This window comes from Globicephala melas, chromosome 8 (genome assembly GCF_963455315.2).
Source record: "Globicephala melas chromosome 8, mGloMel1.2, whole genome shotgun sequence".
Taxonomy (NCBI): Eukaryota; Metazoa; Chordata; class Mammalia; order Artiodactyla; family Delphinidae; genus Globicephala; species Globicephala melas.
In genome coordinates this window covers 41,804,986-41,949,164 of record NC_083321.1, presented here as the reverse complement: position 1 = coordinate 41,949,164, position 144,179 = coordinate 41,804,986, and the positions used below count along the sequence as shown (strand labels likewise).

General features: G+C 37.4%; 1 protein-coding gene, 1 long non-coding RNA gene and 1 pseudogene across 4 annotated transcripts; 1 reads left to right on the top strand and 2 right to left on the bottom strand.

Annotated features, from left to right (window-relative positions):
- Positions 1 to 23,320: 23,320 nt before the first annotated feature.
- LOC115839591 (uncharacterized) lies at positions 23,321 to 51,631 on the bottom strand. The gene is made up of 5 exons (XR_004034106.3): positions 51,501 to 51,631; positions 48,906 to 49,027; positions 47,091 to 47,221; positions 42,522 to 42,646; positions 23,321 to 23,619 (listed from the first exon to the last, which is right to left on the bottom strand). It is a non-coding gene; the product is annotated as an uncharacterized lncRNA (long non-coding RNA).
- A 375-nt stretch (positions 51,632 to 52,006) lies between these two features.
- Positions 52,007 to 125,675, top strand: FAR1 (fatty acyl-CoA reductase 1). 3 transcript variants are annotated; one of them, XM_030831469.2, is made up of 13 exons: positions 52,026 to 52,129; positions 53,852 to 53,949; positions 85,224 to 85,419; positions 95,416 to 95,591; positions 102,710 to 102,889; positions 105,834 to 106,011; positions 107,066 to 107,110; positions 107,234 to 107,352; positions 108,267 to 108,334; positions 109,837 to 110,008; positions 117,088 to 117,217; positions 119,596 to 119,723; positions 122,037 to 125,675. In XM_030831469.2, exons 3-13 carry the CDS (start codon positions 85,231 to 85,233, stop codon positions 122,197 to 122,199), a joined length of 1,548 nt encoding a protein of 515 aa, XP_030687329.1. In that variant the 5' UTR covers positions 52,026 to 52,129; positions 53,852 to 53,949; positions 85,224 to 85,230; the 3' UTR covers positions 122,200 to 125,675. The 3 variants fall into 3 exon arrangements, with proteins under 3 accessions (XP_030687331.1, XP_030687329.1, XP_060159464.1); XM_060303481.1 differs by lacking the exon at positions 52,026 to 52,129 and adding an exon at positions 52,448 to 52,469; XM_030831471.3 differs by lacking the exon at positions 53,852 to 53,949 and having other exon boundaries at positions 52,007 to 52,129.
- On the bottom strand, positions 63,263 to 64,034 carry LOC115839443 (small ribosomal subunit protein eS24 pseudogene; annotated as a pseudogene).
- Positions 125,676 to 144,179: the final 18,504 nt, after the last annotated feature.

Sequence of the window (144,179 nt, the reverse complement as noted above, 5' to 3'; positions counted from 1 at the left end):
AAAACCTCATTTGTTCATTGATGTCTCCCTCCACTCAGGGCTTTCCTTCTCCTCCCTCTTCTGACTACCCCATGACTCTAATGACGCTAGTTGTTCTCCCCCGATTTCTCAAGTTCTGTACGTGGATGTCTATCTGGAATCTTAAATGTAGCATATTCAGAACAGAAATCTTGATGTCCTCCACACCCCGAATCTGCTTCTCCTCCAGTCTTCCTTCTGGAGGAGAAGAAAGGAATTCCTTCCTTCTGGAGGAATAATGACACAATCATTCATTCAATTGGTCAGACCCCAGACTAGAAGTCATCCTTGATTCTTTTCTTCTCTTTCTCTCATGCCCTGCATTGAATCTACCTCTAAAACCAAAATATAACCAAGTGTAGTCATTTCTCACCTCCTCCATCAGTATCATCTTAGCCCTAGCCAGCCTCAACCCACATCTTATTGTTGTAATAATCTCCTAAGTGGTCTTTCTGCTTTTGCTCTTAGTCTCCTACACAGTGGCCAAAATATTTTCTCTTTTCTTTTTTTCTTTCATTTTATGAAGATATAATTGACATACAGTACTATATAAGTTTAAGGTATACAGCATAATGATTTGACTTACATACATCGTGAAGTGATTATCACAGTAAGTTCAGTGAACATCCATCAACTCATATAGATACAAAATTAAATAGAAAAAATTTTTTCCTTGTGATAAGACCTCTTAGGGTTGCTTTCTTAACAACTTTCATATACAACATACAGCAGTGTTAATTTTATTTATCATGTTGTATATTACATCCCTAGTACTTATTTATATTATAACTGGAAGTGTGTATCTTTTGATTGCCTTCATCCAATTCTCCCTCCCCCCCACACCCCACCTTTGGAAACCATAAATCTGACCTCTTTTTCTTTGAGTTTGTTTGTTCTTGAAGTATAATTGTCCTACAACACTATATTAGTTTCTGTTCACAACATAGTGATTTGATATTCTATATAGTTCTAAATGATGACCACGATAAGTCTAATTACCGTCTGTCAGCATAAAAAGATATTACATAATTATTCACTGCGATCCCCATATTGTATTCACACTCATAACTCATTTATAACCCTACTGGAAGCTTGTACCTCTTAATCTCCCTCACCTGTTTCTGTTTTATCCCATCCATCTCCCCTCTGGCAATCACCTGTTTGTTCTCTGTATCTATGACTGTTTCTGTTTTATTATGTTTGTTCATTTGTTTTGTTTTAAGGATTCTATATATAAGTAAAATCATACTGTATTTGTCTTTCTCTGATTTGTTTCACTTAGCATAATACCCTAAATTCATACATATTGTCACAAATGACAAGATTTCATTCTTTTTTTAAAAACTAATTAATTCATTTGTTTTTATTTTTGGCTGTGTTTGGTCTTCATTGCTGCGTGCAGGCTTTCTGTAGCCGCAGCGAGTGGGGGCTACTCTTCGTTGCAGTGTGTGGGCTTCTCATTGTCGTGGCTTCTCTTGTTGTGGAGCATGGGCTCTAGGCACGCAGACTTCAGTAGTTGTGGCTCGCAGGCTCTAGAGCGCAGGCTCAGTATTTGCGGTGCACGGGCTTAGTTCCTCCGCGGCATGTGGGATTTTCCCAAACCTAGGATTGAACCCCTGTCCCCTGCATTGACAGGCAGATTCTTAACCACTGTGCCACCAGGGAAGTCCTTCATTCTTTTTTTATGGGTGAGTAATATTCTACTGAATATATATACCACATCTTTTTTATCCATTCATCTATCTTAAGCAACTTTGGTTGCTTCCATATCTTGGCTATCGTAAATAACGCTGCAGTGAACATAAGGGTGCATATATCTTTTCTAATTAATGTTTTCATTTTCTTCAGATAAATACCCAGGAGAGGAATTGCTGAATCATATGGTATTTCTATTTTCACTTTTTATTTTTTTTATTATTTTCACTTTTTAAAGGAAACTCCATACTGTTTTCCACAATTGCTGCACCAATTTACATTCGCACCAACAGCACGCAAGGGTTCTCTTTTTTCCACATCCTTGCCAACATTTGTCTTTTTGATAATAGCTATTCTGACAGGTATGAGGTGATATCTGTCCCTCAGACCAGAGCTACAGACTAACCAGGGCTAGTAGGATCTGTATTAAGAGAAAAGGGCTATCTCTTAATGAGAGGGTGATATCTCATTGCGGTTTTGATTTGTATTTCCCTAAAGATTAGTGATGTTGAGCACCTTTTCATATGCTTGTGAGCCATCTATATGTCTTCTTTGGAAAAATGCTAATCAGGTCCTCTGCCCATTTTTTAATCAGATGTTCATTTTTTTTTGATGTTGAGATGTGTGAGGTCTTTGTATATTTTGGATATTAACCTCTTATTGGATATATCATTTGCAAATATCTTCTCCCATTCAGTAGGAAACCTTTTCATTTTGGTGACAGTTTCCTTCACTGTGCAAACCTTTTTTAGTTTGATGTAGTCCCATTTGTTTATTTTTACTTTTGTTTTCCTTGCCTGAGGAGACTTATCCAAAAAAATGTTGCTAAGACTAATGTCAAAGAGCATACTGTCTAAGTTTACTTTTATGGTTTCAGACTTTACACTTAAGTCTTTATCTACTTTGAATTTATTTCTGTCCATGGTGTGAGAAAATAGTGCAGTTTGATTCTTTTGCATGTAGCTGTCCAATTTTCCCAACACCATTCATCAAAGAGGCTATCTTTTCCCCATTGTATATTCTTGCCTCCTTGTTGTAGATCAATTGTCCCTGTAAATGTGGGTTCATTTCTGGGCTCTCTATTCTGCTCCATTGATCTGTGTGTCTTTGGGGGACCAGTACCATACTGTCTTGATTACTGTAGCTTTGTAGTATAGTCTGAAATCAGGGAACAAGCTAACTCCAGTTTTGTTCTTCTTTCTCAAGATTGCTTTGGCTATTTGGGATCTTTTGTGCTTCCAAGTAAATTTTAGAATTATTTGTTCTAGTTCTGTACAAAAACAGCATTGGTACTTAAATAGTGGTTGCATTGACTCTGTAGATATCCTTGTGTAGTATGGTCATTTTAACAACATTAATTCTTCCAATCCATGAGCACAGTATATCTTTCCATTTCTTTGTGTTGTCTTCAATTTCTTTCATCAGTGTCTTGTAGTTTTCCAAGTATAGATATTTTACTTCCTTAGATTTATTCCTAGGTATTCTTTTTTTTTTTTTTTCCTGCGGTTGTGCGGGCTCTCACTGTTGTGGCCTCTCCCGTTGCGGAGCACAGGCTCTGGATGCACAGGCTCAGCGGCCATGGCTCACGGGCCCAGCCGCTCCGTGGCATGTGGGATCTTCCTGGCCCAGGACATGAACCTGTGTCCCCTGCATCAGCAAGCAGACTCTCAACCACTGCGCCACCAGGGAAGCCCCCTAGGTATTCTTTTTGATGTGATTGTAAATGAGATTGTGTTCTTAATTTCTCTTTCTGATAGTTCATTGTTAGCATACAGAAATGCAACAGATTTCTGTAAATTAATTTTGTATCCTGCAATGTTACTAAATTCATTGATAACTTCTAGTAGTTTTTTGGTGGCATCTTTAGGATTTTCTTTGTATGGTATAATGACATTTGCAAACAGTGAGTTTTACTTCTTCCTTTCCAATTTGGATTCCTTTTATTCCTTTTTCTTTTCTTTTCTTTTCTTTTTTTTTTTTTTGTCTGATTACTGTGGCTAGGCCTTCCAATACTATGTTGAATAAAAGTGCTGGGAGTGGGCATCCTTGCATTGTTCCTAACCATAAAGGAAATTCTTTCAGCTCTTCACTGTTGAATATGATGTTAGCTGTGGGCTTGTCATATATGGTTTTTATCATATTGAGGTATGCTCCCTCTATACCTACTATGTTGAAAGTTTTTATCATGAATGGATGTTGAATTTTGTGAAATGCTTTTTCTGAATCTATTTAGATGATCATGTGATTTTTATCCTTCCTTCTGGTAATGTGGTATATCATATTGATTGATTTGCAAATATTGTTCCACCGTTGCATCCTGGGATAGTTCCTACTTGATCATGGTGTATGATCCTTTTAATGTACATGTATTGTTGAGATAAGTTTGCTAATATTTTGTTGAGGATTTCTGCATCTGTGTTCATCAGTGATGTTGACCTGTAATTTTCCTTTTTTGGTGATATCTTTGCATGGTTTTGGTATCAGGATGATACTGGTCTTATAGAATGAGTTTGGAAGCATTTCTTCTTCTGCAATTTTTTGGAATAGTTTTTTTGGAATAGAGAAGCATAGACGTTAACTCTTCTCTAAATGTTTGGTAGAATTCATCTCTGAAACTATTCAGTCCTGGACTTTGATTTTTGGGAGTTTTTAAAATTACTGATTCAATTTCATTACTGGTAATTGATTTGTTTATGTTTTCTATTTCTCCCTGGTTCAGTCTTGGGAGATTGTACATTTCTAGGAATTTGCCCATTTCTTCCAGGATGTCCATTTTATTGGCATATAATTAATTATAGTAATCTCTTATGATCCTTTGTATTTCTATGTTGTCAGTTGTAACTTCCCCTTTTTCATTTCCAGTTTTACTGTTTAGGTCTTCTCTCTTTTTTTCTTGATGAGTCTGACTAAAGATTTATCAATTTTATTTACCTTTCCAAGAACCAGCTCTTAGTTTCATTGACCTTTTCTGTTTTTCTGGGGGGTTTTTGGTCTCTATTTCATTTATTTCTGTTCTGATCTTTTTATTTCTTCCTTTCTACTAACTTGCTAACTTTGGGTCTTGTTTGTTCTTTTTCTAGTTTTTTTAGGTGTAAGGTTAGGTTGCTTATTTGAGATTTTTCTTGTTTCCTGACATAGGCTTGTATCATTAAACTTCCCTCTTGGAACTGCTTTTGCTGCATCCATAGATTTTGGAATGTTGTGCTTCCATTTTCATTTGTCTTGAAGTATTTTCTGATTTCCTCTTTGATTTATTCATTGTCCCATTGGTCTTTTAGTAGCACGTTGTTAAACATATGTTTGAGTTTTCTCTATTTTTCTTCCTGTAATTTCTACCATCTTACCCTTGTGGCTGGAAAAAAAGATGCTTGATATAATTTCTATCCTCTTAAATTTACTTGTTTTGTGGCCTAGCATATGATCTATCCTGGAGAACATCCCATATGCACTTGGAAATAACATGTACCCTGCTCTTTTTGGATGAAATGTCCTAAAGATATCTATTACGTCCAACTGGTCTAATGTGTTGTTTAATACCACTGTTTCCTTATTGATTTTCTGTCTGGATAAACTGTCTGTTGATGTAAGTGGGGTGTTAAAGTCCCCTACTATTATTGTGTTATTGTCAATTTCTCCCTTTATGTCTGTTAATATTTGCTTTACATATTTAGGTGCTCCTGTATTAGGTGATTATGCGTTAGTGAGTGTACTATCCTCTTCTTGTATTGATTGCATTGTCATTATATAATGCCCTTCTTTGTTTTTCTTTATAGACTTTGTTTTAAAGTCGATTTTGTCTGATATGAGTATTACTGCCCCCACTTTCTTGCCATTTACATTTGCATGATATATCTTTTCCCATCCACTCACTTTCAGTCTGTGTGTCTTTAGTTCTGAAGTGAGTCTCTTGTAAACAGCATATACATGGTTCTTGCTTTTTTATTCAATCACCCACTCTATGTCATTTGATTGGAGAATTTGATCCATTGATATTTAAAGTAATTATTAATAGGTATGTACTTATTGCCATTTAATTACTTGTTTTCTGGTTGTTTTTGTAGTTCTTCTCTGTTCTTTTCTTTTTCTTTTAATTTCTTCCCTTGTAGTTTGATGATTTTCTTTAGTGGTATGCTTGTATTCCTTTCTCTTTAGTTTTTGTGTATCTATTTTAGGTTTTTTTATTTGTGGACACCATGGGGTTCATATATGCTGACCTATAACTGTATCTACTTGTTTCAAACTGGTAGTCACTTAAGTTCAAACACATTCTAAAAGATCTACATTTTTTACTCTCCTCCCACACATTTTCTGTTTTAGATGTCATATTTTACATCTTCATGTTATTCCTTTACTGATTATTATAGTTACAGTTGATCTTAAAATTTTTTGTCTTTTAATCTTCATATTAGCTTATTTAAGTGGTTGATCCCAGGCCTTACTATATATATACTTTTACTAGTGGAATTTTCCCTTTCCCATAGATGCTTACTTCTTGTTATAGCCTTTTTTTCCACTTAGAAAAGACCCTGTAACATTTCTTTTAAGGTAAGTTTAGTATTGATGAACTCTTTTAAATTTATTTATTTATTTATTTACTTGGCCACGCCATGCAGTGTGCAGGATGCGGGATCTTAGTTCCCTGACCAGGGATCAAAGCCATGCCCCCTGCACTGGGAGCACAGACTCTTAACCACTGGACTGCCAGGGAAGTCCCTTGATGAACTCTTTTAGTTTTTGCTTGTCTTAGAAGATCTTTATCTCTCCTTCCATTCTAAATGATAATCTTGGTGGGTAGAGTATCCTAGGGTGCAGGGTTTTCCCTTTCAGCACTTTGAATGTACCATGCCATGCCCTTCCGGCCTGCAAAGTTTCTGCAGAAAAATCATCTGATAGACTTATGTGGGTTCCTTTGTACATGATTCTTTATTTTTCTCTTGCTGCTTTTAGAATTCTCACTTTATATTTAGCCATTTTAATCATGATATGTCTTGGTATGTGTCTGGGTTCATCTTGTTTGGGATCCTCTGTGCTTCCTGTACCTGAATATCTGTTTCCTTCTTCAGGCTTGGAAAGTTTTCAGCCATTATTTCATCAAATACATTTTCAACCATCTTTTCTCTCTCTTCTCCTTCTGGGAGAATGTTGGTATGTTTGATGTTGTTCTGGAGATCCATTAAAATGTCCTCATTTTTAAAATTTGTTTTTCTCTTTGACATTCTGCTTGGGTAATTTCCATTATTCTATCTTCCAGATCACTTATGTGTTCTTCTGTATCACCTATTCTGCTGTTAATTCCTTCTAGTGTGTTTTTCACTTCAGTTATTGTATTATTCAGTTCTGACTGGTTCTTTTTTTCAATTGAAGTATAGTTGATTTACAATGCTCTAGTATTTTCTGGGGTACAGCAAAGTGTTCTTTTTCATATTCTTTTCCATTATGGATTATTATAGGATATTAAATATAGCTCCTTGTGCTATACAGTAGGACTCTGTTGTTTATCTATTTTATATATAGTAGTTTGTATCTGCTAATCCTAAACTCCTAATTTATCCCTCCCTTACCCTCTTTCCCCTTTGGTAACCATAAGTTTGTTTTCTATGTCTGTGAGTCTGTTTCTGCTTCATAAATAAGTTCATTTGTATCATATGTTTTTTTGTTGTTGTTTGTTTGTTTTTGCAGTACGTGGGCCTCTCACTGCTGTGGCCTCTCCCGCTGCGGAGCACAGGCTCCGGAAGCGCAGGCTCAGCGTCCATGGTCCATGGGCCCAGACGCTCCGCGGCACGCGGGATCCCCCCAGACCAGGGCACGAACCCGCGCCCCCCGCACCAGCAGGCGGACTCTCAACCACTGTGCCACCAGGGAAGCCCCATATTTTAAATTTATTTATTTTTTAAAATTTTATTTATTTTTGGCTGCATTGGGTCTTTGTTGCTGTACGCAGGCTTTTCTCGAGTTGCAGTGAGCGGTGGCATCTCTTGTTGCGGAGCACGGGCTCTAGGTGCACAGGCTCAGCAGTTGTGGCTCATGGGCTCTAGAGCGCAGGCTCAGTAGTTGTGGTGCACGGGCTTAGTTGCTCCACAGCATGTGGGATCTTCCCGGACCAGGGCTTGAACCTGTGTCCCCTTCATTGGCAGCTGGATTCTTAACACCTGTGCCACCAAGGAAGTCCCTATTTCATATTTTAGATTCCACATATAAGTGATATTGTATGGTATTTGTCTTTCTCTTTCTGATTTACTTCATTTAGTATGATAGTCTCTAGGTCCATCCATGTTGCTGCAAATGGCATTATTTCATTCGTTTTTATGGCTGAGTAGTATTCCATTGTGTATATATGTATATACCACATCTTCTTTATCCTGTCATCTGTTATGGACATTTATGTTGCTTCCATGTCTTGGCTATTGTAAATAGTGCTGCTATGAACATTGGGGTGCATGTATCTTTTAGAATTCAAGTTTTCTCCAGATATATGTCCATGAGTGGGATTGCTGGATCATATGGCAACACTACTTTTAGTTTTTCAAAGAACTTCCATACTTTTTTTCCATAGTGGTTGCACCAATTTACATTCCCACCAACAGTGTAGGAGGGTTCCCTTTTCTCCACACCTTCTCCAGCATTTGTTATTTGTAGACTTTTTAATGATGGCCTTTCTGACTGGTGTGAGGTGGTATGACTCATTCTTTTTTATATTTTCTAGGTCCTTGTTAAAATTCTCGCCGTGTTCATCTATTCTTTTCCTAATTCAGTTAGCGTTCTTATTACTAATGCTTGGAATTCTTTATCTGGTAAATTGTTTATTTGTTTCATTTGTTGTTTTTTTCAGGAGTTTTTTCTTGCTCCTTCAGTTGAAATAAATTCCTCTGTCTTCTCATTTTGCTTAACTTTGTCTTTATGAAATTAGTTGAAACAGTTACCTGTTGTGGTCCTGAAGGGTGTCCTTGGGTAAGCACGCCCCTATACAGCCTGTGTGTGCCCAGTGGCTTTGGTGGGAGAGCTGGATCTGATGTGAACACAAGTTACATCTTTCCCCAGGGTGTTCTGGAAGCTAACACCTTGGTAGGAGGTAGAGCTGGAGATGGAGTGGCTAGGGGCAGAGCCAGGTGAGAGCTGGGGTTTCTCCTTTGCCCAGTGGCCATCACCACCCTATTCAGTGCAGGTCACAAGTTTCTGGAGTAGAAGCCTGAGTGTTGAGTCCAAGCCGGCTCTATTTCCTTTAAGAGTATCCTTGCCCCAGAGGATTGGAGTGCTGGAGCATGAGAGGCTGGTGCGGGCACTTGGTGAGTCTGAGCAGAGGCTGTGCCCTGCTCAGATGCTACTTTGGGTCTGAGCTCTCCCCTCAGCTGATGCTGGCCTTGCCCTGTTGTGGAGCTTTAATGCAGAGCAGGTGAGGCCTGTATGGATGCTCAGAGTGAGTCAGGGTGCAGGTTTTGGCAGTCTGGCCACAGTCAGAGATCCAGACTGCTTCTGATTTGCTGCCTGTGTAAGCACTAGTAATGGCTGCCCCCACCTTGCTTAGATGTCACTTTGGGTCTGAGCCACCTTTGTGCCTCACAGCCAAGTTCTCTCCTTGGCTTAGCAGCCTGCATCTCAGTGTGGAGCATCATGAAGCAAGTGGGGCTTGAGTAGTGACTTGGCTCAGGCTGGGGTGCACACCTGGGTGGTCCAGGAAACCAGCCAGCAATACATGCAGTTTCAATTCATCCCCTCCACGCTGTTTTGGGAGTGAGCAAGTGTGCAAATGCTCCTCATGAGTGGAGTCTAGGCTTCCTACAAGCCTCCTGTTAGTCTTGCTGGCCCTTCAACCAGCCTAGGGAACTCATCTTCCCAGTGCCGGACCTCAGGGCTGGGGCACCCAATATGTGGTTCAAACTTCCCAGGGAGCATCTCCCCTATGTAATCTCCCTTCTCTTCTGAGTCCCCTCCCGGGGGCACATGTCCCTGATTGCTTCTCTTCTCTTCCTACGCGATTCCATGTGGATCTTTCTTACAGCCTTGGTTGTACAGGAGTCTCTCTGACAGTCTTCAGTTAGTTTTCAGTGAGAAGTGTTCAACATGTAGATGTATTTTTGATGTGTTCATGGGTTGGGGGGGAGGCGAGTTCTGCATCCCCCTACTCTGTGATCTTTATCTCATTCCACTGCAGTTTTTTTTTTCTTGTAGTTAATTTCTAGTCTCATAGTGTTGTGATTAGAAAAGATGCTTGATATGGTTTTCATTTTCTTAAATTTACTGAGGCTTGTTTTGTGGCTTAGCATGTGATCTATCCTGGAGAATGTTCCATGTGCCCTTAAAAAGAATATGTACTCTGCTGTTTTTGCATAGAAGTTCTTTATCTGTATCTATTAAATCCATTTGATTTAATGTGTTGTTTAAGGCCAGTGTTTCCTTATTAATTTTATGTCTGGAGAAACTGTCTATTGATGTAAGTGGGGTGCTATAGTCTCCTACTATTATTGCGTTACTATCAATTTCTCCCTTTATGTCTGTTAGTATCTGCTTTATATATTTATGTGCTCCTATGTTCAGTGCATTTGTTATATCTTCTTTTTGGATTGGTCCCTTGATCATTATATAATGTCCTTCTTTGTCTCTTTGTTTTACAGTCTATTTTGTCTGATATAAGTATTGCTGCCCTGGCTTTCTTTTAATTTCCATTTGCATGGAATACTTTTTTCCATTCCAACACTTTTGGTCTGTGTGTGTCTTTAAATCTGAAATGAGTCTCTTGTAGGCACCATATATATGGGTCTTGTTTTTATATCCTTTCAGTCACTATATGCCTTTTTATTGGATCATTTAGTCCATTTATATTTGAAGTAATTATTGATAGGTATGTACTTATTGCCATTCTGTTCATTGCTTTGGGGGTGGCCAAAGTATTTTATAACATAAATCAGATCATTTCACTGTCTTTATATCAAATTTCAAATCACATTCCATCAAGCCCTTGCCTTGGCCTACAAGGTCTTACATAATCGGTTTTGATTGTGTCTCCTTGGTTCCTCCTGCTCTTTCCCTGCTCACTACACTCCAGCTACACTGGTCCTGCTGTTCTTCAAATACATGAAGCTAGTTTCCAACTCAGGGCATTTGTGCCTGCTGTTCTCTCCAATAGAAATGTTCCCAGATGAGTCACATGACCTGCTGCCTCACCTCAGCCCAGTCTTTATTTAATTATCACCAACTCAGAATGACCTTCCCTGTCTACCTTATCTAAATAACCTCTCACCCTTCTTGACTCTCTTACCCCTCATTCAATTCTGTCTTTTTGTTTATTCATTAATTTTCTGCTCCCTTCCCCAATACCTACCTGACACTAGAACATAAGTGCAATGAGAAAAAAAGATTTCACTTGTTCACTTCTGTATCTAGTGCCAGGAACATAGGTGCTCAAAACATATTTCTTTGTTAATGGATTAATAACTTAGTAAAAAAATAAAAACAAAGTTGTTCACATTTTAAAAATGTAAAAGGACGTATTAATTGAAATGAAAGCTTTGGAGTTCAGGTTCTGTTAGTGACTAATGTCACCCCTCAGATTCATTTTTAAGGGTATGGCCAGATGAATTAGGATACTTCTTCTCTTCCCACACATGTCTAATTATATCCACAATTAAATAAAGAAACAAAGATATTGAAAGAGGTCTGATGGATCAGAGTGAGTCTGGCCAAAACCTAGATAAAGGACAGGAGAACACTGACCCTAAAAATATACTCTTCATGAAGAAAAAGGTTGTATGGATCAGTGGGTCAGCTTTTACATTGATGGCTGAGGCCATAGGAAAACACTATAGTTGCAGTAATGATTCTACCCTCCCACCTTGGTACTGTGGGTTGTTATGTGAAAAATTGTTTTGTATGTGTGAACTGAAAGAGCTGTACCACTAAAAAAATGTATCATGTGGAACTCAGGCTCTTTCTGTTGTGGGACAGTAAGGCAGAGATTTTTACCTGGTCCCAATAGTCATCTCTCTTCTACAGCAAGGTCAAAAAACCTTTTCTGTTAAGGACCAGACAGTAAATAATTTTGGCCTTGAGGGCCATATAATATAAATAAATGTTCATGACTATGTTCAAATAAATCATTATTTACAAAAAGAGGCAATGGAAAGATTTGGCCCCCAGCTATACTTTGTCAAACCTTGATTTAGAATTGTAAAATTTTTAACTGAGTGCATGACTGCCTAGCTAAAGGCTGTGTTTCCTAGCCTGCCTTGTAGCTATCTGTGGCCATGTGACTAAATTTAGCATCTATATAGATTACTGTGATTCTTAATCTCAGTACTATTGACATTTTAGGCCAGATAACTCTTAATTTATTTTTATTGGGATATAATTCATAACATAAAATTCACTGTTTTAAATTAAAGTATACAATTCAGTGGTTTTTAGTATATTCACAAGGTGTGTTCACCACTATCTATTCCAGAACACTTTCACCACTCCTAAAAGAAACTCTATATCAGTTAGCAGTCACTTCCCATTCCTCCCTCTCCTCCATATTTTGACCACCACTTATCTACTAATTCTGTCTGTACAGATTTGCTTACTCTGAAATCATACAATATGTGGCCTTTTGTGACTGGCTTCTTTCACTTAGCATAACAGTTTCAAGGTTCACCTATGTTGTAGCAAGTATCAGTACTCCATTCCTTTTTCATGCCTGAATAACATTCCATTGTACACATATACCACATTTTGTTTATCCATGCATGGACACTTGAGCTGTTTCTACTTTTTAGCTATAATTTAAAATGCTTTTATGGGACTTCCCTGGTGGTCCAGTGGGTAAGACTCCGCACTTCCAATGCAGGGTGCCCAGGTTCAATCCCTGGTTGGGGAACTAGATCCTGCATGCCTGCCACAACTACGAGTTTGCATGCTGCAACTAAAGATCCCTCATGCTGCAACAAAGATTCTGCGTGCTGCAACTAAAACCCGGCTCAGCCAAAACAAATAAATAAATTAATAAATATTAAAAAATGCTTTTATGAATCTCATGTACTAGTTAGATCACAGAATAACTCTATGTTTAACCTCTGTGGAACTTCCAAACTATTTTCCAAAGTGGCTGCGCCATTTTGTATTCCCACCAGCAATGTATGAGTGTTCCAATTTCTCCACATCTTCACCAAAACTTACTAATGTCTGCTTTTTTTCATTATAGCCATCTCAGTAGATATGAAATGGCATCTCATTTTGGCTTTGATCTGCATTTCCTTAATGACTAATGACACTGAGCATCTTTTCATGTGCCTATTAACAATGTACATATCTTTAGAGAAGTGTCTACTCAAATTTTTGTACATTTAAAAAATTGAGTTGTCTTTTTATTGTTGAGCTGTAAGAGTTCCTATATATCTTAAAAAGAGATCCTTATCAGATATATAATTTGCAAATATTTTCTTCCTTTCTCTGGGTGGCCTTTTCACTTTCTCAATAGTGTATTTGGAAGCCACAAAAGTTTTTAATTTTAATGAATTCTGCTTTATGCATTTTTTTGATGGTTGCACACATTTTTGGTGTCATATCTAAGAAACTGTTGCCTAATCCAAAGTCATGAAGATTTACCTGTTTTCTTTTAAGAGTTTTATACTTTTAGTGCTTAGATTTAGGTCTTTGGATCCACTTTTTTTTTTTTAACAGCTTTTTTGGAGTATAATTGCTTAACAATGTTGGGTTCGTTTCTATTGTATAACAAAGTGAATCAGTTATATGTATATATAAATCCCCATAACCCCTCCTTCTAGTGCCTCTGTCCCATTCTCCCTTTCCCACCCCTCTAGATGGTCACAAAGCATCGAGCTGATCTCCCTGTGCTATGCAGCTGTTTCCCACTAGCTAAGCTATCTATTTTACATTTGGTATTGTATATATTTCAATACTACTCTTTCACTTTGTCCAAGTCTACCCTTCCCCCTCTCCATGTCCTCAAGTCCATTCTCTACCTCTGCGTCTTTATTCCTGTCCGGTCCCTAGGTTCATCAGAACCTTTTTTTTTTTTTTTTTTGGATTCCAAATATATGTGTTAGCATACAGTATTTGCTTTTCTCTTTCTGACTTACTTCACTCTGTATGACAGAGTCTAGGTCCATCCACCTCAGTACAAATAACTCAATTTTGTTTATTTTTATGGCCGAGTAATATTCCATTGTATATTTGTGCCACTTCTTCTTTATCCATTCATCTGTCGATGGACACTTAGGTTGTTTCCATGTCCTGGCTATTGTAAATAGAGTTGCAGTGAACATTGTGGTACATGACTCTTTTTGAATTATGGTTTTCTCAGGGTATATGACCAGTAGTGGGATTGCTGGGTCGTATGGTAGCTCTATTTTTAGTTTTTTAAGGAACCTCCATACTGTTCTCCATAGTGGCTGTATCAATTTACATTCCCACCAACAGAGGGTTCCCTTTTCTCCACACTCTTTCCAGCATTTATTTTCTGTAGATTTTTTGATGATGGCCATTCTGACTGGTGTGAGGTGATACCTCACTGTAGTTTTGATTTGCACTTCTCTAATGATTAGTGGTGTTGAGCATCCTTTCATGTGTTTGTTGGCAAACTATATGACTTCTTTGGAGAAATGTTTATTTAGGTCGACCACCCATTTTTGGATTGGGTTGTTTGTTTTTTTGATATTGAGCCGCTTGAGCTGCTGGTATATTTTGGAGATTAATCCTTTGTCAGTTGCTTTGCTTGCAAATATTTTCTCCCATTCTGAGGGTTGTCTTTTCACCTTGTTTATGGTTTCCTTTGTTATGCAAGAGCTTTTAAGTTTCATTAGGTCTCATTTGTTTATTTTTGTTTTTATTTCCCTTTCTCTAGGAGGTGGGTCAAAAAGGATCTTGCTGGGATTTATGTTATAGAGTGTTCTATGTTTTCCTCTAAGAGTTTTATAGTGTCTGGTATTACATTTAGGTCTCTAATCCATTTTGAGTTAATTTTTGTGTATGGTGTTAGGGAGTGTTCTAATTTCATTTTTTTTTTTTTTTTTTTTTTGCGGTACACGGGCCTCTCACCATTGTGGCCTCTCCCATTGCAGAGCACAGTCTCCGGATGCACAGGCTCAGCGGCCATGGCCCATGGGCCCAGCCACTCTGCGGCATGTGGGATCTTCCCAGACCAGGGCATGAACCCGTGTCCCCTGCATCAGCAGGCGGACTCTCAACCACTGCGCCACCAGGGAAGCCCCTAATTTCATTCTTTTTCATGTAGCTGTCCAGTTTTCCCAGCACCACTGATTGAAGAGGCTGTCTTTTCTCCATTGTATATTCTTGCCTACTTTATCAAAGATAAGGTGACCATATGTGCGTGGGTTTTTCTCTGGGCTTTCTATCCCGTTTCATTGATCTATATTTCTGGTTTTGTGCCAGTACCATACTGTCTTGATTACTGTAGCTTTGTAGTATAGTCTGAAGTCAGGGAACCTGATTCCTCCAGCTCCATTTTTCTTTCTCACGATTGCTTTGGCTATTTGGGGCCTTTTGTGTTTCCATACACATTGTGAAATTTTTTGTTCTAGTTCTGTGAAAAATGCCATTGGTAGTTTGATAGGGATTGCATTGAATCTGTAGATTGCTTTGGGTAGTATATTCATTTTCACAATGTTGATTCTTCCAATCCAAGAACATGGTATATCTCTTCATCTGGTTGTATCATCTCTAATTTCTTTCATCAGTGTCTTATAGTTTTCTGCATACAGGTCTTTTGTCTCTGTAGGTCGATTTATTCTTTGGTGTTTTATTCTTTTTGCTTTTTGCCTATTTTTTAATTGAGTTGTTTGTCTTTTTGTTGATGAGTTGTAAGAGGTTTTGAAAAATATATTCTGAATACTAGATCCTTATCAGATATTTGAGTTGCAAATATGTTCTCCCATTCTGTGGGTTCTCTTTTAACTTTCTTGATAGCGTCCTTCAGTGCACAGGATTTTTTTACTTTAATGAAGTCTAACTAATTTTTTCCTATTTCTTATATATTCTTTGCTTGTGTTTTTAATATCCTATCTAAGATTTCACTGCCAAATCCAAGAAATGGAAATTTGCGCCTATGTTTTCCTCTAAGAGTTTTATATTATCTCTTACATTAAATCTTGATCCATTTTGAGTTAATTTTTGTGTATGGTGTGAGGTAAGGGTCCAACTTCATTTTTATGCATACTGATATCCAGTTGTCCCAGTACCACTTGTTGAAAAGACTATTCTTGTCCCACTGAATAGTGTTGGCACCCTTGTTGAAAATCAGTTGACCATAAATGTGAGGGCTTCTTTCTGGACTCAAAATTCTATTTCATTGATCTATATGTCTATATTTATACCAATACTGCACTGTTTTGATTACTGTGGCTTTGTAGTTTTTTTTTTTTTTTTTTAAGAAGATGTTGGGGGTAGGAGTTTATTAATTAATTTATTTTTGCTGTGTTGGGTCTTCATTTCTGTGTGAGGACTTTCTCTAGTTGTGGCAAGCGGGGCCACTCTTCATCGCGGTGCGCAGGTCTCTCACTACTGCTGCCTCTCTTGTTGCGGAGCACAGGCTCCAGACGCGCAGGCTCAGTAGTTGTGGCTCACAGGCCTAGTCGCTCTGCAGCATGTGGGATCCTCCCGGACCGGGCTCGAACCCATGTCCCCTGCATTAGCAGGCAGATTCTCAACCACTGTGCCACCAGGGAAGCCCTGTAGTAAGTTTTGGAGGTTAGAATTGTGAGACCTCTAATTTTGTTCCTTTTTTTTTTTTTTTTTTGGTACGCGGGCCTCTCACTGCCATGGCCTCTCCCGTTGTGCAGCACAGGCTCAGTGGCCATGGCTCACAGGCCTAGCTGCTCCGCAGCATGTTGGATCTTCCTGGACCGGGGCATGAACCCGTGTCCCCTACATCGGCAGGCAGACTCTCAACCACTGCGCCACCAGGAAAGCCCTAACTTTGTTCTTTTTAAGATTGTTTTGACTATTATGGGTCTCTTGCTATTTTATATGGATTTTAGGATCAACTTATCCATTTCTGGAAAACAGGCAATTGAAATTTTGATAGGGATTGCACTGAATCTGTAAATTTAGGGAATATTGCCATCTTAACAATATTGTCTTCCAATCAATGAACACAGAATGTCTTTTTATTTATTCAGGTTCTCTTTTATTTCTATCAGCAGTGTTTTACAGTTTCCAGTATATGAGTCTTGTACCTCCTCAGTTAAATTTATTAAGTATTTTATTATTTTTGATGATGTTGTAAATAGAACTGTGTTCTTAATTTCATTTTCAGGTCGTTCATTGAAGAGTATAGAAATACAACTGATTTTTGTAAGTGATCTTGTATCCTGTAATTATGCTGAATTCATTTATTAGCTCTAATAGTTTTTGAATAGATTCTTTATGGTTTTCGATATTTAAAATTATGTCATCTGTGAATAGAAATAGCTTTACTTCTTCTTTTCCATTTTGTATGACTTTTATTTCTTTTTCTTGCCTAATTGCTCTGACTAGAACTTCCAGTGCTAGGTAGTGGAAAGAAGTGTGAAAGCAGATATCCTTGTCTTGTTCCTGATTTTAGGGAGAAAGCTTCAAACATGATGTTAGCTGTGAGTTTTTTCACTGATGCCCTTTATTAGGTTGCGGAGCATTCCGTCTCTTCTTGACTTAATACAGGTTTTTTGTTTTTTTCCATGAAAGGGTACTGGAATTTGTCAAATGCTTTTTCTCCATCTATCAAGTTGATTATGTGACTTTCCCCCCTTCGTTTTCATAATATGGTGTATTACACTGACTGATTTTCATGTTGACGCACCCTTACATTCCTGGAATAAATCCTACTTGGTCATGGTGTATAATCCTTTTAATATGCAGCTGGATTTCATTTGCTACTATTTTGTTGAGGAATTTTACGTCTTTTATTATTTTTTTAAAAAATTAATTAATTAATTAATTTTTTGGCGTGTTGGGTCTTCGTTTCTGTGCGAGGGCTTTCTCCAGTTGTAGTGAGTGGGGGCCACTCTTCATCGCGGTGCATGGGCCTCTCACTGTCGCGGCCTCTCATTACGGAGCATGGTTCCAGACGTGCAGGCTCAGTAGTTGTGGCTCACGGGCCCAGTTGCTCCACGGCATGTGGAATCCTCCCAGATCAGGGCTCAAACCCGTGTCCCATGCATCAGCAGGCAGACTCTCAACCACTGTGCCACCAGGGAAGCCCCTACATCTTTATTCATGAAGGATATTGGTCTGTATTTTCTATTATTGTGATTTCTTTGTCTGGCTTTGGTATCAAAGTAATACTGGCCTCACACAATGAGTTAGGTAGTGTTATCTCCTCTTCCATTTTTTTTTGAAGAGCTTGAGGACTGGTGTTAATTCTTCTTTAAATATTTGATAAAATTCACTAGTGAAGCCATCTGATCCTGGGCTTTTATTAGTTGGAAGTTTTCAGGTAACTGAATCAATCCTTTTACTTGTTACAGGTTTATTCAAATTTTCTATTTATTCTTTAGTCAGTTTTAGTTTTTGTGTGTTTCAAGGAATGTGTCTATTTTATCCAGTTTCTCCAATTTGTTGGTGTACATTTTTCAAAGCATTCTCTTATAAACTTTCTATTTATGCAAGATTGAAAGTAATGTCTCCATTTTCATTCTTGATTTTATTAATTTGAGTCCTCTCTCTGTTTTGCTGGGTCGGTCTAGCTAAAAGTTTAATTTTGTTGATCTCTTCAAAGGACCAAACTTACACTGATTCTATTGTTTTTCTATTCTCTATTTTGTTTATCTCTGCTCTAATCTTTATTGTTTCCTTACTTCTAGTTACTTTGTGGTTAGTTTGCTCTTCTTTTTCTAGTTTCTTAAGGTGGAATGCTGGGTTGTGGATTTGAGATCTTTCTTCTTTTTTAAAAATGCAGATGTTTACATCTATAAATTTCCCCCTGAGCACTGCTTTCGCTGCATCTCATACGTTTTGGTATGTTGTGTTTCTGTTTTCATTCATCTCAAAGTATTTTCTAATTTCCTTTTGTATTTATTCTTTGACCCATTGCTTGTTTAAGACTGTGTAGTTTAATTTCCACATATTTGTGAATCTCCAGATTTTCTTCTTTTATTGATTTCTAACTTCATTCCATTGTTGTCAGAGAAGATACTTTATAACATTTAATATTTTAAACTTTATTGAGATTTGTGTCATGACCCAACATGTTCTGTGCTGAAGAATGTTCCACGTACAGTTGGAAATAATGTGAATCCTGCTGTTTTTGGCTGAAGTATTCTACACATGTCTGTTAGGTCTAGTTGATTTATAGTCATTCAAGTTTTATATTTCCTTGTTTATCTTCTGTCTAGTTGTTCTATTGATTATTGAAAGTGAGGTGTTGAAGTCTCCAATTACTGTTGTTGAAATGTCTATTTCTCCCTTCAACTCTGTCAGTTTTTGCTTAATATATTTTAGGTCTCTGTTGTTAGTTGCATATATGTTTGCAATTGTTGTATCTTCTTGATGAATTGACTCTTTTATTATTATGTAATGCCCCTCTTTATCTGTGTAACAATTTTTGTCTTAAAGTCTATTTTGTCTGATATTAGAATAGCCACTCCAATTCTCTTTTGCTTACTGTTTGCTCTCTTTTGTTTACTGAAATATATTTTTCCATTCTTTCATTCTCAGTCTATTTGTGTCCTGGATCTAAAGTGAGTCTCTTGTAGACAGCATATAGTTTGATCAAATTTTTATCCATTCTGCCAATCTCTGCTTTAAATGTGAGAGTTTAACCCATTTATATTTAATGTAATAACTGATAGAAAAGGATTTACTTTTGTGATTTTTCTATTTGTTTTACATATGTCTCATATCTTTTTTGTTCTGTAGTTACCCTATTACTGCCTTCTTTTGTGTTAAGTGGATAGTAATTAATTAAATAATATTTTTCTAGTATACCATTTTTTTCTTTTCAATTCCTTTACTATATATTTTCTAGTTATTTTCTTAATGGTTTCCCATGGGATTACAATTAACATCTTAATTTACAACAAGATAATTTCAGTTAATACCAACTTAGTTTCAATAATATATAAAAACGTTGTTCCTATACAGCACCTCCATTCCCTATGCTGTTATTGCCTCAAATTACATTTTTACACAATATGTGCCCAACACAGATTTATAATTATTGTTTTATGTAGATTTTTAAAAATTGAGTAGACTAAAAAGAGAAGTTATAACCAAAAATACATTAAGACTAACTTTTGGGCTTCCCTGGTGGCGCAGTGGTTGAGAATCTGCCTGCCAATGCAGGGGACACGGGCTTGAGCCCTGGTCTGGGAAGATCCCACATGCCATGGAGCAACTAGGCCCATGTGCCACAACTACTGAGCTGAGCCTGTGCGTTTGGAGCTTGTGCTCTGCAACAAGAGAGGCTGCGACAGAGAGACGCCCATGCACTGCGATGAAGAGTGGCCCCCACTCGCCGCAACTAGAGGAAACCCATGCACAGAAACGAAGACCCAACAAGCCAAAAATAAATAAATAAAATTTTTTAAAAAAAGACTTTTATATTTAGCTATGTGGTTACCTTTATTAGTGGACATTTCTTCATGTGGATTTGAATTTACATCTAGTGTTCTTTTATTTCAGATTAAAGGGCTCCTTTTTTCATTTCTTGTAGGGGAATGTTTACCAGAAACAATTTCTCAGTTTTTATTTATCTGCGAAAGTCTTGGTTTCTTCCTTTTTTGTTAGGCTTTTCTTGTGTGTGGTTAAAAAACAACAACAACAACACATGACATAAATTTACCATCTTAACAATTTTTAAGTATATGTTACAGTATTGTTAACTATATGCACATAGTTGTACAACAGTTCTCTAGAACTTTTTCATCTTGCATAACTGAAACTCTATATTCATTGAACAACAACTCCCATTTCCTCCTCACCCCAGTCCCTGGAAACTACTATTATTTCATTTCTATGAGTTTGATTACTTTAGATATTTCATATAAATGGAATCATGAGTGTTTGTCTTTTTGTGATTGGATTATTTTACTTAGCATACTGTCTTCAAAGTTCATACTTGCTGTAGTATATGACAGGATTTCCTTTTTTAAGACTGAATAATATTCTATTATATGTATGTTCAATATTTTCTTTATCCTTTAATCCACTGATGGGAATTTAGGTTGCTTCTACATATTGGGTATTGTGAAAAATGATGCAATAAGTATACCTCTTTCATTTCTGCAAGATCATTTTGCTGGATATATAATTCTTGGTTGACAGGGTTTTTTTTTTTCTTTTAGCATTTTGAATATGTTGTCTCATACCCTCTGGCCTCTGTGGTTTCTGATGAGAAATCAGCTGTTAATCTTATTGATGATCACTTGTACTTGACAAGTCATTGCTCCCTTGCTGATTTCATGATTCTCTTTGTCTTTGATTTTTGACAGTTTGATTATAATGTATCTCGGTGTGTATCTCCTTGATTTTATCCTACTTGAAGTTCACTGAGCTTGTTGAATATGACCATTCACATCTTTTATCAAATCTAGGAGGTTTTCAGCCATTATTTCTTCAAACATTCTTTCTGTCCCTTTCTCTTCTCTCCTTCTGGGACTCCAATTACGTGTACATTGGTATGCTTGGTGGTGTCTCACAAATTTCTGAGATTCTTCATTTTTTTTCATTCATTTTTCTTTGTTCTCCTCAGATCAGATAATTTCAATTGACCTATCTTTAATTTCACTGACTCTTTCTTTTGCATATTTAAATCTGCTGTTGAACCCTCAAGTGAATTTTTAATTTCAGTTATACATTTTTCAGCTCCAGAATTTCTATTTGGTTCATTTTTAAATAATCTCTATTTATTTATTGATATTCTCTATTTGATGAGACTTTGTTCTCCTGGTTTCCTTTACTTCTTTGTATAAGTACCTTTTGAATATTATAATGCAGCATCTACAGAAATTATATTCTTTCCTCCCCAAGGTTTGCTGTTCCTGCTTGTTGTAGTTGTTGTTTGTTTCTTTATTGAGTTTTCTGAATTAATTTTGTAAACACTTTTTTTTTGGTCATGTGGGCCACTGAAGTCTCTGTTCAATTATCTCAATGATCAGCTAATGATTTGACAGATTTCCTTTAATGTCTGGAAAACAACAACAGAAAACCTCCCAGTTTGTTACGGGTCTCCATGTGCATGTTGTGGCACACATTCAACACTTATCCAGATGTTAGCAACTGTGCCTTAGACTTCACTTCCTGCTTGAGCAGAGACTTAAGGCCAGCTAGAGGTGAGAGCCCAGGGTCTTCTCTGGTCTTTTCTGAACACACACCAGCCCTGGGCATGCAATGCCCTTCCAGAGTCTTGGGAACTTTTCAGAAGCCTTATTCCCCAAAGCATCTCATTTCCCAGGATTTCCCCTCCCAAGCTTTTCTATTGCTTGTTCCAACTGTTATTTTTTGCCCCATGTAGCAGCAGATAATACACTTGCCTTTAAATGTTTCTGACAAATACCTCCAGGTAACTGCCTTAGCATCGGGAGAGATCCAAGTTAGGTGAAATAAAGTCAAGTCCTTTGATCTGGTCTTTCAGGGAACCACCAGACAAGTAAAAAAAAAAAAAAACTACCATAATTCTTTGAGAATAAGGTCTGTTCTTCTCTCTCTGGCACTTGGAACTTAACCTATAATGCAAGATGTCTTGAAAGCTGCTGCTGAATGAACCAGGGAGTGAGGGATGGAGGATAAGGAGTGAAAATCAAAATTCCACAAAGCTGTCTTACCAAGATTCACCTGGTTTTTTTTTTTTTTTCTTGATTAAGCATTTGCCTGGTTGAAAACTTTTTATTACTTTCTAGAGGTTCTGATAAAGTTGGTTTTGACAGTTTTCTTTTTCCAGTTTATTTACTGCTTTTATGGAGGGGAAGAACTTTGGATTTCCCTCTCTACTTTAAAATTTTCACTGATGTGGGAGTTCCCTGGTGGTCTAGTGGTTAGGATTTGGTGCTTTCACTGTTGTGGCCCAGGTTCAATCCCTGGTCAGAGGAGTGAGATCCCACAAGCCGTGCAGGTGGCCAAAATTTTTAAAATTAAAAATAATAAAAAAATTAAAAATTTCACTGATGTCACTCTGATTTAGGTTTCTGAAACTCATTTAAGGACTTTCTACATCTAGGATAATAAATCTATTCCCTTAAATTTTCTTTTATTATTTGAAAGATATGTTTTTTAAAAAACACATGGATCTGAGAGACTTCCCTGGTGGTCCAGTGGCTAAGACTCTGCACTCCCAATGCAGGGGGCCTGGGTTCGAGCCCTGGTCAGGGAACTAGATCCCACATACCACAACTAAGAGTTTTCATACTGCAACTAAAGATCCCGCATGCCTCAACTAAAGCCCGCATGCCGCAACAAAGATCCCACACGTGGCAATGAAGATCCTTAGCACCAAACTAAGACCTGGCACAACCAAATAAATAAATTATTTTTGAAAATAAAAATAAAAAACACATGGGCCTGAAATTCATCAGAATTTATTTTTGTGAACAATGTGAGAAAGAGATTGTGGTAGGCTGAATAGTGGTCTTCCAAGAACCACTGAGTATTATCATATATAGCAAAAGGAACTTTGCAGATGAGATTAAGGATTTTTAAATGGGGAAATTATCCTGTATTATCAGAGTGGGTCTGAAGTAATCACAAGGGTCCTTAAAAGGAGGAGGCAGGCAATCAGAGTAAGTAGTACTAGGAGATCTGAAGGGGAAGCAAAAAGTTGGAGTGCTGCAAGGAATAAGCCATGAGGCAAGAAATGGGACATGAGGAAAGGAATGCAGGCAGCATCTAGAGGCTAAAAAAAGGCAAAGATACATTCTTTCCTGAAGCCTCCAGAATGAATACAGCCCTGCTGATATCTTGATTTTAGTCTTCTGACCTCCAGAACTGTAAGAGAATAAATTTGTGTTGTTTTAAGCCACTAAGTTTGTGGTAATTTTTAACGCAGAAATAGGAAACTAATACAGATTTCTTACTTTAAATTTTAGCCAAAGGAATGAGATATGACCTCACACCTGTCAGAATGGCTATCATCAAAAAGTCTACAAATAACAAATGTGGGGAAACGTGTACCCTAGTACACTGTTGGTGGGAAGGTAAGTTGGTGTGCACTATGGAAAACAGTGTGGAAGTTCCTCAAAACACAAAAATAGAGTTCCCATATGATCCAGCAATTCCACTCCTGGGTATATACCCATAAAATAACAAAAACACTAATTTGAAAAGATCCATGCACCTTGATGTTCACAGCAGCATTATTTACAATAGCCAAGATATGGAAGCAACTTAAGTGTCCATCAACAGATGAATGGATAAAGATAAATGGATGTGATATATATACAATACAATATTAATTAGCCCTATAAAAAGAATGAAATTTTGCCATTTGCAACAAATGAATGGACCTGGAGGGTATTATTGCTTAGTGAAATAAGTCAGATGGAGAAAGACAAATACTGTATGTTACCACATATGTGGTATCTAAAAAATAAAAGAAACAAATGAACATAACAAAACAGAAACAGACTCACAGATATAGAAAACAAACTGTGGTTACCAGTGGGGAGGAGCAAGACAGGGGTAGGGGATTAAGAGGTACAAACTACTATGCATAAAATAAGTATACTGCAAAGATATATTGTACAGCACAAGAATATAAGCAATATTTTATAACTTTAAATTTATAAAATCGATTTAATCTATAAAAATAGAGTCACTATGTGATACACCTGAAACTAATATGATACTTTAAATCAATTATGCTTCAATAAAAATATTTAGCCAAAGGACTATCCAAATATACCCAATGCCAAGTACTAAAAATGTATCCTCTCACTGATTGGAAATGCAGGGGTTGGGGTGGGATGGAAGGGTTGTGCAAGAGTAACATGATCTGAATTATGTATTAAAAGGATCATTATGGCTGCTGTCTTAACAATAGACTATGTGGGAAGGTGGGGATAGAAACACAGGAAGATAAGTGAGGAGGCTATTAATCCACATGAGAGCTATGGTGACTTGAAACAGGGTAGCATAAGTGGTGGTGATAAATGGCTAGATTCAAGTTATATTTTAAAGGTAGAAGAAGTAGGATTTCCAGAGTGACTGGATGTGAGGTGTTAGAGGAATCCAGGATCATTTTTTTGTCTGAGCAACGGATAGAATGGGGTTGCCACTTATTAAAATAAGAAAAACTATATGAAGAGCAGGTTTGGGGGAAGAAAGACAGTGTTGGACATGTAAACTTCTACACTCTCCAAGTGGAGACACCAAGAAGTGGTTGTAAAAGTTATTGACTTGGGAGTGGGGTCAAAGTCAGGACTAGAGATAAGAATTTGGGGGAGTCATCAGCATATAGACGCCACTTAAAGTAATGATACTGGATGAGATAATCTAGGGAGGGAAGGTGGATAAAGAAGAGAGCTGGGCATTAAGCCTTGGTAGACTCCAATAAATGCTGAGGAGGAGAAATCAACAATGGAGGCTCTGAACAAATGGTCTATGAGGTAGAAGGAAAATAAAAGAGATATGATGCCCTTAAAGCCAAGTGAAGAAATATTTCAAGAAAGAGGAAATGATCAACTGTGTCAACCACTGCTGGTGGTTAACAAGATGAAACTGAAAAATAATCATTGGACCTGGAAACATGAAGATTGATTACTTTGCCAAAGTTATAAAGCCTGAATGGAGTGAATATAAGAGAGAATATGAGGATAGGAAGTAAAATAGAGATAATAGACAACTCTTTTGAGGAGCTTTGCAGTAAGGTGGAATTGAGAAATAAAGAAGCTTTTGCAAGGGGAAGTGTGGTCAAGAAGCATTTTTTGAAAGATGGGACGTACTAAATTATATGGCTCTGAGCATCCTCTAGCTAGTGATCTGACGCAGTATCATATTCCTCTGCAACTTCCCCAATACACTCTGCCCTTTGGAAGTCTTTGTCATAAACAAAATGTTCCATTCTCTCAACCTGTTCTCTGAAACTTTGCCTATTTATATGGATCAGCCCCATGTACACCAAGTTGGGCTGGGAGTAGAGGAGATCAAATCCCAATCACAGATGTTCCCTGCTCCTTTTCTTTTATGGGGAATTTATCACTAGATACATACCTTTTGTTTTCAAAGATGCATTTCCTAGGGATTCTCAAATTAGAATCACTTGTGGCCTGTGTTAATGATGTAAATACCTTGCTTCTACCCCAGACCATTTATGGTCCATGCTGACCAAGTAACCTTGTTTTTTATTATGTGACTATCTCACCCCATACCACATGGCCACAGCTGATTGAGGCCAGGTAGGCACCTGACTGAAGAACCACCAATACATAGGCACCTGGCTGAAGAACCACCAATACATAGGCTGGCCCACATCCTGTACAGTGGAATGACATGAAATTCTTTGCCTTAACTGAGGAAGGAGTTTGCTTACTAAAGGCTGGACCTTACAAAAAGTGTAGATGGAAGAACATTTTCATTTTATATGCTGCAAGCACCTTCTGCCATGCAGGATGGAAAAACAGATTACTTTTAGGAGCAGACCCTCCCCGCACTCTGGAAAGTATTATTTTTGCATGACTTTTTAGTTACATGAATATGAATCAAGTATCTATCAACTTTCCTTGGGGAATTCTGTAAAAATATACAAATATAGATGGTTTATGTTGAAAAATCGAGGGTCCTATTTAAAGGGGTAAATTGTTTTTGTTTTTTTTTAGCAGAACCACATCCCTGAAAATGATATTAAAAACATTTTTTCTTAATCTGGAAATAGAATAGCCTACACCTAAAAATCACTGTTTTGAAGGAAGGGATGTGATTTTGTCCAAGTAACTAGAAGTAGGAAATTAGAACTGAAGACAAGCCACAAATATCCAAAACGAGCTTGACTGCTTGGTTGTAAGCCTACATGTGATATTATAAAAGATTGAGTTGTTCACATTTTGGAAAATGGACGGCTCATTATTTTCAGAGGAATCTTTTGATGAGAACCTAAGGTAAGGGAGGACAGCTCTGAGAATGGGGGGGTGAAGAGAATGTGTGCTTCCACCTTCAATCACCCTGGGACAAGGTGAATTCTGGAGCATAATATGAGGACTCTGTGGGGAAGATAAAAGCCATGGCCCCCTCCCAGAACCTTGGGGATTTGAGGAATGTACTTTAGGGAGGGGAAATTGACTCAAGGGCACTCTAGCAAGCATTAGGCTGGCCCTCCAAACACTGTGCTGAGGCAGTCCAGGGCCAGCACTAGGGTAAGGCCAGCAAGACCGCCAGGGGGCAGCATGTCAGGAGGCATTCCCTCTTAGGGTTGTACAAGTGCGTGGCTGGCATCACAGAGTGCATGCCTTCTGAAATTCTGTTCTCTGGGGGCCTTGCTTGCTTCACCCTAGTCCTGGCCCTGTGTGGCACTCTGATTATTGGGGAATGAGCTGTGGCAGAGTCTCACTCACAGAAGTTTAATTGCTGAATCCTGAAAGTTTCAGTAAATTAAGGATGAAAGCAGAGGCTCAGAAGCCTGAGGGGAGCAGAACATGCCAAATGCGAATCAAAATACACAGCTTTGACACATTGATTATTTGAGTGGAAGGCATTTGAGAAACAGCAGATGCAGGAAGGGCTCTCCGAACTTCTCCTTTCTACCTAAAAGCAGATCATAAAATTTCCCATAAGAAAAGTGTCCTCCACGTATCAGGAAGAGAACATTCTTATCACCAGAGATCGGGAGTCAATGCCAAAATTGATCTGTACAAACCAACCTACTAAAACAACCCTTATCTTTCATTACTTTCCCCTAATATTTCCTAGTCACTTCCTCACAATTTACCACTCCTAGAAGGTTAAACTCTTTTCCTTTGTCTTGTCATTTCTCCACAAATTTATTGTCTTTTTGATTAAAAAAAGAAAAAAAGGTATATAAGCTCTTGGTCCTAATTGCTTCTTCGGGTCTTCAGTTTTCCTATAAAGGCTCCAAGTGCACATAACAATATTCAATAAAATTTGTATATATTTCTCCTGTTAATCTCTCTTATGTCAGTTTAATTCTCAGGCCTGGCCACAGAACCTAAGAGGGTAGAGCAATGGTTTTCCCTCCCCTGCAGGGGTCATGAATGTGTTGAAGAGACTAATTGAAAGTTTGAGTATACAGGAACTGTGAGCTGGAGAGAAGATAAAGGGTGAGGATGAATTCGTAGTAGGGAAAGAAACAGATGCAGAGAATAGCAGACAAAGAATAGCTGATCATGGTGCACTAGAGAGATAGTACTTCAGTTTTTACTGCTGAGGACCCAAGAGTTGTTTTGGATTCTGCATGACCACCCAGTCCCATGGGACCCAGCTCTACCATGGTTCCAGCCATTCATGAGTGAAGCTCTCTGTGGCAAGCTGCAGAAAATGGCTCTAACTTAAGCAGAAGGGAATTTATTCAAAAGGCATTGGGGGGGACTTCCCTGGTGGTCCAGTGGTTAAGACTCTGCTCTCCTAATGCAGGGGCCTTAGTTCGATCCCTGGTCGTGGAACTAGATCCCGCATGCATGCCGCAACTAAAAGATCCTGCGTGCTGCAACTAAGACCCAGCGCAGCCAAATAAATAGATACATAAATTATTTTTTTTAAAAAAAGAGGCATTAGGGGTATAATCAAATTGACAGGAGGTGGGAGAGTCAGACTTGAGGACTGGTGGGAAGCAAGACAGCCCTAGAGACAATAGCTGTCTCGGTGGCAGGAATGGTCTGGTCAAGATGTTGCTATACAGACAGAGTGAAATTTGATAATTGATAGCTTCAGTCTCTTTGTCCCTGTGCTAGAGATTCAAATTCCAGGGAGGGAATATACAATGCCCTAGCTTGAGTCATGGGCCTGCCCTCCTAGCTTGGGTTACAAGCCAAATCTCAAACAATAGCTCCAAATTAATCAAAGTGGAAGAGGCAATAGGGGAAAAGGAAACTGGGGGGCTAAGAACAGGAAAAGATGAATATAGGGAAGCCAAACCAAGAACTGTCCACTGCCCAGCAATGTGGCTTTCTGTCCTTTTCTGTGTTGCCATAGGCCTTCCCACATGATTCTGATTCCTGTCTTTTGATTCCTGTGAGTACCATTACCCCAGCTATCCCGTAACTGTTACTTGAATGATGATTCTCAGTCCCTTGCAACAGAGACAGCTGAGGCAGATTGTGAGGCAAAGGGTGCTCTTCTGCTTTTTTTTGGTCTGTCTCCTACAGAAATGATCAAAAACCTCTCAAAAAAAGATCCCAACTTGCTTCTTCAGAGACTGTTTGGCTCTGCTGGATCCTCTTGACTTGTCAGCTTTTTCTTGGGACATTTTCCATGTGGGAAGGGAAAGGGGTCATAACATAATAGTATTTCCTTTCTCAGTTAATGTTTAGCATGGTTCGGCTCAGAGATCAGCCCAAATGGGCAATACGTGGGCCCTTACACTCCCTCATTCTTTTTTTTTAATTGAGCTATAATTCACATGCCATAAAATTCACCCTTTTAAGTAATGTGACTCAGTGGTTGCTGTATATTCACAAACTTGTGCAACTATCACTACTATATAATACCAGAACATTTTCATCAGTTACTCCCCATTTTCACCTTCCCTCAACCGCTGACAACTACTAGTCTATTTTCTTTTCTTTTAATAAATTTATTTATTTATTTATTTATTTATTTATGGCAGCGTTGGGTCTTCGTTGCTGTGCGTGGTCTTTCTCTAGTTGCCGAGAGCAGAGGCTATTCTTTGTTGCAGTGCACAGGATTCTCATTGCGGTGGCTTCTCTTTGTTGCAGAGCACAGGCTCTAGGTGCGTGGGCTTCAGTAGTTGCGGCACGCAGGCTCAGTAGTTGTGTCTCATGGGCTCTAGAGCGCAGGCTCAGTAGCTGTGGTGCACGGGCTTAGTTGCTCCACGGCATGTGGGATCTTCCCAGACAAGGGATCAAACCCGTGTCCCCTGCATTGGCAGGCGAATGCGCTTAACCACTGCGCCCCCAGGGAAGTCCCTACTAGTCTATTTTCTGTCTCTATGAATTTGCCTATTCTGGACATTTCATATAAATAGAATCATATAATATGTGGCATTGTGTGCCTGGTTTCTTTCATTTAGCATGTTTCAAGGCTCATCCATGTTGTAACATGTATTAGTACTTTATTTCTTTTTATGGCTAAACAACATGCCATTGTATGGATACATCACAATGTATTAATCCACTCATAATGATAGATATTTGGGTTGTTTCTACTTTATAGCTATTGTAAATAATGCAGTTATGAACATCATGTACAATTTTTTGTGTCCATGTGTGTTTTCAATTCTATTGGGTATACACCTAGGAGTGTAATTACTGGGTCACGTGTTAATTCTATGTATAACATTTCGAGTAACTGACAAACACCATCTGCAAGCTATAAGGTTCTATTCCAGATCCTCAGTAACACTTGGCCCTCATTTTTATTTTAACCTTTCTAGGGGGTGAGAAATGGTATCTCATCGTGGTTTCCATTTGCATTTCCCTAATGGCTGATGATGCTGAACATCTTTTCATGTGCTTATTGGCTATTTATGTACCTTCCCTGGAGAAATGTCTATTCAAATCCTTTGCCCATATTTTAGTTGGATTGTCTTTTTACTGTTTAGTTGAAAGTGCCCTTTATGTATTCTGGATACTAGTTTCTTATCTGATATATAATTTGCAAATATTTCCTCCCATTCTGTGGTTAGTTATTTCACTTTCTTGACATTGAAGCACAAACATTTTTAATTTTGATGAAGTCCAATATAATTTTTATTTGGTGGCATTTTTTTTAACATCTTTTTTGGAGTATAATTGCTTTACAAAGGTGTGCCAGCTTCTGCTGTATAACAAAGTGAATCAGCTATACATAAACATATATCCCCCTATCTCCTCCCTCTTGCGTCTCCCTCCCACCCTCCCTATCCCATCCCTCTAGGTGGACACAAAGCACTGAGTTGATCTCCCTGTGCTATGTGGCTGCTTCCCACTAGACATCTATTTTACATTTGGTAGTGTATATATGTCCATGCCACTATCTCACTTCGTCCCAGCTTACCCTTCCCCCTCCCTGTGTCCTCAAGTCCATTCTCTTCCTCTGCGTCTTTATTCCTGTCCTGCCCCTAGGTTCTTCAGAACCATTTTTTTTTTTAGATTCCATATATGTGTGTTAGCATACGGTATCTGTATTCCTCTTTCTGACTTACTTCACTGACAGTGTCTAGGTCCATCCACCTCACTGCAAATAACTCAATTTCGTTTCTTTTTATGGCTGAGTAATATTCCATTGTATATATGTGCCACATCTTTTTTTTTTTAACATCTTTATTGGAGTATAATTGCTTTACAATGGTGTGTTACTTTCTGCTTTATAACAAAGTGAATCAGTTATACATATACATATGTTCCCATATCTCTTCCCTCTTGCATGTCCCTCCCTCCCACCCTCCCTGTCCCACCCCTCTAGGTGGTCACAAAGCACCGAGCTCATCTCCCTGTGCTATGTGGCCGCCCCCCATTAGCTATCTATTTTACGTTTGGTAGTGTATATATGTCCATGCCACTCTCTCACTCTGTCACAGCTTACCCTTCCCCCTCCCCATATCCTCAAGTCCATTCTCTAGTAGGTCTCTGTCTTTATTCCCATCTTACCCCTAGGTTCTTCATGACCTTTTTTTTTTTTTCTTAGATTCCATATATATGTGTTAGTATACGGTATTTATTTTTCTCTTTCTGACTTACTTCACTCTGTATGACAGACTCTAGGTCCAGCCACCTCACTACAAATAACTCAATTTCGTTTCTCTTTATGGCTGAGTAATATTCCATTGTATATATGTGCCACATCTTCTTTATCCATTCATCTGTCGATGGACACTTAAGTTACTTCCATGTCCTGGCTATTGTAAATAGAGCTGCAATGAACATTGTGGTACAAGACTCTTTTTCAATTATGGTTTTCTCAGGGTGTATGCCCAGTTGTGGGATTGCTGGGTCATATGGTAGTTCTATTTTTAGTTTTTTAAGGAACCTCCATACTGTTCTCCATAGTGGTTGTATCAATTTGCATTCCCATATTTGGTGGCATAGTTAAGAAATCATTGGTTAATCCAAGGTTACAAAACCTTATACTCATGCTTTCTTCTAAGAGTTTTACAGTTTAAAGTTTTACATTTAGTTATTTGATTCATTTTGAGTTAATTTTTTTATATGGTGTGAGGTAGGGGGTACAAATTCATGTGGATTTGTTGCTGTCCCTGTGTCATTTTGCACGTGGATATCTTGCTGTCCCCATGGATATCTTGCTGTCCCCGTGTCATTTGTGGAAAAGATTATTCTTTTCCCCAATGAGTTGTTTTGGTATCCTTGTTGAAATCAAATGACTGTAAATATAAGGGTTTATTTCTGGACTGTCAACTTGATTCCATTAATCTATATTGCTATCTTTATGCCAGTACCACAATGCCTTGATGATTGTAGTTTTGTAATAAGTTTTGAAATCAAGAATTGTGTGTCCTCCAACTTTGATCTTTTTCAAGATTACTTTCACTATTTCAAATCCCTTGCTATTCCATGTGAATTTTAGGATCAAAAGAAAAGCTGTTGGTATTTTGATAGTGATTGCACTGGATCTGTAGATCAACTTGGGGTATATTGCCATCTTAACAATATTAATTTTTCCAATCTGTGACCATGTCTTCACATTTATTTAGGTCTTCTTTAATTTTTTTCAAAATTTTTAACAATTAAAAAAATTATTTCTAAATATTTTATTTGTTTGATGCTATTGAAAATGGAATTGTTTTCTCAATCTTATTTTCTTACTGTTGTTTGCTGGTGTACCTAGGTACAATTGACATTTGTATATTGAGCTTCTATTTTGCAACTTCAGTGAGTAAATTTATTTCTTAGTTTTAATGTTCTTAATGGAGTCTTGGGATTTCCTATGTACAAGATTATGTCATCTACAAGTAGAAGTAGTTTTACTTCTTCCTTTCCAGTCTGAATGGGGCTTTTCTTTTTTTCTATTCTTTTCTTTTTTTTTCTTTTTGCCTAATTGCACTGACCAGACTCTCCAGCACAATGTTGAATAGAAGCGGCAAGAGCAAACATCCTTCCTTGTCTTGTTCCTGATCTTAGGGGGAAGCTTTAAAACTTTCACCATTAAGTATGATGTTAGCTGTGGTTTTTTCACAGATGCCCTTTATCAGATTAAGGAAGTTGCCTTCTATTCTTAGTTTGTTGAATGTTTTTATCAGAAATATTGAGATTATATGATTTTTAAACTTTATTCTATTAATGTTGCTTGATTTTTGTATGTTAAACCAACATTGCATTCTTGGGATAAGTCCCAATTGGTCATGGTATATAATCCTTTTTTATACGTTTTTATACGTTGCTAGACGTGGTCTGCAAATGAATAAATATGCAGCTATTATTTTGCTGAGGATTTTTGTGACTATATTCACAGGGATGTTGGTCTGTAGTTTGGTTTTGTCATTTTCCTTGTGACGCCTTTGTCTGGTTTTGGCATTAGGGTAACACTGGCCTCATAGAATTAGTCAGGAAGTTTTCCCTCCTCCTCCATTTTTTTGAAGTTTGGAAAGGACTTTAGTAATGCAATTAAAGCCAAGAAAATGAAAGACTGTTTTGTGCTGCATAATTCCACCCTTAGAATACAAAATATTACATATCAAGATAGACTATTACGAACAAGGTACTAAATATTTAAAAGACAAAAATCAAGACAACAAGTTTTGTCCCAGATTAAGTTTACCCCCTCCTAAAATTCCTAGAGATAATTTACTTAATCTATATCACAAATTTATTTTTAAACCAATGACTTCTGTGTTGGTGAAAAGGCAAATAAAGCACACTCTTTGAAAAGCATTCAAGAAGCACAGCAACATATTAGTAAGAAAGTAAAAAGAAATAAAAATACTATCCTCCAGAAATAATCATCAGAAATATTTGGTGAACACCATTTCAGACCATGCTCTATATCACAGTTATTTAACTCCATATTTAAATGTATTCATTGTTTACCACCAATCCTCTTACTTTACCTTCTGTATACTTAAATCTCATGGATATATGGATTTTTTTTTTTTAAGTAGTTTTGTGCTAGGACTCCTGGGCAATGTGATTCCTGAGTTCCTTTCTGCTTAGGGATGTTAATATGCTTCCTTACATGTGTAGTATTCTTGTCTCACATTTTAGCTTATTAGAGATTGTTCTATTATTTTCTGGCATAAATACTGTTGTGGAAGAGTCAAAGGATAATCCCATTGCCCCCTCTTATAGATGACCTTCTTTTTCTGGGTTGATGCTTAAAGAACATTCTTTAATCCTTGAAATTCAACTTAATTTGATATGTTTCATCTCAGGTAGATCATTCTGGAATGATCAAAATCAGCCCTTTAATTTACAGTTTCAGTTTCTTTTAATACTTTTTTTTGCTGCATTTTTTTGGTCACCTCTATTTAGACCTCTTTTTAAAAATTTTTTATTGGAGTATCATTTATTTACAATGTTGTGTTACTTTCTGCTATACAGCAAAGTGAATCAGTTATACGTATACATATATCCACTCTGCATTTTTTAAGCTCACTCTTCTAGGGATAATAATTAGTCTTATGTTGGATAATGTTTGTCCTCTGCAATGTCTAACTTCTAATTGCTTTCACCTTTGTTTTCTTCTCTTATAAGTGATCAACCAGGCTTTCTTTTGTGCTAGAAATCTCTTTTCAGTTGTGCCCATTCTATTTCTTCCTATTTCATATTAATTTGTTAGAGAAAGTTAGTGTTATTTTGGTCCTTGAATTGGTTTTGCAACTCTGCAATTTCCCTTTCCATCTCCTTTTATCTGGTCTCATTTTATCTGGTATTTGAGCTCTTGCTTTATTGAACGGAAATTCTTATTAAATTTTCCTTAGGTGTACTTATGAACATTTTTATTCTGCAAAGTATTTAAATAGTTCCAGATGTTTCTTCCTTAACATCCCACACTCATCTAAACTTTCACCATTTGGGTATTTTGCAGGGGCAGAGAATGTTTAATGCATATCCTTATTTCTGTCATGTTTTAATCCTATCAGTTAGGATGCTTTTGCCTGCAAATAACAGAAGCTCTAACTAACAATGTTTTAAACAATAAATACTTTCTGTTATCTGACATGTCTAGTATCTAGAGGTAGTCAGCTCCAAGGTTATTTCTGCAGTTTAACTATGTCCTTGAGGATATAATCTCTTCCCATTTTTCTGTTCTGCCATACCTCAAAATCACAGGATGGCTGCCACAGCTCCAAAATTCAAGTTTATACACACCAGCATCCCAGGCAACAAGGAAGGGGATGCACTAAAAGGGCCTTATCATTTTTTATCTCTCTTTTTTTCAGAAAAGAAACTTTTCCTAAGAACCTCTCTCCCTTCCACCCCAACCCCTAAATGGACTTCTCCTTTCTTTTTTCCAGAACTTGATCATATGCTCTTCCGTAAATAAGTCACTGAAAAAGGAGAACTGGATTGTCATGATTGGTCTAAGACAGTGATTCTCAACTGAGGGTGATTTTGACCTCCAGGGGACATTTGGCAATATCTGTGAACAGTTTTGGTTGTTACAACTTCAAACCAAAATCAAACCAAAACCAATATTGGCAAGGATATAGGGGGAGAATAGTAGTGGAGTAATTGCACTACCTAACCATACACCATTGTCTAGTAGAAGGAAACCCATTTTCAGTTAGAATACTAATGAATAATTTATTTTTCTCACCAAAAGGGTTGTTAAGTTGTCCTTCCTTTGCCATACAAAGGACAAAATAGAACTCAGAGAGAATGTAGAGGTCCTAGATATATAGAGAGAAATGCTTCAAAATCATGCAGTCAGAAAAAGAGAAAAGTAATTGGGGTTTAACAAGTGAAAAATACTTCTGCAGAGTATAAGAAGAATAAACCTATGAAAATGAACTAATCAAAACAGTCCTCAATGTGAACTTTGTAAATAACTTTATGAACAAAAGTAAAGGTTAAGTAAAACAGAGAATAAATTAGAAAAAAGGACATCTATGGTAGACAGAATAATAAGTCCTCAAAGATACCCATGTCCTAACCCCTGGAATCTGTAAATGTTACATGCAAAAGGGGTTAAGATATGAATAAATTGTCATGAAATAATAAAAAAATTGTCATGAAATAATCAAAAAATCAAATATTTTTTGATTATCCTCTGAGGCCCAGTGTAATCACAAAAGTTCTTACAAAAGGGAGGCAGGAGGGTCAGAGTCAGAATAAGAAATGTGACAACAGAAGCAGAGCTGAAGTTGGCCATAGCCAAGGAATGCAGATGGCCTCCCCAAACTAGAACAGGAAAGGAAATGGATTCTCCGTCGGAGCCTCCAGAAGGAATGTAGCCCTGCTGACACCCATTTGAGACTCGATCTCCAGAACTATAAGATAATAAATTTAAGTTGTTTTAGGCCACTAAGTTTGGAATAATTTGTTACAGCAGCATTAGAGCATCCAAGTACAGGCTGATGTACAATAAGAACAGCATGAGACAAAGCAAAGATCATCTACAAGACTTGGACAATGCAAAGACAACAGGAATCAAAACTGGATCAAAACAGAGGCAATACCTAGCTAAAAACTAATTAAGAGTTTTCATCATTTTTCACAATAAGAAAACTGGACATTTCTATGGGAATTCACTGTGTATTTGTTACAGTTTGATGTATGTATTATTTAAGGTTCTCCAGAGAAACAGATCCAATAGGAGACTTTATATGTGAGGTGGTGTGTGTGTGTATGTGTGTGTGTTTTAAGGAATTGTCTCATACAATTCCTTAAATTGTATGGGAGAGCTGGCAAGTTTGAAATCTGTAGGGCTGGCTAGCAGCCTGGCAATTCAGGTTGATGTTGCAGTATTGAGAACTCTGTAGGGCTGCAGGCTACGAACTCAGGTAAGGCTTCTATGTTGCAGTTGTGAGAATTCCTTTTTCAGGAAACCTCAGTCTTTGCTCTTAAGGCCTTGAACTGATTGAATGAGGCCCCATCATATTATTCAAATTGCACTGATTTAAATGTTAATCACATGTTAAAAAAAACAACCCTTACAGATCATCTAGTCTGTTGTTTGACCAAACAACTGCGCATATAATCTAATCAAGTTGACAGATAAAATTAACCATCACAATGTACACATGTACATTTAACTCTATAGTAGAATACACTCATTAATTAACAACAAATCCCTTGTATTCATCAATTTGCCTTACTAGTATTTAGATAAAGATTCTTAATCTGGAATCCATGGACCTCTAGAGGGTCTCCCATCTTCAGGTGGGGGAAGGAGGTCCATGAAACATTCTAATTACATACAGCATTTTGAGTTGATGTGTGTTCATTTTTCTGGGTGATGAGTCCATAGTTTTCACCATATTCTCAGAAAACTCTAGAAGGGTATGAGACTGGCCAAGAAAGGTCAAGAAGCCACTATAGACAGACATCTAAACTGAGTGGACCATTTTTGACATTTGAAGGCTGGGTTCTCATGTCTGAAAAAGCAGCACCCTTACCAACTGCCCTGGGAGTTACTCATTACACAAATACTAAGTCCTCACCAACTGCAAATAATAGATTAAATATAAATCTTTGCTTTCCAGCAAAGTTTTCTATATCTTACTCTGATATGATATTGCAAAGTGGGGGGATGGAACGGTCTCATAGTTCAGTCCCAAATTAGTCTTTCAGAAGCAATTTTTGGGTCATTATAATTTTATGGGTGAGCTATTTAGTTAATTCCTGGCAGTGGAGTGAGCAGCAGTGAGGAGCCTTCTAAAATTTTAGAAATGAGAAAGAATGCTGCTCTTTGAATCCTAAACCTATCAACTCAACACATATAAGAAGCCAGCAAAATGTCTCCTAGGCCCTGAGAACAGCTACATAGTTAAAGTGAATAAATCAATTAATAGGAAAAACTAGTATTTTAAAGCAGTTCAGACTACAAATAGGCTGCACAGGGGAATTTATAGGGTGATGGAAATACTCTATATGATACTGTAGTTTTAGACAGATGACTTGTATCTTTGTCACAACCCACAGAATTATGCATCACAAATAGTGAATTTCTGCATGCAAATTTCAAAAATACCAACCAGGATGCCCAGGGATCCCAGGATGGAATGCAGAAAATGACTAATGAACATAATTGTATTACAAATGTATAATATAACTTGACTGAAGAAAGTGAGGAAAACAGGAGCTAACAAGTAACTTTGGAAAACCATGTTTTGACTGGATACTTTAAGGCTAAAGACAAAACTAGTGACGTGAGTTAGCATTTCTGAAACTGCTTTATATATATACTAGGGTAGAAGAATTAAATAAGTTGTAGATAATAGGAGGCAGATTTCCAACTGTCAGATAATAGTTAAAAAATTAATTACAGAGAAAGAGGCTAGAGTTAATCCTATTGTGCTGTATTAGAGTTGGGGATGTATGAACTCATGTTTATTTTAAGATATATGTAGACAGATACAGAAACATATATATGTGTGTTTACATGGGTTAGTATCTACATGTACACACATACATACACACACACACATTTACTAGCTTTGTTCACTGAGTGGGCTGAGAAACAGTGGCAACTCAGTAGCAATGAGCACACCCAGGACCCAAACCTTGGTTTCTAAGTATAATTCTCCAATAAAAGGATACTGGAGGCAACCTGAAATAGCTCTCAAAGCTAGAAAAATTTGGCCAAAGCTGGAACTATTTGAGCAACAAAATAATGACAGTACTCTATTATGACCCAAAGAATAAAATATCCATGAACCTATACTGATATAAACAATTGAATAAATAAGTAGATAGGTAAGTGCTGAAGAAAGAACAAATTTTTCTTACAGAAGAATTCAAAACAATATTTGTAGATACTTCCTCCTCCAGGAAGTAGAGATAATTCCCCTCTCCTTGAGTGTGGGCTGGATTTAGTGACTTGCTTCCAAAGAAAGTATGGGAAAGAAAAATAGTAACTTTCAATGGAGAAAACTGGCAGGTACTACCTTAACCAACTGAATAAGGTTAACATCATCAGTAATAAATCATTTTGATATCATAATACCTCCTGATACATGATGTGCGGAGAAGGCACTTCACCTTTGTGGTAATTTCCCCCAAAACTCATAACTCTCATATAATCAGGAGAAAAACCCAAATTGAAGGACATTCTCAAAGTATCTGACCAGCTCTCATCAAAACTGTCAAAGTCATAAAGAACAAAGAGACTGAGAAACTGTCAAAGATTGGAGGGGATTAAGGAACCGTGATGACTAAATGCAGTATGGGATACCAGGTAGGCTCCTCAAATAGGAAAAGGACATTAGCGGAAAAACTGGTAAAATAAAAATAAAGTGCAAGGTTAATGGTATTATAACTATGTTAATTTCTTAGTTTTGACAACTGTACCGTGTTTGTGTTAAGATGTTAACAGTAGGGGAAGCTGGGTGAAGGATACAAGGGAACACTTGATACTACCTTTGCAACTTTTTAGTAAATCTAAAATTATTCCAAAAGTATAAGGTGGTTCTGAAAAGCAAATTCTGACAGAGTGCCTAGTACAAGAAAAACGTTCTTCTGTGGGTCAAGAATACTTCCCCAGGCCTGAGCTGGCTGAAATATGCCTCAGGTCTAACTATATGCTTTGACTGGAATTCTCTGCTTATTCAACAACTTTCGGAATGTTGATTCAGCCTACAAGGGACTGTGGTCCTGGGAAAGGAATGCAGTGAAGAGGGCACAGGAGCATAATGTCACTAGAAAGACATATCCCCTTATTATAAATCAATCATCCAGCATTCAAGCTAATTGCACCAACTCAGAAGATTCTGTTATGAATCTCTCACTGAGAACTTGTTCATTCTAGGGTCCAAAGTCTATTTTCTGGACTAGCAAGCCTCAAATTCAGACCTTACAGTCTGGTGGGTTCCCTCTCCAATTCCTCCCCACCCCCACTCCCAGCACCCCTTTATCCACGTTGTTGTTCCAGCCCATTAGGCCTCCCAATAGTCAGCTCTCCCAGTGATACCTCCAGGAACACCATACCAGCTATATACAAGGTATTTCTGATATCTTGGCATCACTTTTACTTTCTTGAATAACATGAATACCAGTTTAAAAAGTGAGATTCCCTCCACTCCCTTGATATTTTTACTAAGTAAATGTTGTGGCTGTATCCTAGAAAAATTAGGGCACAACACCAATAAACAATGACTCTAGAATACAGCCTCTACCAGGTTTTTACTGTGCTGAAAGAAAAGAACTTGATTCTCTCCCTCCTGTATAACTAATTTTTCTTTAATCTCTGTGTACATTACTTGTGCTTTTCCTTATCATTCTATGTTTGAAGGCCTATGTAACCTGAATTGCCACTTTCCTTTACAGAGATGAAGAGAGAAGTACTCATGTCATTTGTATTTCAAGTATGAAGTCATTCCTCTTTCTCGCTTTTTTATCCATTCTAAAACTTTGCCTTGAACATCAAGTTCTTCTGGCCCACACGACTCTAACCTGGTTGTCAATAATTTTTAGTAACTATTGTAACTGAGAGCTTTTCTTTCCACTCAAAGTTCACCAAACCCTATACTAAAGACAGAAATGTGTTAGTGAATCAAGCAGAGGCATGCAGAGCATCTTCTGTGTAACCCACAATGAAAAGTAAAGTTGCTGAATATTTGTTTCCTTTTCATTATTCAAACTTGATTACATATAATTTTGTGTGTGTGTGTGTTTCCTACAGTAAATACACACTTAACTTTGAGAAATGGATGGGGTGATTTTTGACTGAGAGAATTTTTGTCTTATTACTACAGACAAGCCTGGACCTTGAAATGCCTGACTTCTGCATATTTCTCTCACAGGATTGGGTAAAGAGTGGGAAATTTTCTTCCCTTTACATTGTGGATGAGCAGTTAACCCCCCTCATTCTTCTCTCTGGGAGCTGATCCTTGCCAGGGTTCCAGGGCCTTGACGCAGTTTCCTCTTCATTCTGGTCCCCCGTTCCATACTGTGCTCACAGTAGGTGAGGTGAAGGCGAAAGCAAGCAAGGAAGGGGGAAAAAGGTCCAACCTGCTGTTGCCACGGTATTAGTCAACACCATGTCCTTCTGCATCACCTACTTCCTAACTTTTATACTACCCTCATGGTCAAGAAAGGCTGACTGGACTGGGAACTTCCCAAGTTGGGATTTTATGAGAAGGAGAAGGAATGAGAAAGGGTAAACTCCATCCCAATACAGCTTCAGACCCTAATTCTCCCACTCCCTGAAATAATGCCTCACCCTTTTCCATAGAACTTTCTTTAGGTTCTTTGTACACTAATTTCTTGCCTCATGTTTCAGCCTTTGGTCAGCCCCTATTCTCCCTGCTCCTCAACCATCCCACACCCTTACTCCATTGTTATGCTGTTCTTGCACCAGTGCCAGTAATGCGGAAGGCCCACTCTCATTGTCAGAGGGAAGAGAACAGCACCTCCAGGGAATGGTACTGAAGAAAGATTTGCTTCTAGCACCTCAAGATGGAATTCTGTCACTTGCCTTGATAAACCTAAAGAATAAGCATATACCACTATCTCTTGATTCATTTATTTTATCAATGAATGATCAATTAACTGCCTAGTCTCTCCACCTTTTCAACGTACTCACATATTTCCAAGTGAAGATACTTAGTAGGCAACGTTCAGGGGACAGGATAAGCCTGGATGTTTAAATGTGGGAGTTGTCAGCATCCATATGATATCTGACATACAGACTGAATAAACGCGCAAGCTTCAATCCTTATAATAAATTTTAGTAAAGCTCAATTTCTTTTTCATTTCTGTATATATACATATTTTAAAAACACATCTATAGAAGTTCTCACATTTTCTTCCCACACATGCCTGGGGTGGTAGAGCCTTGCTTTGCAGAACAGTGCTCAGGGATACAGAAATCCAATGGCCAAGTTCTACAAAATGTACATTTTCAGTTTTACTGCAAACTGCCAAATTGCTTTTCTAAATGCAACGTACTAATCTGCAAGCAGTTTATGAAGGAGCTCCTGTTTCTTCACATCCTTTCTTAAACTTTATATCATCAGACTTCATACCTGCCAGTCTGTGGATTGATCTCTCCCCTCAGGGATCAGATTCCTGCTCTATCTCATTAGAGGAGGAACTGCCACTCTCACCTTAGCACAAGAACTTTGCCCATTTAATGTCCCTGAAAATAAGATTATTCCACAGAAATAAAAGTTTCGTTAGTGGGACAGTAATTAAATGTGGATTTAATACTTTCTTTTCTGATTCCTATAATCACGTAACGTTAAGACATTGTACCAGGAGCCCATTAAGCACTACTACCTACTACTTGGCACGTAAGTAAGCCTTCAATAAATATTTTGTGAATGAACAGAAGGAGATGTCACTACATAGCCATGTACAAATACAACTGGGCATCTCTCTTGATCCCTCTCTTTTTGTTGCTTCCCTGACATGAATTACCATGTCCTGTCAGTTCTACTTCTGAGGTATCTTTTGTGGCCCTGTCTTATGAATTCCCACTACCATTGCCCAAGTTATGGACATCTAAATCTCCTCTCTTCCTTTCTCATTCTTCCATCCCCAAATTGAAAATGTGTGGGCTATTCTCTCATGTTTATGTGACATTCTACATGCTCATCTTCTGCCTAGAAAATACTCACCTGACAATATTCTTACTTACCCTTCAGAATTCAAGTCAAATATTACCTCCTCTATGAAAACTTTCTTGACTCCTGGGCAGTTTCTCCTCTGTGCTCCCACAGATGTTCTAGTGACTCTTCTCATTGGACTTACATTCTGTTGGTTCATCTTTTCTGCTGTCTTGACCAATGCTGTCCAATAGAAATATAATGCAAGCCACATGTAACTTTTCTAGCAGCCACATTAAAAAATGTAAACAGAAACAGATTAAAAGAATTTAAATATTGTAATTTAACCTGATACATCCCAAATATCATTTCAACATGTAACATTTATTAATGAGGTACTTTATTTTTTGGTACTAAGTCTTCAAAATTGTGCGTGTTTTTTATACTTATAACATTTTCCACTCCAGACCGGCCACATTGCAGGTGCTCAATAGCCACATGTGGTTAATGGCTCCTGTACTGAAAGACTAGTATGACGTTCAAAAGGAATCATACCTTGTTAATTTTTGTATTCCCAGGTGTTCGACTTGTCAGAAATGCCTAACAAATGCTTGCTAAATGAATTAATGAATAAATGAACAATGATAAAAATTAGCTAGTGCTGATTGCATGTGAAAGGCACTGTGGTAAGCAATATACATAACTTCATTCCTTTCCCTACAGGCAAATGTTTAGTTGGTATTCAATGGCTACTTAACAGTCATTAAGTAATTAGTCTTGGGAAAGCCACTTGTTTGTTAAGAACTCAAGTTTTCCTACTTGTGAAAGACAGAGGGGATGGGCAAAGTGAGACTTAGACCAGTTCTGAAATAGTGTGGATATAAATGAATGCAGAGCATTTAGAGTTGAGTCATGAAAACAATGAATGATCAGATAAATTTTAAGAGACGATGTTGCACAGTGGAAGGGCACAGGCTTTGGAATTAGGCACACCTGGTTAGAATTCCCAGCTCCACTACTCAGTTATGTGCTCTTAGGCAATGAAATTAAATTTCCCAGTCTTCCACTTCTTCCCTGTAAAATGGAGACAATAGCTACCTGTTGCGGGGTTCGGAAATAATACCTATAAAGTCTTTGGCATGTTAGTATACCTTTAAAAAACAGAAGACATTATTATTGGTTCTGAGAAGTCTTTCATTCTATTTTTTCCCCCTTAGGATTTTAACAGTCTAAAGGTAAGAGTTTAGATAAGGCTTACCATGTGCCGGAAACTGTGATAAAAAGCTTAAAAATATTAACTCATTCAGCTTGATAGCACCCCTATGAGGTAAGTGCTATTACTGTCATTTCCATTTACCCCCAGGGAACTGAGGCACAGAGGGAAAGTAACTTGCCCAGGGTCACACACATAGTAAGTCGTAGTGCTTCGATTCTACACCCAGGTGTTCAGAGTCAGGACTGTTAATCACTGCTCTATTCTTCTCAAGCCAAGCACTGACTAATTTATTAGAAAAAACCTACAATTGGCTGCTCTAATAAATATCATAACAGAGTGGTTAAATGGCTTTTTTATGGAGAACCTAATCTGCGCACTGTTCTCTGATATGGAGAATAAGTGATTAGGAACTGAGTTAAATATAAGTTTTATTTCCTTAAGAGTCATACATGTGTGTCACATACATGTGTGTGACAGATTTTTTTTACACATAGATGTGGTTTGCTGTCTGAGGTTCTCCCAGTTCAGGCCCTTTGTTTCAACTGTTTCTGGGAAGAGGGCTTTCCCTAGAAGCTCAAGGGTGAGCTGATACTGATCGCAGAGACTTTAGGCACAGTTCTCAAAAAGCACCACCCAGAGAGCAGGACATAGGGGAGACAGAGTCTGTGGTTTACACCTTGAACATGCTGTGATGTTCTAATACAGATAATGAACTAGTGATTCCCACTTCTAGGCATCTGAAGCAGCTCGGTTCTGACTAATGTGCAAAGAGAGTAAATCCCTAAAAAAGAAAGAAAAAGAAAAAAAGAATGATTTCCAGGTCTCAGGGTCCTACTGAGTTACTACTGCCCCCAAAGTGAGCTCCAAACAATGACAATGCCACCCACAAAAGAAGGGCAAATGACCACCAAATCAGTTGTGGGAAGAAACTGGCCAGCAAGATGGTTACTTCTTTCCACAGTGACACTTGGAAAAAAGACAGCAGATGGTATTTAAAGAAATGTTACAAATACTGTTCCTCTTCCTCCCAATACCTGTGAGTCAGGTAACACCAGAACACTGTTAGCAATAAACAGGGTCTGGAGGAGACACTTGAGAATGTAGGGAAGGCAAAATTTTACCTCTACCTCCTTAGGGGTTTTCAGCTGGGCCTGAGAATTAAACTGACATAAGACAGGAGAAATGTATACAAATTTATATGTTTTACGTGACACGGGGGCTCTGACAAGAAAATGAAGACGCCAAGAAATGGCAAAACCTACAGGCTTTTACATTAGGTTGAACAAAGAGAGGAAATTGTGGGAAAGTAACTAAATTATATGGGGAGGTTAAAGGAAGATAAGAATTAACAGTTCTGTTTATACAGGATTCTTCCAGCTTTGATGCCCCATTGAAGAATGTTTCTTTCTTCTGGTATAGGAAGGGTATCTTTCACCTGGGAGATTTTATCTCCTGTTTTCAGGAAGAAATGGGGAGATTAGAAGGCTGTTTTGGCATCTGCTATTCTTTCAAGTGCCTTTAGTTCAAAATAATCCTTATGTCACAGTAGCATATTTTGGGGTGGTATATTCTGCCACTTTTAATTCCTCCCCTGTGAAACTTCACCCCAAAGATTCATAGTGCAGAATCTGAGCTTGCAGATTATTCTGTTTCTCCTCGAATTAGTCTTGAGAATAGGTCAGTTTATTTGAACAGTTGTGTCTTAGTTAAAGAGGCAGTGGTGCAGGTGAGAGCAGTAGCTCATCTAAGTTAGATCTCCATATGATGTGAACAATCAGGCATTTAGTGAGGGTTTTTTTTGTTTGTTTGTTTTGTTTTTTTGTGGTACGCGGGCCTCTCACTGTTGTGGCCTCTCCCGTTGCAGAGCACAGGCTACGGACACGCAGTCTCAGCGGCCATGGCTCACGGGCCTAGCCACTCCGCGGCATGTGGGATCTTCCCAGACCGGGGCACGAACCAGTGTCCCCTGCATCGGCAGGCGGACTCTCAACCACTGCGCCACCAGGGAAGCCCTCTCCAACTTTTTTAATGTACTGCTGTGTTTGACATGCATCAAGCAATTTATTTTTACTATACGTCCTGATTTTAAATTGAGTTTAAAATTTTACAATCTTAAACATCTAGTAGAGATAACATAAATTCATTTGACTAGTAAACCCAAATAGAATAAGTGCTATGTCTTCATTATATTTACTGTTGACAACTCTGAAGACATGACTTAAACAAGCTTTTATCCCAGATCCTGTGAACCTGAGAAACATTTGGGTTAGTTTCTATATTTCTGAGAGTTTTAGGAATACTTTATATAAGCATTTATTTTTTTAAACCAATTAAATAGAACTCTTTTACAGAGTAATTTTGGCAGTATCATCCAGAGGTAGAAAAATATTACATGTATACATAGACATATAGAGACATATACAAAAAGAGATCTTACAGTTTTCATTTTAAACCTGAGCCATGAGTTAGGTATAAATATAGAAACACAAAATTTACTAACTTATACAAGAGTTATTTTCATCTTATTAATTTTTTCCTTTCAATTTGACCTTCCCATAGGTAACAGTAGGATAATTGTATAGGGTGGGAGCTCTCTAAAAAATCCTTTTAGATATAGAAGTCCAAATATTCAAGAGTATACCTATTTTAATTATGACTCAAAACCAATAAGCCTTTTATGGCTTAGCCACAGACATGAGAGGCATCCCCAAAGACAGTACAAAAGACGCAGCCCTCCCAAAATCCAGAAAGTTCACTCCCAGAGTTAGCCTAAGAATGCAAAGAGCTTTACTGTCACAGGCAGTAAGAACAGTGTTTGTGAAACGGGTGTCTCTTGTTTCCTACAGGAACTTGAAATGTCTCCAGCTATAGACCAGCTCATTTGTGGCATCGGGTGGGTGACATTAGGATAAGGGCTTCCTAGCACTATGAAGACAACAAAGGTCAGACAACCAAGGCTTCTTATGGACTGGAATCTCTCAAGACAAACTGGAATCTCTCTTAAGACACACTTCTCTGAGAGGTGGCAAGGATGGACAAAGAGAATGCTGCTTGTCATTTTGTGTCTTGATTTCCACCCTGTCTGGCTCGTTACCTGACTCAAGCCAATACTTGTACTGTCCAGTCCAGCTGGTGGAGACCAGAGAGAATATTTTCCCTGGTCACAAAGCCAAGCTCTGAAGATGTGAAACAAGATGAATGGTGCAGCTCATTTTATGATTTTCCTCCTTATGACAAGCACCACTAAAGACAGAGACAAAGAAACAAAGACTAGGAGGCTGTGGATTATAACCAATGGGTACTCAGAACCAAATACAAAGGTCACAACTCAAAGAACTAAGTTTTACATACTTTTTCTCCTGCCAAGCTACATTTAGAAAGGGAAAAAGATAAGGAGAGACTTTCATTATTCTTGCTTTGGTTGGGCCATGCAGGCAGAGATCTAAGGGATTGATGTGTAAGAATTCTTACCTTCTGCTGGCTTTTTGTCAGCTGTCCCAGGATCTCTCAGTGTCCCAACCATTGAAATCCCAACCTCATAATCAGAAACTGTAGGGGAGGCAAAATTTTACCTCTATCTTCTTAAGGTTTTTTGGCTGGGCCTGAGAATTAAATTGGCATAAAACAGATTAACAGTAGAACTGTATAGACGTTTATGTTAAATGAAGACTCAAAGAAATGGCAAAACCTACAGGCTTTTATACTAGGTTGAATAAATAAAGGCAATTGTGAAAAAGTAAATTATATGGGGAGGCTAAAGGAAGATACGAATTATTTTAACAAAGTCTATGTATACAGGATACTCGGCTTTGATTTGCCACTGAAGAATGTTTCTTTTCTTCTGGTATAAGAGCATCCTTCACATGGGAGCTTTTATCTCCTGTTTTCAGGAAGAAAAGGGGAGCTTAGAAGGCTCTTCTTGCATCTGCTGTTTCTTAGGTGACTTTAGCTCAAAATAATCCTTATGCTAAAGTGGCATATTTTGGGGTGGCATATTCTGCCACTCTTCAAGAACCAGAAAGTCAGTGGTCAGGACACAAGGAATATTTTAGAAGAGCCAAGAACACAGCAGCTCCATTTTTGTTCCACGTAGATTAAAGCTGTTGAATAACTGAGGGTCAGATGATTCGCCTCCAGGTGAAAACCAAACTTATTTCACAGATCTCTAAAACACTCAGAACAGATACTGGGCATTAAGTTTCACCCTTCTTTTACAGATGAGGAAATGAAACCACAGAAACCTGTGTGTACTCGTTCAGACTGACAATTGATGTATTAGCAGAAATGTTAGAAACTTGGTAGAATTTTTTTGTTTGCTTTTTAATAACAAGCTTTAAAAATATGTTTAAAGCAGACCAATTCTGGATGTCATAATTGAATACAGAACAAGGTAGAGATCACCAAATGAATTGCAGAGAGTAACTGTACTCACTAGAAATTTGGCTCTCTTGAGAAAAGCTGCCTGAAACTCTTTCTATGCTGTGCTCAGTCTATGCTATGAAAGTGAGCATCTCTGATGCATTCTAGATAGCAGTAATGGGCTCTTCACTGCAACTACAAAGTTGTGTTCCCTTTAGTTTTGTCAAAAGAAGTAGTTACTTTTAAATAGTTCACACTCTCCTTTGTCATGAAATCTGTAAAGATAAAGCATGGTGAAAAGAATTATTAACACCATGAGTTCCATGAGAGACATACGTAAGATTCTGTGCTACTCATTATGAGGAACACAAAGATGTATGGAGAAGGCAAAATGACCAGATCTTGTTTTGAAGGAGGCAAATGTGGCATAGTAAAAAGATTATGGAATTTGCCATCAAATAGACCTAGATTTCAATCCCACTTCTGCCACCTAACAGATGTGTGACTTTGGGCAAATTACTTGTCTCATTGAGCCTCAATTTTCTCTTCTACAAAATTCAGATGAATAGATGAACATTTGCATAGGGTTGTTGTAAAGATGGAGTGAAGAACCTCAACAAAACTATGTTTAATGAGACATTGACAGAACAATATATCATATGAGTTAGAAAATGATACATGCCATGAGAAAAGTATTTCCTCAGAGCAGGAAGAGGTACTGTTTGCATAAAAAAGTTAATGCTTGACCTTACTTGACTTCTGTTTTTAAAGAAGTTATGGAAGTCTGAGGGAATGCACAAATAGCTATAACTAGTTTATGAGTAACATATGTGTTTTTGGTGTCTATTCCTATTTATTTTCTCAGTAATGTATGGTATCCTTAGGCTGTAAACTATAGTAATACATTTTTGGCTTGGTATAATTTACCTTCATTTACAGAACTGTGTTTCTGTAGCAAGAATCAAAAGTATATACAGGTGTTCCATACGTGAATAAAATTACAATGTAGTAGATTCCAATATATGGCAGCCCAGTTTTCGAGGCTCTTGCTGAAAAGAGATGGGAAAAGCATTTGAATGAATTATTACTTTTTTTTGGTATTACTATATTTTAAGTGTTAGACTCTGGGCAAAATCCTTCATTACCTTTTGTGAAGACTATTAGTCACTTTTTATAGATATATGACTTGGAATTCACGTACAAATGGTGGTGCACTGCAAGGGACATGAGCCACACAACATGCCCATGAGACTGTACCATCTTGGATAGTAAACCGTTGTTTTAATTTTAAGTCCTCTTCCAGAATGCATGCTGCCCATCTGTGGGGGGTCTCTGCTGGAGGGACATGTTACATACACATCGACTTGAATCAAATGAATGCCTTTAAGCTTGCAACCCTAAAGTTATTTTTGAAAGTCATAATGTATTCATTAAGCAATTACTTAATTTCTTCACGTTTTTCTCAGAACTAAGTATTAATTTATATATTTATATATAGCTATTATATTGTTATATTTACATATAACTATTTTTAAAAAATGAAGGTATTTGCACAAAAATTTAAAAATTTGTAATGAAAGTACTCTCCAGAAATAGTGCCTAATTGCTTATGGTATGGTGATAAACCTTAGCAGTGGTTAACTTAGCTCTGTATCTTCTAAGAAGATGCCCCTAAATTCCCTAGGCTGGGTTAGATCCTTTTTATATATATTCTCTCATCCTTCATTATAATGGAATTATCTGTTTATGTCTGCCTCCCTATTACACCCTATACTCTGTGGGAAATACTGTCTTACCTAACTTTATGTGCCTAGTTCAGGGACAAGTACTTTAAACAAAGGTATTTATCAGAAATGAACAACTTAATGACTGAGTTAATAAACACGAATCCTGTAATCTTTAACTTGTTTTGCTGCTGATGCCCTTCCACAGGCTAGCATTTGGCCCATAGTTCTTGTGGCTATTTTGGGAAGAATATTATTGACCTATAGCTAAGAAGTGTTTCATCTGACCCTGGATATTTCAGAATTTTGCTAATGGCCTGGGTTTTAGACACACATACATCTTGCCTAGCCTAGGGAAATGACTCATCCCTGAGGGTAGGCAGCTGTATTAGTTTTGTGTTCAGTGCCCTCTGCCAGGAGTGACTGTATCGACAGCCTCAGTATCCGTGGGTTCCACATCTGTGAATTCAAATAACTGTGGATTGAAAATATTCAGAAAAAAAATTCTAGAAAAGTTCCAAAAAGCAAAAGTTTGAATTTGCTATTTGTCAGCAACTGTTTACCCAGCATTTACATTGTATTTACAACTACTTACATAGCATTTACATTGTATTAGGTATTATAAGTTAACTAGAGATGATTTAAAGAATGTGGGAGGATGTGCACAGTGGTTATGTTAGCAGTGGTTAACTTAATTCTGCATCTTCTAAGAAGATGCCCCTAAATTCCCTAGGCTGGGTAAGATCCTGTTTATATGTATTCCCTCATCCTGCATTATAGTGGAATTATCTGTTTATGTCTGTGTCCTTATTATATCCTATGCTCTGTGGAAAATACTATCTTACCTAACTTTATATGTCAAGTTCAGAAACAAAGATTCTTCACCATCTCACATAAGGAACATGAACATCTGTGGTTTTGGTATTTGCGGGGGGGCGGGGGGAGAGTGTGTCCTGGAACCAATTCCCCACGGATACAGAGGGTGACTGTACTTGGTGCTGGACTGTGAGCTCCTCCAAGGCAGAAGCCATGGTGTTCAAATGAAAGTAAAGTACGCAGCTCCATAAACTTCTGTAGTTTCCAACTGGGTGCAGCACCATGGGTGCTTTAGTTCTGGTAACAGTGTCAGGCACTGAAACAGGCTCTAAATCCTCAGAGAAAAATCATTCTGAACCATCTTAGCTCATCCTTAAAGCACCAACCTGTGAGTGTTATTCACCGTGCCAGGAGCTTTCACTCACTTTAAATTCTCACAGTCCTTTTTTTCTTCCTCTGGTTTCTAGTTTTTGAACGATAGCTAAATCCTAGTGGGATTGTTTATACCATGGGTGTCCCATGGAGCCTACGGTTATGGTAATATTAGAGTTTTTCTCACAATCCTTTTATCATTTAAAAAATTGAGATATTATACATAAAGTGCGTTGAGTGAACTAATCTTAAGTGTACGACTCGGTGAAGTTTTATCTAGGCAGACACCACCTCGGTAACTACCACCCAGATCAAGAGGCAGAACGCTCCGAGCTTCCGTGAGGTTCCCTTGTGCCCTTTCCATTTCCCCTCCTCCCCCCCGCGAGATAACCATTATTCTAATTTCTCTCATGGATAAATTTTGTATGAAATTACTCTGGAAGCAGTGTTAAGTGGAAATATTTGACCCACAGTCCCGCGGGGCTGGACGAGACGCACGCTCGGCTCCCTCTCTATAGGGCACCCCGCGGAGGCTCCAGGGGACCACAGAGCCACGATTCCGCTCTCACCGACCCAAACCAGCCCCGCCAAGAGGCGCGTCGGGACTCACGAAGACAGCACGGGAGCACGCCACAATGGCTGCCAGCGGTCACCCGCGGCCGCCTTGCCGCATCTTCCCCACCTTTCCAGTGGGCGCCGCTCCCAAGCGACGGGCAGCCCGGGTGTGGCCCTGGACGCGACCCGCCAGACCGCGAGCTGCCGGCGGGGGCGCTCGTGAGCTCGGGGTGTGGGGCGCGCGACCATTGGATGAACTTTCCCCGCGAGCTGGCCGGGAGCAGAGCCCACCTCCCGGCCCTCTCTCCGCCCTCCCATTGGCCGTTCGTGTCCCCCCCGCGCCCGCTCCCGTCTCCTCCCGCCCGGATGGAAACGGGGTTGAGGGGGTGGGAGGCCGAAGCCAGGCGGAGGGTGAGCGGTCCTCCTAGTAAGGGGGCACTAGAGAGCCAATCAGGACAAGACGTGGAAAAGAGGCGCCGCGTTAGCCAGTCACATTCCGAGGTCCGTGTCGGGGCCGGCTGACGCGAGCGCGGGCCGCAGCCAATGGGCGTGCCACCGCCCGTTTGCTCTTCAGCGGCCGGTCGGGGGCGGTGGAAGAGCGAGTGAAGGCAGCGCGACGCTGACGGCGACAGAGCCCTCTCTGGACTGCCAGGAGGAAAGCGAGGCCCGAGCCTCTGCGTCTAGGTGAGAGGCGGGGACGCCGGGCGGGAGAGGCGGGCTGCGGGTCCCTCCTCGCCTGGCCGGGGCCACGGCTCTGGGAGCCGGGGAGGCAGGCCTGGCCGAGGCGGGGGCTACACCAGCTGCCCCGCCCCCGCCCACGGCTGCGTAGAGCGGGGGGCGCCCGCTTCTGCCCGGATGGTCTCTGCGAGGCTTGGCGGGGCCACCGCCCTCTGGAGAGCCGGGACTGAGAGCGGTGCCATAGGGGGGGCTTGGTTTGCAGACGCGGAGCCTGGGGGCGCCGCCTGGGGCGGTGAGACCGCGTAGAGGTGGCGAAGGTGGGGCGGAGTAGTTAACGGAGGAGCAGGTTTGTGCGCCTGAGGGTGGCAGTGAAAGGAGGCCTGTGATGGCAGGATTCTGGGTCTGGGGACGAAGAAAGTGATGGGAATAGGGTGATGCTCAGAAAAGGGTGCCCGGGGAGAAGGTGCGGAGCCGGGGCGTGTGGTTGGCCTCTTGGAAGTAGGCATTGATTGAGACTGGGGGGAAATGAGCTGGGAGTGAAGGGAGGACAGGCTTGGGACACGTGAATCTGGAGTAAGAGGCACTTACTAAAGCCGGAAGGTGACTGAGAGGCAGAGGTTTTAGGTGAGGTGTGGTTGGAGGCTGTTAGACTAGAAAGCGTTAGGTGGCCAGTTAGGAGAAAGTATACGAGGAGCAAACGAGGTAGGTTTATGTATGGTAACTGAAGGGTGTGGATCTTTTATGAGTAAGTCAGCAAGAATAACTGTCGGTTTTGTCAGGTAGGAGTCAGTTAGCCAGGTCCATAGGTTCATTCACTACTCATCGATGGCCAAACTCACAGACTTGTTAACTCTCACCGCTGAGGTTGATTGTCCTCCCTCCCCAACCCTCCTCCTTCCTCCCCAACCCTTCTCCCACCCGTGTGACAGTTCATCTCATTGTTTTGCCTCAGCAGCACACGAACTCATCTTCTCACAAGCCATGGCACAAATATTGTTTGCTTTTGATTGGATGGCAGTGAGGAATCGCTTAATTCTTATATCAAAAAAAAGTAGAATGTGTTAGTTTAAAGACACCATCACAGGATACTTTGCGAAAACTGCAATACAGGGGAGTTTCTCAACAGTCATGTGTCATAAAAATGATGTAAGATCTCTTACAGTAACACAAGTAAGAGTGAACATAAGTACAATTCTCTTACTCTATAAGAATCAAGCATTTTGATGTAGAATTTGATTATGCATCCTGCTTGTTGGGAAATTTTTCAGCCTTGGGAAGAGTTTTGTAGCTAAATAGGTTCAAAGTTCTTTTCACTTACAGGAAAGAAAAACGTGGTATCACTGCTACTACCTTTCTGTTTAATGCTTTGGAAGTTTTATTTGCGGGGTATGGACAGAGGTTGGGGGCAGGGAAAAGATAGTAGAAAAGAAAATGGTCCATTACTACATTTCCATTGGATTTAAACAGGAGGAGGTGATACAACTGAGGTATTATTTCTGCCTGAGGATAGGACAAAAGGATTGTGAAGAGTTAAGTGCTTCTTTACCAACATGAAGTAGTATAGTGTTAAGGACAAAACCCAAAGAGGGCATTTGTCATATAGGATGTTTCCTAATTAACCAAATCAACAAAGCATTATAGGTAATGGACCATTCTTTAGGATGTAGAAATAGTTTTGTGGAAGTAATTTCTTGGTAATGCTATTCACTGATCACATTTTACTCTTAGTATAACAGAGTACCTAAGTGCTGAGGGGCTGAGGCGACTCGAAGCAGAGAAGTAATCTGAGTGGTGTGGAGTTAATCAGGGAAAGTTTCCTGGAAGAGGTGAGTGTTGAGCCATCTTTTGAACTAGGAGTTGGGACATGGGTTATTGCAAGATAAGAGGATGGCATTCCAGTAGTATGGACATGTTATAAGCAACTGTGGACAAGAGTGACAAATTAAAAATGGTTTTTAAGGAGGATTGAAGATTTGAATGAAGATCTTTTTAAAAATAAATTTTATTTATTTATTTATTTTTGGCTGAGTTGGGTCTTCGTTGTTGCACGCAGGCTGTCTCTAGTTGTGGTGCGCTGGGGCTACTCTTCTTTGTGATGCATGGGCTTCTCATTGCGGTGGCTTCTCTTGTTGTGGAGCACCGGCTATAGGTGTGCAGGCTTCAGTAGTTGTGGCACGCGGGCTCTAAAGCGCAGGCTCAGTAGTTGCTTGAGGCACACGGGCTTAGTTGCTCCGCAGCATGTGGGATCTTCCCGGACCAGGTTTCGAACATGTGTCCCCTGCATTGGCAGGTGGATTCTTAACCACTGCGCCACCAGGGAAGCCCATGAATGAAGATATAAAGGTGTAGAAATCAGCTAAGTCTGTTGTTATAGCTTAGTTGATAAATGATGGTTTTGTATGGTGGCTAGGAGAGAAAAATTAGAATAGTTGATGATGGATTGGAGATAAGTGGTGAAGAGTACAAAAATGTTTTTTGATAGTTATGATAAGAGGAATATGGTGAAAGTAAATTAGGTTATTGAGAAGTAGATTTGGTGTTCAACCGTATATAATAATAAATTCTTTTTTTTTTTTTGCGGTACGCAAGCCTCTCACTGTTGTGGCCTCTGCCACCGCGGCATGTGGGATCTTCCCGGACCGGGGCACGAACCCGTGTCCCCTGTATCGGCAGGCAGACTCTCAATCACTGTGCCACCAGGGAAGCCCAATAATAAATATTTTTGATTCCTGTACTAGATTATGTTGATAATAATAGCAAAATTTATTGGGTGCAACTTTGTGCCAGAAACTGTTTTGAGCTTTCCAAGCATCATCTTCCTTTGATTATCCCTACTTTATAAATGAGAGAACTGAGGTTCAGAAAGATTTAATTTAACCAAGGTAACACAACTAGTAGGTGGCAGGTCAGGGTTGGCAAAGTCAGTAAGTAAACGTAAATTGAGCATCTGCTTCATGCCAGGCATTGTGTTATTAAGTGCTAGGGATTCAAGGTTGACAAGCAAATTCAAAGTCAGGACTGAGCCATGTTTTAGAGATTGTCAGGAGTTAACAGAAGAGAGCCAGTGAAGAAATAGAAAAAGATTAGTTGGAGAGACTTTTGTAGACACTGAGGAATATACTGTTTAGGGAAACTTAGGATAGAGTTTTAAGAAAGAGGAAGTGATCATCAGCAAAATATGTAGAGACTCAGAAGAGGAAAGATTGAGAAGAAACCATTGAGTTAAGTAAGGAAAAACTGTGAATTTGGTCTCAAGAAAGCCATAATGAAGATACTAACATATGGACTGGTAGTTAATTGTGTTTAGTGGCAAGTGCTCTATACAAATTTAAAGTTTGGTATGATCATAATTATGGTCAAATTCATAGGAAAGATGTTGGTATGTCCTTTTGTAATATTTTAGTTATTGGCTGGTAAGATCATGGGTAGTTTAAAAATGCTGGTACTTTTTGTATTTTTCCAAGTTTAAAAAAAAGCATTGTTACTTTTATCATTAGTGGGGAAAAATCATTCAACTAAAATGAACTAATAGTGAGAGAATATGTGGGTGGTCTAGTCTGTACTATGTTTGGGGTAGGAGAGAAGATGGTCTTATTTCAGTGTCTACTGCATATGAGCCACTTTGCTAGGCACAGTCCCATCCTGGCAATGACTTGTTATTGTTGGAAACAACCTGAAACTACATTTGCTTAATCTGGGGGATCAGGTTACTAAAGCACCCTGAATCATGGAGATACGGTCTTGGCTTTTCTGAACATTGTTTAATAAATGAATTTAAGGTTAAAAAAAACCAAACCAGTCGTACATTGAGTCATTTTAAATGTGCCTTTTTGACCTTATACCCTTCTCTCCTCCCACACGTAGGCTTATAGTTCCTCTCTTCAGTGGGTTTGTATTGGGCTTAGAGTCTCAGTTCAGTAAGGCAACATGAAAGTGCTGAGTTTACATATAACAAGTTTAACTTAAACACTTAAAATTTGTCATTGTTTTCTGTTCCCAGTTTGAAGAAGAAAAGAGAGAAATTTCAAGAAAATAAGCTTTTCTTATCAAATAATTATTCCAAAGGAAATTAGTAGTATTTGCCCTAGGGTTAGTACAGATTTATTCCAATCTTATAAGTCAAGAATGGGACGTAGTTTTTAGTTTTAATTTCATTTGGTCCATAGGAATTGTGGAAGGAAACTTAATATTTCATCTAGGCACTGTACTATGTTCCTTAAATAAATTATTACATTTAATTCTCAGGCAATTCTCTAAGGTGGTTATCTTATTTTATGAAGAGAATGAGATTTGGAGAAATTAGTAACTTTCCAAAGGCCAGAGAGCTAAGTGGCAGAGCTGGAGATTCCAGTTTGCTTTCTCTGACTCCAGAGCTCATGCATATGAGATGTATGGCAAAAAGGACTTGTTTATTAATACAGACAACTGAAAAAAATGCCACATAGCCTTAGGTATTTAGTAACTATTCGTTACTTTAGAAGATGGGACTCTTGCTCTTTGTGTTTGTGCCTGTGACATGGGGTCTTAAATGATAGTGATTTTTGTGTCTTATAGGGTGCGTTATATTTTATTGCTTTAGAGGTGTGTGTTTTCACATTTTAATATTTTTTGAAATGAAGATTTTACAGTGTCTATATTTTTTAAAAAATGTTTACAAAATGGATACTATGTCTTAAAGTCAAATGTGTCTCAGAATTAAGGAAGTGTGGAATGTGCATATAGTATTCATGTATAACTGTCTTAGCAGTTTGTTTGCATTTTCTACCCAGCCTCCTCCCTTTACTTAGTGTATTGCTTTTTTTTTTTAGTATGGTAGAATACAGAATTGAAGTGTATATTAATAATAAAATAGTCATTCTCTTTAGGTAGTGAATATTATGGGGTAGGAGGAAATTTTTTATGTAGAAAATTCACATTGCACTGTGAATGAGCAGATCTGAATTTTACTTTTGGTTTTGTTAGCAACTTGATGTGTAACTTGAGGCAAGTCACTTCCCCTCTCTGAGCTTTAGTTTCCTCATCTGTAGAATAGAGTGGGGAGGGGAACTTTTAGACCTGTCTAGCTTAAAGAAACTGTATGCCTTCTTTCTAATTAAAAATGTGAATGCCTTAGAGCCCTTTCTTAAAATACTGTATTTGTTGCTTTTTACTATTTTTTCTTTCCCTTTATCTCCCTTTCTTCCCTCCCTGCCCTTTTTCCCATGGATCCTTGAGGGTATTGTCAGATTCTTAATTTATTAGAGAGTATGAATTACTTTTTATATCCTCCATTTATCAAGACAGGATATCTGAGAAAAGTAGGTAACCAGTAAGTAGTGAATGAATGAATATGTTTTATCTGGGTTAATAAAAGAATTGTTTAAATAAAATACCATCAAAGAGTTGTTGAAGTTTCATTGAAGGATAGTACTGCTGCCTTTCACATAAAGAATGAAATGTGTTTAGCAAAGTAACTGCTCTCTACTGGGCAGATGTACAAAGAGGAAAGCTCCTGCACCTGTCTTTAAGAAGCTCTCTGTTCTAATAGGCGAGGCCAATGTCTTTAAACTTTGTATTATGGAAAATTGCAAACATAAAAATATAATAATATGCATATCACCAGCTTTAACATTTTTCAACTTGTGGTCAATCTTGTTTTTTCTGTATCTCCACCCACTCCCCTCCCCCTTCTTAATTTTGAAACAAGTCCCTAGACATTTTTACCTGTTATTACCATACAGCATGATAAATGCAACAATAGACATGCTAATCTAAGTGAAGTGGAAATTTCTTCATATAAATATATTTGAGACTTGTATATTATACTGTTCTGAGCAAGAGAAATTAGATATAATAATCTACTGTAGGACAGGGATAAGTAGTTGGAGAGACTGAATATACATGTATAAAACAGAATGTAGCAACGTAAGATCATATGCCAGTATTAGAGATTCTAAATGGGAAATGACATTGGTGGAGTGTGTGTGTGTGTTTAAGTTTTAACTGTTTGACAGTTTTAAGATTGCTTTGAGATATCTAGTCTAGATCATTCTTGTTCTTTATGGAATTTTTGCCAAAAATGTTGGCATGGCAGCCACATGAGAAATCCTTCTTGAATGTAAGGAATTCTTACCACTATATCTTATTATTTTGGAGTATTGACTTAAAAACTTTGAACTATTAACTGAGAATTAAAATCTTAAAATATATCCCATGATGCAGAGTCTTAGTCAAAGGTCATAAACTTCTTTGAGCATCTCAGAGCTTTGTGCTATCTCTTCTCCTCAGAAAAAATATACATATACACTTAGTTTTTCTAATAATTTCAGGAAGCTAATAATAAGACTTTCAAAACCCATTCAGATATCTTTGAAGGTTTACAGATTCTGGTTTAATAATCCGTTCTTTAATGTATAGGCAGATAGCATACTGCTAAAACTCAACTTTATTTATTTCTTTGTGCTTTTCACCTTCTACATATAAGTGTTTTTGTTTTTTTTAACTTTAAACAATTTTTATTACACAAACGTTGTCACATAATTGGATATTGCTCTACTCTGTACACAATTATTCTTACTCTCCACAGAAAGGCTGCTTCTTAGCTTCTCATCTGTTGATGGCAATCACTAAAATCCTGATTTTAATAGAATAGTAGTAAAAATGCCTCAGTGATTTAAGTTGAAAGCAGTACATTGGTACCTGGCTCTTATACTCATTTACCAGGAATGTGCAAATGTCTTTATTCAAAAATACAAAATAAATTATCTGTAGGTATGGACAATGACAGCAGTAAACCATTCTATGTTGTCAACTGAAACCAGTAACTGATGGTTATAGTGATTTTCTTAAACATCAGCCAGCCTTTTCTTCAGTCATCTCCTTCAACTGACCTCTCTTAAAGTTATTGGTGAGGAACGCTGCCTTGAGCTTCCTTTCACATCTCATTAATGATGGTAAAGCACTATCCTAGGAATTAGGACATGCTACCTCCCATCCCACCTCCCATCCCACCCATTCCGCCCATTCCAGGATCCTTCTCTTCTTTAGGAATTTCTGTGACTACGACTTCTACTGTAGTTAACAGAGAGGCCACTCCAGCAGCATCCAGTAAGGCACTTCTTACAACCTTAGTTGGATCGGTGATTCCTTTTTCCACCATATTCACAAAATCTCCAAGCATAGCGTCATAACCAACTTCTGAAGAACTTTGCAAAATTTTCTCAACTATCAGTGATTCTTCGACACCTGCATTCTTAGCAGTGGTCATTGAAGGAATTTTGAGTCAAACAAGTGTTTTTCATTATTGAGTGAAATTATAAAATTCATTATGCAATGCCTAATTTTTTAAAAGACCAATTCTTAATTGCATTCTTGGGGGAAAACAAGCTGTAGCCAGTTTGAATATGTAGGAATGATTTTACCAAAGATTTTGGAATAAGTGTATGGAACTTTATATAATGGCTTCTATCCATCCTGAATTAAGATGAAGTAGAATATGATTTAAGAATGAATAAATACATAAATACCACTTTTTCAGAGGTAAAGGAAAATCTTCTTTGACCTCTCTTGCCCTTAAATAGATAAGATCTGTGGAGGAAAGGATCTGTTAAAGTATTTTGAGGTTCACATTTGTGTTAAAACAACTCCTAGATATGATACACAGAGGCTTAGAAACATGTATTGGTCTGACAGAGGATTGATTCTCTGTAGAGCCCTGAGATCATAAGTGTTTATTGTCCATCTAGTTTGAAGGATGGGCCTAAATATATTTCTTAGAAGTATGGTTTTTTTTTTAACATCTTTATTGGAGTATAATTGCTTTACAATGGTGTGTTAGTTTCTGCTGTATAACAAAATGAATCAGATATATGTATGCATATATCCCCATATCCCCTCCCTCTTGCGTCTCCCTCCCACCCTCCCTATCCCACCCCTGTAGGTGGTCACAAAGCACTGAGCTGATCTCCCCTTGCGATGCGCCTGCTTCCCACTAGCTATCGATTTTACATTTGGTAGTGTATATGTGTCAGTGCTACTCTTTCACTTTGTCCCAGCTTACCCTTCCCCCTCCTCGTGTCCTCAAGTCCATTCTCTACATCTGCATCTTTATTCCTGTCCTGCCCCTGGGTTCATCAGAACCTTTTTTTTTTTTTAGATTCCATATATATGTGTTAGCATACGGTATTTGTTTTTCTCTTTTTGACTTACTTCATTCTGTGTGACAGACTCTAGGTCCATCCACCTCACTACAAATAACTCAATTTCGTTTCTTTTTATGGCTGAGTAATATTCCATTGTATATATGTGCCACATCTTCTTTATCCATTCGTCAGTGGACACTTAGGTTGCTTCCATGTCCTGGCTATTGTAAATAGTGCTGCAGTGAACATTGTGGTACATGACTCTTTGAATTATGGTTTTATCAGGGTATATGCCCAGTAGTAGGATTGCTGGGTCGTATGGTAGTTCTGTTTTTAGTTTTTTAAGGAACCTCCATACTGTTCTTCATAGTGGGTATATCAATTTACATTCCCACCAACAGTGCAAGAGGGTTCCCTTTTCTCCACACTCTCTTCAGCATTTATTGTTTGAGGATTTTTTTTTTGATGATGGCCGTTCTGACCAGTGTGAGGTGAGAAGTATGGGGTTTTAAAAATTTGTGGATTGTACCTAAAATATAATCGTAATAATGGTTATTAGCATAAGCAGAATCCTTAGGAGATAGGAACAGATCACTTAGCTGCTAAATGAGACATTTGACTGCAGAGCAGAGCATAGGTTGTTTGAAGATCAGTGAATATTAGGTGTATGGCTTTAAAGTGATAACCTTGTGACCCATTGGAGTTAATAATTTTCTGAGTATCTAATGTATTACTAGGAAATAAACTTATTCTAATATACAGTAATACATAGACTTTGAGAGCTAGAAGAGGATTTATCCATCAGTGATTTAGCCTCCCCTTCAGTGAATTTTATGACTGATCAGAGCAATTAATTGACTTGCCCAAGGTCACGTGGTTAGTGGCAGTCACAACAGTGTAGTCTGTTGCTCTTATTTATCTTGGCTGTCTTTTCGTTCTGGATCTCAGTTTCTGGAGAAGGAAATATCTTGACAGAGTTTTTAGCATTGTGACTTTGATTCTCAATTGATAAATTGACTAAGAATTCGCTGGGCTTCTTAGATGCGTTAAGTCAGTTTCAGAGCTGGAAAGAGATTCTAAGAATCCACAAAGTCATCAAACACTTCCCTCCTGTTTTCTGTACCTTTCTATGCTTGACAGCATTTTGTTTGTTGCAAGCTTTACATAAGAACCTGGCAAGGTTTTAAAGCTAGACCAGGAAGATTTTTGAGAAGAGGCTTTGTTATGGGATTCAGTTGTTTAAAGAGATTCCTGGAAGCTTCCTCCTCAAAACTAGAGACTGGAGGGATCATTGACATTCAAGTTCAGAGAAGTTTCTATTACTTCCACGAAGGGCTCTGATTCCAAGTCCTCATGCCACATTTGGTTGGTGTGGACCTGGTGACCAGGGAGAAGACCTGCGCCTATAGCTGGGGTAAAGACCTTTAGAACGGTGACCCTCCAGCTCTTTTAATCCCGGCCCTTTAGCTGCGTCATTCTTTAGCTCAGTAATTCCCATTTTCTAGTGGAATAATAACAACTAAATTGTCAAGGTATAAGCATTTTGGGGGAGAGAGGGACTTTCTTCAGCAGTTAGGGAAATGGATGGTTCCTTATTTGAATCACAAAAAATATACTTATCTTAAAGTTTAGACTAGTTAGAAAACTGTAGGTCTCAAATTCTAGTGATGGAATTATATAACACATTCTCCTGGTTTAATAAAACAACTAAAATGATAATAATTAAGCTCAACTTAATTAGAAGAATAATGATAATTGAAAACCATGACCAGTTTCACTGACAATGATTGATTGCTCCTCTTGAAAATTACAGAATTCCAGGTTTTGAGTGTGCATATTTGGAGCGTTGTGAGTTGCAGCAAGCAGAGTTATTAATTGTATACAAACTGAAGTTTTCGGTACATTCTAATAACATACTCATATTTGCAACTCTTAATAACTGGCTTTATAGTTTATTCATAAGTAGCCTTGTGGATCAATGGAAGGTCATGCTTTCTAAATCATTTGTAGACCATGGGAGGTTTGGTCCATGTTTGTATAGTCATTACCTTAGAAGGCTGATGTGGCAATAATGAGCTTTTCAGGAGCATTGTTTCCCTAGCGGTGTTGGGAAATTGGTGAAAGCCCAGCCTTAAAAAGAGGTCAGATGAACCGGTTTGCAGGGCAGAAATTGAGACATAGATGTAGAGAACAAACGTATGGACACCAAGGGGGGAAAGCGGCGGGGGGGTGGTGGGGTGTGTGTGATGAATTGGGCGATTGGGATTGACATGTATACACTAATATGTATAACATGGATAACTAATAAGAACCTGCTTTATAAAAAAAAATTAAATTAAAAAAAGAGGTCTAGGAGTTTCTTTACCTCAGTACATTTTGTAGGTCTTTGATATGCTAATGCACTTTGTAGCTCTCCTGGTTGGGGATAAAATATACAGCATCGCAGCCCCATTTACCACAATTTGGAAAATGCTGCCTTGGTGGACTAGAGCCTGTTTTTAGATTCAGCCTTGGGAACAGATTCAGAAGGCTTCATAAGAAAGTGACACAAGAGAAATGGAGAGGAAATAACAGCATACAGCAGGAACTTCAAAGCACTTTTCCGTAGTTAAGAGTTGCAGGTTATTTGCTATAATAATCAGACTGAGTATAAACAGCTTTCAAACAAAGTCTACTTCTGTAACCAGTGAAATACCTGATTCTAACAACTTGTTCTTAAAGTTACTAATCTTCATGAATAGGCTTTGGTAGTTTTAAATCAGACCACACAAGATACATGATTAGTAATCTGCCTGAGTCAATTTTTTGGGTAAACTTGTATGTGTACGTCTACATGTAATGTTCGTGGTATACATGGAACATTTTCATGTTAAAATCAATTTTGCTGAGTAATTTGAAATGTGTATATATTTTCACGTAAAAGTTCTTAGTTTATTAATCGTCTCATGAAAAATCTGCACAGTCACCACAGATACAATCACTGCAGAGTCTTTACTCCTTCTGTTGTCCAATCTACAGCTCACTTTTTCCCAGCACCAACATTGGCCTTTGCAGTCCTCTTGACTTTCTTCATTCTGTTCTTCGTTCCTTTTGCTGTTTCCTTGAGGTGTTTTTCTTAATGCAGGCCATGTCTTGCATGTCTATGTTAGGGTTCATTTTTCTTTCTGTAGTCCAAGGAATCGTAAATCCTGCCAAAGCCAGTTGTCTTGCCACTGCCAAAATGGATTCTGAATCCACATCCAAAGATGACATCTGGTGTGGTCTTGTACATTTTGGCTAGTTTTTCCTGAATATCGCTCTTAGCTACTTTTGCCTTCCCAGGGTGAAGGATGTCGATGACCAATTGTTTCTGCTAAAGTAGTTGGTTGGTCATGAACTTCCTGGTCTGGAGAGCTACTGTGTCATTTATGATGGTTGCTGATCTTCAAGCAGCCAGAGAGGAAAAGAGTGAAATATTTTCATATTAATTCTTAGGTATATTATGGAATCAGATGCACAACTTTAATGAGTTTTTAAGCAAAATGGGATATTTCGATTTCTGTGTTGTATTGGAGAAGTTTAAGAAGCCTTATCTTTGCTAATACACTTAAAATACTAGTATGCCTTTGTATATTGTATTTCACTTTTTTGAGTCTGAAAGTGTTAGGATAAAAATTACAATATTTAACATGAACACATTTTTATTAAGGTAAGGCATCTGTAGCACAATAGTTGATCTAAAGAAAATCATGTATGACTTTTGGAGGTTACTTTTTTAAGATTGTTTTCTCCCAGAATGGAATTGGATACATGTTTTTGCAAGCTGTGGAACTGTTTATTACCAAACTGTGTTAACAAGAGCACAGCCCTTCTTCTGTAGGCTTTACAGTAGAGAAGTTACCCTACTGGTATACAAGCCTCGAGGACAGAAACAAAGGAAAATGGGTATTGCTAAAAAATTTAAGTTTTCTTGTCAGCAAATAATTTTAATGCTGTAGAATTGACATTTCCTCTCTGATGAAGTAGAACTTGACTTTTAAGGATGTTTTTGTGTTTGATTTTTACATCACTCAAAGGAATTCTGAGTCTGATTTTTCTTAACGTTTAATATTTTCCAGGATAATGAGGTTTTAGAGGCATTTTAACTTGCCAAAGTGCCATGCTTACGGAGTAACATCAATATACAAAATAGTTGTGTAGTGCCCTAAGAACTAACGAACCTACTGAGATTCCTTACCAAGATGTGTCGTAGAAATTGGGGAAGATTGGATATAGAGAGTTAAATATTGGCATATCAATGTCTGTGTAGGCAAACAGAGTGGCCATTATATTCACTTCAATGGGTGCTTACAACAGGGTTGGACACTAGCATCTTTTATTGAAAACCAAGATGCTAGAGTTATTCTTTTGTTTGTTGAAAAATGCTTTGTAAGCCTTAATTTTTGAAAAGAAAAAGGAACCCACTATTCTTATCAACTTGTACATTTTGAGTTTGCATTTTTTAGTCCTTCTTTTGTTGTTTACAGTTCACTTGCAGAGGTTTTCTTTTATGTTGAGTCTTAATCAAAACACTAAATATTCTAGAGTTATTAAAATATAGTAAAAAGACGCTATACCAGTGGTTCCCGATATGCCTCCAGATGAGAGTCTATCAAAAATTTTAAAAGAAAATATATGCTTACCTATAATATGAGGCCTCTTAATAGTCTAACTAAAATGAGTTGGCTTGTTTTTGGCTACAAGTATGTCAACTCCAAGTGGAAATCTACTGGTTATAAGTTCACAATTAAGTGAATATGGGAAAGTGAAATTTTTATTCAGTGAATGAGATTATTTGGTGGGCAAAATCAGTTGACCCTGGAGCAGCAGTGGAAGTTATGGGTGCCAGTCTTCCTAGAAGTCAGAAAAATCTGTGTGTAATTTTACAGTTGGCTCTCTGTATCTGTGGTTCTGCCTTCTCAGGTTCAACCAACTGCAGGTTGTATAATGCTGTAATATGCATTTGTTGAAAAAAATCTGTGCATAAGTACACCCATGTAGTTTAAACCTGTGTTGTTCAAGGATCATCTGTACTTAGAAGTATGAGGCCCATGGGGCCATTTTTTTTAAGGCATTTTGGGTAACTTGAACATGGATTAAATGGGTTACCAAACCAGGTTTGTTTGCCTGATGTGCAGCAAGCCAAACGCTGAGACACCGAGGTTTGCAGCAGAGAAAGGGTTTATTCAGGAGACAGCCAAGTCAGGAGACAGGAGACAGGAGAGCAGATCTCAGATCTGCCTCCCTGAAGGCAAGGGGTTTGAAATATTTATGGGATAAAGAAGCAGGGTGGTATTAGGCATGGGGAAAGGTGATTGGAGGTAGGGAAAAGGTGAGGTAATTGGTGTTCTTTGCAGGCATATCTGAGTTACATGCTTCTTCTTGAGATGCATGTTCAAAAATGGAGGCACTTAGCATGATATGAGGGTGGAGTTTTGAGTCCTCTGATGTCAAAAGGTCATTTATTGGACACCTTTGCAGGCCCAGTTTTAGGGTCAGTTGTCCCAACCAAAAATCTTAGCCGGCTTGAACTGGATAAGAGCTGACTCCAAGTTTCTGGAAAACAGCATAAGCCCCCAATACTGTAGGGACCCATACGACAGAGGTGTTATCTATACGTGGTGGTTAAGGAGCCAAAAGAAATAATTAAGATGAGCTTGATCAGTGAAAGCATATTACAATCAGGGGGGTTTTTAATAAGCTGTTCCCTTAGCTGCTGTTCTGTAAGACAAGCTCAAGAATTTCTTTTAGTCATCAGTTTCTGTTAACCTATGGGACAGTTTCAAATGGTTGACCATCTCAGGAGTAATGAGCAGTTACTTTACCATATTCTTTGTGGCAGATTGTATTTTCTAAAAGTAGTTGTAACAATGTGTCCCTTCTCACATGTTCTTGTGACCTTGACCATTCTCTCATCCTGAGGTGGAGTTATGTTCCCTTCCCTTGAATTTGGGTGTTCTTGTGAATCACTTGTGAGCAATAAGGTGAGGTCAGAAAAGGTGAGCTTCCATCCAGCTCACCAAAATACTGGTCTTGAAGTCTTCAACAGCTTTTCATCAGTATAGCCTGAGATTGCCATGCTATAAGGAAACCCAGACTGCCTCATGTGGACAGACCACGTGAAGAGGCCCTAAGATAGGAGCTAGAACTGTTCAGCTAAAACTGCTTATTTGAGCCATTCCCAAATTCCTAACTCTCAGAAACTATGAGAGAGAATAAAAATGATTATTGTTGCTTTAAGATGTTGTTTTAGAGTGATTTTGTTACATAGCAATAGATAATCAGAACACTACTTTCCCTGAATCTGCTACTATATACTGAGATTTGTCAGTGTACAGATGTACAGTTAGTGATATACCGCAATGATTTGTTCTGGGATCTGAACATTAACTTTATTTTGGTCTTTACCTTTGATATATAAAGCTTTTTTTCTATCATTCTTTCCTGTACCCATTTGGAAAAGCCATTCCATCCTTAACTATTTAGTAGAATGTATTTTGGTAATTGAAACTGTCATGTTTGTTGGAAAGTGTCCATGATATGTTTATTATGTCATGAGAGCATATGATCATCTTTAGAAGGCCTTTTGCTCTGTACCTTAATTTTAGTTACTATGGTATTTGGCCTTCTCTTAGTTTCCTAGGGCTGCTGTAACAAAGTACTACAAACTGGGTGGCTTAAAACAACAGATATTTATTGTCTCACAGTTCTGGAGGTTAGAAGCCCAAAATCCATGGTCTGTCCGAAACCTGTGAGGGAATTCTTCCTTGCCTCTTCCTAGTTTTTTCTTAGCAATTTTGATATTCCTTGGCTTGTAGCTGTGTAATTCCAGTCTCTGCTTTTGTTGTCAGGTGGAGTTCTCCCTGTGTATATCTATGTCTTTACATGCCTCTCCTCTTATATGGACACCAGTGATGTTGGATTAGAGACCCATTCTGCTCCAGTGTTATATCATTTACCTTAACTAATTACACCTTCAACAACCCCATTTCCAAATAAGGTCACATTCTGAAGTCCTAGGGATTAGGATTTCAGCATATCTTTTTAGGGGGAACACAGTTCAATCCATAACAGGCTTCAAGGGAGATTGATATAATTATGTGTTAACCATTTAAACATTTTTACTCCAGATTAGATGTGAATGGGGTTTTTAATCAGTGACCATGAAGCTCTATTCTCTGCAGTTTAGGTCCCCTTTCTCTCCAGCATACATACATACTACACATAAAATTTGATAGTAGTTTTTTACTGTTTACGCTCATTGACCCTTTTGAGAATCTGATAAGAACAGTGGATTTTTCCTCTAGAAAAAATGTACAAATATATGCACGGGAGTGCACACTTGTACACACACACATAAACACACTCAAAACAATATTTTGCATGAAACTTTAACACGTTCTTGGATTTCCCCGCCACCCCCCAAGCCTGTTCATGAACTTCTGGATTAGAGAGTTATTAATTCCCATCAGTTACAGATACCTAATTTCTATTTCCCTTTTAGTGGAAAAGCAAACGAAAAGGAAAAATAATGAGGAAGCAGAAGTATGTATATGGAATCCCCTCATGGTCATTGTAGCTCAGTGCAGCTTTTTGGGGAATTTTCATAATTCTGTGATATTTACCATGTGCGTAGTCTCTTTTCTGCTTCCATTCCCGTTCCCTTAGCCATGTATTATAACCTTTGGCTACATAAAATTATAAGTAACGTTATACTTTTATGTAGAAAAGAATAATCTATGTAGTTTTAGACCTGTACACAGTATATAAACAAAGCTTTGTATCCTGCAACAGTGTTGGGTTAACTCTTGACCTCTTTAAATTCTGTGTTATTTTTTGATTATTATATCAAGATTTTTTTGAACATGGTAGCGGTCTAGGGTTTCTGAGTCTGCGACAGGATTATATTCTGTGCTCTTCTTCACTTGTAGCCTTTTCTCCAAAATAATATCGCCCAAGCTTCACCCCTGAACATCTTATCTTAATGGGCTCTCTTTTTAAAAATACGTATTTTTAGGTACACCTTGAAAAAGGCTAAAGATCATGTCTTTGTGTTGTGTTTAGTCTCTGACATATCTGTGTTTCTGAAGCGTGTCATTCATTTATTGTTTTTGTTTTGAAAATATTGTATCAATTATTTACTGTCCATTTTAGAGTGATATGCATAGTAACTCTAGTAATAGTGAAATCATAGGCAATGGATATTTAGACTGTGCTGGTTTCCCATTGATGCCTTTCTTAGTAGTTCATTTTTCTGAATGTGGAATATTCAGAATCTTTATTTAGAACAGGGGTTGGCAAACTGTGACCTGCAAACTGTTTTCCTGTCTTTGTGAATAAAGTTTTATTGAAACAGAGCCATGCCCATTTGTTTACTTACTGTTCATGGCTGATTTTGTGCCCCAAATGGCAGAATGGAGTAGTTGCTACTAAGATTGTATGGCCCACAGCTGAAAATATTTACTACTTGACCCTTTACAGAAACCTTTGCCAACTCTTGGTTTCGAATATTTTGGAATTAATTCCCCCTCTTTTAAGGATATTTGAAATTCTTTTATTTATTTTACTTCTTCAGCCATGGAATCTAAGGGATATTAAAAGACCATTTAGCTCAGCATTCTATCTACTGCTGCTTGAATTTCCTCCAGTACTCCTGCCAAGTGGTCCTCCAGCTTAGAGGTGTAGTAGGATTATGAGACAAAACAGCATTGGATGTGTCTGTGTTAAACACAGAATTGCCCCTGATTGGGAGTCAATCAGTGACTCTCAATAAAAAGATAGATGAAATAGCTTATTCTTTGTCTCTTTGCTCTCCCCACTGTCTCCATTGGTAGGTTATTTACTTTGGGTTTGTTTACATGCTAGAGGCACAGAGGAGTCACTTTTTAAGAGGAAGACAACTAAGTAGATCCTACTTTAAGGTGTAGCTGTAGGTGGAAATTTATAGGAAGCTGGAATGAATGTTTAGACATTGTCTAGAGATTTTCATATTCAGTGCTTAGTTTCCCTAAATAAATTTATAGCAGCTAAAACAAGGAACTAAGAGTTCTTACAATTACCTTTTGTCAGTTTTTACTGTATGTTCAATAAATACTGGTGCAGAAAGAAACATAGGTAGAGCCAGTCTCACTGCAGAACTTCACCTCAGAACTGTGTTTGGTAATTCTGTGTACTTGACTCCTTGGTGAACATGGTGAGCGTAGGGGTCCTCTCAGGAGATGGGAGAGAGTGGTATCTGATCCAAAGATCAACATTATCCAGACGGGGGAAGAATTTCTCACATTCCATTTAGGAAATCCAGCCTGCTAAAGTCTTGTTAAACAACAGTTTCATAGTTAAAACATCATCTGGTTTTTAATCTAGTAGGTTTGCCATCTAATAAAGAAATGAAATAAAAACTCAAGTAATAAAGATTAGCAGAAGAAAGATATTACACTTTTTTTCTTAACACAATGCTCATCTTTTATTTTTCACTTTAGAAAAGATTTTTCGTACTTTTTTTCTCATAGATGAAAGTGAGTTTGTAAATTGTTAGAGGACAAAAGATAGTATAGACTGGCTAATTGATGGGAAAATATACGCTTTCAAATTTTTTTTGGTACCTTCTGATTTTTCTATTTACAGGCTCTACCTGTATGTTTCTTTCTGCACCAGTAGTTTAAAATATATAACACATGCACTTTGTACATAATTTTATTTTATTTTATTTTATTTTATTTATTTATTTTTTTTAACATCTTCATTGGGGTATAATTACTTTACAATGGTGTGTTAGTTTCTGCTTTATAATGTACATAATTTTAAATTGTGCAAAAGGATATATAGTGTGTATAGTGAAAAGCAAATGCCCGTCATTTCTCTTCCCTAGTTATCCAATTCTCCCTCCCAGAGGCAACCATTATTACCAGTTTTCTGGCTTTTTTGCCAGAAAAATCTGTGTATTTATAAACATATGCATTCATTTTTTCATTCCTTTTCCATAAAAGGTGGTATATCATACAGAATATTACATCTTGGCTTTTAAAGTTAATCATGAATGCTGTGTTTCATATCAGTATAAGTTGAACCACCTCTTTCCTTCTTTAGTCCTCAGAGGTTTGGTTTAAACCTACTTCTCCTAAAATCATTAATTTCCTTCCCAGAATTAAAAAGATGGGTATATGTGCATGTGACTGTAACAGCATACAGTCCAGAGATAAAGTAGCTATTATTTTTACTTTGGTAATAAAAATTTTTTCCTAGTCTAAAAATTACACTCATAACTAAATGATTATTTCCATAAAAAAAGATAATTAAAGTTTTTTAGACTGAAATATTACAGATCAGACTGACTGCTGAGGGACCACAGAGAAATCACTGCCAAAGAAGTATGGGGAAGATGAATAAGGAATTGTAATTATGTGCCCAGCCTTAATCCTTACACAGATGCTATGAAGTGAAGGGGTGGGGATGTATATGCTGTCTGTATGTTTTAGAAATGAGGAAACTACAGAAACAAACAGATAAGTAAGCTCACCCCCAAGATAAATGGATGAGCCTGGATTCCAGCCCAGCCCTGCTAGACTCAGAGCCCAAAGGTCCCCACTACATCATGGCATTGGGTTATCTGAAAGGCTTGTTTCCACAAAGGGGGCCTACCTTGTTTATCAGGAAGCAGTTTATAACAGGGCCGGATTCAATAGAGTACTGAAAATGGCTTCACTAGAGACTTAATTTCTTAATAGCTTATGTAAGGGAGGAAGACTTTTCTTCTATCCTTTTATGTTCTAGGACTGATGCCTGCAAATTAAACTGACAAAAGACATTAATAGAAAAGGCATATGTATATTTTTAAAATGTGCATAAAGGCTTCACAGAAAAGTGAAAACCCAAAAAAAGATGGTTAGACTTGAGAGCTTATATACCATATTAACAAAGGGTTATAAATTATGGAGAAGTGACTAGACAAAGGAAAAGGAGTTTGGGCTTCTAGGGGCAATAAATTGTGGGAAGGTAAATATGTGGGAAAACTAATAGAAGGTATCGGTTGCTAACATTCCATCTTCTTCATGGCCATAAAACTCACCCAGAGAGTCCTCATTATGGCAGCCCTCATTTCTTGGAAGTTTCTGCTTTTAATCAGATGAGGGAAGCTCTGAGAAGAATTCTTTCTGCATCTGTTGAATCTCAGTTCCTTCAGCTCAAAGTAACCCATGTGCTATTAGTGATAAGCTTTGGGGTGTAAATTCTGATCCCATACTCCCTTACACAGAACTCACTGTTTTTCAAAGGTAGGTAAGTGTGATACATAGTATATATATTGGTACAGATATTTGCATATATTGGTATAGATATTTATAGAAACATGTTTGAATTTTGTTATTAATCTTAAGCAAGACCTTAAGAAGCTCTCAGAGCTTCTTGTCTTTACCTTATCTTATTACCTTTACTGCCTTGAGTTTTTTGTTTCTAGTCTTCCAATAAATAGTTCTGTTTAGAAAAGGTCTTTCAGTGGGTCGGGTAGAGTAGAGTTGGAAATAAATCCACTAACCTTCGATAAGTGTGTATTTCTTAACCTGAGAATGATGTCTTTTTATTCAAACTGATAGTGGCAATAATTAAGTCCGCTTCGGTGTTCTTGTGAGTCGAGTTCTAAGTTTGACAACAGACCTTTTCCTTTCTCATTCTCTTTGTTGGGTGCCTCTGGAAATGGCCTTCAGGGAAATACTGGTAAAGTCTAATTGCTCTTGAGCTTTAATTGTTTAAGAGTCTACCTGAACCAGTTAATAGTCTCATTTCTAAACTGTGTTGCTTAATTGGCCCATCAGCTTTTACTGTGAAATGATGTGGAGTTTTAAGGATTTTTCAGCCACAATTTGCCTTATTTCATATGCTAAAATTTTCTGTGGAGCAGATTCTTGACTGTTATATGCCAAGAAGACCCTGTAGTAAAGATACTGTCCATTTCCTCTTATAGTGAATCATACAACTTTAGAAATGGAAAGGAAGACCATCTGTTCCAGCCTCTTCACTTTCCTGCAACTTCTCTTCCAGTGTTATGCACTCACTCCTTACCCATGAGTTGATGCCTTTACCTCACTGTAGGACAAGTGGAAACTTCTTATACTCTCTATAAATGTGGAATTTAGTTAGAAGATACTGGTTTAAATTTGCCTCTGTCTATATATAGGTGCTGAGTGACCTTAGGCAAGAAAAATTATTACGAAGACTTGTAGGAAATTGTATTGGAAAGCATGAGAGATGTAGTTTTTTGTGCTTAATCTCTCCTTTTCCTGTCTTCCTTTTATTATTTATTTTTCTCATCACTAATGGCTTCTGTAAAGCTTTGCTTCAAGCCCATGGACCCACCTCGTTCCTCTCACCATATCCTAATCTCCATGTACTTTGTTCACATTTGTCTTTCTGCTTAGCAAGTTTCTGAAACAACTACTTGACAGTATATTAAAAGTTTTAATTAATTTGAGTTGTTTTTAGCGGTAATATAGGCAAAGGAATTCCCATTTCTTGGCACTAAAGAGCTGCTTTTTTTGGCAGATTTTTGTGGTTTTCATGTTACTGTAATACCCCAGTCTCTCACTTTGATTGCTTTGTCTATTTAAAGAACTCTTTTTAAAAAATTTAAGTTTATATTTTTAGTTTTTTACACATATCTGCTCTTTTTTGGATTTTCCTCCCATCTAGGTCACCACAGAACACTGAGTAGAGCTCCCTGTACCACCCAGCAGACTCTCACCAGTCATCCACTTTATACACAGTATAAAGAACTCTTTTTTAAAAAGTTGAAAATGAGAGAAGGAACTTGTCTCTAATTATTTATCTTAACTAGGTTTCTGAAAGTAATGAGACAACATGATTGGCTTTCCATTAATTTTAGGACATCTATTAAGAGACTACAATTATGTTACAAGGGTGCAGTTTATATTGATTGGGTGAGTGCTATCTTAGAATTATCTGTGGTTTCTCCATTTACATCCATTCCAGGCTCTTTTTGCCCATGAGCCTGCATGTTCTCCTTTTATAGATAAGGAAACAGGTTAAGAGTAGTAGGTTTATCTTAGGATCTCATGGCTTCAAAGTGGCAGAGCCTGGACCTCAGCCACTAGCAAGTGAAAGTATCTTAGTTTAAGTAGCTTTATAATGTGTTCTCTTAATGTAAGTTTATGTGCATAATATAAAACCCACTAGGAAAACCCACTTTAGCAAGAAAGCCTCTAAGTAATTGTGATATTTGGTACCCACCATTTTGCTGGTCTTCTGAAAGATTTCTGCCTCTTTAACTATTGAACCATAGGATAAGGCACTTTTTGAAGAAAATACCCAGCTGCCACTGCTAGGTGGTGTATCCTAAGGCATCTCAAGAACAGTGAAAATAAATATGAATCATGTTTCACAGCTTCTCTGCCCTGGCACATGGAATAATATTGCTGCTTTTCTCATTACTGCAGTGCTGCAGCTACTTTTTAACAGCTGATAGGAGCTTTAGATATTTTCCTGTGTAAGTAGAATCATACAGTAGGAACCTAAACAGCATGCTCTGGAAGGATTGGCAGCATTTCTTTCCTGGCTTCTGCTTTTCCTGTAGCTTTTGGCCATACTAGCAGGACTATGTGGAAGATGTGATAAGTCTAGACTTTCCTTAAAAGGAGTGCTCATATGCACTTACTTTGCCAGTAAGTTAATAGGGTAAAGTATATTGGTGGGTGGGGGAATCAAGAATACCTGGAGACAGAGTTTAAAAATACTTGGTGCTTGTAAAGTTTTTGGTTGTGTTGTGATAAAGTTGGGGAGCTGTGGGAATCTGTTCTTTCTTCCATGAAGAGAACCTTAAGGATAAAATCACATGCAATTAGCTTTAAGCTAGTTACCTGAAACTGGTAAGAAGTAGTTTCATTCTACAACTCTCTTAGCAAATAATCTTTATACTGTTAAGGAGAGAGTATTAAATTCGGTAAAAATTTTCTGTTGTTTGGTTTTAACAGATTTTTATAGGGAGGGTGTCCTGGTAGGTGAGGAAGGGTTGAGCCAATCCTTTTAGGGTTGAGCCAATCACATATTCAGGCTATAAATCTTCAATTATTAAAGGGCAAACTGCTTAGTATCTTTTTCTGTCTTAAATGCATGTGTACACCTATGGAAAACTTTCTGGTTCCTGGTATCTGGTAGGTGCTTAATAAATATTTCTTGAATAGATTTTTACATATGAAGCTCAGAGAATTAAATAACTTGTTCTAGGTCATGTGTCTAGGACACTGTGTTTAATATATATTTAGTATGTAATTGTCATTAATACTTACCAGATTTGTTAGGTGTATTGATGCAGAATTATTCTTCATTTCTCCCCTATGACAACATTTTAATGCTCTATAGTTTTAATTAGGTTTGGGGGTCAACGAAGTCTTGAAATAGTCTTATTAGACCTGAAGCAGATTATAAGTAGAGTAACCATACTGTGAAAACTGGAACACTTTTGAGAAGAGGGGGCTCTAATCAAAGTTAAGCTGGAATAATGTGTAAAACCAGGCTTATTCCAGGAAAACCAGGACATATATGGTAACCCTATATTTACTTTTATTTTTTACAGTGAACTTTTTTTTTTTTTTTTTGCGGTACGCGGGCCTCTCACTGTTGTGGCCTCTCCCGTTGCGGAGCACAGGCTCCGGACGCGCAGGCTCAGCGGCCATGGCTCACGGGCCCAGCCGCTCCGCGGCATGTGGGATCTTCCCAGACCCGGGCACGATCCCATGTCCCCTGCAGCGGCAGGCGGACTCTCAACCACTGCGCCACCAGGGAAGCCCTACAGTAAACTTTTTATTGACGTATAACATACCTTCAGAAAGTCCATAAATCCTGTGTACAACTTGACGAGTTTTAAAAATGAGCCACCCGGATCAAGAAATAGAACATAACCAGTATCCCAGAAGCCTCCCTCACACCCTTTTTGGTCACTACCTCTTCCTCCCCTGGAATATAACCATTGTTCTGACTTTTAACCGTAGATGATTTTTGCCTGTTTTTGAACTTTATATGCATGATATCATACAGTATACACCTTTTGTGTCTGGCCTCTTTGGCTCAGTGTTCTCTTTGTGAGCCCCATCCATGTGGTGTGTAGGATAATTCCTTCATTCTCATTGTTTTTTAATATTCCATTGTATGAATATACTATAATTTATGTAATATACTATTGACCAGACATTGGGTTTTTAAAATTTTGGGTCAGTAGGAATAGTGCTGCTACAAACATGTAAACATTGTTTATGAGTCTTTTGGTGAACAAATGTACTCATTTCTGTTGGGTATATAATCAGGAATGGAGCTGCTACATCATATGATATGTGATTGTTTAGCTTTATTAGGTTGTACAACTTTTACTAAGTGTTATAACTATCTGTACTTTCTCCAGCAGTAGATGAGAGTTCCATTTTTCTCTCTCTGAAACTTTACCAATACTATGTATTGTCTGTCTTTTTCATTTTAGCCATTCTGGGGACAGTGTACCAGGATCACATTGAGGTTTGATAACTAATGAAGTTCAGCCCTTTTTAAAACTATATTTTATTTTTATTTATTTATTTTTGGTTGTATTGGGTCTTTGTTGCTGTGCGCAGGCTTTCTCCAGTTGTGGGGAGCGGGGGCTACTCTTCATTGCATGCGCGGACTTCTCATTGCAGTGGCTTCTCTCGTTGTGGAGCATGGGCACTCGGTGCGTGGGCTCAGTAGTTGTGGCACACAGGCATAGTTGCTCCGTGGCATGTGGGATCTTCCCGGACCAGGGATCGAACCCATGTCCCCTGCATTGGCAGGTGGATTCTTAACCACTATGCCACCAGGGAAGTCCTCAGCCCTTTTTTATGTGCTAATTGGCCATTTGGATACTCTCCCTTATGCTTCCTTTTCTGTTCAAGGCTTTCCCATTTTCTATTGTTTTTTTCACTTCTCCTTATTCATTTGTAGTTCTTCATATATTCTGGGTAGTAATCAGTTGTCATTTATACATACTACTGCAAATATCTTTTACCTGTTTTGCCTTTTCTCTCTGTTAATAGTGTTGTGGGATGAACTCAGTTTTAGTGTCTTCCAGTTTATCAATATTTTTCCTTTTTGGTTAGCACTTCTTGTGTCCTATTTAATAAATATTTGCCTACCCCATGATCATGGAGATGTTCTGTGTCATCTTCTAGAATCATAACTATTTTACCTTTCACATTTGGGTGTATAGTCTGTCTGGAATTCATTTTTGTGTGTGGTGTGGTATAGAAGTCAAGATTCATTTTTTGCTATATGGACATCCATTGATTGTACTCTTCTCTTCTTGTCCCAATACCACATTTCTGTAGCTTTATAATACATCTTGTTACATAGTAATATAAGTTCTCCAGCTTTGTTGTTCTTAATGCTTGTCTTGGCTACTCTTGGCCCTTTGTATTTCTGTAACATTTTAGAGTCTTAGTTTCCATACGTAAATAAAAACAGCTTAAATTTTGATTGGGATTGTATTGAATCTAAGGAATGTAGTACATCTCCATTTATTTATTTATTGTTTGATTTCTCTCAATGTTTTGTAGTTTTCCATTAGTATCTTTTACATTTATTTCTAATTTTTGGTGTTCTCAAAAAAAAATAATTCAGGGGCTTCCCTGGTGGTGCAGTGGTTAAGAATCCGCCTGCCAATGCAGGGGACACGGGTTCGAGCCCTGGCCCGGGAAGATGCCACATGCCATGGAGCAGTTAAGCCTGTGCGCCACAACTACTGAGCCTGTGCTCTAGAACCGTGAGCCACAGCTACTGAAACCCATGTGCCTAGAGCCTGTGCTCTGCAACAAGAGAAGCCACCGTAATGAGAAGCCCGTGCACCACAACAAAGACCCAACTCAGCCCCCCAAAAAAATTCGTTGAGGTGAAATTCACATAATATAAAATTAATCATTTTAAAGGGAAAAATTCAATGACATTTGCTACATGCACAATGTTATGCAGCTGCCACCTCTGTCTAGTTCCAGAATTCCTTCACTCCACAGTAAAGCTCCTGAAGCAGTTTTCCTCCACTGCCCACTCTCTCCACTCTTCAGCTCCTGCCAACCACTAGTCTGCATTGTCTCTATGGATTTATCTATTCTGGATATTTCATAAAAGTGAAATCCTATAGTATGTGATCTTCTATATCTGATTTTTTAAACTTAGTATGTTTTTGAGGTTCATCCCCCATTGTAGTACGTGTCAGTACTTCATTCCTTATTATGACTGAATAATATTCCACTATATATACATGATTTGTTGATCCATTCATTTGTTGATGGACTTTTGGGCTGTTTGTACTATTTGGCTGTTGTAAACACTGCTGCTATAAGCAAGTGTGTATGTGTACTTTTTGAGTACCTATCTGCAGATCTTTGGGGTGTATACCTAGGAGCAGAATTGCAGGGTCATATGATAATTTTTTGTTTAACTTTTTGAGGAACTGCCAAACTTTCCCACAGCAGCTGAATCATTTGTCATTCCCATCAGCAGTGTGCATGAGTTCCAGTTTCTCTGCATCCTCATCAGTCGATACTTGATATTTTCCATAATTTTTTGGTGTTTTGGATGGTATTATAAGTGGTATAGTTATTTTTAACTTTATTTCTTGTGTGTTGGTGGTGTATAGAAATACATTTGTTTTTTTTTCTGTATAAACCTTGTATCTAGTTCTCAAATTCACTTGGTAATTCTAATAATTTACTTACGTATTGTCTGAATTTTCTGCGTACATTTGCATTTCTGATTTCCAATGCTTTCTTTTTTTAAATTTTATTTTTTTTTATACAGCAGGTTCTTATTAGTTATCCATTTTATACATATTAGTGTATATATGTCAATCCCAATCTCCCAATTCATCACCCCCCCTCACCCCCCCCGCCACTTTCCCCCCTTGCTGTCCATATGTTTGTTCTCTACATCTGTGTCTCAATTTCTGCCCTGCAAACTGGTTCATCTGTACCATTTTTATAGGTTCCACATATATGTGTTAATATACGATATTTTTCTTTTCCTGACTTACTTCACTCTGCATGACAGTCTCTAGATTCATCCATGTCTCTAAGGTGACCCAATTTCTTTCCTTTTTATGGCTGAGTAATATTCCACTGTATGTATGTACCACATCTTCTTTATCCATTTGTCTGTCAATGGGCATTTAGGTTGCTTCCATGACCCGGCTGTAGTAAATAGTGCTGCAATGAACATTGATGTGCATGTGTCTTTTTGAATTATGGTTTTCTCTGAGTATATGCCCAATAGTGGTATTGCTGGGTCATATGGTAATTCTATTTTTAGTTTTTTAAGGAACCTCCATACAGTTCTCCATAGTGGCGGTATCAATTTACATTCCCACCAACAGTGCAAGAGGGTTCCCTTTTCTCCACACCCTCTCCAGCATTTGTTGTTTGTAGATTTTCTGATGATGCCCCTTCTAACTGGTGTGAGGTGATACCTCATTGTACTTTTGATTTGCATTTCTCTAATAATTAGTGACGTAGAGCCGCTTTTCATGTTCTTCTTGGCCATCTGTATGTCTTTGAAGAAATGTCTATTTAGGTTTTCTGCCCATTTTTGGATTGGGTTGTTTGTTGTTTTAATATTGAGCTGCGCGAGCTGTTTATATATTTTGGAGATTAACCCTTTGTCCGTTGATTCATTTGCAAATATTTTCTCCCATTCTGAGGGTTGTCTTTTCATCTTGTTTGTAGTTTCCCTTGCTTTGCAAAAGCTTTTAGGTTTCATTAGGTCCCGTTTGTTTATTTTTGCTTTTATTTCCATTACTCTTAAGAGGTGGATCAAAAAACGTCTTGCTGTGATTTATGTCAAAGAGTGTTCGTCCTATGTTTTCCTCTAAGAGTTTTTATAGTGTCTGGCCTTACATTTAGGTCTCTAATCCATTTTGAGATTATTTTTGTGTATGGTGTTAGGGAGTGTTCTAATTTCAGTCTTTTACATGTAGCTGTCCAGTTTTCCCAGCATCACTTATTGAAGAGACTGTCTTTTCTCCATTGTATATCCTTGCCTCCTTTGTCATAGATTGTTGACCATAGGTGTGTGGGTTTATCTCTGGGCTTTCTGTCCTGTTCTATTGATCTATATTTCTCCTTTTGTGCCAGTACCATCATATTGATTACTGTAGCTTTGTAGTATAGTCTGAAGTCAGGGAGTCTGATTCCTCCAGCTCCGTTTTTCTCCCTCAAGATTGCTTTGGCTATTCGGGGTCTTTTGTGTCTCCATACAAATTTTAAGATTTGTTGTTCCAGTTATGTAAAAAATGTCATTGGTAATTTGATAGGGATTGCACTGAATCTGTAGATTGCTTTGGGTAGTATAGTCATTTTCACAATATTGATTCTTCCAGTCCAAGAACATGTTAAACATCTCTCCATCTGTTTGTATCATTAATTTCGTTCATCAGTGTCATATTGTTTTCTGCATACAGGTCTTCTGTCTCCCTGGGTAGGTTTATTCCTAGGTATTTTATTATTTTTGTTGCAGTGGTAAATGGGAGTGTTTCCTTAATTTCTCTTTCAGATTTTTCATCATTAGCGTATAGGAATGCAAGAGATTTCTGTGCATTAATTTTGTATCCTGCAGCTTGACCAGATTCACTGATTAGCTCTAGCAGTTTTTTGGTGGCATCTTTAGGATTCTGTATGTATAGTATCATGTCATCTGCAAACAGTGACAGTTTTACTTCTTCTTTTCCAATTTGTATTCCTTTTATTTCTTTTTCTTCTCTGATTGCCGTGGCTAGGACTTCCAAGACTATGTTGAATAATAGTGGTGAGAGTGGACATCCTTGTCTTGTTCCTGATCTTAGAGGAAATGCTTTCAGTTTTGCACCATTGAGAATGATGTTTGCTGTGGGTTTGTCGTATATGGCCTGTTTATGTTGAGGTAGGTTCCCTCTGTGCCTACTTTCTGGAGAGTTTTTATCATAAATATGTGTTGAATTTTGTCAAAAGCTTTTTTGCATCTATTGAGTTGATCATATGGTTTTTATTCTTCAATTTGTTCATATGGTTTATCACATTGATTGATTTGCGTATATTGAAGAATCCTTGCATCCCTGGGATAAATCCCACCTGATCATGGTGTATGATCCTTTTAATGTGTTGTTGCATTCTGTTTGCTAGTATTTTGTTGAGGATTTTTGCATCTGTATTCATCAGTGATATTGGTGTGTAATTTTCTTTTTTTGTAGTATCTTTGTCTGGTTTTGGTATCAGGGTGATGGTGGCCTCATAGAATGAGTTTGGGCATGTTTCTTCCTCTGCAATTTTTTGGAAGAGTTTGAGAAGGATGGGTGGTAGCTCTTCTCTAAATGTTTGGTAGAATTCACCTGTGAAGCCATCTGGTCCTGGACTTTTGTTTGTTGGAAGATTTTTAATCACAGTTTCAATTTCAGTGCTTGTGATTGGTCTGTTCATATTTTCTATTTCTTCCCGGTTCAGTCTTGGAAGGTTATAGCTTTCTAAGGATTTGTCCATTTCTTCCAGGTTGTCCATTTTATTGGCATAGAGTTGTTGGTAGTAGTGTCTTAGGATGCTTTGTACTTCTGCGGTGTCTGTTGTAACTTCTCCTTTTTCATTTCTAATTTTATTGATTTGAGTGCTCTCCTTCTTTTTCTTGATGAGTCTGGCTAATGGTTTATCAATTTTGTTTATCTTCTCAAAGAACCAGCTTTTAGTTTTGTTGATCTTTGCTATTGTCTTCTTTGTTTCTATTTCATTTATTTCTTCTCTGATCTTTATAATTTCTTTCCTTCTGCTAACTTTGGGTTTTGTTTGTTCTTCTTTCTCTAGTTCCTTTAGGCATAAGGTTAGATTGTTTATTTGAGATTTTTCTTGTTTCTTGAGGTAGGCTTGTATTGCTATAAACGTCCCTCTTAGAACTGCTTCTGCTGCATCCCATAGGTTTTGGATCATTGTGTTTTCATTGTCTTTTGTCTCTAGGTATTTTTTGATTTCCTCTTTGATTTCTTTAGTGATCTCTTGGTTATTTTGTAACATACTGTTTTGTCAAAATATGAACAATCCATGTGTTTGTGTGTTTTACGTTTTTTTCCCTGTAATTGCTTTCTAATCCCATAGCGTTGTGGTCAGAAAAGATGCTTGATATGATTTGAATTTTCTTAAATTTACTGAGTCTTGATTTGTGACCCAAGACATGATCTATCCTGGAGAACGTTCCGTGCGCACTTGAGAAGAAAGTGTAATCTGCTGTTTTTGGATGGAATGTCCTATAGATATCAATTAATTCTGTCTGGTCTATTGTGTCATTTAAAGCTTGTGTTCCTTATTAATTTTCTGTTTGGATGATCTGTCCATTGATGTAAGTGAGGTGTTAAAGTCCCCCAGTATTACTGTGTTATTGTTGATTTATTGTTTTGTTTTGTTTTGGCGGTATGTGGGCCTCTCACTGTTGTGGCCTCTCCCGTTGCGGAGCACAGGCTCCAGACGCGCAGGCTCAGAGACCATGGCTCACGGGCCCAGCCACTCCACGGCATGTGGGATCTTCCCGGACTGGGGCACAAACTCGTGTCCCCTGCATCACCAGGCAGACTCTCAACCACTGCACCACCAGGAAAGCCCCGATGTATTCTTTTATAGCTGTTAGCAGTTGCCTTATGTATTGAGGTGCTCCTATGTTGGGTGCATATATATTTATAATTGTTATGTTTTGTTCTTGGATTGATCCCTTGATCCTTATGTAGTGTCCTTCCTTGGGTCTTGTAACATTCTTTATTTTAAAGTCTATTTTGTCTGATATAGTTTTGCCACTCCAGCTTTCTTTTGATTTCTATTTGCATGGAATATCTTTTTCCATCCCCTCACTTTCAGTCTGTATGTGTTCCTAGGTTTGAAGTTGGTCTCTTGTAGACAGCATATATATGGGTCTTGTTTTTGTATCCATTCAGCAAGCCTGTGTCTTTTGGTTGGAGCATTTAATCCATTCACGTTTAAGGTAATTATCAATATGTACGTTCCTATTACCATTTTCTTAATTGTTTTGGGTTTGTTTTGGTTGGTACTTTTCTTCTCTTGTGTTTCCCACTTAGAGAAGTTCCTTTAGCATTTGTTGTAGAGCTGGTTTGGTGGTGCTGAATTCTCTTAGCTTTTGCTTGTCTGTAAAGCTTTTGATTTCTCCTTCGAATCTGAATGAAATCCTTGCCGTGTAGAGTAATCTTGGTTGTAGGTTCTTCCCTTTCGTCACTTTAAATATGCCATGCCATTCCCTTCTGGCTTGTAGAGTTTCTGCTGAGAGATCAGCTGTTAACCTTATGGGAGTTGCCTTGTATGTTGTTTGTCGTTTTTTCCTTGCTGCTTTCAATAATTTTTTTTTGTCTTTAATTTTTGCCAGTTTGATTACTGTGTCTCAGTGTGTTTCTCCTTGGGTTTATCCTGTATGGGACTATCTGTGCTTCCTGGACGTTGGTGGCTATTTCCCTTCCCATGTTAGGGAAGTTTTCGCCTATAATCTTTTCAGATATTTTCTCAGGTCATTTCTCTCTCTCTTCTCCTTCTGGGACTCCTATAATGCGAACGTTGTTGTGTTTAATGTCCCAGAGGTCTCTCAGGCTGTCTTCATTTCTTTTCATTCTTTTTTCTTTATTCTGTTCCGCAGCAGTGAATTCCACCATTCTGCCTTCCAGGTCGCTCATCCGTTCTTCTGCCTCAGTTATTCTGCTATTGATTCCTTCTAGTGTATTTTCCATTTCAGTTATTGTGTTGTTCATCTCTGTTCGTTCTTTAATTCTTCTAGGTCTTTGTTAAACATTTCTTGCATCTTCTTGATCTTTGCCTCCATTCTTTTTGCGAGGTCCTGGATCATCTCCACTATCATTATTCTGATTTCTTTTTCTGGAAGGTTGCCTATCTCCACTTCATTTAGTTGCTTTTCTGGGGTTTTATCTTGTTCCTTCATCTGGTGCATAGCACTCTGCCTTTCCATCTTGTCTATCTTTCTGTGAATATGGTTTTTGTTCCACAGGCTGCAGGATTGTAGTTCTTCTTGCTTCTGCTGTCTGCCTTCTGGTGGATGAGGCTATCTAAGAGGCTTGTGCAAGTTTCCTGATAGGAGGGACTGGTGGTGGGTAGAGCTGGCTGTTGCTGTGGTGGGCAGAGCTCCGTCTCCAATGGTTTCTTATTCTCTGTTCCTTTTTCGTAGTAGTTTACTCGATGGATGCAATATTCTTGTGAATGACTTGGAGGGTATTTATTAGAATTTAAATTTCCTGTAAATTTTTCATTACCTTAGTTTTCGTGGTTGATTCTGTTGCTTTTCATTTTGGTCCTTCTTAATTTTGTGGATATTTCTTAAATATCTGATGATCCTTAGTTATCCATATTTATGAAGGACTAGTATGATTGGTTTTGGTAGCTGATACTGCCTTCCTCTCAGTTTTCCGAAGCCTGATTTTCCAAGAGATCTTTTCTCCAAGTGGAATTACTGAGAGCTCTGTATGAGTTTGTTTTAAGGGTCAGCAGCAGCCAGATAATCTAAGGACCTAAAATTTATTTCTGGGGCACAAGTGCTCTGAAGACTTTTCTTCTTTTGGTTGTTTTTGTTTCCTTTCTCCCAGTGCCCCACCTCCATTTGTGGATGTACAGAGCAACCTCAAACTTAGCCCTACTTCTCTTTTGTCCTTTAGCAGCCATGCTGGATGTTCTCAGCAGATCTGGATACTAAGCCTGGGAGCCAAAGTTTATACAGGAAGTAAGACTGTCAGGAGTGGCTTTGCTGTTCTGTGAGCAACCTTTAGGTACCTTAATTTCCCTAAGCTTTTATTCGGCTTCTTGATCCTGAACTTGGTGTTTTCTATTTAGGGGGTTGGGACAGCTCTTGCCTCCTTATGGTGCTTTCCTATGTTTGTTTTGCTTAGGTTGTTATTTCTTATGCTATGGCTTCTCTATCAGTTTAGTCTCATCTGTTTCGTGTGGAAATTCTTTTTTCTTGCCTTCCTTCCTACCTTCCTTCCTTCTTTTCTTTTTGCTTGTTAATGGGTTTTCAGATTGTTATAAATTTAATTTTTTATAATTGTGAAAAATTTAGATATAAAATACAGGTATCTACTCCTTAGCTTAAACAAAACATAAATACAATTGAAGCTTCTTATTCTCTTTTCTGATTGTATTATACTCTCTCTAATGCATTTATTAATATTATCATGTATATGCATTTCTAAACAGTAAGTAGCATCATTTTGAATGTGTTTGAGCCTTGAATAGTGACATACTGCATGAGTCCTTCTGCATCTTGTTTTTTCCACTCATCATGGTTCTTTTGTGTGTTCATTCTGTTAGTATACTCTCTTTTCTGCTGTTTCAGTGGAATTTGGGTAGGGAGGATAAGTCAGTCTATATATTCCTTACTATATTTCTTACTAAAAGGGAGGTTTAAGTACCTTTTGAATATATTGTCACTACAGACATATAAAAGAAAGGACTTGGTGTTACCTCTTGTTTCAACTGGTGATGATAGGTGAATATGACACCTCACCATGTTATACAAGCTAGGCAATTGAGTCTTGCTGCTGACCTCTATTTGGTGTTATAAATACTTTTGGAGACAGAGAAACACCACTTATTCATGTTTGGGGTTTAACTGAGGTTTAAGTGAAGATTTGGATTCTTATTGCTGAAGGAATTTTTAGAGGTCACTTGGTACAAACTGTACTAAAGAAACCCAGGCCCAGAGAAGGTGAGTGACTTGTCTGAGGTGGTCCAGGTAAAAACAGGGATTAGAAGCCAGTGTTGCAGTTCACTGTACTTTCCACCTTACTACAATGAGCCAAACGTTAATGTCCCCTTTTGTGTTAACGTTGAACTTTGATTTTTGCCTGTCCTTGAAAATACTTATTTGAATACCAAGAGATTTTCAGTATGTAACAATGAACATAAATCTTTGAAGTTGATGCTTATTTGTCATATTTTCCATAGGATCAGAATGGTTTCAATCCCAGAATACTATGAAGGCAAGAATGTCCTCCTCACTGGAGCTACTGGTTTCCTAGGGAAGGTACTTCTGGAAAAGTTGCTGAGGTCTTGTCCTAAGGTGAATTCAGTGTATGTTTTGGTGAGGCAGAAAGCTGGACAGACACCCCAGGAACGAGTAGAAGAAGTCATTAGTGGCAAGGTAAGTATGGAAAATGATCATTTGGAAGAGAGAAAAAAGTGTGTGTTTGTGCATGTAATTATTGTAATCATCAACAGCTTAGTATATTTCTTAAGTATCCTGAAAAAAATTGGTAAAAAAAAACCCCTATAAGAATGGCAGTAAACTGAATATGACTTGTGATCAGGAGGAGAAAAAAGCTTTCTTCTTTTTTTTTTTTTTTTGAAAAAAGCTTTCTTCTATGATGAACAAAATTATATAACAAGTTCTAAATTACCTTTATGGTAAAGGTTTAATGTGTTTTTAGAATATTTGAGGCAGGTTATTTGTAATTACTAGATGTTTAAATAGTTTCAGAATGATAATAATGAGTTAGTTTCTAACTCCTACTATGCTGTGAGACAGTGCTTTGATAACAGTTAAAAATTTGTAAGCACTAATTGCTCCTCACAAAAGTATTAGGAAGTAGCAAAGTCACATATTCCCATTTGACAAATAAGAACATGGTGACAGAGGGGTTATATAGAATACAAGAGTATGTCATACATTTGAACCTTTAGTAAAATATGGCTAAGAAAAAATGGAAATGAGCTGGAGTAAAATTATTTCACAGTTATAGGCTTTAGAATTTATCTGACATTCATTGTTAGTAAGTTTGGTATAGTAGCTATGTAATTTTTTAGTTATTAGGTGGGTATCTGGTACCTTTTAACCTTCTAGGGCAGCTGTGACTTATGTATAAAAAAACAAAAAAGACCAAAACTAGAAACCTCTGAGTTACTCTGAGCAGTGAAAGAATTGCTGAAAAGTATCAAAAGATATGTTGATTAATTATAGATTAACAGTTCTCTAGAGTTAATAAATAATTTATTAGACATGATTTGTATTCCAGCCTGTTTTGATCTTTCAGTAGAAATCCATAGTTAATAGTGGCTGACATTTATTGAGTGCTTAAGTTGTGCCAGGCACTGTGTGCAAAGCACCTCATATGTATTTAATTATCACGGGAACTCTTCAAGGTAAGTACTGGTCTTATTCCCATTCTACAAGGTCATATAGTTAGTGTTAGAGCCAATGTCTGTGAACGATTGAAACCAGAGCTCATGCTCTGGCAGGGACAGATGTTGATATATCGCATTTTACAAATATGGACAATGAGTCTCAGAGGTGGTTATTTTATCTGAAGTTGTGTAGCTAATAGATGTCGGATATAACGCAGATGACTTGATAACAAATCCCTTTCTACTTTATAGCATTACTTCCCCAATAGATAAGAAAGTAAGGCAAAGATGATGGAACACTTTGTGATAAAATGGAAAAAGTAATCTTGAGAGTTGGATACCTTACTAGTTGTATGTTGTAGCTGGTACACACTGAGTAAAAATAGCTTAATTTCCCTAAGCCAATGGCAAAAAGCTTGGTGCCCAAGTTTACAAAAATTAAAAGAGAAGATGACAAAAGCAAGAGAGAAGTGCATGAAGGGCAGCGAATAACAGAGGTTAACATCAGAAGGAATAAGAGTCAGTTTATGGGTTAGGGCAGTAGTGGGAAGCTTATCTCCTAGGAGTGATAAAGTATGATAACAGAAAAATAATTAAGAGAAAAAGAGAAGGTACACAATAAGACCTGTACAGAAGTGTGGGAGGGTTTAAATATAACTTTTAATTTTCTTAACATTACAGAGTTAAAATAAAATACAGTCACTAATATTCACTACAGTGACTTAGGATAAATTAAGAAAAGGTTAAACTATATTTAGAATGTTTTCTTTACTAAGATGTTACGTTGTTTGAGAATGATTTCCATTCAAATATAATTTTGGTTCAGAAAGATAAACTTCTCTTTTGTGAAGCATCCACGTTTTTCTTGTTTGTATTCCCCCTCCTCCCCATTAAGAGGTAATCCTAGACCTACAGGGTTGTAACAGTGATGTAAATTAATATTTGTTTTTACTTTAAAAAATAAATTGTTTGAAACTATTAATAGGGCATTAAAGAATAAAAATAATATTTACTTTTGTCCCACTGTTTATTGAGTTTGTCCCCACATGAAAACTTTAAATAATCTTTATTTCAACTAGAAAAACTTCTTTTCTCTGAATTACTTTTTAAAACAAATCTACTTCTTTGAGGGCTACTCAGTGACAGTACAGCTCACAAGGGTAGTTATACTCTAGTAACGTCCTTCCCATTGCCCCAAACTCTCGTGCACTTGTGTTCTTCCCATTTGCCCTCCCTTCCACAAAGATGTGAGTCCTGCTACATACTAGAAGCTGTTCAGGTTACTAGAGATACGGCAATGAAGAAAACAAAATCCCAGCATTTGGAATTTACATTCTAGTTAGGGAGACAAGTTAACAACTATATAACATGTTGAATAGTGCCACGTGCTGTTCAAAAGTAAAGCAGAAAAGGGGGATTGAAAGCGATGGAGGTGCTGCTTTAGATACGATGGTCAGAAAAAGTTCTCTCTGAGGTGACGTTTGGTCAGAGACCTGAATGATGAAGTGAGGAAGAATGCATGTGGTACGTGGAGGAAGAGTGTTAAAGGTAGAGAGAACAGCACGGGCAAAGGCTCTGAGAACTGCTTGGCAGGTTGGAAGAGTGTCAGAGCAAGCTGTGGTGCTTGCTTTACTGGACTCTGTATAAGGCATGTAAAGTAAATACTAAGTGCCGGAGTATTCCTACTAACACTTTCCTCTACCCAAGTGAGGTTTTTGCCTTTTAAAATACAATCGAAATTGTTAATTATTCTTTTAAATTTTTGCTTGTTTGACTTGAGGAAGAGGGCTTCAAACAAATATTTATACTTACACATGAGAAAAATGTAGCAAGTGTTAACTTTAAACTCTTAGATTAAGGAATTATCACATGAACTTTCTATGTACTTATTTTTAAAAGTAAGATGTGGGTTAAATGTGAAAACAGAGAACAGAGTAGTGATTACCAGAGAGGAAGGGGTTGGGGGTAGGGTGAAATGGGTAAAGGGGGTCAACTGTATGGTGACAGATGGAAACTAAACTTTTGTTGGTGAGCACGCAGTAGTGTATATAGGAGTCAAAATATAATGTCCTAATCGTGGAACTTATATGATGTTATAAACCAGTGTTAGTTATCTCAATTAAAAAAAAAAGACAAGGGACTTCCCTGGCGATCCATTGGTTAAGACTCTTTGCTTCCACTGGAGGGGGCATGGGTTCGATCCCTAGTCGGGGAACTAAGATCCTGGGTGCCAAGGGGAATGACCCCCCCCACACACACACACACAAAAAGACAAGTTTTAGTCATTTTCATTATTGTTTCTAAATTCTTTAGAGACAATAAAAAAAAGATGTGAGTTAATATTTCAGTATTTACTACCGTAAAATCTAGCTACATAATAACTATGCTTGAAGAATTTGCCATCTTAAAGTGTGGTAGGTACAAAGGTCATTTTCAGTTTTTCCTGAGAACTGGGAAGATCAACTAAACTGTATTCAATATCATTTTAAAATTAAAAGTATTTGGTAGCCTAGTGTAAGGACTTTTTAAAAAATGTGATATAATTTATAGCTTTTTTCCAAGTGACTTTTAATTAAAACTCTTGAGCAAATTATTTGATAATGTATATTGACTGCAGTGTATTGCAGACTGATATTATTACCTTATGGCTGTATTTTTTCATATCATCCAAATAGGTTGAAAGATTCTGTTTATTTAAGGCAGTGATTCTCAAACTTTTGATCTCTGGACCCCTTTACACTCTTAAAAATTATTGAGGACTTCAAAGAGATTTTGTTTTTGTGAGGTTTTATTTCAAATATCTTACTGATGTTTTATCGTAGTAGAGATTAAAATTGAGAATTTTTTTTTTTCAGTCCGTAACACCTCTTTGTAAAGTTTAGAGACTTTAACAATACCTTACACAGACTACGTGTTAAATACATGTTGAATGATTGATTCAAATAAGATACTGCTATTTAAAACATTTTGCACAGAGCCTGGGCCATAGTAAAAACTCAAAACATGATAGAAGCAGTAATAGCAATGATAGTGATTTAGTACTTATGATAATTGTAGTGCAATATTAATATTGATTTATTTTATACTGGATTGCTAGATCATTCATCGAGTGCTGAGAGTTATTTAACAAGAACAATTTTCCAAACAGTCGGGTATTCACACTGTAGGTATGATCTGTGCTTCCCGAGTTCAGCTCTTCACCCATCTTTTTCTGTGTATAGATTTATCAAAGTAAGCTTTATGCTGTATTCCTCTTCTAGTTTCCTCTTTTCTTTTTTTTTAACATCTTTATTGGAGTATAATTGCTTTACAATGGTGTGTTAGTTAATGCTTTATAACAAAGTGAATCAGCTATACATATACATATATCCCTGTATCTCCTCCCTCTTGCGTCTCCCTACCACCCTCCCTATCCCACCCCTCTAGGTGGTCACAAAGCACCGAGCTGATCTCCCTGTGCTATGGGCTGCTTCCCACTAGTTATCTATTTTACCTTTGTTAGTATATGTAAGTCCATGCCACTCTCTCACTTTGTCCCAGCTTACCCTTCCCCCTCCCTGTGTCCTCAAGTCCATTCTCTACGTCTGCGTCTTTATTCCTGTCCTGTCCCTAGGTTCTTCAGAACCTTTTTTTTTTTTTTAGATTCCATATATATGTGTTAGCATACGGTATTTATTTTTCTCTTTCTGACTTACTTCACTCTATATGACAGTCTCTGTGTCCTTCCACCTCACTACAAATAACTCAATTTTGTTTCTTTTTATGGCTGAGTAATATTCCATTGTATATATGTGCCAATTCTTTATCCATTCATCTGTCGATGGACACTTAGGTTGCTTCCATGTCCTGGCTATTGTAAATAGAACTGCAGTGAACATTGTGGTACATGACCCTTTTTGAACTATGGTTTTCTCAGGGTATATGCCCAGTAGTGGGATTGCTAGGTCATATGGTAGTTCTATTTTTAGTTTTTTACGGAACCTCCATACTGTTCTTCATAGTGGCTGTATCAATTTACATTCCCACCAAGAGTGCAAGAAGGTTCCCTTTTCTCCACACCCTCCAGCATTTATTGTTTGTAGATTTTTTGATGATGGCCATTCTGACTGGTGTGAGGTGATACCTCATTGTAGTTTTGATTTGCATTTCTCTAATGATTAGTGATGTTCAACATTCTTTCATGTGTTTGTTGGCAATCTGTGTATCTTCTTTGGAGAAATGTCTATTTAGGTCTTCTGCCCATTTTTGGATTGGGTTTTTTGTTTTTTTGATATTGAGTTGCATGAGCTGCTTGTAAATTTTGGAAATTAATCCTTTGTCAGTTGCTTCATTTGCAAATATTTTCTCCCATTCTGAGGGTTGTCTTTTTGTCTTGTTTATGGTTTCCTTTGCTGTGCAAAAGCTTTTTTCATTAGGTCCCATTTAAAATTGAGAAATTTTTAAAGTAAAAGAATATACATACAAGCACACATTCCATGAGCCATCGAGAGTGATGATGTCATTACACATGTAGCTTTGGAAAATTCCTCTCTATACTTGTGAGAGAATGAAAGTGAAAAATGCAAATAATGTTTTACTTTTATTATGAAAATAGTTTTGACTTCGTGAACTCCCTAAGTGGGAGTCTCAGGGACTCCTAGGATCTTCTACACTTTGCGAACTGGTGCTGATTAAGAGTGTACAGTGTTGCTTAGACCATGTGGGGACAGCCTACTGGCACATTCTAATGGATATACTGAATAGGGGCAAATGTTCATGCTTTAAGGAGAGAGTTGACTTTTGCAAACATCCAAAATTAATTTGAACCCAAGCTTGGCAGTAAAGATTCAGAGAATAAAATTGGAGTCAGAAACCAAAGTGATTAGAAAGCTGTGAGCTCAGTTTTGCAAGGGCTCTGACTCTATAGGCATATCCCTCCAAAGAAATGTCAATGATAGCATTATTTTTTTTTTTTTTGGAAGAGAATGATGCTCATTTGTCTATCTAAATTCTTATAGTCCTGTTGGAAAAAACAAAAAAATTAGCAAATCCTTACATAGCAACTAACCAGATTTTTTACTTTGAATGAACTTCGTATACCTTTGTGATAGTTCTTTGGATTAGAACTAATTGTCATGTCACAGTAGCTTTTCTTTGACATCATGCAGCAGATACTTAACATGTTGCTTTTATTTTTATTTAACTGTAGGATGTAAAATCCTTTCTCCAAAATTTAGAAGTTATCCCTAAACTTCTTAACTACTCAGATAGTGTATGTTAGTCTCTCTTCTTTTTCCTCTTTCTGATTTTTTGCCAGATCCTTTTGGAATTCTTTGCTTCCCTGAAAACCTGTGAGAAGGGAGTCATCAAGGGGGCTATCAGACCACAAGGCCTATTTTAAGTAATAATGCCTGCATGTGTGTTTTGCTGCCATCTCTGCCCTTTGTTTACTCATCTTGGCATTTTATCATGAACCACTTGTAATTGGTATATTGTAATTCCCTTCCCAACACCCTCCTTCCCCCTAGTGAGAGGTTATTTTTTCTTATTCATTTTTTATTTTTCAGAAAACATTTATTGTGTGTACTCAGTGCTGGGCACTTGACTTGATGTAACGGGTTGAATTCAGGAATAAATAAGAGTCCCTGCCTTAATGGAGCCTACAGTCTAGAGAGTTTTTAAGAGGGAGGAGGGAAGGAAGAGAGAGTGTAGAGGTGTTAAGAGAGATTGGATAGGAGCAATTATTGAAGCTGATGTCTTGGTTGGAATTGAGGACCTAAGTAAAATGTGAAAGAGTTGGGCATCTTCTCTGGGGTCTCCAGGGTAATGCTTCTAAAATTTTTCCTCACCAGTAAGTCTGATTTGTAAAGAAAATGGTTATCTTCTACTGAAAGCCTGAAATTTCATTGAACTTTTATAGTTTAGTCTAAACATATGGCCATTATTTTCAATATAAAAATGCCTTGTCTCCACGTATTTGTCTAAATAAATATTTGACTAAAATACTCTATAAAATTTTGTCATTTTATCTTATGCTTTTAATTCCCCCCGGCACATCCCACCACTTACTCCTAGGGCCATTCATTCCCACTTATGTATAGCATTTCTGGTGAATCAATAAAATGAGTTCTTTTTATATCAAGTAGCAGTGAATATGTACACTTAAAGTTGTTAAGAAACTTTTAGGTAGAGCCTTCTGTGATTTTGAAACAGGAATAAAAGAGCATAGGCATAGAGCATATACTATAGTGGGACATTGTCTTATAGCAGAATTTCTCAACTTCAGCACTATTCATATTTTGGGCCAGATAATTCTTTGTTATGGGGAGCTGTCCTATGCATTGTAGGGTGGTCAGCATTCCTGGCCTCTACCCACTGAATGCCAGCAGCTCCCTCTCCTCACCATCCCAGTTTTGACAAAGAAAAATGTCTTCAGACATCACCAAATGTTCCCTGGGGGCTAAAATTGGCCCAACTTGAGAACCACTGATTTACAGGAATGTCTCTGGGAAGGTAAACCTCATTGCTGGCAAGGAGTGCAAATAGTTGACCACAAAATAAATTCTGGAAAGGGAATAAAATACATTAAAGAGGGCATTAGTGGACTTAGTAAAGTAGGAACTAATTGGGATACCAGTGGGTTAAAAACTTTGGAAAAGATGGTATTGAATAAAGAGATGGTAGCTAAAGAAGGGAAGAGCATCACATTTGAGATGTAACTTGTGAAGCAGCGTGATCATGTATTGGTGGTAGTGGTGGAGATATCTGATATGAAGGGGAATTAAAGGTCATTGGCAGTCTGGGAGAATGAAAAAGTCTGAATTCAGTGTGTTAAAAGTACTTTTCTGATCATTCCTCAGGCTCCTTTTTCTCTGCTAGACCCTTAAATATTCTTCAGAATTCTTTCCTAGGCCTTGATCTCTTTTTACTAGGTCCATTTAGGTAATTACTCAGCACCTTCTGTTTTGTGTGAGGTGAAAGGTTGTATTTTAAATTAGATTTGGAAAAAGCTTCATATAGTCTGGACCTTGGGTGCTCATCACTGCTGCTACCTGGGTGGTTAATAAAATCTATATCAGTAGTCTGACTCTTTCTTCCCTGAACTCAGGACCCACAGAGCCAGTTATCTCTACTAGACCAGTCTTCTGGGGTGTTCTCATTGGCACTTTACACTCAGCATTCACAAAACTGAACTCATATCTCCATAGCTGTACTTCTTTCTCTTCCGGTGTTTTCCACCTAATGAATTTATTCATTTAACAAATGTTTATCATGTCACTATCTTGCCAGGCACTCTGTTATCTAGGGCCTTTGTTCTGAGCAAAATAGACCTAGTCCCTGTCCACATGGAGTTTATATTCCTTATCCCTCTTCCAGTCATTGGCCAAGTCTTACTGAGTTTTTTAAATTTCCCAAACATTAATGCTCTGTTACTTCTAGGTGGTTATACATGCTACTTTCTCTACTTGAAACACTATTCTTCTACTTTATAATCTCAGGTCCTTCCCAACTAGCAGGGCTAGATGTTGCTCCTGTACAGTCTCATAACACTTATATTATCCCTATTTTATTACTTATAACATTATACTTTAACTGTTTACTTGTCTAATTTTTCCTATTAGACTCTAAATAGCCTGAGGCAAAGGTCATAATTCTTGTTTTCTCAGTGTCTAGAAGGTACTTAGTTCATCTGAAATGCTTAGTAAATATTTTATTAATTAATATAAAAAAACAATAATATTGAAGTCACTAGCTAGCAGTGGTGGAGGGGAAGACTGTTACTTACTAAAAGTCACCTGGGAAGGTGAAAGCGAGTACCATATATGTTTTATAGACTTTTTCCCCAGATTTCAGAATCTCTGCTTAAACTACAAATATGGACTTTAAATGGAGTGGAGAGTCAGGGTGTAATAGAACAGTGATCTGGAGGTGACATCATTGTTCCTTTGTAAAATCTGGGATAAAAAATTAAATTTGACTCAAAATTGAATGTACCTTTATACTGTAACCATTTTGGGATCTGATTCTCTAGCTAAAAATTTATTCCTTTGAGTATACTTAAGGAATATTGAATTTTCTATTTTCAAGTTAGAATCCTATATGTATTTCTCAAGTTTATCCAGCTTCATATTCACATTTGCTTACCAAATTTTTTTTCCTTTAACATACTTACTTTGTTTTCCCCTTTAAAATTTTCCTAAGATTTTAGGTAGAGTATGATTACTGGTATTTTAATCTACTAAAAGAGACTAAAAGCAAAATAAAATGAAGTGATAAATTAAGGTTTGGATTTTAGAAATCTGAATGATCATTTTATTTTTATTTATTTTTAAAAAAATGTTATTTATTTATTTTTATCTGAGTTGGGTCTTCGTTGCTGCATGCAGGCTTTCTCTAGTTGTGGAGAGTAGGGGCTCCTCTTCATTGCGGCGCACGGGCTTCTCATTGCGGTGGCTTCTCTTGTTGCAGAGCACGGGCTCTAGGTGTGCAGGCTTCAGTAGTTGTGGCACACAGGCTCAGTAGTTGTGGCTCGTGGGCTCTAGAGTGCAGGCTCAGTGGTTGTGATGCACAGGCTTAGTTGCTCCGCGGTATGTGGGATCTTCCCGGACCAGGGATTGAACCCGTGTGCCCTGCATTGGCAGGCGGATTCTTAACCGCTGCGCCACCAGGAAGTCTCTGGATGATCATTGTAAACATTGTTCTGATGTCTGTGCTGCTTATGTCTATTCTGAGAGATAATATAATCTAATCAACAAAGGCATGGACAGTTAAAATTTAACTCTGCAAGCTACCAGCCCTATGTCCTTTGGCAAGTTACTTAACCTCTCTGTGTCTCAGATTCCTCATCTATAAAATGGGGATAACAATGTGGACCCCATAGAGTGTTTTTCATGCAGAATGATAGCAATTTAAGCAACCTTAGGATTCACGTAGTTGAAATTTAAAAAATAGTGATCCTTGGGGGAGGAAAAGGTGGTGATGATGGGTTTTAGAAAGTTGAAAAATACTGCCCTAAAATGTTTTTCCCCTTTGATAGCTTTTTGACAGATTGAGAGATGAAAATCCAGATTTTAGGGAGAAAATTATAGCAGTCAACAGTGAACTCACCCAACCTAAACTGGCTCTTAGTGAAGAAGATAAAGAGATCATCATAGAGTCTACCAATATTATATTCCACTGTGCAGCTACAGTAAGGTTTAATGAAAACTTGAGGTAAGTAAAGGTATTTATATGATATTTGAACTGCAGCACAGTTAAAAGATCTAATTTGAATTCTACTTTTTAGTCAAGTCATTTGAAAGTGTTTTGAAAATGTTTGCTCTCTGTTAATTGTAGCATTCCGTGTCCTACAGAGTATTAAAAGAATTTTCTTTCTCTTCTTAACAGTTTAAAAACATCGGATAGCTAGTATATGTTTATTAGAAGTTGCCATAAATTTATATATGGGGCAGGGAGGAGGCAAGAAATGGGAAGTGTGGAGTAGAAGAAAGAGAAGTTTCCCTTGGGTAGGAGTATTAGTCTTAACAACTAATAATGTTTATTTCCTCTGCCCTCCATTCTTTCAGAAGTATATACCCCAGCAGCTTTGTCTACTTCACACATATTCATCTGAAAATTTTAAAAAGTTAGGCTCAGGTTTTGCAGAGTAAGATGAAATGGCTTATACACTGAAGTCATACCCTGTTTTTGTTTTAAAACTTTGGTATCAGTGTTAAGGGCAGGGTACATTGGATATAGGTTTACTTTAAAAACAGTCTGGACTTCCTTCAAGATGCCCTATTTCAAGAAAAAAATAACATTTTAAATGGTCACTATGTTTTTAAAAATCTAACAAATACACATTTCAAATAATGGTGCTTAATTCAGAGCATTTTTTGATGTTATATACAGTTTTATAATGTTAATCTAATTGTATGGTCTTATATCAATTAAAATGGTGCACACTTCTTTAGGTTTCATAATTGCTTGACGGCCTTCTTAAAATGTTTTTAAGTTCAATTCTGATTGTAAAGAGTTTTGAGATTATCCCCCATATTGTCTATGTGTAGAAGTATAAACCTTAATCGACAGTGTATAACATGACAGTTCAGTGCCAAAGCATTACAGTGAGTTTTGCCTATATTGCAGGTAAGGACACTATAATAGTCCCTTAGATTCCTCTAACAATGCTTTATAGTTTCAGGGTGTTTTCTCGCTCATTATTTCATTCCATGCTTAATGTTACCCAATGTAATATAATGGTCAAATCTATTTTATACTTGAGGAAGCTGAGGCAGCACTGTATAATGGAGAGGGCATGAGCTTTGGAATTACACACCTTAGTTCTAATCTTGACTTTATCCTTTATTATCTGGTGGTAATAATTTATTTACATTTTAGTTCTTTTTATGCAGCAATTAATGTGTTCAGGATTCAAAAGTGACAAAAGAATCTTATTAGAACTATAGTATAATCTCATTTTCGTAAAATATGTATGTACATAAATGTGTATTTATATACATATCTTTTAATATTGGCCAGTTATTATATTTGGATAGTGCGATTACAGGTAGGTTTTTAATATGAAATAGTCCGTCTAACTGGTATTTTTCCCTGTAGTTCTAGCTTTCATTTTTTTCATAACCAAAAGAAAGAGTTCACATAGCCTTATGAAACTGTTTTCAAGGAAAAAGGTATATAGATACTTGATAATTATGGTATAGTCCTCAAAGGGAAAATCAGATGCTTTTGAAGGGGAAATTGTTTTACAAACAGGCAACATTCATTAGGGTGAAACTCATCCAAGTAACGAGGAGAACCAAAGTGTAACACTTTTGGGGAATGTTCTCTCCTCTTTCTCTTCCCCTCAGGGTAAACAAGGTTACCATTAACAAAAGGGAAATCTTTTTATTATTATTCTTTCTTCTTTCACTAGAGATGCCATAGTGGAAGGAGGTAGACAGGTGAACAAGAAAATTTATTGTTCTTCTCTTCTTTGTCAGGGCATGCATATTTACTGACCTAATCCTAGTCATTAATTGAGATTATTGTTTTCTGTGGAGCAATTTTAATGGATATTGATGTCTAAGTGGTGATACTACAACATTCTAAAATACTGTAGGTTGACATATAATAACTACTTACAAAACAATTATTCTTTATAGCCACTTTTTAAGTTAGCCCACAAATAAAAAATTGTTCAGAGCCTTTACTGCCAGGACAAGAAAATCCAGATTTTACTCCCAACATTATACTCTGTATTTTGGGAGAAATCAAAATAAATTGTACACAGATCCTGTTTGCAAAGTCCATATTGTCTATTAGAGGAAATGGAATATACTTAAATAACCATAAAATAGGATAGAAAATGTGGAGTTACTGAAGAGCATACATTAAAGTGCTGTGAGAGTTGAGAGGTGGCAGAGCTCATTTATTTTCAGATACGGTGGTCTATAAATCTTGAAGTGGGAAAAAATGGATATCAAGATTAGGAATTATAAAGAAATACTGACAAAAGTTGAGGAGAGAGTGATATTGAGGATAATAAAGGGAGTTACTTAAATAGTTGACCACAGGTATGGTATCTCTTAGTAAGGAAAGTGAAGGTAGAACAGGGCCATTGGACTTGAGAGTAAAGAAGTATCAGAAGACTAAAGACCATGATGAGGACAGAAAACAGGCTTAAGGGCAGAAATGGGAGGACGGATAGTGTGGTCTGGGGAAAATTCATAGTATGAGATTTTAGAGCTAGAGCAATTTTGGGTGAGAGGGCCCAGGGTATGAATATGAGAGTAGGTGTTCAGAAAGGAGTGGAAGTAAAGATAGATGATTTAGAAAAGATCAAGAAACTGTTGAGCCTAAGGGCATGGATTCTCAAACTTTAGAATGTATTATGAATCTTAAGGATTACTGGAAAATGTGTTAAAAATGCATAGTCTTGGGCTTCCCTGGTGGCGCAGTGGTTGAGAGTCTGCCTGCCGATGCAGGGGACACGGGTTCGTGCCCCTGTCCGGGAAGATCCCACATGCCGCGGAGTGGCTGGGCCCGTTAGCCATGGCCGCTGAGCCTGCGCATCCGGAGCCTGTGCTCTGCAACGGGAGATGCCACAACAGTGAGAGGCCGGCGTACTGCCAAAAAAAAAAAAAAAGCATAGTCTTGGACTGTATTTGCCAAATTCAGACCCTCTAGTTTTGAGATAATACCCAGGAATCCTCATTTTTAATAAGAGCCTAGGGTGTGATTTAAATTACAAACGACTGGATCCCCTACCCTGATTGATTAATTGTCCCCTTAATAGACATCTGTTTCTATATCTTCATTAAGTTAAAAAAAAATCAGCAGCAGTATAGTGATGAGATCTCATGTAGGTAGTATTTTCTCAGAGGTGGGGAAGGGAGTGATGAGGAAGAGATCAGAATGGCCTGGGGAGCTTATATAAGATGTGATTTAAGGGCTTCCCTGGTGGCGTAGTGGTTGAGAGTCCACCTGCCGATGCAGGGGACACGGGTTCGTGCTCCGGTCCGGGAAGATCCTACATGCCGCGGAGCGGCTAGGCCCATGAGCCATGGCCGCTGAGCCTGCGCGTCCAGAGCCTGTGCTCTGCAACGGGAGAGGCCACAACAGTGAGAGGCCCGCGTACCGCAAAAAAAAAAAAAAAAAGATGTGATTTAAGACACATTAAAAAGTGTCTGAAGATGAGGGCCAGCAATCTGCATTTTTAATAAGCTCACAGGTGTCTGTCAAGCAAAGCATGATCTCTGGTTTAAGGTCTTAAAAGTGTTATCAGCATAGATTTTGAACAACCCAATATGTCAATAGAAGACAGGTGAATAAGAAAATTTATTGGCAGTTCAAGTTGAGCTTTTTCCTTTATTAAAGTGGTTTCTGTGTCTACATTAGTGATGGACCATAATTACAAAGATTTATTCATTTTTGCTCTCCCCCCAAAAAGCCAGTGTTATATAAGATGCGTTTATGAATACCCATAACCAAAACATAGTGAGAACTTTATGTTTGTTTGGTACTGCTAAATGCTTTCAGATCTAACATGTCAGGGTCTCAGCCTAAAGTTCAAGGTGTACAAATTGGATGGTAGTAAAACAGAATGAGGATACTAGCCTGGCAGAGATACTAAGTTATTTACATGGGCACAAAATGCCTTCAGGTTTGCGCTGTCAGGTGCGGATGGATGGGAAGAGGTGAGTAGGCAAAGCTCAGGAGTGCTTCCTCTCTCAAGTTATTCCTTATTTTCAGTGACCCAGAAATTCTGTCACCATCCTCAGGAACCTGTAACAAAATATCCTTTGTGTTCTGTTCCCAAAACATCACTCTCCCTACCACTATTGTTTTGCAAATGCAAAAGAAAATAGCACATTGCCTTATAGTCTAGTGAACAGTATCCTCTCTGTGAAACGTCTTTTTTGCTGGATATCTATTTAAACAGATTTTCCTCCCTCAGCTGAGATAAGGAAGGAAAAAGATACACTCATGTTTTTAAGATCCCAGCCCAATTATTCCATTAAAAATTTTTTTTTCCTTTTAGTATGTCTTCATAGGTTCTCAGATAATATTAAATTAAAAGAAAAAATAAGTCCCAAGAGTTTTTCCTCTCATGAATTACTTCTTATTCCTAGTGACCCAGAACTTGTTGTTCTGTCCTCAGAAACCTGTAACAGAATATTCTCTGTATACCTTTTCGAAAACAGTACCCTCCCCATTCCCACTGTTTTGCAAATGTGATACGCATCAAAGAACTACTTTACAGTCAAGTAGACCAGATTCTATCTGTGACATATCCTGGCCTTTTAAAAGAACAGTTGGATTTTTTTCTTCTTAAATACTGAAAATGTAAGAATTTCGGAAAGTACTCAAAACTATTTTTATTTTTTAAAAAAATTTTCTTGTGGTTTCTCTTTGAAAATACGTTGCTTTCCATAAAACATAAACATAGAATTTGTAATTTTACTTATTGAAACAATTCCCATATTTCTAACTTTTTCATAGTTATAATTTTCATGATATGATATTTCATCATGTTACTATACTGTAATTTATGTCATGTTCACTTAGTATAGCAAATATAGGGAATTTTTCTGAGGGTGTGGAGAAAAGGGAACCCTCCTACGCTGTTGGTGGGAATGTAAATTGGTGCAGCCAATTTCTATGGAGAACAGTATGCAGGTTCCTCAAAAACTAAAAATAGAGTTGCCATATGGTCCAGCAATCCCACTCCTGGGCACATATATCTGGACAAAACTATAATTCAAAAAGATATATGCAACCCTGTGTTCATAGCAGCACTATTTACAATAGCCAAGACATGGAAACAACCTAAATGTCCATCAGCAGATGAATGGATAGAGAAGATGTGGTGGTGTGTGTGTGCGTGTGTGTGCGTGCACACACACACGCACACACACACAGAGAAATATTACTCAACCATGAAAAAGAATGAAATAACGCCATTTGCAACTACGTGGATGGACCTAGAGATTATCATATTACATGAAGTAAGTCAGAAAGAGAAAGACAAATACCATATGATATCACGTATATGCAAAATCTAAAATATGACACAAATGAACTTATCTACAAAACAAACTGACTCACAGACATAGAGAACAGACTTGTGGTTGCCAAGGGGTAGGGGCGGGGGAGGGTTGGATTGGGAGTTGGGGACTAGAGGATGCAAATTATTATAGATAGAATGGATAAACAACAAGGTCCTAATGTATATACACTGGGAACTGTATTTAATATCCTGTAATAAACCATAATGGAAAAGAATATGAAGAAGAATATATATGTATAACTGAATCACTTTGCTGTACACCAGAAGCTAACACAACGTTGTAAATCAAGTATACTTCAATTAAAACACAAAAGCAAAAACACAACCAAAAAACCCAAAAAACAAATTTAGGGAATCTTAATTTCTTTCTGTTTGAAAAATTACGGTTAGAACAAGTTTTTCCTTTCAGTTAATTTCAGTGGGTTAACTAGATTAATAACTCTGTCATCTCTGTAATTCCTGGTACTTTGTCCTAGTCTCTTTCAGATCAGTTGTATCAGTTTATAGTGTCACCAACAGTGTATTACTTTTCCAGTTTTTTCACAGTATTACTGGTTTGGGGTATTTCAACTTTTTTTCCCTCAAGTAAATTATAAACAAAAGTATAATAGAAAGGAAAAACTATCCACCCCTTAAGTAATATTTATTGAATGCCTATTTTGGGACTATGTTAAGAATAATGCTGAATACTTGCAAGCTGTTTTGTTTAATTTAACTTTATACAAATCTTAGTAGTTAGTCTCCATTATGTATTCTCCTTTACAGATGAAGAAATTGAGGCCTGAGTGCTTGAATGACTTTACAGGGTCACCTAATCCTAGCTGATAGGCAGGCTAAACCAGGGTTTGAACCCAGATCTTATTCCAGAGTCTTGTTTTTAATCCTGTTTCACTTCATAATCTGTATATTTAAAAAATATTATTCACACAGATTTTCCATGTTTTTATAGTTGTCAGTTATTTAATGGCTATATTCTTTCGTTGTGATAAGATACCTACTTTATTATACCATTTCATAGTGAATATTTGAGCTCTCTAGGCTTTTGCTATTACTAGATGATGCTTCATCGATTATTTTTCTGCATATATACTTTTGCATTTGTGAAATTATTTACCTCAAATAAATTTCAAGAAGGGAATACATAGATCATCTTGGGGTCTTGCATTTGCCTCTTGTAACAAATGTATTATAACACCGCTTTGAATTTTGTAAGGTAGTCTTAAAAAGGTGTTTGGGTTAATTGCTACAAAGAGAGAAGTAAACATACTTTTACTTGATTATATATTAATATAATTTAATGTTTTTGAGTTTTCTTTGACTGTTTTACCCTTATTGATGACTCTACCATAGCGTTTTAAAATTACTTAATGATTCTTACTTCTCCTGGTGGTATAGCCATTCAGAAAACAGTATGCTTTCAAAAATCAAGAGGCAAAAGAAGTCTAAAATGACTTCAAAAATGTATGCATAAAAGCCAAAGACTGAAATTATCTGTGTCTATTTCTGGGTAATTTAAAATTTTTAATTTGTGCTTTTATTTTTACAATCCTAATATGAAGTTTATTTTATAATCAGAAAAATTTTAAACACAACTGGTAGAATGGTTGTACTTCATGTTGAAATAACACACGAAATCTGAGCTAAGGGATCAGTTGTAAAGAAACAAAAACCTCTTTGTCCCTTTCTGTCTCTGATGCTCTAAAATGGAAATAAGATTTTTTTAACAGGTGAAAAAATGACACAGCTTCCCAATTTTTTATTGTCACTTTTTCTTTTACAGAGATGCTGTTCAGTTAAATGTGATTGCTACACGACAGCTTATTCTGCTTGCACAACAGATGAAGAATCTGGAAGTGTTCATGCATGTATCAACGGCATATGCCTACTGCAATCGAAAGCATATTGATGAAGTAGTCTATCCACCCCCTGTGGATCCCAAGAAGCTGATTGATTCTTTAGAGTACGTTTGTTTGAAATTTATATACATTTGCTTTGACCCCAAACTTTGGATCCGAGTTTTGGATCTATTTACATGTATCTCTGTTTCAGTTTCTATCTCTTTCTCTCTAAATCTCCACCCATGCTTATGTATACATTTACCTCTTCCTTATTCAGCAAATTATTATGTATCTACTATGTTCTTTTTATTGTATAGATTTGTACCTAAATGACTCTCCATAAAGTCAATGTGTAAAGTCAGTGTAGAGCTTTCACTTTTGACCAGGTGTGATGGTTGGAGGAAAGCCTCTGAACAACTCATCCATGGTATTAGAGTCTCCGTTTTTCCAAGGAATCAATCTTAGCTGCTAAGAAGTACATGATATCCATGGAGACTAATGACTGCCTATTCAGTCGCAAGGTCTAATTTATTAAAAGATTATCCTTTTATTTTGCCCAATGGAGTACAGTTGACCCTTGAACAACACGGGCTTGAACTATGTGGGTTCACTTATACACAGATTTTTTTCAATAAATAAGTACTCTAGTACTACACAATCTGCAGTTGGTTGAATCTTTTGATGCAGAACCATGATACAGAGGGCTGACTGTAGAGTTATATGTAGATTTTTGACTGCGTAGTCAACGCAGTCAACGCCCCAACCCCATGTTTTTCAAGTGTCAACTGTATATCTGCAGAGAGGCCTTGAATCATTAGGGAATCGGAGGAGTCATGGTCCTTTAATTGATACTCCTAGTGTTGTTGTTTGTCATCTTTCTGAGGACTAGGATCCTGTCATCAATTATTACTTGAGAAATGTTTGCATTTGATGGATACAAATAGGCATGGCCAAGATTTCATTTGCTTCAGCCTTTACTTTCTCATCGAGTGAAACAAACAAACAGGATCAGAGCAAGAATAAATAAAGGGTCTTTTATAGACGATAATTATAGAAAATTCCAGTATCCGTATCTTCACATACTTGTTAATCCTCATATAATATTCCTGTGAGATTTTTCCTCCTTTATTCTGTTTGCTTTTCGGTCTCTTTTCTTCCAAGGAATCCTATTCACGTTCAGCTCTTCAGTTACCATCCCCTGTTTTCTCAGTTGAATTCTTTTCTTCCCAAGGGTGCTACAGAATGTTGGTAGCTCCTTCTCCAAGTTTTCTTCTAAAATAAACACATAAATCCATTTCTTTAAAGTTTTCCTGGAAATATGAGGAAGTGGACAGGTTTGTAAGGAAACTAATAAGTATGGGAGCTTACTGAGACATTCTTATGGCAGTTCCCTGGTTTCTGTTTTCTAATTCGTTTCTTAGATGGTCCCAAATGTCCACCTCATTTTCCTCAGGTCAGTAGGCAGAAGTGTTTAATATCTCTGGGAACAGCTGGGTGTGGAAGTTAATAAATCTTTTTACTTTTTCTCTTATTAGCAATTTGTATAGCCAGACATCGAAGTTGCTGAGAAAGAGCCTATAACCTTCTAATTCTATTATTTCCTTTCTTTGCTTACAAAGAAATCTGACCAACTGGCCAACAGATAATTTTAGGATAACTCATAGATTGGCTCTGTAAACTCACTCCAGTGATGAGGCTTACTGACTCTAAAAGTCTTTACTCGATTTAGCTAGTTTGTCTTTTTTTTGCGGTACGCGGGCCTCTCACCGTTGTGGCCTCTCCCGTTGTGGAGCACAGGCTCCGGATGCGCAGGCTCAGCAGCCATGGCTTACAGGCCCAGCAGCCATGGCTTACAGGCCCAGCCGCTTCGCGGCATGTGGGATCTTCCCGGACTGGGGCACGAACCCGTGTCCCCTGCATCGGCAGGCGGCCTCTCAACTGCTGCGCCACCAGGGAAGCCCTTGTTTTTTTTTAATATAGCAGCTCTCTCTTCCATTTTTCAAAGTTCATCTCCACTATGGAATTTTTCCTAAGTTGAGTAGCAACCTCCCTTCAATTTTGTTAGTGTTCTTTTCCTTCTACATGCAAAAAGTACTTCCACATACAGAAGAAAGTTTATCTTGATAGTCTCCATTTTATGCACCCTTATCAGTTAGTATGGGTATCATTTGTGCACTGATAGAGTACTTAGTATGCATTGTATTATAGACAGGAAGAAAAACTATCTGAAAACAAGTACATAATGTTTTGGAATTAGAAATTTAGACTGGAAAAGACCATAGAGATCACCTAGTGTATCACCCTCCTCTTACAGATTATCATAGTAGAACTTTTCTTCAGAGACACTGAGAGAATTGGAGGAATTTTGTGACTTCACAGTAGGTTGCTAATTGAACTTTTACAGCACGGTTCAATTTATTTTTATCATTTACCCCAGTATTTGTTAGTGTTGCTAGTGAGAGTATAACAAGTTTTAGTGCTTCATCTTAAATATTTAGATTACTAGACCTTTTATGTTGATTGTAAATGTATGTTCATTTAAAATGTATATAATTTACATGTTATGCTGTTATGGTGATTATACACAAATCTGTAATTCCTAATCTGAAACCCTTGGGGCCAGATGTATTTTGGAATTTATTTAGACTTTAGAAAGGAAATATAATCTATGTATTGTGTAATATGAAATAACTTCAACTGGATTCGGGGTAGCACCCCTCATCAAACACATATGAAGTATATGAACACGTACAACTAAATGATGTTTTTTTTAAAAAAAAAAAAGAACATAAATCAGTTCTGATTCACTTTTGCTACCGACCATATGAGTTATTAAAGAACTCTTGGTTTTCAGACCTTTGTGGGTATAGAAACTGGATATAAGAGATAATGGAGTTCTGGTTGATATTTAATGAAAGTAAAGCTAATTTCCATTTTTTTTAGTAAAAGTTGTTGTCAGATCACTTGAGTCAGAGCAACAGATATGTTTGAAATATGCAAAGTGTTTTTTCATTTTATAGTAAAACATCCGAAAATATTTTTGCATGCAATTTCTTTGTTTACCAGGTGGATGGATGATGGCCTAGTAAATGACATCACACCAAAATTGATAGGAGACAGACCTAATACATACATATACACAAAAGCATTGGCAGAATATGTTGTACAACAAGAAGGAGCAAAGCTAAATGTGGCGATTGTGAGGCCATCAATTGTTGGTGCCAGTTGGAAAGAACCTTTTCCAGTAAGTTGTTAGAAATCTTTGTAAATAATTGGAATTGGGAATTTTAAGGCATAATTCTGTACAAAAAGAGTTGGCAATTTTTTATGAGCGGGTTTTGTTTACTGAACATGGCTTACTATGGCAAAGTTGTTTCCGTTTGTAGAAAGAGACACTCTTATTGGTACTTTTATTTCTAATGTAATACTGTATGTATACATATGCAGATCAATTTTTAAAATGTTAATTGAAAATTAAATCGAAGGCTATGGTGTTGTCTGGAGTCAAAGGAGACCATGAGTTTTCTTCATGATTGATGAGGGATTGGACTCTGACACGTCAGCGTTTGTTGGAGTTTAAAATTATTTGCAGATTAGTTTCCCTTGCAGAGGTGAAGGAAATAGAGATGAGAATATTCAGATCTTATTTTATTTAATTTGCTTTTTAGTACCAAAAAGAGGCAAGAGGCCTTCCAAGAGGTTGACTCCTCCCTGTATAGATTACAAGCTAAGGAAGATAAGAGATTTCTGTGATCTGCTGTAGAAAAGCAAGGCATTATGGTATTTGTGAATCCCTGAAATAAGAGAAAACATAAGAGATAAATTGATTTAGGAAAAACTTAGGTCTCTGTAATGGTAGTAAATGATAGTATCTCTTCTGTTGCTTTGGCATTATTCTGTTTTCTTCTGTTTTATTCAGTAATTTTGAGGAGGATTTACCATTTCCCTCAATCTCAGGCTACTGCCTTAGTACATAGCACAAAATCAAACTTAAACAGTCATCATTTAGCTAAAATATTTGACAGATATTAACTCCTTTTTTAAAAATTCTCTTTGCAGAGAGTTAATGGAAGAGTAGGTACGCCTTTGAAAACTATTTTACTTAGTCATATGCAATCTCAGAGGAAGACTGCTTCTATTTAAGATGGGGAGAAATATTCTGGCCTGAATCTAGTCTGTTTTTTAGTTTTTAGAAGAAAACTACCAAGTATGTATGTGGAGTTATAGATTTCAAATGATAAATCTCTAGTTTCATAATATTTCTAAGCTCCCTCCCTTTTTTTAATTTTTGGTATTAGGGATGGATTGATAACTTTAATGGACCAAGTGGTCTCTTTATTGCGGTAAGTAAGCCTTTTGTTTTATTGAATATTCTGTACTTTTTTTCTGTTTTCTGTGTATCTGTATATTGTGTATATGTGCTTTGGCTTATATATCTTAAGGTGTTGTTTTTAATTTCAACAAAGGCAGGGAAAGGAATTCTTCGAACAATGCGTGCCTCCAACAATGCCCTTGCAGATCTTGTTCCTGTAGATGTAGTTGTCAACATGAGTCTTGCGGCAGCCTGGTATTCCGGAGTTAATAGGTATATGAGATGACAGTGTCACTTGTTAAATATATAGTAACTGAGATGGGAATACTAATGTTAAATAATCCCTCATAACTGATATTTATCAGTTTTATTAACCCATACCAATATTATATAGGCATTATCACTTTAAACTGCAAGAGTTGGTTTAAATAGGCGATGAAGTGGTTCCATCAGCAATTATTAAGAATTAACATAAATTCTTGTGTACTGCCCACAGGATGGACAAGGTCATTAGAAATTAAAAAAACATGTTTTTTTAAAAATCCAAACTAGAACTTGGTATAAACTTGGCATATATAAAGAGCTAAAATTCGCAGAGAATGGCTTACATATATCAAATATGCACACTACAGCACTTTAATCAACTCATGGGCCTCCTTTTAAAAGGGAGTAGTAGCATTTACAGGTAACACCTAAGCCTAAACACCTAAGCTTCTTAATAACTTTTTTCTAAATAATAAACTGCCCTTATTTTTGAAGTCAGTATTTTATATCTTAAAAAGGAGGGATATGATTATATGAATATATTGTTTCTGGTGAAAGGGAACTCAATTCATAATTGTTTCAGCTAGAGCCTCTGAAAATGGGAAGGAGATAGGAAGAGCTGAGGTTATTTGTTGTTCTTTTTCCTCGCATGAAAAACAGACACTCCTGCTTAATACAAAGAAGAAAATATGAAGTCTATATTATTTTTTATAAATAATTTTTTTGGTAGAATAGGGAAAAAGGGTAGTGTAAATAGTCGTTCAGACACAAAAATTAATCCTTTAAAGGTAATATTTTAAATATTCACTGTAGAAGAGGTACCCATCATCCTCATTTCTTCCTACTTAAGTATCATGTAAGATTTAGATTGGTTAAGTTTAGCCTCTTTTTATGTTTCATTGCTTTGATCTTTGTCTTTGCAGACCAAGAAACATCATGGTGTATAATTGTACAACAGGCAGCACTAATCCTTTCCACTGGGGTGAAGTTGGTATGATTTTACCTGTGTTTTTGAATGTTAGAATAAATTTTAACGAACTTAAAATGTTCACTGAGTTTTTACGTTAGAATAACCCATGAGGCATTAAAGCCACCAGTTACCAATTTATTCTTATTTTAATTGCCATGTTAGAATATCTACTAGTACTGCCTTTTGGTCCTTAATAATGTTTCATAAATTTTAAAATATCCTGCTGTATATTCCTTCCTCATCCCACCCTTGTCTGACCCTTACTATTTCTCTGCTGCCATCTGCAGCAACGCCTATAGATACTCGTGGTATGGAAATAATGCTTTTTTCCTCCCTCGTGGGTACTCTCAATCCTGATGTTCCCTGTTCACAGGCAGTATCACTTCCAACTACAAGAGTTGGTATATTGTAGGAGATAGCTAGTTGTCCTAAGAGTAATAACTGAAGGAATTAGCAAGTAGAATACATGTTGCCAGAATATTTTCTATTACATTTATTAATCTGTTTAAATTCACAGATTCACAGCAGGTAGTGTATATGCTATGTTACTTGTTTTAGAATAGGAATAGTATAACTTAAAGGCCTACTTAAATTGAATCATTTTTAAGTTGTTGGTTTATGTTTTCAAATTTAAAGTAAAATGTATTTACAGTGTTGATTTAGTACTAGGTCTTATTTTACCTCTAATTGAACAATTTTTGTTACCCTTGAGGAGCGATTTGATTTTAAAGTAAATCTTTGTCTTTCATCCTCGGGTTTTTTATGGCATTTTTATTTCAGTTGAAAGATTGACTGTTAGAGCATATAAGAAAAAGAAAATCTAGGGTGCTTTTAATTTTATGATACTTTGTATTCTTTTAAGAATTTTAAAACACTTTAATGAGTTAGGTTTTTTGTAGTCTTTCATTGTGTTATGAAGTTTAGCAAAAATCAAGTTGAGCTTTATTTTAGTGAATATTCCAGTATACATTTCCATTGAAGTATTAACATACATGATAATAGATTTGATTATTTTGATATTGCATAACCTAAATAAATTACAACAGAAGTTAATTTGGGGTTGTTTTAAGCTTGTTGATATATGTTAATTTGAGCAACTTAATTATTCACAAGCAAAGGATGATGGTTTCCCTTTTCTTTTTTAAGTAAGTACAGTAATAAGAATCTGGAAAGAGGAACAGAAAGAAAGAAGCTATCATGAGAGGTGAAATATAGAAACTGACATTGTAAACTGATGTAGGTAAAACATTAAAAGGATTTTTAAGAGTGAATTTTAGCAAAAATTCATTCATCTAATTAAAATTCATAAATAGTGGCAGTTCTAAAATCATTTGAGTTCCGCAGTCTAATACCCATATTCTCTTAGCTACTATAGAAAATAGAAAAGTTTGTTTTTTAAATGAGCAAACTCTTACATCTTTGGTAAAATATTTTGCTTTGTAAAAACATGTGTTTTTGTTTTTTTTTTCAAAACTTCATTACATGGTTATTATCAAAGCTGTTACACAACTTTTCTTCCTCAGAATACCATGTAATTTCCACTTTCAAGAGGAATCCTCTCGAACAGGCCTTCAGACGGCCCAATGTAAATCTAACCTCCAATCACCTTTTATATCATTACTGGATTGCTGTAAGCCATAAGGCCCCAGCATTCCTGTATGATATCTACCTCAGGATGACTGGAAGAAGCCCAAGGTAATGGTGACTAGCTCTGTCTTATCTGTTCCTCTGACTGTTAAGCAACCCATGCTTACGCTAAAATGCATATTAACTCTGTATTTGTTTATGCTTATGATAAGGCTTAATGGCCTTTTGTGAATGAGAAGACTCTTGAATTTAAGAATTTGTCAGAAAAGCGAAGGTAGTATTATAATTCACTCTGTTTTAAAGTTTGGATGATAAATTATTGTTATGTGCTGAATTCTAGGTCTAACTTCAGGTATTTTTTCTGAATAACAAATAACATTCAAAATGCTTTGACGCTTATTTTTCCTACAGGATATTACCTAAATCATTCCTTCAAGATGAATCCTTTAAACCAAGTATTCAGGCGCCCCAATATTAAGTTGTATTCCAACAACTTATTGCTTCATTATTGGAAGGGTGTCAGACATACAGTACCTGCATTATTGCTCGATCTTGCACTCAGGTTGACAGGTCAGAAACCGTGGTAAGAAGAATAGCAGTAAATACACTATGTATTGGTAAGGTGGTGGAAGCTTGCTGGAGAGACAAAAAGTCGCTAGCATGAGCTTTACCTTTAGAATTACTAACCTGATTAATCACAATCACAGTCAGGATGCTAGGACATTTCTTAGAAATTAAGCATATTTGGGGAGACTAACTGTGGATCTCATCTGATTGGGCCATTGATCCTCCAAAATCCCATAATATAGGAAATGTCCAGCGTCAAGGTTGTCATTGTTATTATAAGCTGAAATTGAGCCCTTCTCTCCCCGTTAAAAACTTGGAGGTGAGTTTTATAGGGGATTAAGGGTTGAATGTTTTGCTTTAAGTGGATTGTGCAGTTTTATATGAAAAAACCTAGGATGCTTCTAGAAAATTAACTGCTTGAGCTATCTCAGCTTCCTATTCAGCTTATAATATGGTAATTACCGTTTTTGACTAATTTTTAAGGTTGAGAATTTAAAACAAAAGTTAACAAATGGAAAACTTTCTATTATAGTTGTTATGGCCTTTCTTTCTTTTCTTTTTTATTGAAACCCCACAAACTTAAATAAAGTAATCCTACTGTCTTTACCACAATTATAGTGAAATATACTATAAAATATTTATTTTTTTAACTACATTGGCATTATAGTAGAGCCTTTGATTAGAGAGTTCAGGATTTGAGTATTTATGTATAAAGAAGATGCTGATTCCAGAACTTTCATCAACTGCTCAAAAAAATAAAAGTGAGGTATCTTCCAGTTATAGTGTATCAAGATCTGAGTTACATGTAGGGAATTTTCTGTGGATTCAGTTGTCCATTATGTTTCAAACCCTGTATGTTAAATATTGAAATACAAGAGAGGTGTTGAATTGAACAACTTTAGAATAGGTAAAGAAATACTCAGTGGAAAGAAGATCCAAAATACATTAAAACCATCTTCAAGTTTTCCTAGAATGATCTGCAAAGTACAGTATTTGTCATTGGCAACATTCTTTCGTGGCTAAAAAGCAGATGTAAATTTATGAGTGATGGCAGTGATGCTGTCTTGATATTAATAAAGTTGTTGCAAATTAGAGCAGAACAATCAAAACTAGGTCAAAAAAGTAAAATAAGTTAAATATATCACAGTGCTTTACACAGAAAATGGGGCTTAGTAAACTTAAAAAATGAAGAGCCAAAGTTTATTAAATAATTTATAGTAGATGTTGCTACATAACAAATCATCCCAAACTTAGTGGCTTAAAACAGCAGTAGTCATTTTATTTCTTTCAGGATCTGGAATTCAGGAAGGAATCCACTGGGCAACTTTGTCTTAGAGGTCTTTCATGTGATTGTGGTCAGATGGAGCTGAAAGGGGGGCGTGCAGTGGAACAGCTGGTATCACTGTCTCTTCATGTTGTGTCAGGATCTCTTCATAGAGTCTCTTTGCAAGGACCAGTGGTAGCCTTAGGGGAATTGGACTACTTACATGGCAACTGAAGGCTTCAAGGAAAAGTGCTTCAGCAGGCAAGGTGGAAGTTATGTGCATTTTCTGACCTACCTAAGGAAATCATGCATCACTACTTCCACCTCATTCTTTTAGTCACAGGCGAGTCACAGATCCTCCAAGATTGAAGAAGAAGGGATATAGAGAATAGTCAAGATCATCTTGTAAATGAACGGGTGAGATGAAAGGTATTGTTGCAGCCATTTTTGGAAAGTGCAGTCTGCTATAGTTAGGCCTCTGGTGCAAACAATTCATATTCCTCCTACATGGAAAATACTCTTGGCTTTTCCCCCCAAAACCTCTCTGACATCAGCTTGAAGCCAGTGTGGTCAGCGAAATCTGGTAAATTGTGGATGAAGCTCTTTAGGAGTGTTTTTTCAGGTATAGTTCCTCAAGTGTTAATCTGAAAACCTGTGAACTAAAGTGACAGGTTACCTGCTGCCCGTCCACCCAACATATAATAGTGAGACAAGCATAGGAAATACTTTAGACAGTCTTGTTCGAAAGAGAGAAAAAGAGAGGCATGCAGCAATCAGTGGTCCATAACAGTTCTGCATTCCAGCAGGGTCCCGTTTGATGATTTCTTAGTTAGGGCTCATTCCCACTCCCTGGTTGTTTTCTGAGGCTTTTGGCTCTCCCCTCTGAGTCATCCTTCTTTTCCCATAAAAAAAATGGCCTGTGTTTGCAACTGAACAGCCTTCGTACCCTACTTCCTGCCTGTAAAAAGTTGGGAATCTTCAGGGCAGGGATTGGCAAACTTTCTGTAAAGGGCCATATAGTAAATATTTTAGCCTTTGTGAGCCATGGATTCTGTTGTAACTACTTAACTCTGCTGTTAAATGTAGCTTCCACCTTGTAACTACTCAATTCTGCAGCCTTAGGCAATATGTAAATGAATAAGCATGACTGTGTTCCAATCAGACTTTATTTACAAAAACAGGTGGATTTGGCCCCTAAGCTCTGGTTTGCTGGCCCTTGATCCAGAGGCCTCTTTTCATTTGGTACTGTCTCTGTCCTTTTAAGTGTAAACTCATAGGATTCCTTTTAAAACTGTGTGGGTTTCCCTTGTATCTATTTTAAAACAATCCACTCCATTAGACCAAAGCCCACATATCTTTTTGAGACATAACCTTCTCTATCTTGGGTTCCTTATGAGGTTACTGTGGGATAACACCCTTGAATCTTAGATCCTTAGACTCTTACATCCTGCCTCTTAAACAATAGAGCTTATGTAAGACATGTCTTTAACATCTAGAGTGAAACTTTTGTTTGTCTGAAAGGTTCTATGAAGTATACTACCTTAAATCTTTCTGCGGTCCTAACAAAGAATCTTATATTTACATTCTGGATTTGATCTATCCCCAGAAGTTGTTTCTTAAAGAATTCCTGGCTGGAAATTTACATTCCTTCCAAGTTGCACCCAAACAGATAGTTCATTTTTTAAGATCATCTTTGAGGAAATCTTAGCTAGGTCATCGAGTTTATTAGATACATTTTCCATGTGACCACAGGTGACAATTTTGTTCTTTTAACTTCCAACATTATTTTCCTCACTTACCTTGAAACTCTCACCAACAGTTTCCTTAGAGCCCTTTTATTTTTTCCACTAACACTCTTGGTCCTTCCAGGTTTTAGCAGTGGTTTCCAGGGCCTTCCAGTTTCTGTCTGCCCCCTAATCCTAAAGTCAGTACTGCATGTTTAGATTCTTATTATAGCAGTCCCTCACTCCCAGTACTGATATCTGTTCCCATTATTTGTGCTGCATAACAAATCTTTCAGTTCCCATTATTTGTGCTGCATAGCAAATCTTTCAAATTTATTATCTTTCTTTTTTTAAAAAATTGAGATCTAATTGACATCAAACTTAGTATCTTAAAACAGTAATCATTTCATTTATTGCTCATGATTTCTGTGGGTCAGAAATTCTAGAAGCCTTTGATGGGGTGGTTTTTTCTCAGGATCTTTCAAGTGGTTGCAGTCATAGGGGCTGGAACAGGTACACTGTAGGAATGGTAAAGGAGAGAAAGGGTACAGAGCAGCTGGGTGGCCAGGCATCTTTCTCTCTTCATATAGTCTCAGAGCCTTTCAATGTGGTCTCTACACGTGGACTAATTTGGGCCTCCTCACAGCCTGGCAGCCTCAGGGGGAGTTGGACAGCATACATGACCTCTGAAGGCTTCAAGGGTGAGTATTCCAGTGAGCAAGGCAGAAAGCTACATCACTTTTTCTTACCTCTCCACGGAAGTCACACAGTGTCACTTCCTCCTCATTCTTTTTGTATAAGTTACCTTCACCTCTTAATAGGGCGATAATTAAGGTGATATTATAGGTGAACATGTAAGATGGGAGATAATATTTGCAGCCACCTTTGGAAATTAAAATTTGCTACAAATAGGAAACATCAAATAAAGAATCTTCTTACATGAGGTTTGTCCTGTACAAGCCTTCCTAAGTATCAAAGCAGGAATGCTTTGGGAGCCTATACTGTAAAAGCAACAAGAGACATAAAGGTTTTTTATTAGGCAATATTATAAATGTTAAATATAAATATAGCAAATTTATATTAATTTATATGTAATATAAATTACATATTTACAAATATAAATATGTAGTTTATATTAATTTGTTCAGATATTTACTGAGCAAGGTACTGGCCTCTATACCTTATATTGGGGCCTTAATATAATGCCTAGTTCTGCATTAAACTAATGTCAGTCATGTCATTCGTGATGTCCAGTTTACTCATTTACATTATTCTGAGTACCAGCTAGATAAAAATCTGACTTACTCTATATCTTGACATAATTTAAAAAGTATACACATCATATGGATTCCTGGTTAATAGTCACTGGGGACTAAGATGCATGATATTATCACATGTAGAAGCAGTATAAATTATTTACTCTAGCTCTTGAAATGTAGTAGATATTTCATCACTCTTAAAATGGTATTTAAAAAAAATGTTTCCATTGTCTTGTTTTTTTTTGATTATTTAGCTTAACTTTCTCCAGCTTAACTTCTCTGAATATGATATTTTTTTATCTTTGTGATTCTCAGTGGAGGACAATTTTGCCTCCCTCAAGGGACATTGGACAATTTTTGGAGATGTTTTTAGTTATCACAACTGGGGGATGGGTGCTACTAGCATCTAGTGAGTAGAGACCAGGGATGCTGCCGAGCATCTTACAGTGCACAGGACAGCCCCCTACCACAAATAATTATCTGCCCTAAAATGTCTATAGTGCTGAGGTTGAGGAACCCTGGACTAGATGACCATTAAGATCTTGCCTGCCTCTAAAAGATTGTGATTATTTTTTACAGGTTGCTGTAATAAAGAATAAATACTCAGAACATACATGGCAGTGTAGTCCCAGGCATCTGCTCTTACAGCATGTTTAACCAAAGATTGATGGTGCAAAGCTTTTAAGTTTCTTTTTATGCCCCATAGTATTCAATCCAGAGTTTTATTGCTTGATAAGTATTCTGTGAACTTCACACATATATGACCTTTCAGATTTCCTTCTCCCCCTCCAATTTTTTATTGTCATTATGGCTGAATCAGTGATTGGTTTTAGGGTAATTCTGTCACTTGAATGAATCTGAAAATAAGAGTAGGTGAGAATTGTCAGTGAAAAAGGAGTTAGGAAGAAAAACTTTTTAGTAAGATGTATGTTGGAAAATCACATTAACTACATATGTGTATATGTGTGATTCAAGTGTACTATACTGGCTGTGATAGTGGGTGTTAATTACAAACCTGTTAAATCTTTTTGTTGTTTTTTAGAAAAAAATTGCCTAATCGCTTTTCTAAAAGCAGCATGAATTGTTTTTTTTCCCCTTCAAGTACTTTCTATTTGAACTATTCCTGTCCACATTTAGCCTTTGATGCTCAATAATTCTTTTTGTGTTTAATGGAGGTTTTATTTTGGAATTGCTTCCTTGCATGAAGTACAGTTTTTCTTTACATAGTCCATGTTGCCTCATTTTCTTTCAGTATTCTGGATTTAGGGTTTCTTTCTAAATGTATATGTCATCAGAATTTCTTAGCTAATGTTACTGTTTTGATTTCCCCCCCATTTCTAATGTTCTAATTTTCTCCTATTTCCCCCGTTTCTGAAGCCCATAATTTTGGGACTTCTAAACTGCATATAATGCTATTACTTATTGTGGGACTATAAATAGAATTCTTTTAAAGTATTACTTCACACGTAATTTTTCTGTTTACCAGAGGTTAGGAAATTTTGGTGTGTGTTTTGTTTCAAAAAGTTCTTTCTTCCGTTCCTCTACTTATCATAGGTAATTATTATTGTATAGATGTTGCTTTTCTGGTTAGTGTTACGATATCAATGACTTATGGTGAGCCATGATATATAAAATGACAAATTTAAAGATTAAAGCCCTTCACACTTCTAAAAAGAAACAAAAAAAGTATCGAACTCCCTTGTTTCCATAAGGATGGATATTGGGGACTTGGGAAGGTGAGTGAATATCTTGAATATTTTTTTCAGAAAGCTGTCAACATGAGTCATTGATTTCATGGCACGTCCAGACAATCATGGAACCCGTTAGTGTTCAAGAGAAAGTTATTTAAAATATATAGAGAGAGTTGACTAAATGGCAAATGAATATTTCTGTATACTTTGCTTCCATGAAGAGTTGAGATTATAATGGAACAGTATGTTATGAATTCACAGATAATCTTAGTAAAATGCAGCTGAACTAAAATGTGGCTTAAGGAACAAAAAGGAAAGGAATACTAATTGAATCCATTTATTTGCTTAGTATTGTATGTAGAAAATTTGAGCTTGAAGTATTGCATTTCCTTTGAAAATTAATTTCATATATCAGCAGAACTCTCTTTAGGCATTTACTGCTGCTTAAATTCAATTACTGCTGCTTAAACTTACTGCTGCTGTATTAAATTCATTTTGGATTTATAGAATGTTCTTCTAAGATGCAGAAATATTCTTATTTCCTGGTGGTTTGGTACACTTATTGAATTACGTGTTACAATTTTATTGTTAATGTCTCAAAATAGAAACTGGTTCCCTGGGTGGTGATGAGATTTTTCCCTATCTATGCAAATTATGAATCTCAATTTTTCTTATAATACAGGATGATGAAGACAATAACTCGTCTTCACAAAGCTATGGTGTTTCTTGAATATTTCACAAGTAATTCTTGGGTTTGGAATACTGACAATGTCAATATGTTAATGAATCAACTAAACCCGGAAGATAAAAAGGCAAGTAATTTCTGTTTTATATTAGAAAACAAGTAGCATACTAATTAGAGTATGCTAATTAGCAACCCGAGAAATAATTGAGTATTTCCCCCAACCATTATACAATAAGAAATTTGATCTATTTATATTCTCCCATTAAAGCTTCAGTCATAATTGGTGGTGATAAAGTTGCTTTATCCTAGAATTTATAATGTAAGTATGAGAGTAGCAGAGGTATTTTCAAAGCATGATTGACATGTTGATTCTCTTTTTCTCTTTAATGCCAGATTCAAAGAGAATTTTGAATTCTTTATGCATTTTCCCCCCAAACACTCTGTTTTCTTTAAGTTTTAAGGAAAACCTCTCAGAAATTGCTTTTGTATACTCTTTTACTTTTTGCCATTCCACATTTTGCTCTCTGTTAGTTTGAGACTAAACTCTGTATTTTCTTTTTAAGGTTACCTTAGATATTTGAACATGCATACTTAACAAAGTCTAAATTGAGCAATTTCTATAGCCTCTTCCTTAATAATATTTAGGACCATAAAATGTTTTAGCTCTGATTACCATCCTCATTAACTTATATGGTTATATGTTACTTTAGTTCTCTAGTTAAACCTCATAATTAGAAATGATTATTTTGTTCAGTTTTACTGAGATTTAACTATATATTTACTAGAGTCTTTGCTATAAGATCTTCTCTTTAGGGTTATTTTTTTTTCTGCTTGAAATATATCCAGAATATGAGAATATGTTTGAGTAGCAGGTATGTTGGTAGTGAATTCTCAGTTTGTGATTATGTTACATGATTTCAGCACATTAAAGACAACTTTCTTTTTATATTTGTCTTATTTTCTTAGTGTTGAAAAGCCAGTCTAATTTGCGGCTGCTTTACAGTATCCTCTCTTAATTTAGCAAGGTCTAATATAATATTGATACTTCTACCTTTTCTTGGATAATGCAAAGGGTAACACCTATCTGCTATGTTGTTATGTTTTTTAATTCTGTATTTATGTTATGTGCCTCACAATCATTCCTATTGTAGTCTAGTCAATTAGTATTCATATAGATTTACTGGCATAATTGTCCTTTTACTGCTCTTATTTCTTCCTCCATCGTCCATCCTCCTCTAATGATTCCAGACTTCAATCTGGAATCATTTTCATTCTGCCTGAAGAGTACCCATTAGTATACTTCTTCTAGTGTGTGTCTTCTATTGATGTCAGTTTGTATCCGTTTTTATTCTTCTGGGACTATTTTTATTTTTCAAAGATATTTATACTGGTATAGAATTCTATGTTAGCAGCTTTCTTTGAGCACTTGGAAGACATCTTCTCATAGTCTTTTGGCTTCTACTGCTTCTTTTCAGAAGTCAGTTGGTCAGACTAATGTTTCTTTGGAGGTAATCCACAGTGCCTTCTCTGGTTTTTAAAAAAATTTTTTCTTTGACTTTCAGCAGTTTTACTCTAATATGTGTAGATATATGTGTGTATATGTGGTATATGTGTGTTTTGAATCTTTGGCTTGGTCTCTCACCATTTTTGGAAAATTTCCAGCCATTGTCTTTTAAGATACTGCTTCTGTTCTATTCTTTTTCACTCTTCCTATGGGAATACAGTTGCACATATGTGTGACCTTCTCATAATATCTCATATCTTAAGTCTCCATTTCAGTGCACTGGTACTTTAGTGATTTATTTATGGTAGCTTTTTTATTTTTGGTCTAGAACTTGCTATTTTCAGAAATAATGGTAAATTAAATTGTGAATAATTTATTACACCAAAAAAATTACCTGATTGTGTGTGGAGGAGCACTGAGCAGTGTATAGCCCTCTTATTTTGTCATGAAATAGCATTTTTGTAAGGCTTTCTTTTTCAGATTTATCTACCCTTTTCATCAAATGGCCTACTTAAAGTTATCTAAATTCCTAAGCCAGCTTTCATAACATATTCTGTCTCTTGATGTCAATACTGTTTCTCTAGGAAAATTAATCTGTGTGGTATGCAGGATGTTCAAAAAGAAGAGATAGTGTAGACAGAAGGAAACTGGAAACAGGTATATTGTTACATGTATAAAAGGAATACTTAGGTCTATTTGGACAATGGGATTTTGTCGGTTTATTTATTTATTTTTAATGGTGCAGGCTTCTTTCTTCTTCATGTACTCCTCTTTAAAAGCTGACATGAGTTTTTAGATTATCTTCTCAAATGTTTCTTTGTTTAATGGACGATATGAAATAAGAACTTTTTTGTGAATAGCAGTAACATTTAAACAATTAATACAGTAAATGTTTTGTAATCATGTCATGTGGAATTAGCCTTTAGAAAAAGTGTGAATTTTTGACTGGTTGTGAAAAAAATTATCCAAGAAAGTAACCAATAATTTTTTTGTTTATGTAGACTTTTAATATTGATGTACGACAGTTACATTGGGCAGAATATATAGAGAACTACTGTATGGGAACTAAGAAATATGTATTGAATGAAGAAATGTCTGGCCTCCCTGCAGCTAGAAAACATCTGAACAAGTACGTTTTTATATGGGTTTGATTTCATCTTGTCTTCCTTATGAAATATTACAATTTTTTCTAAGCTGATAAATTGAGATACTGCTAATAACATATTGTATCAATATTTAAGAAAAGTGGTTGCCTTTGAGCTGTAACTATGGTAGTATTAATTTAGCCTATGATTGTGGAACCTTACTATTTTCATCAGCTTATACTGTCCATTAGTAATAAAGTCAGGTGGAATTTAGTTTTAAATATCACTTTAATCTTCCCTTAATGCTAGTGAAGGAAGAAGTAAAGATATTAGGAGAAAATAAAAATATATTTTAAACTGGAGGTAATGTAAAGTTTCTTTTACCCTATTTAAATACATCTTTAGAAGAGGAAAAGAGGTATAATAATACATTATTCACTATAGAACTTTTTTCCTTGTTTATAAAATAGTTGTAATTATTCTCTTAGTCTCTTATAAAAGTAATACATACTAATTGTTAAAAAAAAAAACTCAGAAAATAGAAAAGGAAAAATTACTATTAATCCATTATTCAGAGATGCAGTTAGTTTTAATAGTAATCTCTTTTATTCATAGTAATTTTTGTGTGTGTGTGTGGTACGTGGGCCTCTCACTGTTGTGGCCTCTCCCATTGCGGAGCACAGGCTCCGGATGCGCAGGCTCAGCGGCCATGGCTCACGGGCCCAGCCGCTCCGCGGCATGTGGGATCTTCCCAGACCGGGGCACGAACCCGTGTCCCCTGCATCGGCAGGCGGACTTCTCAACCACTGCGCCACCAGGGAAGCCCCCATAGTAATTTTTTAATACAAGTTTTATAACAGTTTTCAAAAGTTTCACATTATTATTCTTGTGTTTTCAACTCTTTGAGAATTTGTAGGGCAGCTAGTTGTATAGATGAGGAAATGGAGACTTAAGAAAATTGTGTTTGACAAGGTCATATTGTATTAAGTGCCAGGGCAAACTAGAATACTGATCTTTGACTCCTAATTCAAAGCTCTTTTGTCTACACCCATTGTTTGTGTGTTGTTTGGTTAACCCTTGAACAACATAGGTTTGAACTGCATGGGTCCATTTATTGATACATGTAGATTTTTTTCTACAAATACATACTATATTACTACACAATGTGAAGTTGGTTGAATTCACTGATGCAGAAACACGGGTAAGAAGGGCTGACTGTGAAGTTATACTTGGATTGTTGGAGGGTCGATGCCCTAACCCCCACGTTGTTCAAGGATCAACTGTAGTCCTATATCTTTCACTGCCTGTTGAAGTTAATGGAATTTATGTAACAGTATTGCATATCTAAAGGATTTATATTCCTTTCTAACACCATTAAAAAACATCAAAAATGTTTTGAAACATGAGCAAGATAATGTGCATGTTGCTCTTTGAGAATAGGAGGGTCTTCCTATTTAGAGCAAGTGCCATGTTTCTTTCATGAATGAGGACTTGTCCAGTTGGCTTTTGATCCTGTGACTGAAGGAGTAAATTCACTTGTCTGACAACTTGTAAGCAGCTAAAGATGTCCAAAAAATGTTTATTTTGTCTGTAGGATGATGTATATGATGAACCTACCTTTTTAGATTAGATAGGAAGCTCCGAAGTGCAAGAGATATGTCTATTGTACCTACTAATGTACTTGCTGACTAGCACAGTATAGGGCATACAGAAGGATGCTAAATAATACTTGTTAAATAAATAAATTTGCATCCCAAATGTAGTTATAAAAAAACTTTGCATTATTCATTATTAATAGAGGTAATGCATTGTTTGATGGACTCTTGTCCAGAATGTGCACAGTCAGGTTTGTTTGATGTTTGCTAACTTTCTAATTTAAGGACTTCTAGTTAGTTTTTTTTTTTTTAATAGATTTGTTTATTTACTTTTGGCTGCGTTGGTTCTTAGTTGCTGCGAGCGGGCTTTCTCTAGTTGTGGAGAGCGGGGACTACTCTTAATTGCGGTGCACAGGCTTCTCATTGCGGTGGCTTCTCTTGCTGCGGAGTACTGGCTCTAGGTGCACGGGCTTCAGTAGTTGTGGCACACAGGCTCAGTAGTTGTGGCACATGGGCTTAGTTGCTCTGTGGCATGTGGGATCTTCCCAGACCAGGGCTCGAACCCATGTCCCCTGCATCGGCAGGTGGATTCTTAACCACTGTACCACCAGGGAAGTTGCTTCTAGTTAGTTTTTAAATAAGTTGCAGCTTAATATGGATTTGAATTTTGATTAGATTAAAACTGAGCATAAATTATCTGCTGTCCAACAATATTCTATTCTAGAAAATAGTATCCAGTACATTTCTTGATTTGCTTTTCAGGTTGAGGAACATACGTTACGGTTTCAATACTATCCTCGTGATCCTGATTTGGCGCATTTTTATCGCAAGATCACAAATGGCAAGAAACATCTGGTACTTTGTGGTTAGTCTGTGCTACAAGTTTCTGTCTTACTTCCGAGCATCCAGCACTATGAGATACTGAAGACAAGAATTTAGCATTAGAACATCTATGCATATGGTGGTCTAAATGCACAAAATGTAAAATGTACTTAAGTCATTTCACCTTTTGTCAAGACATTAAACCATCTTAACTCAGAGTGTGGAGTAAATTATGGAACGTTTTATGTAACATATGCTCATAAAAACCTAGTGAATACACTGTGGTATGCCAACTCAAATCTATAATAGCCACCAAAACCATGACTTAACATTTTGATCCCTGGGGAAAAGGGGTTGGGTGAGGATAGGAGTGGGGAAATAGGAACACTGACCAGTATAACTGTGCAATTCTGGAACATATTAATTAAAATATGCCTTAACATACAGTGATTTTCTAATTATAATATTTAGTGCAGTGGAAAGCATTTATTTGGACAGGAATACTAGCTAAGTGGTAGATATTTGATTCTTCAGTGTTTGATTTTTTTCATCAGTTCAAGTGGGTTTTAGTTTTGTTAAAATTACAACCAAACTATTTTCACCTCATCCTGTAAGTTATTGAGTAGTCTCAGACATGAGAGACACGTTCTCATTTTTCTTTCTCTGATTAGAGGTCTGATGCATATCATTTTTCTATAAGCAGTCAGTTGCTTTCATAATCAGAAGGCTATATATTATTATGGAGGCCCTACTGGATCTAAATGAGTTTGAGAATCATGTCAACATATGCTATGTGTTTTTAGAAGGAAAATGAAAATTCAGTAAGACAGTTAGTATCAAAAAGAACAGGAATACATTTTTCTTGACCACATTATGACCAAATGAAAATCCGTTCTGTGACATTTTGTTCATATTTTGAAGCTGGATGATTACTTGAGACTTTGACAAGCAGGTGTGGGTACAGGGAGGAATTCACCATACTTATGCTCTCTGCCCTTTATAAATTTTATTAATAGGACTTTAAAAGGCTTATACTGTCTTTCCAATGAAAACTAAAAGTACATTACTATGGAAGAATGTATTTGCAGGTAGTCATAGCATTAAGAAAATGTTCTCGTGTGTAAACACATACTAATTTTTGACCTTGAGAGCTGAATTTCTTCCAGAAAAACAAAATAATACATAAAATAATGTGTATAAAATTAAAGAACTTTATTTACATACCACATAAAGTAGCAAACTGTTGAATGAGTTTAAAGATATCATTTATTTTTTTCTGCATGTGGTTTTAGCTTTTAGAAAGGAATTCATTATAGAAACAAGTAATAGCAAGAAAATCGATGTATATTTTAATGATACATTATAATTCCCTTTAAATCTTAATAGGTAACTCTCCTTACTGTTATAACACATTTGCTTTAACATATCAGCATAACCTGTTCTAATTTAGCTGATCAAGTTGTACTATATTTAAATCATTAACAATGTATCTTGAATATGTTTAATGAAGTCAGTTCACAATACAAAAAGTTACATAGAACTTTACATCTTAATTTTCTTCATCAATTTAAATGCAATGTATAAGAAATTTATTTTGTTATTGTGAAAAAAACTAAATGTAAAGGAAACCACCTTCTTCCATGCAGGTGTATAATCTTGAAAAGGAAAATGCTTCCATGTTGAAGCCAGATTTTCTGTAGTAAACCTTTTAAAACATTATTTTAAAAGAAATATGTATATAAATATAAATACATATGTATTCTTTGCAATGATACTAAAGTCTCTGGTTTAGGACCATACCTTGTGTAAGGTGTGAGAGACCATGGCAGTGTCTAAAAATGGAATAAATGACGATGCCTTTGATTTGAAGTGGCCCACAAAGTTAACTATAGATGCTCTATACATTGAGTACTCCATCTCTCCAAATACATTTCCATAATGTGTTGAAAACATGCTAACATTTGTATGATTTTTACACATCTGCTGAATATACTTAGAATCAGATGAATTGTCTTTGTGTCTTGCAAAAGAATCAGGTACAACTTTGGCAGGTGTGTGAAGCACATGGAATGTGATGTCTCTGAACTCTGTCAGTTCTAGTAATTGTTCTTGTAATCTAACTTAAAGAAATGATAACTGGGAGGGTGCTGAGGCCACTGCATTAATTTTGTGTGTTTAGAATTCTTCTGTCAAAAGAAAGCTAATGAATAAATTAATATGTCATTCTGGAACTTAAAGTTCTAAAATTAGTATAAAAAGTATATAGGTTGTTAATCCTCACCAACTTGACTTTAAGCTTAACTCAAACAAAGATTTTGGAAATCATTTGTATTTATGTCATTTGCTAGATATGGTTTTTAGTTCTTTCTGATTGTGTTTTACACACAAACTCAAATTTTAACAGGATAGCCTGTTAAATAAATCTAATATTTCATTTAACTCATTTGATAAAGCTGATTTTTAAACATTGGGTTTTTTCCCGCTATTCACCCTTGATTCTTATAATTCTAACATATGCATTTGTCAGTCGTGAAGTCATTATAACTGTATTTAAACTTGACTTGGCAACATTAATATGTTCAAAAACTCAACACAGAGAAGCATGGCAATACATTCTTTGACTTAAGGATGGTATAAAATAAATATTTTCTGAATCTGTGTAATAAAGCTTGGAAGCAGGGAGGAAAAATCTTCTCTCCCTTTTTTGTGCTTGTCTGTAGGAACTGTTTCAGGGTTTTTTGCTTTTTGTTTTAAATGTAAATCGATAGTCTTTTATAAGAAATAAATAGAAGCATTATTGGGTGCCTTTGTTTGTAAACCAAAAAGTAATAAATGAATCCCTATATTTCCATTATAGTATTTATTGTATTTTTACAATAATTGTCCTGAAAATTACTCATGGGGTAATGTGGTTAGGATTACGGGAAACAGTTCTCATTTATACTTCTTACCTTTTTAAAGGTGTACTCATTACTTTTTATATCCTAATTTTATTGAATTCTAAATCTCTTACACAGCATTTTAGGGGAAGCATATAGGCAGAATGAATACTTTTTGTTAAAGTATCATTTTTATTTATTAGCTGGAATGAGGTGGTTTTTCTAAAAACAGTGCCAGGGTGTCATTAGGCTCCAGCTCCTCTCCTCCACATTGAATGATATTATATTAATTTATAAATACATTTGTTGTAATTTGTCTATTGAGTAAGTATAAGGAATCATTCATTAGTAATAGAGGGTAACTAAAGAAGGAGAGAGCTGATATCAGGCTGGGGTACAGGTGAATATAAATGTCCTTCCTAGCCAAGCTCTTCTAGGCTGACTCCAAGCTGTGACTTGAAAATATTAGCACAGACTTGCTCTATTTTGAGAAAAACTCCCTAATCTTTTGCATGAGAAGCTAGAGAAAGGAAGGTATACTGCATAACTTGATATAGAAATGTGTTAATTAAATTTACAGTCTCTGTGATAAAAGAAATATGAAATATTTTCTTATTGAATTAGTATTTTTATCTTGAGACATTTTCAAGTCATAGAATGAATGAATGCCTTTTTTTTTTATGATGGTACTCTCTTAGCATACATCTCTGCTACCCTTAAGATTCCTAAACAAATCATCTTTGTCATTTGAGCATATTTGTTAAATTATTCCTTTGATTTTTCTTTATTAAAGAAAATTTGAGTAACATTAAGTTTGACGTGCTCCTTTGCAAGTTGATGGCTGTAAGAATACATTTATATAGAAAAATGTAAAGTGATAAATATGAGTTAAATATCTTTATGGTGGGCAAATAAGGCTATAATTGTTGTTTTCTTTCTTTTCTTTCTCCCTCTTTTTCCCTCCCTCCCTCCCTCCCTCCCTTCCTTTGTCACAGATCACATACAATACCTATACTTATATACAAGATGAAGAGAGGCAGGGACTTCCCTGGCAGTCCAGTGGTTAAGACTCCGCACTTCCAATGCAGGGATGCAGGGGGTGTGGGTTCAATCCCTGGTCAGGGAACTAAGATCCCACATGCTGCGTGGTTCAGCCAAGAAATTTTCAAAAAAGATGAAGAGAGGCCGTGGAGATTTTTCCGAATTTATTAAAATATATAAGCATACCTCATTATTCTCCTCAAAATATTTACTTTGAGATTCTCTCCTAGACATTTGACTTTGTTTTTTTATGGGGTTGAATTAGGTGTCCTCCAAAGATGCTTTGGAGGCAGAATTCCTTTATTTTCTGCTGTTATACAGAAAACCTAATTCTCTTTCTCTCTTTCTCTCTCTCTCACATATATCTGTGGAAAGCTTATCTTCAGTTTTTGAGAGCAAAGTGTAACTAGAAAGTGTTAGGTTGAAACACGTAAAAATGCTAATACTTGATGGTCTTTGAACTACAAAGATAATCTCATATGACTCTACCCTAGTATTAGAGCTGCTTTTTTTGTTTTATTTTTTAACAAACACACCTGAACCTAAACATACAGATGAATGGATTTTATTTAAAATAGTCATCCCAGGAGAATATTTCATCAGTACTTAATTTTTTGACATATAATACCTACTCTCTGCTTTATGTTACATCTTTCACAGGTTTGTCATTTTCCCGAACTGGGTTGTTGATTTCTGGTTGTTGAGAGGAAAACCAGCTCGCACCTTTTACACTGTAGAAATAACATTAGTGAACACTTGTTGAGCACTCACTATGTGCCAGACACTACTCTAAGCATTTTACATGTATTAACCCATTTGTGACTTACAGCAACCCTTTGAGAAGGGCACCTCTGTTACCCATGTTTTATAGGTGTGGTAACTAAGGTATGTAACATTAGTAATTTATCCATGTTAACACTGCTAGTGGCAGAGCCAAGGTTTGAACTCAAGTAAGTCTAGCTCAAAAGCCTGCTACACTTGTCCATGACACTATACTGTCTTTCACTATAGGAGCACGTGCTTCTGGACCATTTAGAGAGGTTCTCTTATATGCTGTTGGGTTAGGCACTGTGTTTTATATATTGCAATTATCTGTTTATCTGTCTGTATCACTCAACACACTCTAAACTTGTCAGTGGTTCAGATCGGAGTATGACCCACTACCCTTTAGGGTTGTATGACTTAACATAGGTAAGTAAACATAGTTTTAATATAACATATAAAGAACAAAATACTAAAAGCACAAAGGAGTGATTTACTGCTTAGTGTTTCAGGGAGGAGCTCATACAGACATACAACAGTTGAATTGTGGTTTTAAGTCTCATTGGAAGAATGGTGGGAAAGGGAAGCATTCCAGGTATAGAGAAGGGCATGTGTAAAGGGAAGTGTGGGGAGCCATGAGGAAATATCTTGGTGCCAAAGGAGAGGATGACTAAGGGAAGATGAGGCTGGGGAGGCAATTGGGGGCCAACCAAGGGCCTTTATATGCTCAGAATTCACTATGGAATGTGGAATGGCTGTGGTCAAAAACACTCAGAAGGTCCTCCTAGCCAAAGCACACCAATTCCTATTAAATATGAATAGATTTTGGACTTCAGTGAACTGACCTATAACACTTATTTCCTGAATGAAATCAACTTAAGAGAAAAAATTCTACTTAAATAGTGACACTAAGTATTTTTGAGAATACAGGCCACACCAGTGTTTAAACAGCTGGTGTCTCTGTTTTTCAGTTTTCTGTGATTCTCAAAGTATGATCCCAGACCAGCAGCATCAGCATCTGCATCACCTGGGAGCTCAATAGAAATGCAGCTTTCAGATCCCATCCAGACTTACTGAATCAGAAACTGGGTGGGGCCCAGCAGCCTCTTCTGAGGTGGCCTCCAAGTGATCGTTACGCACACTAAAGTTGGAGAACTGCTGGTCTGAGTAGTCAGTCTTCGTGAGATACCAGCAAGGTCCAAGTAGAGTACATTCCTAGGACCTGGGACAAGGTCTGGAAAGTCCCACTTGAAACTAAAAGTCAATATATAAAACATGACACAAAACACATAGTAATACATAGGAAATGGTCTGGCCTCACAGGAATAATGCCAAAATGTTCAAGAAGTTAGCCTTATGTGATAATTATGGGTGGTCTAGCTTTTTGACCCTTATACTTTCATATTTTCTACGTTTTCTGCAATGAGCCTGAGTTTTTTGTAAACTAAAGCAAAAGTTTTTATTTTACAGTAACAAATGAGGGTGTGTTTCCGGAATCTGGAAAAATAAGAAAAGACTTAAAAAAAAAAAAAAGTCCATTCATTCTGGGTTTTTAACTCCAGATCTTGAGATGGCATTTTTGTCTCATGGTTAGAGAACAACAACTTACTATGCTATGATAGCCTTTGAAATTGTCCAGGTCTTTGTTAGGTTTTTGGTAAACTTGGTAAGTATATTCATTTCTGTGCTTACTAGTTTCTTACTCAGTCTTTATCTGGTACTAAGCATGAGTGTATGTCCTTTCTGTGCAGCCAAGTTACCACAGTCCTCGAACTAGCTTACTTTCCCATTGTAATTCCCATTATAATGCTCATTTTATATATCAATTAATTGTGAGTTTATGGAGGGTCAGCTGTCACAGAGAGTGCTCAGCTCTTCATAGGTTGAGAAGGTGTTTCTGTCCTTAAAACTGGGTTCTAGAGCCTGTGCCATGGGAACCTCGCATAATTACCAAAGCATGCAGGCAGTTGAAAGTATTGCTAATTTTAGAATGTTTTACTTGAGAAAATCTGAAATGATTAGGGGGTTTGCCTTAAGCTATATGAAAACAGGATCTAACCCCATTAGATTGAAAATACCTGTTTACTCTGTTTACTTCATGCACTTGTGAGCTCTCCCATAGGGCAGGGCCTATTTCTTTAAGGAACCTGGCACATAGAAGTTACTCAATAAATGTCTCAGCTTAATTGATAATATGAAGTTTGTCCTTCCTTCTATCAGCCCCAGAATTGTTAAGCTTCCTCTTCCTATATAATACAAAATTACAATCAAGAATTTGCCAAGGGCTTCCCGGGTGGCACAGTGGTTGAGAATCTGCCTGCTAATGCAGGGGACACAGGTTCGAGCCCTGGTCTGGGAGGATCCCATATGCCGTGGAGCAGCTGGGCCCGTGAGCCACAACTACTGAGCCTGCGCGTCTGGAGCCTGTGCTCCGCAACAAGAGAGGCCGCGATAGTGAGAGGCCCGCGCACCACGATGAAGAGTGGCCCCAGCTTGCCACAACTAGAGAAAGCCCTCGCACTCGCACAGAAACGAAGACCCAACACAGCAAAAATAAATAAATTAATAAACTCCTACCCCCAACATCAAAAAAAAAAAAAAGAATTTGCCAAAAGGAATATAAAAGTTGACACCAATAATTTCATTTTTTTTCCTCACCTAGAGATGCTAACAAAAGACAATGCAAATGCTCCAAGTTAGAAACTCCACAATTGACAAAGTTTAGTCTTTTATTCCATAAGCATTGATTGGCTCTTTGCTTTCCACTAATGTAAAGTCATGCTATATACAATCTTCTATGCTATATACAATTCTTAGTAGATCATAAAGTACTAGTACTGCTGTCTGTACTACTTCTAGAGTTTTTCTTTATGAAGACACTTATCCAAAGAAATCTAGTTGTCTAGAATGAAGGGCAACTTGATTCCTGGTGTGTGGTGATTCCTAGTGGTGTGTGCTTTAGATCAGAAAATCTCTGGATAAGCTTTATGAATCTGCTTAGCTCAGTGGTGCGAAAGCAACTGGGAGGGTCGACTGTGCATGTAACATCTGGCAGCACAGTAGAATGGCCTGATGGCACATTTTTGACCTGGCTATATCATCTGCCTTCTTCCCCAGTATACCAGAATGATCTTGCAGGCCTAGGCCAATTTTTGAATTTTTTCCCTTTGACACGAGGTAATGTTCAGTACACTATATGAAATGCCCGCCCTGCTCTGACATCACTTCAACCCTCAATTTCCTCATTGTATAATTCCAGTATTGTTCAAACTTATACCATGTTATGAGCACCCTCCTACTTCTCGAATTGTCAGATGCACTTTACCTGCAAGCATATTGTATCCATAGACATCAATACTCTGCTTAACAGACCATAAAATTGTAGGTCATCGCAGAGCATAAGGACAAATTCTTCAAGAAATGTCAGTACTGGGATTCTGGAGTATCCCGAGATCCTCCTTGGCACTAGGCACACGTATTAGCGTAATCTCAAAAAGGCACACAGAACCATCCCCTAGGTTGGGCATCCTAGGAGGAATCCCTTTTGTCTGAAAAGAAAGCTTTTTTTTCTTAACACAGAAAAAATGCAAGGGGAAAACGTTGACTTTGAGGCGTTTTAAAACTCCAGCTCTGGGACTTCTTCACAAAGCCCAGGTAATGTACTAAAACCTAACCTCATCTGTTTGAGAGTCACTACTGCTTGTTTGCCCACTCTGGTCCCATTGCTACTCTGCCTTTTGTCACATAGTTCTTGAAAGTTCTCTCTCTGCTCTTGTCTTCCGCATTTCCCATTTGAAAACTCCCTTTCCAGCTGCAGTGAGTCTTCCAGAATTACTGACATTCTTCTTGCAGGGAGTTGGACTAATATTCCTTCTAGGAGGCTTAATTCCTATAAGGTCCGCACACATGAAGGATTTGCTGTTTTAAAAAATAACTAAGCGGAATTCCCTGGCGCCCCAGTGGTTAAGACTCAGTGCTTTCACTACCGTGGCCTGGATTCGATCCCTGGTCAGGGAAGTAGGATCCCACAAGCCGCGTGGCACAGCCATGTTAATAATAATAATAAAAATAACTAAGCAGTTAAAGATTAGTGTCGAAAGGGATTCTCACAGATATTCTAATTGTTCTTGAGAATGAATACTCCATGTCTACTTTTCTAACATACTGTTCCATGGTAACTGGAGCACAAGTACATAGTCACTTCTAAAATTTAAAAAAAAATACAACAAAACTTCCGTAAGGGCAGAGAAGCAGAATTGTATAGTAGAAAAAGCATTAGTTTTGCTGTAAGACTAGGCATGAATCAACTGCCGCTTATGAGCTGTGTGACTATGAATGAGTCATTTAACCTCTCAGACTCAGTTTCCACTTTTGTAAAATACCTGCCCAGGAACGTGGTTGTAAGGATTAAATGATATAATGAATATAAAGTGTGTGTTACATAATGTTCAGTAACTATTTCTTCAAAATCACCAAAAATGCCTAAGGAATAAAGCTATGGAATAATTATGGAATTAGTTATACTAATGCAACGCAATTTATATTCTCCAATTTTATACTATGATTTCCCCATTTCTGATAACACTTTTTTTAAAAGATTTTTTTAATGTGGGCCATTTTTTTAAAGTCTTCTTTTAAAATCTAAATTTATTTATTTTTGGCTGTGTTGGGTCTTTGTTGCTGTGCACGGGCTTTCTCTAGTTGCGGTCAGCGGGGGCTACTCTTCGTTGTGGTACACGGGCTTCTCATTGCAGTGGCTTCTCGTTGTGGAGCACAGGCTCTAGGCGTGCAGGTTCAGTAGTTGTGGCACGTGGGCTCAGAACTTGTGGCTCATGGGCTCTAGAGCGCAGGCTCAGTAGTTGTGGCACATGGGCTTAGTTGCCCCGCGGCATGTGGGATCGTCCCTGACCAGGGATCGAATCTGTGTCCCCTGCATTGGCAGGCGGATTCTTAACCACAGTGCCACCAGGGAAGTCCTCATTTTTTATTTGACACAATATTGCACACACAATATGAATTTGACACAATATTGCCCTCGCTTTTATGTTTTTGGTTTCTTGGCCCCGAGGCATGTGGGATCCTAGTCCCCTGACCAGGGATCAAACCCACACCCCCCTGCATTGGATGACAAAGTCTCAACCACTGGACCGCCAGGAAAGTCCCAGATACCACTTTTTTTAATCATTAAGGAATACAAATTTTGAACATTTTGAATAAAAGTATAAGAAATCAGTTCTCTTTACACCTTGCAGTGTTAATATTATTATCACTTTAATTGAGCACCCTTCTCCACTGTGGCTTTTCTGCAATCAACAGGACTTGCCCACTGGATAAAATGAGGATCCTTCAAAATTTCCTCATACGGGAACAGAAGTCCCACTTAGTCATTTCACCCGCGGGCACGTTGAGACAACTGGCCCTCTTTATCTGCCCTAATGATCTGTAGTCAACCCAATAGTTTGTCTTCTTGCTGAGGTAGATTATAGCACATGACCTGGGCCTCATTTGTGTTCCAAGAATTCTTTGGGGAGTTTCCCTCCTCTTGCTTTTATTTAAAAGAGATAAAACAAACTTGAACTGCAAACTGTCAATTTTTTCTAATTGTTTATATAACTTGGCTGCTGGAGCATTTCGCATTCCATTAGCTCTGTAGTCCTCAATCCTGATCAGTGGCCTGTAATTAGGAAAAGACTTGAACTATCCAGAAGCCAATTCTGGAAATCATCCCACCCTCACACATACACATTTAAAATATTCGTTTTTGAACAAGGTTTCTTCCTCAGAATCAAAAATCTTCAGGAAATTTTCACTTACAACTAGAAATTGCAGGGTACGTGTATTTGTATACTGTTAAATCACAGATTCTTAGCTCTAGATTTGATTCTTTGCTTTGCCAGGCATTCTGTACAGCTTTCTCAGTCTTCCTCATTTTCAAAGGAGAATGTACAGTGTTTCCACATCAGTTGTCAGGTTCCCCTCTTCCCCCTCCCACCCCTACCCTGGGCTTCAATTATTTTTTTTCCAAGATAAGTCTAGTTACTTTTTACCTTTTTTCCTTGGTTAGAGCTTGCTGGTTATTTCATTTGAGTTTCTAATTCTGATTCACAGTCCTCACTTTAGAGGCACCCCGCCTCACCCTTTTCCCTCAAGAGGAAAGTTCCTCTGCTGAATGTTCTTTGCCCCTGCAGACCCACTCTATTCTCCACGCTGCTCTTTGCCACGTCAAGCTGACCTCTGTGGATGACACATTTGGGTTCCCTTGCCTTCTGGCTTCCAGTTGGATTCAGCCCGTGAGAGGCACTGGCAGGAGTAGAGGACAAGAGGAGAGAAAGGATAGGACTGTTTGCTCCTCAGTCATTCCCTCTGAGCTCTGGTTTGGCAGTGGTTGCATTCCTCTACCAAATGCCATTGCTGCTGCAGGGTGGCCTCCCTCCTACAGCTCCGCATTTCTCAGAGTTCCAATCATCGTCTCCTCCCCTTGCCTGCAGCTCCCCACTGTTGATAGTCCCTGTGCTTCACCGTTCCTCGTCGTTGCTTTAACCCTGCTCATACTTTTGTAGTCCCTTCCTTGACCTCTGTTACTTTTCTCAGTGTGCCATCTGTTTCCTGTCCGGTTTGGATACAGCTCCTCATCTACATCTTAGCAATGCTGGTACCTTCCACTAACACAGTTCAGGACCCCAAATGTGGTGGAGTAAAGCCTACTGGTTGGTCCTGAAAAAATGTTCACTGCCTTTCTCACTTTTTCAAGTTGGCTACTACTTCCTTTGTCAGTACCTGATATGGGCACACCATCATTACATGGGAATCATCCTTGCTCTTCCATATGTATTATATCACTGTGGAACCGATTGCTAATTTGCAGATTTGGTCAGCCCACCAACATCTAGAAGGCAAATTCTTTGCCTGAAAACAAAAAACAAAAAAAACCCCACTCTTTCTACCTAGTCTGTCTTCCCCATCTATACATCCCATTCCCAAAAAGGCGTGCGCACATGCGCGTGCGCGCGCGCACGCACGCACACACACACACACACACTCTTTTGTTGTTTGTCAGTGGAGTCACGGTTGTAGTACTTCAATAAAGAGCCCTTCATCCGTTCCTTAAGATGAACTCAGCTCTGGAAGAGACTGTTCATTATCTCTTATATTTTTCTCCCTGTCCCCCAAACTCTCCTCCTCTGTCCCATCAGATGGACCCCATCATCCACCCAGGTAAACTAGAAATGGGAATCATTCTTTGCTCTTCCCTCTCTTTATACTAATTTTTGCATTAGTCACCAGATCTTTGCCATTCTATTCCCTTAACATTGGAGATATGTTAACTTCCTTCCATCTTCATTGCTACCGCTGTGGTCCAGAGACCAACATTTCTCTTACCTGGATCGTGATGACATTTTCCTAACTGATTTCCATGCCTCTAGTCTGGTTCCTCTCCAAAGAATGCTCTCTTCAACAACTGAATGATCTTTCTAAATCACAATTCTGATATGTTGGTTTCCATACTTAAAACCCCTAAGTGACTTCCCATTTGTACACTGTACCCAGGATAAAGTTTGTACTTCATAACACAGATTTCTAAAGCTCATTATGATCTGAACATTCTCATCTCCTACATTTTTTCCTGTTCCTCATGCCTCAACCACTTGCTTTTCTACCAAAGTTCTAATCTCTGTCTTGTCTTGATCACGACGTGCCTCTACCTGCAAAATTTTGTCAGCTCTCACCCATCTTTCACTTTTCAATTTAGGCATCAAGTCTGTATCAAGAATGCTTTCAATGGCAAATATCCAAAAACAGATTGCTACTAAGTTTTCTTATATAAGAAATCTGGAGATAGGCAGTTGATAGCATTGATTCATTATTACTGTCATAATCATTATGATCATTACTGTCATAATCATCATAATCATTACTGTTATTATTTATAATAATAAGATTAGTCTTCTAACCATCATTCTTAAGTGATCCCAGACTTCTGATAAAACTCCATTCCACATCTCATTCTTCTGGTCCAAACCAGTTATTGTAAATGGACATTATCTTAGGTATTATTGCCAGTCAGTTGATAACTAATATCTGTATTGAGAAAAAATTTGAGACCCAAGAGAGGCTCAGCAGAAGAGAATGCGAGGCATGATCATTTATTGATGTCTGCCATGGGTGCAAAAACAGAAACATGGGATGTGTGCAATATATCTGCCATCTTTTGTCAAACTTAAGCATCTCTATGTGGCCTGGTTAGAAGTTGCACAGTTAGCTTGTCAGGATGGAAAAGGACAATTCTAGAATAGGAAAAACATGATTATTTTTTTCTCCTTTAATTTGCATAGAGTGAATTATTCCACTTTAAATTATAAAACTCACTTTTCTAGGATTAAACCCAATTTAGTTTTTGTATAGTGTCTTTTGTATACACTACTGAGTTTAGCTTGCTAATATCTCTACTTATCACAGTCTACGTGGAATTAATGTTACACCACTTAGCATATAAGAACCTTACAACAGTATATTTCCAATTACCCCCTTCCCATTCTTCATGATACTGTTACCAAACATTTTTCTTTTTCTTTTTTTTTTTTTTTTGCTTTTCCAAATGTTATAAACTGTAATAAATTGTTAATACTTTTGCTTTAAACAGTCAGCTGTTTTTCTTGTAATGAAAACAAGACTTTGTATTTTCTAAAGTACTTTTTTTTTTTTTTCTAAAGTACTTTTAAGAAAAAGTATTTAACATTTATGGAGTTCTTCATTTCTTCATGTAGATTCATATTTCCATCTGGTGCCATTTCCCTTTGGCCTGAAAACATTATCATATCTTGTTGTGTAGGTCTGCTGGTGATGAATTCTTGTGCCTTTGTCTGGAAATGTCTATATTTCATCTTCATTTTATAGGATATTGTCTCTGAAAAAAGAATTCTAGGTTGACAGTTTTTCTCTTTAGCACTTTACATATATCATTCTGTTGTCTTTTTTTTTTAACATCTTTATTGGAGTATAATTGCTTTACAGTGGTGTGTTAGTTTCTGCTTTATAACACAGTGAATCAGCTGTACATATATCCCCATATCTCCTCCCTCTTGTGTCTCCTTCCCACCCTGCCTATCCCACCCCTCTAGGTGGTCACAAAGCACCGAGCTGATCTCACTGTGCTATGCGGCTGCTTCCCACTAGCTATCTATTTTACATTTGGTAGTATATATAAGTCCATGCCACTCTCTCACTTCGTCCCAGCTTACCCTTCCCCCTCCCTGTGTCCTCAAGTCCATTCTCTAGTAGGTCTGCGTCTTGATTCCCGTCCTCTCCCTAGATTCTTCATAACCATTCTTTTTTTTTTTTCTAGATTCCATATATATGTGTTAGCTTACGGTATTTGTTTTTCACTTTGTGACTTACTTCACTCTTTATGACAGACTCTAGGTCCATTGACCTCACTACAAATAACTCAATTTCGTTTCTTTTTATGGCTGAGTAATATTCCATTGTATATATGTGCCACATCTTCTTTATCCATTCATCTGATGATGGACACTTAGGTTGTTTCCATCTCCTGGCTATTGTAAATAGAGCTGCAATGAACATTTTGGTACATGACTCTTTTTGAATTGTGGTTTTCTCAGTGTATATGCCCAGTAGTGGGATTGCTGGGTCGTAGGGTAGTTCTATTTTTAGTTTTTTAAGGAACTCCATACTGTTCTCCATAGTGGCTGTACCAATTCACATTCCCACCAAGAGTGCAAGAAGGTTCCCTCTTCTCCACACCTTCTCCAGCATTTATTGTTTGTAGATTGTTTGATGATGGCCATTTTGACTGCTGTGAGGTGATACCTAATTGCAGTTTGATTTGCATTTCTCTAAGGATTAGTGATGTTGAGCATTCTTTCATGTGTTTGTTGGCAGTCTGTATATCTTCTTTGGAGAAATGTCTATTTAGGTCTTCTGCCCATTTTTGGATTGGGTTGTTTATTTTTTTGATATTGAGCTGCATGAGCTGCTTGTAAATCTTGGAGATTAATCCTTTGTCCTTTGCTTCATTTGCAAATATTTTCTCCCATTCTGAGGGTTCTCTTTTCGTCTTCTGTATGGTTTCCTTTGCTGTGCAAAAGCTTTTAAGTTTCATTAGGTCCCATTTGTTTATTTTTGTTTTTATTTCCCTTTCTCTAGGAGATGGATCAAAAAGGATCTTGCTGTGATTTATGTCCTAGAGTGTTCTGCCTATGTTTTCCTCTAAGAGTTTTATAGTGTCTGGCCTTAGATTTAGGTCTTTAATCCATTTTGAGTTTATTTTCGTGTATGGTGTTAGGGAGTGTTCTAATTTCATTCTTTTACATGTAGCCGTCCAGTTTTCCCAGCACCACTGATTGAAGAGGCTGTCTTTTCTCCATTGTATATTCTTGCCTCCTTTATCAAAAAATAATGTGACCATAGGTGCGTGGGTTTATCTCTGGGCTTTCTATCCTGTTCCATTTGTCTATATTTCTGTTTTTGTGCCAGTACCAGACTGTCTTGATTACTGTAGGTTTGTACTATAGTCTGAAGTCAGGGAGCCTGATTCCTCCAGCTCCATTTTTCTTTCTCAGGATTGCTTTGGCTATTCGGGGCCTTTCATGTTTCCATACACATTGTGAAATTTTTTGTTCTAGTTCTGTGAAAAATGCCAGTGGTAGTTTGACAGGGATTGCATTGAATCTGTAGATTGCTTTGGGTAGTATAGTCATTTTCACAATGTTGATTCTTCCAATCCAAGAACATGGTATATCTCTCCATCTGTTTCTATCATCTTTAATTTGTTTCATCAGTGTCTTATAGTCTTCTGCATACAGGTCTTTTGTCTCCTTAGTTATGTTTATTCCTAGGTATTTTATTCTTTTTGTTGCAGTGGTAAATGAGAGTGTTTCCTTAATTTCTCTTTCAGATTTTTCATCATTAGTGTATGGGAATGCAAGAGATTTCTGTGCATTGATTTTATATCCTGCTACTTTACCAGATTCATTGATTAGCCCTAGTAGTTTTCTGGTAGCATCTTTAGGATTCTCTATGTATAGTATCATGTCATCTGCCAACAGTGACAGCTTTACTTCTTCTTTTCCAATTTGGATTCCTTTTATTTCTTTTTCTTCTCTGATTGCTGTGGCTAAAACTTCCAAAACTATGTTGAATAATAGTGGTAAGAGTAGGCAACCTTGTCTTGTTCCTGATCTTAGTGGAAATGGTTTCAGTTTTTCACCATTGAGGACGATGTTTGCTGTGGGTTTGTCATATATGGCCTTTATTATGTTGAGATAAGTTCCCTCTATGCCTACTTTCTGGAGGGTTTTTATCATAAATGGGTGTTGAATTTTGTCAAAAGCTTTTTCTGCATCTATTGAGATGATCATATTGTTTTTATTCTTCAATTTGTTAATATGGTGTATTACATTGATTGATTTGCATATGATGAAGAATCCTTGCATTCCTGGGATAAACCCCCCTTATCATGGTGTATGATCCTTTTAATGTGCTGTTGGATTCTGTTTGCTAGTATTTTGTTGAGGTTTTTTGCATCTGTGTTCATCAGTGATATTGGCCTGTAGTTTTCTTTCTTTGTGACATCCTTGTCTGGTTTTGGAATCAGGGTGATGGTGGCCTTGTAGAATGAGTTTGGGAGTGTTCCTCCCTCTGCTATATTTTGGAAGAGTTTGAGAAGGATAGGTGTTAGCTCTTCTCTAAATGTTTGATGGCTTTGCCTGTGAAGCCATCTGGTCCTGGGCTTTTGTTTCTTGGAAGATTTTTAATCACAGTTTCAATTTCAGTGCTTGTGATTGGTCTGTTCATATTTTCCATTTCTTCCTGGTTCAGTCTTGGAAGGTTATAGCTTTCTAAGGATTTGTCCATTTCTTCCAGGTTGTCCATTTTATTGGCATAGAGTTGCTTGTAGTAATCTCTCATGATCCTTTGTATTTCTGCAGTGTCAGTTGTTACTTCTCCTTTTTCATCTCTAATTCTCTTGATTTGAGTCTTCTCCCTTTTTTTCTTGATGATTCTGGCTAATGGTTTATCAATTTTGTTTATCTTCTCAAAGAACCAGCTTTTAGTTTTATTGATCTGTGCTATTGTTTCCTTCATTTCTTTTTCATTTATTTCTGATCAGATCTTTATGATTTCTTTCCTTCTGCTAACTTTGAGGGTACTTTTGTCCTTCTTTCTCTAATTGCTTTCAGTATAAGTTTAGTTTGTTTGTTTGAGATGTTTCTTGTTTCTTAAGGTAGGATTGTATTGCTATAAACTTCCCTCGTAGAATTACTTTTGCTGCATCCCATAGGTTTTGGGTCATCGTGTTTTCATTGTCATTTGTTTCTAGGTATTTTTTAATTTCCTCTTTGATTTCTTCAGTGATCTCTTGGTTATTAAGTAGTGTATTGTTTAGCCTCCATGTGTTTGTATTTTTTACAGATTTTTTTCCTGTAATCGATATCTAGCCTCATAGTATTGTGGTCGGAAAAGATACTTGATATGATTTCAGTTTTCTTAAATTTACCAAGGCTTGATTTGTGACCCAAGATATGATCTATCCTGGAGAATGTTCCATGAGCACTTGAGAAGAAAGTATATTCTGTTCTTTTTGAATGGAATGTCCTATAAATATCAATTAAGTCCATCTTGTTTAATGTATCATTTAAAGCTTGTGTTTCCTTATTTATTTTCATTCTGGATGATCTGTCCATTGGTGAAAGTGAGGTGTTAAAGTCCCCTACTATGATTGTGTTACTGTTGATTTCCCCTTTCATGGCTGTTAGCATTTGCCTTAGGTATTGAGGTGCTCCTTTGTTGGGTGCATAAATATATACAATTGTTATACCTTCTTCTTGGATTGATCCCTTGATCATTATGTAGTGTCCTTCTTTGTCTCTTGTAATAGTCTTTATTTTAAAGTCTATTTTGTCTGATATGAGTATTGCTACTCCAGCTTTCTTTTGATTTCCATTTGCATGGAATATTGTTTTCCGTTCCCTCACTTTCAGTCTGTATGTGTCCCTAGGTCTGAAGTGGGTCTCTTGTAGACAGCATATATATGGGTCTTGTTTTTGTATCCATTCAGCCAGTCTGTGTCTTTTGGTTGGAGCATTTAATCCATTTACATTTAAGGTAATTATCAATATGTATGTTCCTATTACCATTTTTTTAATTGTTTTGGGTTTGTTATTGTAGGTCTTTTCCATCTCTTGTGTTTCCTGCCTAGAGAACTTCCTTTAGCATTTGTTGTAAAGCCGGTTTGGTGGTGCTGAATTCTCTTAGCTTTTGCTTGTCTGTAAACGTTTTAATTTCTCCCTCAAATCTGAGTGAGATCCTTGCCAGGTAGAGTAATCTTGATTGTAGGTTTTCTCTTTCATTACTCTAAATATGTCTGGCTTGCATAGTTTCTGCTGAAAGATCAGCTGTTAACCTTATGGGGATTCCCTTGTATGTTATTTGTTGTTTTTCCCTTGCTGCTTTTAACATTTTTTTTTGTATTTAATTTTTGAAAGTTTGATTAATATGTGTCTTGGCGTGTTTCTCCTTGGATTTATCCTGTATGGGACTCTCTGTGCTTCCTGGACTTGATTATTTCCTTTTCCATATTAGGGAAATTTTCAACTATAATCTCTTCAAATATTTTCTCAGTCCCTTTCTTTTTCTCCTCTTCTTCTGGGAGCCCTATAAATCGAATGTTGGTGCGTTTAATGTTGCCGCAGTAGTCTCTGAGACTGTCCTCAATTCTTTTCATTCTTTTTTCTTTATTCTGCTCTGCAATAGTTATATCCACTATTTTATCTTCCAGGTCACTTATCCGTTCTTCTGCCTCAGTTATTCTGCTATTGAGTCCCTCTAGAGAATTTTTAATTTCATTTATTGTGTCATTCATCATTGTTTGTTTGCTGTTTAGTTCTTGTAGGTCCTTGTTAAACGTTCCTTGTATTTTCTCCATTCTATTTCCAAGATTTTGCATCATCTTTACTATCATTACTCTGAATTCTTTTTCAGGTAGACTGCCTATTTCCTCTTCATTTGTTTGGTCTGGTGGGTTTTTACCTTGCTCCTTCATCTGCTGTGTGTTTCTCTGTCTTCTCATTTTGCGTAACTTACTGTGTTTGGGGTATCCTTTTCACAGGCTGCAGGTTCATAGTTCCTATTGTTTTGGGTGTCTGCCCGCAATGGCTAAGGTTGGTTCAGTGGGTTGGGTAGGCTTTGCGGTGGAGGGGACTAGTTCCTGTGTTCTGGTGGATGAGGCTGCATCGTGTCTTTCTGGTGGGCAGGTCTCTGTCCAGTGGTGTGTTTTGGGGTGTCTGTGACCTTAGTATGATTTTAGGCCGGTTTTCTGCTAGTGGGTGGGGTAGTGTTCCTGTCTTGCTAGTTGTTTGGCATAGGGTGTCCAGCACTGTAGCTTGCTGATCGTTGAGTGGAGCTGGGTCTTGGCGTTGAGATGGAGATCTCTGGGAGATTTTCACCATTTGATATTACGTGGAGCTGGTAGGTCTCTGGTGGACCATAGTCCTGAACTTGCCTCTCCCACCTCAGAGGCACAGGCCTGACAGCTGGCCGAAGCACCAAGACCCTGTCATCCACATGGCTCAGAATAAAAGAGAGAAAAAAAGAATGAACGAAAGAAAAAAATAATAAAGTTGTTAAAATAAAAAATAATTATTAAAAATTAAAAAGTAATAGAAAGAAAGAGAGAGCAACCAAACCAAAAAACAAATCCACCAGTGATAACAAGTAGTAAAAACTATATTAAAAATGACAACAAAAAGCAAAAACAAAAAACGGACAGACAGAACCCTAGGACAAATGGTTAAAGCAAAGCTATACAAACAAAATCACACACAGAAGCATACACACTCACAAGAAAAGAAAAAGGAAAAAAATATATATATGTGTATATATATATATATCATTGCTCCCAAAGTCCACCGCCTAAGTGGGATGATTCGTTGTCTATTCATGTATTCCACAGATGCAGGGTACATCAAGTTCATTGTGTAGGTTTAATCCGCTGCTCCTGAGACTGCTGGGAGAGATTTCCCTTTCTCTTCTTTGTTTGCACAGCTCCTGGGGTTCAGCTTTGGATTTGGCCCTGCCTCTGCATGTAGGTCACCTGAGGGCGTCTGTTCTTTGCTCAAACAGGACGGGGTTAAAGTAGCAGCTGATTAGGGGGCTCTGTTTCACTCAGGCCAGGGGGAGGGAGGGGTACGGAATGAGGGGTGATCCTGTGGTGGCAGAGGCCAGCATGACATTGCAACAGCCTGAGGCACGCCGTGTGTTCTCCTGGGGAAGTTGTCCCTGGATCACAGGACCCTGGCAGTGGCGGGCTGCACAGGCTCCTGGGAGGGGAGGTGTAGTTAGTGACCTGTGCTTGCACACAGGCTTCTTGGTGGCTGCAGCAGCAGCCTTAGCGTTTCATGCCTGTCTCTGGGGTCCATGCTGATAGCCAAGACTCACACCCGTCTCTGGAGCTCGTTTAGGCGGTGCTCTGAATCCCCTCTCCTCGCACACCCCAAAACAATGGTCTCTTGCCTCTTAGGCAGGTCCAGACGTTTTCCCGGACTCCCTCCCGGCTAGCTGTGGTGCACTAGCCCCCTTCAGGCTGTGTTAACGCAGCCAACCCCAGTCCTCTCCCTGGGATCTGACCTCCGAAGCCAGAGCCTCAGCTCCCAGCCCCTTCCCATCCCCCTGGGTGAGCAGACAAGCCTCTTGGGCTGGTGAATGCTGGTCGGCACCGATCCTCTGTGTGGCAGTCTCTCCACTTTGCCTTCTGCAGCCCTGTTGCTGCACTCTCCTCTGTGGCTCTGAAGCTTCCCCCTCACCCCCCCGCCCCCATCTCCACCAGTGAAGGGGCTTTCTAGTGTGGGGAAATTTTTCCTGCTTCACAGCTCCCTCCCAGTGGTGCAGGTCCCGTCCCTATTCTTTTCTCTCTGTTTTTTCTTTTACCCTACCCAGGTACATGGGGAGTTTCTTGCCTTTTGGGAAGTCTGAGGTCTTCTGCCAGCATTCAGTAGGTGTTCTGTAGGAGTTGTTCCACATATAGATGTATTTTTGATGTATTTGTGGGGAGGAAGGTGATCTCCGCGTGTTACTCTTCTGCCATCTTGAATGTCTCCATTCTGTTGTCTTTTGATCTCCGTTGCTTCTCATGAGCAGTCAGTGATTATTCTTATCATTGACCCCCATATGTAATGTGCCTTTTTTCCTCTGGGTGCTTTATTTTTATTTTCTTTTAGCAATTTGACTACGATGGATTTTTAGTTTAGTTTTTTTTTTTTAATGTTTATGCTGCTTGTGTTTTATTGAGCTTCTGGGATCTGTGGGTTGACAGTTTTTATCAAATTTAGAAAATTTTGGCCATTATTTCTTCAAAATCTTTTCTGTGCTGATCTTTCTTTCCCTCTGAGGCTCCATATATACGTATATTAGACTGCTTGACATTATCCCATAAGTCACTGAGGCTGTGTTTTTCAATCCTTTTTCTTTCTGTGTTTCAGTTTGGATAGTTTCTATTCACCTGTTTTCAAATATACTGATTTTTGTTTTGTAGTGTCCAACTTGCTGTTAAGCCCATCCAGTAAATTTTTGTTGTGCTGTTTTTTCTTCTTGGCCATGCTGCACAGCATGTGGTATCTTAGTTCCCCGACCACGACCACGGATCAAACCTGCGCCCCCTGCAGTGGAAGCGCAGAGTCTTAACAACTGGAGTGCCAGGGAAATCCCAAAATTTCATTTTAAATATTATGATTTTTAGTTTTAGAATTTCCATTCTGTTCTTTTTTTTTTTAATAGTTTCCATTTCTCTGCTGAGATGCCTTACCTCCATCTTTTTTTTTTTTTTAATCTTGAATATATTTATAATAGCTGTTTTAAAGTCCTTGGCTGTTAATTCCAGTGTCCTCTCAGAGTCTGTTTCTTTGGACCATTTTGTTTTTGTTGTTGCTACTCCTGGTTATGGGTCGCATTTTCTTGCTCCTTTCCAGGTCTAATGATTGTTATTGCTTGCTGAGCCATGTGGATATTACATTATTGAGAGTCTGGATTTGTTTTCTTCCCTCAAAGAGTGTTGTTTTTTTGTTCTTTTAGGTAGTTAATGTATCGGCACATCAGTTTGATCCAACTGGGACTTGGTTTTAGGCTTCATTAGGGTGGGACTAGCATAGCCCTTATTCTAAGGCTAGAGCAAACCTACTTCTAAGATATGGTCCTTCTGAGCTCTCCACTGAATGCCTGGGATGTCACTTTATTCTGGCTAGTTGGAACACCAATATCTCAACACTGTGCAGCCTTCAGAATCCTCATTTCGCTTATACAGACCCCAATGGATAATTCCTTTCTGACAGACCTGTGGTATCTTGCTCTGTGCATCTACAGGTTAGCATTTGGTGAAAGACCCAAGGGG

Bases quoted from the DNA above. Each gene is read 5' to 3' on its own strand.
- FAR1 (XM_030831471.3), top strand. From the start codon at position 85,231: ATGGTTTCAATCCCAGAATACTATGAAGGCAAGAATGTCCTCCTCACT. The intron at 85,420-95,415 runs GTAAGTATGGAA...CCCCTTTGATAG, and splicing joins AAGAAGTCATTAGTGGCAAG to CTTTTTGACAGATTGAGAGA. The intron at 117,218-119,595 runs GCAAGTAATTTC...TTGTTTATGTAG, and splicing joins TAAACCCGGAAGATAAAAAG to ACTTTTAATATTGATGTACG.